Source organism: Diadema antillarum, unplaced genomic scaffold (genome assembly GCF_040938485.1).
Source record: "Diadema antillarum isolate AM-2024a unplaced genomic scaffold, OU_Dant_1.0 seq00001230_RagTag, whole genome shotgun sequence".
In the NCBI taxonomy this organism is placed as follows: Eukaryota; Metazoa; Echinodermata; class Echinoidea; order Diadematoida; family Diadematidae; genus Diadema; species Diadema antillarum.
Window position 1 is genome coordinate 1 of NW_027272018.1, and position 144,179 is coordinate 144,179.

A 144,179-nucleotide genomic window follows, 5' to 3' on the forward strand; every position below is an offset into this window, starting at 1 on the left:
TAAATCAGGAATTTCATTGTCCATGTTTTAGTTAAAGTGGCAAATAATTGAGTCAATATTGTGACAAGTCAATTTTTAAAGCCATGATGCGCCAAGTAATGGACATCATGAAGACTGTAGTTGATGTCCTGAACCCCGGTCAGATTCCAGTCCTTACATGTAATCAAGCACTCTACACTATGGCAAAGGGGGTCCAATGGAGCAGCCCTAGAAGTTATATTCCAGGGATTATTCCATAGTGATTTTTGGTTGACGATGCGTTTTTGAGGATATCCTGACTCATATCACATTGTGTCAGATCTAAACACACATTGCAGCAGATAGGATCAACCCAGTCCTGAATGCAGTTTGCAGAGCTATCTCTGGATGTCTGCGACCAACAAGAGTAGATGACCTTTATTAACTGTGTGGTATTGCCCCACCACACATCAGGCGAGAGGTCTCAGCACAGATGGAGAAAACCAAGCAAGAAGTTAACCCTCGCCACCCACTCTACAATCGCGAACTTGCTAAAAAGAGACTCAAATCCAGACGCAGTTTTCTCCATTCAACCGAATCCCTTGATGGCACCGCCCACGGTCGAAGGATTACCCTATGGTCCAACCACCTCCAGTCTGTGACGAATAAGCTCTCCTATGGACCAAGTGAATCACTCCCTCCGGGTTCAAGTGAGGCATGGCCCACCTGGTCATGCCTGAATCGCCTACGGACAAGAACAGGACGATGCAAAGTCCTCATGCAGAAATGGGACTACAATAGGGATGGAGAAACTGCTTGCAACTGTGGGCAGGATCAGACAATGCAACATCTTTTGGTCTGCCCCCTCCTACCAGAGCCATGCACTGTCAATGATCTGGAGACTTTCAACACCAAAGCCGGATCCTGCACTCTGCACTGGGCAGGACTTGTGTGGTGACTCGAGAAGAAGAAGAAGAAGAAGCAGATAGGTTGCAGACAGATTCTTGCAGCATGAGAGCAAACTGAGCAGGAGACAATTTGAGCTATCAACTGTGGTTACTAAAATGGCAACATTTTTTGCATAACATAATTAAAACCAGACGACTCTGCTGTACTTCTTGGTCTCTAATGGAAGAGACATTAGCACCAACAAAGATCTCATCACCACACAAGGTAGTGACATTCTTTGCTGCGATTGTCCGGACATGTCAGATGATAGCACCGTGCACGTGTGAGGAGGCAGACACTGGTACATCATATACTTGTGCACCTATAGGATGCCGTACATTCGCAGATTAGCAACGTGCCAATATGCACTGTTCATACAAGTGTTGCACCCTTTGAGCTTGTCCTAGCAGCAGCCATCACCGGAATATCCATGAACAGTGGATTGCCTTTGGAGCTGGGAAGAACTTCAGGTTCATAGCTTCTTTATGGGATCACCAAAACTTGGCTGATGTGTTGCCATGCCAATGTTTCATGTTTTTAGTGGCTGTGGCTTAGCGTCTTGTTTTTGTAACAAGGCAGAAAGATTGCGTGGGTACCTGGACTACCTATGAACAAATCACAACCGTATTCAGCGCCTTCTATGCTATGCAGACTTACATACTATTGAGGAGTAGATGCAGCTCAATGGAGCAATTTGTAGTTTGTTGGAGTGTCGCTGAAAGAAAAGAATAGATGCAGAGTGTTAAAGTTGACAATGCCAGAATGTGACTTTGCAGTGTGCAGCTCCTTATTTGTTGTTGTTGTTGTTGTTGTTGTGTTTTGTTGTTTGTTTTGTTTTGTTTTGTTTTGTTTTGATTTTTTTTTTTTTTTTTTTTTGTGCAGGGGGAATTGGCCTGAGTTTCAAACCCACAAAAAAAAAAAGGGTGCTGGCAAGCATCTTGAAAGGTAGCTATTTTTGTCACAGGTCAAATCTGAGATGTTATGCACACAGTAAAATTACTGATGTTTGACTGAAAATACCACAGGAAAACATTTGCACCCAACAATGTATTTAATCTCTAATATCAAAAACTTGCTAATAAAGATATAAAGCCATTTTCATAATGGTCACCATTTTTGTCAAAGTCAAATTTGCCTAGCTCTACATCCGTATTTAAGCTAGTATTTTCACGTACAGTTATTTTGGTAATGAGAAGATCACATGAAGTGTATTAACAGGGTATTATACAGTAGAAATCAGTGTGTGACCAGTTGGACTGTCTGTTGCAAATGTTGCGTAGAGAATTCTTACAGTTTTGAAGCAATCTTTATGGAAATAGGGATACATCATGAAATTGAGGCTTCTTGGCTGAGCAAAACTGGAAGGGTGTCATAATTTTCTTGTTACTATTTGCTGTGTTTTTCACTTTATATTGAAAGATACAACAGAGGTTAATGTTAATTGGGCAAAATTGTATACCTCATTGGAAAACATCGAGTGTTGTTGTCTGGGAAAGCTGATTTTTTTTTTTCAGCCTTTTTTTACAGGAATCTGCCACATATTGTCAGTTGAGAATGATAAGGGCTTTAAGGTGCCACTGAATCTATAATGTTCAAGACAACTTAATGCCCTTCTCATTCTCAACAGATGAGTATGATGGATGTGTGTCAGTTGAAAGTTCATGTCACAGAAGGAAATCCCCCAAATATGCAAATGGAAGTGATAAATCAAGGGTCTTTTGTTTGATATTGGTATGTAAATGTTACATGTAGAATTGCACAGATGCGAATTATGAGGTATGCAACAATGGAATGTTGTGTGAGCAAAACATGCCATTCTAAAAATGTCTGTCAGTGAATGTGCTTAGACTGTAATTGCACAGGTATTATTATTGTTATTGTTACTATTTTTGTTATATTTATTTGTTTCATTCATTTACTTATTTATTTATTCATTTATTTATTTGGCCATGCAATTGCAATTTAAAGTACAATTTCATGTTACATACAGGGTATAAAGACTCATGTATAAACCCATAATTGCTGGAAATTGCACATGTAAACATAAATGTCAAAGTTGGGTTGAAGCAAATTGACCAAGTTTGCAACTGACATGAAAGAAAGTTAAGTCACATGGCACAGAAATTAGGGCATGAACATTGCATGTTTTGTAGACATGGAAATGGAAAAAATGAGACTTCCTGTGATGCAGCCATAAATAATGAATGAGTTGATGAGAGTTGAGAATAATTGCAGAAATCAATTTAAAGCTCTGTTGTAGTTGATGCAGCTGTATTGTGTCAGTTTAGTTCAGATTTCAGAGTTCTACGCTTATTCATACAGTGGTGAAAATTATGGATAGATATTTCCCTTGGAGCAAGACTGAAGGTGTTATGTCAACGGAACTGTAACACACAAACTATGAATCAGTTTGAAGCTGACATGCACTTCAGAATGTGGTAAAATTATTAATACCGGCACATGTATGCAAAAGTTGCAGCTACCGTACAGTGTAATTGTGTACTTGCAGCCTTATTTCAATAAAAATTGGATTAGTTTCATGATTTGAGAACAGACACAGTGCATAAATTATGTATTTAGTGTTGATATTTTGGGTGCTTGTTTGTTAAAATTATTCCCAAGGTTCGCTATTCTGAAGGGTCGTTAATCCGAAACACAGAAATTTCCTGCACCGAAAGGTTCGTTAATCCGAAAATGAAAAAGGGTTCATTATCCGAACATTTGTGGCGTTATTCCTAAGGTTTGTTATTCCAAAGATTCATTAATCCGAAATGAAATTCGGAACAATGAACCTTCGAAATAACAAATCTTTTGACTAAAGAGCCTTCGAAATAACGAACCTACACAATAACGAGCTGTAACCAATATTTTAAGTCTTGAGATCAAATACTTGATTAGTTCATTTTGTTCATTGCATGCAAGGCAGGTAGTGATATAACAGCGGAGTAAAATATACCTGTACATGTGCCACTTTGACGTAGAGATACAGCAATACATACAAAAAGTGCATTGGCTGTTAATCCCCAACCATTGTATGTGACAGTGTAAAGGGATGGCACAGTATTGGTGGAGATGAGGATCGTGCTTTTAACTTTTCGCAGGATACCTAGTAACTTATGAAGTAGTATGTAGCATACCATTTGAAGAGGAATTCAAAGTTTAATTGAAGAAAATCAGGTTTGGAATGACTGAAACTTGAATTTTTCATGGATTTACATGTTCTTTCATATTTCATAAAAGGTTTCTCATTATCTTACCAAAAAAAAAATGTTAGAAAGCCTGAAATTAGGTCTCGAATAAAACTTTATTGCACAATCATTTTAATGAGTCAGAGCATGCATTCATCAAGAGTAAGAGCAAAAAAGCTTACACACGTATGCACATAAGAGGTTGAATGTGTGCTTACAAAGTAAACTATGCTTTTTTCATGTGACAACAAATATCTGGTGTATCAAATAGGAATAGTAAGATAATTTTCAGATGATAAGAGTAGCCGGTTCAATATCATTCATAAGAGCATGCATTAAGCACACAATGGTGATTGTGCTAACTACAGGTATGTGGGTGGATAAAAAGGAATACACTGTATATGCAATAGCAAAGTACAGTTGTATGAGCTATACATTGTTTAACAGGCAAGTGTTAAAAGAATATGCACACAACAGAAACTGTGTAACACGAAAGCAACATTATTTATGGAATATGAATATTTCTGTTGTTCACCTATGTGTACGCAGATGGAATTAACCATGACCATGACCATGAGAGTAACCAGAGTAGCTGACCCTTGGTGAATCTTTTAAGAATGCAATAAAGAAACATATCACAACAATCAAAATATGATAAGAATCTACTTTCTTCCTAAGCTATTCAGAGGCGTAGATATGCAAGGCAAGTTGCTTTTGGGGTTTTTTCAAACGTGTGTGTCTGTGTGTGTGTGTGTCTGTGTGTGTGTCTGTGTCTGTGTGTATGTGTGTTTGTCACAAAAGATGTTGCTTTGGTAATCACAATTGTCCAGAACCTTAGCTTGTGGAGCAAAATTCTTCTACAGTATTAAAACATTTTTTTTTTTTAAATACAAATAAGTGATTCGAGTCTTGATCGTAATAGGCATGACCATACAGACTTCATCTGTGTTTAGAGACATTGGCCGTGTGATGTTTGGATTCTCATTTAGAAAAATGGAGTCATATCTGTCATCTTTGGTGCCAAATTCTGCATACACTATAACGAAGATACAGCAACAAGCACATATGACCTTTGACCCACCTTCATACTCCCTAGATGGCATCTGAGCAAAAAGTGGTTGTTTTGTGAAATGATTCTTGCGACATCGTCTATACGTGTGCAAAATATGGGAAAGATAGGACCGGTATTCACCAAGATACAGGATGAAACATTTATGACCTTTGACCCTAATTTGCATATCCAAGATGATGTCCGATCAAATAGCTGTTATTTTATGAAATGATGTACGTGACATGAATTAAACATGTGCAAAATATGAGGGTGTTTTGAGTCATTGCAAAGAAAGTTGCAGAAAGAAAGAAATAACTCAAAACATCGAAGATAAGCTTTAATTTCAGCCAAATTTTTTAACGTGATCCCGACATCGTATGACAAACCAAAGGGAACACATACGATTACAACATATTAAAATCAAGGAGAAAATCTCCGAATGGTAAGTGAGCTAGTGCTCGATATTTAAGACAATCATGTCAATTTTCACATCTAGAAAAATTCCCTCCCACAGAAATAACACGGCACAACGAAGATACACAAAGAAGTACATATGACCTTTGACCCCACTTCGCACAGACAAGATGGCATCTAAGCAAAAAGTGATTATTTTGTGAAGTGATCCCTGTAACATGGTCTTTGCGTGTGCAAAATATGGAAGAGGTAGGACATGTATTCACCTTGACCGAAAGATCGGTCTGTATCTGTCCGTCGGGGAATGTTCCGCGGAGACTGCGTCTGGCTTCACGGATCCCCTCCGACAGCGTTAATGGCAAAACATAAAAGAGTCCTCCGGACAGACGGATCTTTCTGTCTAGTATTCACCAAGACACAGGATGAAACATTGATGACCTTTGACCCAATTTACATGCCCAAGATGGTGTCTGATCAAGTAGTTGTTATTTTATGAAATAATGTACGTGACATGAACTAAATATGTGCAAAATATGGGGATGATAGGAGCTGTTTTTCTTGAGTTATTGCAAAGAAAGTTGCAGAAAAAAAGAAATATCTCAAAACGTCTAAGATAAGCTTTATTTTCAACCAAGTATTTTGACGTGATCCTGACATCGCATAAAAAAACAAAGGGCACATTACGATAGCCCAAAGACTCAGCTATAACATATTAAAATCTGGGAGAAATTCACGGAAGCATAAGTGAGCTAGTGCTCGATAAAGACAATCATGTCAATTTTCACATCTAGAAATATTCCCTCCCATGAGATAACACGTCATAACGAAGACACACAAAGAAGTACATGTGACCTTTGACACCTGGGGCTGTTTTTCTTGAGTTATTGCAAAGAAAGTTGCAGAAAGAAAGAAATATCTCAATACATCGAAGATAAGCATTAATTTCAACCAAGTTTTTTGACGTGATGACGACGTCGTATGAAAAAACAGAGCGAACATTATCGATAGCCCAAAGTCTCAGCTACAACATATTCAAATCTGGGGGAAATTCACTGAAGGGTAAGTGAGCTAGTGTTCGATAAAGACAATCATGTCAATTTTCACATCTAGAAAAATTCTCTCCCATAGAGATAACACGTCATAACGAAGATACAGAAACAAGTACATATGACCTTTGACCCCACTTTGCACAGACAAGATGGCATCTGAGCAAAAAGTGATTATTTTATGAAGTGATCCTTGTAACATGGTCTTTACGTGTGCAAAATATGAGAAAGATAGGACATGTATTCACCAAGATACAGGATGAAACATAAATGACCTTTGACCCTAATTTGCATACCCAAGATGTTGTCCGATCTAGTAGTTGTTATTTTATGAAATAATGTACGTGACATGAACTAAACATGTGCAAAATATGGGGGTGATAGGGCGTGTTTTTCTTGAGTTATTGCAAAGAAAGTTGCAGAAAAAAGAAATATCTCAATACATAGAAGATAAGCTTTAATTTCAACCAAGTTTTTTCATCGTGATTCCGACATCGTATGAAAAAACGAAGGGCAACTTGACGATAACGCAAAGTCTCAGCTACAACATATTAAAATCTGGGAGAAATTCACCGAAGGGTAAGTGAGCTAGTGCTGGATAAAGACAACCATGTCAATTTTCACATTAAAAAAAATCCCTCCCATAGAGATAACACGTCATAACCAAGACACAAAAAGAAGTACATATGACCTTTGACCAAAATTTGCACAGACAAGATGGCATCTGAGTAAAAAGTAGTTATTTTGTGAAATGATCCTTGTAACATGGTCTTTGCGTGTGCAAAATATGGCAAAGATAGGACATGCATTCACTAAGATACAGGATGAAACACTTATGACCTTTGACCCTCATTTACATACCCAAAATGGTGTCCGATCAAGTAGTCGTTATTTTATGAAATAATTTACGTGACATGAACTAAACATGTGCAAAATATGGAAGTGATAGAGGCCGTTTTTCTTGAGTTATTGCAAAGAAAGTTGCAGAAAGAAAGAAATATCTCAATACATAGAAGATAAGCCTGAATTTCAACCAAAATTGTTGACGTGATCCCGACAACGTATGAAAAAACGAAGGGCACACTTACGGTAGCGTAAAGTCTCAGCTACAACATATTTAAATCTGGGAGAAATTTACCGAAGGGTAAGTGAGCTAGTGCTCGATAAAGATAGTCATGTCAATTTTCATTTCCAAAAAAACTGCACTCCCATAGAGATAACACGTAAACTGGTCAAATTTGACAAGATTACTTTCAACCCATTTTTACGAGGTGATACCGTTATCCAGTCAAAATTTTGTAATTTTATGTTTGAAAGAACATTAAATAAGCTACAACATACTGAAATATGGGTGAAAATTGACAAAGGACTAGTGAGATACGCTCGAATAAACTTGAAATTTGATGACGTCATTTTGAAAATTTACTTTTTTTACTTTATTAAGAAATTTGATATCTTTTAATCATTTTGTCAACATTGCCACCCTATGAAATGACACGTACAACTCATCAGCTTTCAAAATATGTAAAGAAAATGGGGGGTCACCGTCCATCCTGACGAGTAAAATCGGATTTAAAATTGATGGTTTTTTGGCATAGTTGCACTGTACATCGCCATTGACGTGCGCGCGGAATTTCAACTTTGACGGGCCCGTATGACGTCATATTGAGTTGGATTGAGTTGAAACTTGGTAGAAATATTCCTTGACATTTCAGACATCCGATCAAAGTGAAAAAAACGGGAAATTTCAATTGCATATGAGCTGTGCGTGCGTATATGCGCGCGCACGTACGCGTCCGTCCGATTTTTTCAATTTTTCAAAAAATGCTCCAAATGGTCTGAAACGTGTGCAAAAAAAATTTGAGCTCGATTGGAGCATACAAATATTTTAACGCGCGCGTACGCGCACGTTTTAAGAGAAAATATGAATTTTGAGAACATGAGTAAAATGCGCATAACTTCAAATATATGTGACGTAAATTTCATTGAAAATTTTTATTCCATTAATGAGATATGATTGAGAATGTGTTTTCATATAATGACGTCATAGTGACGTCACGGTCAACTGATCACATTGATACATTAGATTTGTCGTCTTTGGGACATGATGCATACATGGTATGATTTTGAAATTGATAGGCAGCGGACTTTCTGAGCTAACCTCTGCACAACTTTTGCGGAGAAATAAAGAAAGAAAGAAGAAGAAAGAATCCGTACAGATACAGAAGGTGATCCGAAGGATACTCGGATCACCTAAAAAAGAAAGAATCCGTACAGATACAGAAGGTGATCCGAGAGGATACTCGGATCACCTAATAAAGAGCCCTCGGAATAACGAACTTTCGGAATATCGAGCTGATCGTAAATTTGAACTGTAGTTAATGGTTAGGAAATACACTCGGCTTGCCATAGTTTGAGCGTTTGTGCGTGACAACGTCTTCAGCCCACAGAACTCTTTGTAAGACTGATGTTCTGTGCTTCCGCGTATGTACCTAGGCCTACCAAACTGCGTGCGCTCTATTCTTGCGGTCGGCTACACGTCACTTCCGGTTGACTGGAGTGAAAACAAACAGCTTGCAAGCGCTAAGCCTGCATAATGCGCATACTGACTGCATGCTGTGCATGTGCGACGTGTATAATTTATGTGCAACTCTACGCAGCTCAGACATGGGGACTGTTTTTCATTATTCATTTTGTCATCTGTGCCATCATTCATGAGATACATGCATCATGTCTTGCCAGCAATATTCTAAAAATCTGGATCCTGTCGATCGATCGGTCCCGGTATTTTGCCAAGTTTAAGGCGGCCGGACTGGACCTGTGCCCGTGAAATCGCGGCAGGACTCTGGATCAACAACCCGACAAAATGGCCAGATAATGTGCAGTAGAACCTCTTTGAGTAGGCCCTACCCCGATATCTACGCTTACTTAGTACCTCATAGAAACTTCAGGTAGGTCTACAGGCCTAACGTTAGTACTGTAGTAGGCTTAGGGTAGGGCCTAATTTAGGGTAGGCCTAGGGCCTAATCCTGCCGCCCGCACAGCTACAGTACCAGCTTGCGCTAGCGCTATGCTCGCGGGGCGCCCCGGCAGAAAACACGTACAGCGTTCACTCCAGGCTCACGCGAGTGGTTTGTTTTCACTCCAACGCTATCCATGACCCCGTGACACGCAAAATACCCGGATGTCCGACCATGAGAATACACGTACACACATGTTCTCCGATCCCTATCTATACCGTGTACGTGTACAGTACGCGTGTTTACAGTGGTACGATGTGCTGAGTACTGTACTTTGTATGCAATCACGACGTACGTAAAGCTATGGTGTGATGATAACTGTAAACTTTCTACGACTACTCTACGTCTAATTTCTTCCTAGCCTAAGACACGACCTTTGTTTGACACTGAGTTTTCAGCTCGAGTACCATACCAGGTAGGTGCACAGGCATGTCTAAACACAGACTGTCCCCCTTACTCGATTCTTGGTATCTGGCCTGGCCCCACCGTATGCACCACATGCAGGCCCCCGCAGCTAAGTAAAATCAAGGGAGATACCTCCCTGAATGTACGTTGTAGTGGGTATGAGGCTGTTGGTCGCAAGCAAGGTTTCTAACGTAGTTACGTAGAATTTAATGTTAGACCATGTTACCTGAATCTATGGGCAAGGTGAGATTTGTAGGAAGCCTAAGTTCCATTCAATTCCAAAGAGATAGTGATTTAGGGGTAGAAGTAGAACGTCAGCAGGTTCATGGGCGAAATACGGACGCCATTTCTTAGCTAACAGATCGATAGAGGGCGTATTTATGTGGTGTAATAGCAGTGATTTCTGTGCATGATATGAATACAGAGCTACCAAGTCTCACGCATTGTGAGTGAGACTCGAGCATTTAGGGGTCGTCTCACGATCTCACGCATGGCACCCATTTTTCTCACGTATGGGGCAAAGTCTGGAATTAGGGCCCATAATAAGGAGCATGGTTCAAAGGATTAAAGTGATAGTTACAATTGACAATTGAAGGTAGACATAAGGTCTAGGCCTATATTTTCCTTTTGTCTTTCAAAATAAGTAAAAGAAAAGATAGTCACTTTATTATGCACCTGATCGTGCCATTAAGACTAGGTCTATAGTATTAAGAGCTAAAAATTGAACTTGGCATCCCTGTGAATAGATGCTCTGTACATAGATGCACTGCACACACACCATTATGGTGGAGGGAAATTTATCTTGTACACTGCCACTTGACAAGGGATGCCAAGTTCAAACAATTTTTATGAGTGAGATTTTCATGACTTGGTATCTCGGCGTGCGAATGTGCGCGCGAGTGAGGGTGTGGGAGGGTTTTTCCTTCCTGTGGCCTCCCACGGTAGGGAGCTTTTTCAATTTTTTGCTCTTAATGGTGCGGTCAGGTGCACACTTCAGTGATTATTTTTTTTCTTATTTTGACAGACAAAAGGGAAATATACCCTCAATTGCAACTATCACTTAAATCTTTTGAGCTATGCTCATTATTATAGGTCCAAGTTGCGTGAGAAAAATGGGTGTCATGCATGAGATTGTGAGATGGCCCCTAAATTCTAGAGTCTTGCGCAGCATGCGTGAGACTTGGTAGCTCTGCTTGACAGAGGTAGGCACGTAAGCAGAAACCTAGAACAGAGTAAGCGTGACGTGATCAACCTAATATGATGAGCTCAGTCATAGACTCTTTCATGGACTCCTTAGGGTTAGAGGATGACGTGGCGCAGATAATCAGAATGATTGAAAAGTGGTAATAAAATACGAAAAACAACATTTCTCCCTTTCATTTTTCCTTTTTTTTAGGGGGCATACAGGGGAAGAGACTACATTGTACTTAGGTACGAGTTCTTAATTGTCAGAAATGTATCTTTATTGGAATTTGGATAATTACCGTACCTAAGATTCTTTAGGAAATTTGCAAACTCCGTTCCAGTCTTGAACTTCCCCTTTAATGATAATGGATAATTAGGGCAGTTTCAGGGTGGTACACAATTTCTTGTTTTTTTTTTTTTTTGGGGGGGGGGGGGGGGGGCAATTGCCTGATTAGGCTAGGTAATTTTGATACTTGCAAAACACTTGCCCGAAAATAGATATCATTTGCCCGAATTTTCTTACTGTAAAACAAATTTTTGCGTGCACTTTAATTTCGCGAGCGCCAAGAATCGCGAAATTAAAATGCACGCGAAAGTCCTTGTTTACACTACATGCATTGAACGCCAGTGGCACTTCGCGAAAATTTCATGCCACGAAAAAGGCTGTCGGTTCAAATTCGCGAAAAATTCGTGCCGCGAATATATCATGTTTTACAGTATTTAAATATTATTAATAATCATGAAACAAGGTTTTATTCTTTTCTGTTTCTGTCCTAATATCCTTCAAAATGTTTGACATTATTCAAAGAGTTTTGGACTAGTATTTTTGTTAGGTATCCTATCAAAACTGCACAAATTTTCAGGTAATTTTTCATTGTTTCATGCGAATATTGTCAAGTCAGAAAGGCATGAGTTGCAATACTGTTACTTCATGTGTTTCAGTAGCAAACATTGTAGAAGTTTGGGCCATTCATCATGCGATACATTAGAGACAGTCTGTCAAAACCAAATATGCTGGAATGTTAATTATTTATGATTGTTATGATATTCAAAGATTACTTATGTTTGCATGTTATACAGTATTAGAAAAGGTATATATTTTATTGCATAATAACATTTTTGTTTTTTGTTTCAGAATTCCTAATCATCATTTGGATCTGTGGAGGATTTGGTTTTTCTTTTTGTGGACGGAGCAAAGAGGTCATTTTCCTGGTATAGTGTTTGGGTAATTCACTTTAGCGGGCTAAATTACTGTGCAATGCCAATTATCTTTAACACTTCAGGTACAAATGTTGTTTTTTGGAAAGAGTTGGGATTTGGTAGTCTGCTGTGGAGATAGCAGTATTTTTTTTTTAGATGATGATCTGATTTTGATGTGAAATGCTTTTTCCTTAGACCCCAGATTGTGTATACTTGGGACTCATCTTCAAGAGGCTAATGTATGAAGGACACAAGTGCAGTTTTGGACTGGGGTACACGTGTTAAAAGACTGAATAAAGCACACAGTGACATCATATTAGGGGTACAGATTTCGATCTGTGTGCAGCAGTTGGATGTTATTTCATCAGTCATCATCCTAGTGCCAAACTGCAGTAAGGTCTACATGGTAGCTTTAAAATACAGGCAATATAATGTGATGTAACACTGTACAATATGTAGTATTCCTGTGAGGGAATATGTCTGCCATTGGTGTTTATGATAACTGGCATTGCACTATAGTACTTAGTATATCCCACCATACCTGCGTATTGTTGGTAGTGACTAAAGGTTATACAATTATTCACTTTAGGAGGGTAAGTTATTGCAGTTTTTTTTTTTTTTGGACACGAATCGGGCTTGTGTGGTCTATTGTGAGGATACCAGTATCTTCAATAGACTAATAGTGCAGTTTTACCTTGGGTTCATGAGAGATGGAACAGAGCACTGAATGACTTCATTTGAGTTGTACGTGATTGCCTATTGTAGGTTTTTGTCGAGCCCATTGGAGGTGAGGGGCGGGACTAAGGGATTGTGTGCAGTGTCTGTCCCTCCTTTATCCGCTCGTCTGTCGTCTGTCTGTAACGCTACAAAAACTGGAATATCTGTACTGAGGGCTTCAATTTTAATTAAATTTGGAGGGTACTGTGGTTATGCAAAGTTACACATTTTACCAAACAGCATGGTCACCTTAAGATCAAAGGTCACAGGCAGGGGTCAGTGAACTTTAAGGGCGGAAGTCAAGTTTTTTTATGGCGTGTTTCGATGATGGCTCATAACTTTTGATGGATATGTCTGTTTGCAACCAATCTTAGGTAGTAAATGTTTCCTTGGGAGATGAAGGTAACCACAAGGTCAGAAGTCACAGGCAGGGGTCAATGAACTCTTAGGAGCCAAAAAGTTGTTTAGGGTGCATTTTGATAATTTCTCATAACTTCTGACGGGCATGTCTGTTTGGATCCAAATTTAGGTGGTATATTGTCAAGTCAGAAAGGCATGAGTTGCAATACTATTACTTCATGTGTTTCAATAGCAAACAGTGTAGAAGTTTGGGCCATTCAACATGCGATACATTAGAGACAGTCTATGTCAAAACCAAGAATACTGGAATGTTAATTATTCATGATTGTTATGATATTCAAATGTTACTTATGTTTGCATGTTATATTAATAGAAAAGATATATATTTTATTGAATAATAGCATTTTTGTTTTTTGTTTCAGAATTCCTCATCATCATTTGGATCTGTGGAGGATTCGGGGGTTTTTTTTCGTGGACAGAGCAAAGTGGTATAGTGTTTGGGTAATTCACTTTAGCGGGCTAAATTATTGTGCATTGCCGATTACCCTTAACACTTTAGGTACAAATGTTATTTTTTGGCAGGAGTTGGAATTGAGCAGTCTACTGTGGAGATAGCAGTATTTCTTTTAAGAAAATGAACTGATATTGATATAAAATGCTTTTTCCTTAGACGCCAGATTGAGTATACTTGGGACTCATCTTTAGCAGGCTAATGTACCAAGGACACATGTGCAGTTTTGCACTGGGGTGTTAAAAGACTGAATAAACCACACAGGGGTGCAGATTGTGATCTGTGTGCAGCAGTTGGATGTTATTTCATCAGTCATCATCCTAGTGCCAAACTGCAGTAAGGTCTACATGGTAGCTTTAAAATACAGGCAATATGTGACGTAACACTGCGCAATATGTAGTATTCCTGTGAAGGAATATGTCTGCCATTGGTGTTTATGATAACTGGCATTGCACTATAGTATATCCCACTAAAGTAAATACTTGCGTATTGTTGGTAGTGACTAAAGGTTATGCAGGATGTACAATTATTCACTTTAGGAGAATAAGTTATTGCAGTTTTTTTTTTGGACAAGAATCAGGCTTGTGTAGTCTATTGTGAGGATACCAGTATCTTCAATAGACTAATCGTGCAGTTTTACCTTGGGTTCATGAGAGATGGAACAGGGCACTGAACGACTTCATTTGAGTTGTACGTGATTGCCTATTGTAGGTTTTTGTTGAGCCCATTGGAGGTGAGGGGCGGGACTAAGGGATTGTGTGCAGCGTCCGACCGTCCATTGTCGGCTTGTCTGTCGTCTGTCTGTAACGCTACAGAAACTGGAATATCTGTACTGAGGGGTTCAATTTTAATGAAATTTAGAGGGTAGAGTGGTTATGGAAAGTTACACATTTTACTAAACAGCAAGGTCACCTTAAGGTCAAAGGTCACAGGCAGGGGTCAATGAACTTTAAGGGCTGAAGTCAAGTGTTTGATGGCGTGTTTCGATAATGGCTCATGACTTTTGATGGACATGTCTGTTTGCAACCAAACTTAGGTGGTAAATGTTTCCTTGGGAGATGAAGGTCACCACAAGGTCGAAGGTCACAGGCAGGGGTCAATGATCTTTTAGGGGCCAAAGTCATGTTTTTTAGGGTGCATTTTGGTAATTTCTCACAGCTCTTGACGGACATGTCTGTTTGGAACGAATCTTATTTGGTAGATATCTCTTGGAGAGTTGAAGGTCATTACAAGGTTAAAGGTCACAGACATGGGTTACCAAACTTTGAGAGTTAGAATTTTTTCTATTCTGTGCAAACGGACAAGAGACATTTTGGCAATTGTCTTGTTTATAAAGGAAATGTTTCCTTCTTCAAGTTGTTTACGAGGGTTTTAATGTACTCTAAGGACACAAGTGCAAGTTTTGCAGTGGGGTGATGACAAATGGAATATAGCACACATTGACATCACTTAACCCTAACTAGGCCGGGGGGGGGGGCCTCCGAGGCCCCCCCCTCGACGTTCCGCGCAATGTATCGCAATCGCAAAAAGCTATCGCCGCTACGTTTCATGACTTTTTTCTTTCGAGTCTCCCGCATCTTTTGACACCAAATTTGCGACGCCCGGGCGCGCGGTTCCGAAGTTACGCATAAATATGTACATGCATGTCAGACCAAAAATTGCTCAAAAACGTTAATTCGTGTACAATTTCAATGCAAACTGTGCTTACTGGCAAATTTCATAAAAGCATGATTATTTTGGTGTTTTATTGATTAAAATCACTGAATAACATATTTTCTTGTTCGGAGCGATGTCGCGGACAAATTTCATCAAAAAAACAATGAAAAACATAAAGTCGAAAAAACAATGAAATACATAAGAAATTCAAAAAAACAATAAAATTCTTAGGAATTTTTTCTGATATCACAATTTTTTTTAACTACATTTGCTAAGGACACTAAAAAGAATATTTACACAAAAAATGTGCCTGTTTTGAGCTTTTTTTGTGTGATTTATACCAAATAGTCTGATTTTATGCATCATCATGCATAAATTAGCATAATTTAGCATAAATGATGATTTTTTGAAAAATTAACTTCATGGCATTTTGGATTACATCATAGGCGATGTGTGTGCTAATTTTCGTCGCGATCGCGCGGTCGACGGCCGAGATCTGGAGGGGGGGCCTGGGAGGCCCCCCCCCCGGCTCTATCAACTACCTAAATAGCCCGGCCTAGTTAGGGTTAAGTGATGTACACTGTGTTGTGTGTAGGCCCTACACCAGTTGTGCTTGTTTTCATCAATTTTTTATAGCCTACTGCCAAACTACACTACTGTTGTATGGTTGATTCAAATTACTGGCAATGTGTACTGACTTGAGATTACAAAATCCCTTGTTTATAGGGTTAGTATTGCTGTAAAGGAATAGGGAAGACTGGGGTTAAGTGGGACAAAGGGTGAAGTGGGAGACTTGTGTAGCTCTAAAACCATTTGGCTAATTAAAAATTATGTCATATTAATTAGTAAAAAGGTGTGTGTAAGCACAATTCAGAAATATGCCAAGAGTTTGTTCACATTCCTGCTGATATGAGTAGTACAATCCAAATGTATCCGCACACTGCTTCCTAGTTTGCTGTGTGTCACTTTGGATTGTTCAGATCCGTGAAGACTACTGTAGCACTCACAATAGATGCATTGTAAGATGGAATATACTTGCCTTTGCCATTATACCAATACCTTTTCCATTGAGACCAATTACCTTTGCCATTGATACGAATTACCTTTGCCATTGAATTGATACCAGTAACCTCTGCCATTAAATTGATACCAATTACCTTTGTCGTTGATACCAATACCTTTGCCATTGGTACCAAAAACTTTGATTGAATTGTTAAGATTGTGACAAAAGGACCTTATTTTTACTTTATCATTTTGCATAAAAAAGTACTTTGAATTTGTCATGAAATTGGCACTTTGTTTAAGGCCTGTCCTTAGTATTCATAAATTCCATCAAGGTAGCATGTCACCATTCCAGTCTATTCATATATTATTTGAATGTTTATATGTTAAACAACTGTGAGGGGGATGAAAAACAAAAATGTGTTTACGGGGTTAGATTTTGCAATTTTATATAACAAATAATTTTTGCTGGCATTTCCAACAAAAATAATGAAAGCTTCTCTTTGCCATAAAAAAAGTCATGTTGAGGTCATGTGTTCCCAATTATTTGTTTATTGCTATGTCAATTTTGTTCACAATTGATGAGAGTGATGAAGTCCACATTTAGTGTCCTGCCAGTCAGAAGTCAAATTTATCTATTTTTTTATTTTTGCATCAGATATATGTCAAAACTTTATGCATCTTTTGGTAATACTACATGTATATTGATGAGGAATATATTGTCAAAGAAGATCTAGAAGACAAAACATTATATTGGAAGACAGCAAGTGTTATTGCGTAAGAAAGTCTTGGAAAATTATGCTTCCCTCAGGTCACAAAAGGAAGTAACTTCGAAAGCTAACTTTGAGTGAATGAAGAAAATGATATTAGTTTTTCCGCTCTAATATAATGGCTACCCCTCCCGGTTATATTATAAAAAAAAAAAAAATGAAGAGCAGATATCATCAGTTTGATTTTGCCACCATAATTTCGTTACCCATAGTGACCTCTTAGTAAGAGTGCAGTCAAACTTGAAAATTTCAGAGTTTTAGATCGTAGGGCAGCATAATTTTCCCCTGACTTTGGGAGGCAGGATCAGAAACCACAATATAATTTCAACAAAGCTAATGTTCTTTTTGTTTTCTTTCTTTACAGGTCTGTGAAACCCCTGGATAAGAAAACAGGATACAGGTGAAACCCCTGTAAAGCGAAACAGGATACAGGTGAAACCCCTGTAAAACAAAACCGGTGAACAGGTGAAATCCCTGACAAACGAGAAAACAGGTGAACAGGTGAAACCCCTGACAAACGAGAAAACAGGTGAACAGGTGAAACCCCTGACAAACGAGAAAACAGGTGAACAGGTGAAACCCCTGAAAAAAACGAGAAAACCGGAGAACAGGTGAAACCCCTGTATATAACAAGAAAACCGGAGAACAGGTGAGACCCCTGTATATAACAAGAAAACCGGAGAACAGGTGAGACCCCTGTATATAACAAGAAAACCGGAGAACAGGTGAGACCCCTGTATATAACAAGAAAACCGGAGAACAGGTGAGACCCCTGTATATAACAAGAAAACCGGAGAACAGGTGAAACCCCTGTATATAACAAGAAAACCGGAGAACAGGTGAGACCCCTGTATCCCCTAACAAGAAAACCGGAGAACAGGTGAAACCCCTGTATATAACAAGAAAATTGGAAAGTATATAACAAGAAAATTGGAAAGTATATATAACAAGAAAACCAGAGAACAGGTGAAACCCCTGTATATAACAAGAAAATTGGAAAGTATATAAACGAGAAAACAGGAGAACAGGTGAAACCCCTGAAAAAACAAGAAAACCAGAGAACAGGTGAAACCCCTGTGTATAACAAGAAAACCGGAGAACAGGTGAAACCCCTGTATATAACAAGAAAATTGGAAAGTATACATACAATCAAGAAAACAAGAAACGAGTGAAACCCCTGTATATAAACTGGAACAGAAGTGCAGAGAGTCATAATGATAAATAAATGCAAAGAGTGATAGTACACAAAAAGTGCAACCAGTGATTTAACTGAATAAGTAGAAGGGGTGGAATTGCAGAATAAGTGTTAAGAGTAGTATTGGAGATTAAATACAAAGAGTGATATTACACTAAAAAGAGGAAAGAGTGATATTAGGGATAAACAGAGATCTGAAAGTACGAGTACTAAAAAACATTGTCATTTGAGAATTTGTCTTGGGATATAAATTGTGATAGAGAAAAAACGGGCTTGATTAGAGTAAATACAATCTTATAAAATTGCTATTACATGCTTTAGAAATAGTCAAATTTGTAAAAAAAAAGGGAACCAACCTGGGATATTTAAAGTTGCACAAATAGAAGACTGTGATTACAAAGATAAAACTCTATCTGCTGTAACTGAATTTGAATCTTCAGCAAACCTGAATCTTTGATCCTACTCTATCTTGAAAGAACTTGAAATAATTTCAAAGAGAATCAGAGAGAGAGAGAGAGTCTCAGAATCAGAGGCAGAAAGAGTCGGAATCAAAGACAGAAAGAGTTAGAATCAAAGAGAGAAAGAGTAATAAGAGAGGAAGAGTCAGAATTGAGGAGAAAAAGAGTCGAAATCTAACAAAAGAGTTTTAAGGAGTGTTGAATAAAGAGTGCATTCCGTAAAGGAGGTGAAAACTATAAAGCAATCAGAATTGAAGAGAATCATAATTGAAAGAGAATTCTCTTACAGGAGGCGAGAAGTTTGCTGAAAATTTAAAAATAGAAATATAGTCTTGCATCACTTGAGAAACGGTGTCTTGAGTGGGGAATTTACGGTAAAAGAGAATTGAAGAGCGCCATCTTAAGACAAAAGCATTATATCTGGTAAACGTTATTGCGGTAGACAATACAAGTCTTCTGGTGGCAAGACAGGTGTACACAAAGATAAGCAAAGGTGAGAGTGCTATAATCGCATTCCTGAAATTGCCGCAGTAGCCATTACTAGCAGGTAATAGACAAAGAGCGCCACCTGTTGGTAGAAACAATTAAGAATACACACATTGCACAAAATAATTTTTCTTGGCAGACAAAAAGCGACACCTATTGGTAGTAACTAATTAAACAACACACCTTGTACAAATAATTTTTCTCGGTAGATAAGAAGCGCCACCTGTTGGTAGAAACATTATAAGGACTGGTGTCACAGCCTCATTGCAAGTACATTGTACAGTGTAATACAGTTCACGTATCATATATTAGCTTTCAAGGCAATACAATTCTACAATTTTGTTGTCAATTGCAATACAGAGTACCAGGGGTAGACCTGATTCATATAAGTATAGTGATTCAAGGAATATATTGATTGAACAGTACATTTATTTGGTAATAGGTACCTACTTTCAAAGCCCTGTAGTTTGACAATGGAAGCAAGTGAATTCAAGAATGTTATTGGTGATATCCTAGATATCCTCCATAGTTGCGACTTGAGAAATGTAGAGGTCAGTGAATGTGATGCATGTTGTAATGTGATCAATGAAAATGAAAGCAGAGTACCATGTGAGGATTGTGGCAAGCAGTTTCATGTGATGTGTACAGGAACTATTTCTGAGGCTAGACTGTGTGATGCAAGGTTGATTTGGATATGTTCAGCATGTGGAAGCAATAATATTGCCCATCGCATCTTTGACAAAATTGGCATTCCCTGTCATTTCAACAGATACGAGCTTCTCAAAGACATTGGTGATGAAGATTCTGGTGCTGATGTTTCACATTCATCATGCAAGAGCAACCAGAGAAGGAAACCAAGCAAGAGACTGAAAAAGAGGTACCGGTATGTGAAAAGAAAGGACAATGGAATTCTAGAAATGACAAATGTGAGTGTGCAGAAAAGAGCAGATTGTGAGAGAGATGAATCAGATTCGACTTTCATGACAAATCTGACCAAGAGCCAATTTCAGCCATTAGAAACTGCAGTTGATGATGGTTGGATAACTGTGAAATCAAGGAAGACAAAAGTGACTACATCCCAAACAATGACTGACAATCCCAAGACCAAGACCTTTAACAAGAGCTCAGTGAGATCAGTAAATGGTGTGCCTCTCCAACCTGGTGTGACCTACATTGGCAAAGCAATGAAAGCCTACTATCTTGAAAAACAGAAAAGAGCCAAGACCAGCAAGGGCAAGAAATCAAAAGCAGAAACGAAGCAAAAAGAACCTGGTAAACTCGTGAAGCAAAAAGTGAATGCAAACTTGGACACAGAACGAAATGATAGTCTGCAGGTATATACTGAATCTGTATTGAATGTATATTCAAAGTGTGTTCAGTCACCTCGTGTGATGGCAAAATACACTGAGCAAATCTATGCAAAAACACAGAGAAGTTGGGCTGATGTGGCTAAAAGCACTCCGAATATGAGTAATGAATGTTGTGTACCGAAATGTGATCAGACTACATGTGCCTCTGTCCCTTCCACAGACATTGAAAAAGAAGTTTGGAATGTGAACAGGCTCTATGGAGGTGGAAATGCACGGCAACCAAGAAAGAAAGGTCGTTTCACGAAGATCAACAGACAAAGTGTGCTACCGGAAAAAAATGCTGACTCACAGGTGCGTAATAATGGAAAGGTCAAAGCTGACATTCCTGAAGGAGAACATGTAGCAAAGAATGAAAAGTTGTGTAAGAATGAAACATCTGACCATGAGGACAGTAATTCCACAAGTAGAGACAACACAAGCTCGAATGATATCTCCAAAGTGAAATGTGACAGAATGCACAATGTGCATGAACTAAACCCATGTTACAGTGGAAGAAAAGATGTTGAAAGTGACAGACAATTATCAGTGAAGGAATTGTTCCCTGTGAATTGTTGTACAGATGTAAGTGTTCACTCTCCATGTCAGAGACCTGTTTCAGCTACACAGTGTGCTGAAGTTTGTAATGAATCAATATTCTTGCCTGAAAGTGAAAAAACTACTAATCCATCTGACTGCATAGTAATGAATGATGATTCTGCGAAAAGTACTGACCACCACAATTCATATGATGTACAGGAATCAATAGTACATGTATTAGATGATGAACCAGCTGCAAGTGATTTAGAGACTGAAGAACATGTCTGTAAGCCTGTTTCACTCTCAAGTTCTGAATGTGGTAGAAGGCAGTCATATCCTATGACCAAAACAATCGCACAAGGAAATTTTAATCAAGGTGATCAACGATTTGGTTACAGTGCTGGCAAACAATGTGCATGTAATTCCCTTGTGGCAGTTCTCTACACCCAAACAAAGAATGGAATCGAAATGAGATCTTGTGATCTTGATCAGATTCTGACACTTGGGAATGAGTTGTATTATTACATAAAGAAGGATTCTCCACTGAATGAAGAGCTTGTAATGATAGATGAATTACCCAAGGAACTTCATATTCTGGATGAAAAATTTCAAATAACCTATGCTGAATCAAAATATGGAGTGTTGGATGGAAATCAAAACAATTTGTCAAATTTTGGTGCTTTGTCATTGAGCCAAGCCTTAGAACAAGAACTATGCAGATATGATGCATGTCTTATGAATTTTGCTGAGAGTACATTTGCAATCATTACACATGACAATGGTTATTATGTATTTGATTCTCATTCCAGAAGTCATGATGGATACTTGGTACAAGATGGATGCAGTGTCTTGCTTAGCATTTCATCATGGCAAGGTATACAGGTACACTGTTTGAATTTGGCAAAATCAATGGCATGTGATTTACGTACTACTCAGTTTGAACTAACTGGTCTGGCATTAGAATCCAATTCTAAGAAAAATGCATTGACAACTAGTGGCTCCAAGAGATCAAACTCACTAAATACTGCATGTAGGAATACAAATGATCAAAATAGCAACATTTCAAAACATTGTGATCATGTTAAAGGAATTAGCAGTGATAGCTGTAAGACTCAACATGACACAAAGAAAAACAGAGTAAATGTAAACAGTGATGACTATGGAAATGAGAATGAAGTTGAATTTGTTTCAGTTGAGAAGACAACAGAAAGAAGAGATCGAAATTTCAAATTTGTGCCGATTACGTACGTAGACAAGCGGTCTTTGTGCAATAAATTGAATTTCAGTTACAGTGGTACTGCCAATGAATCAATGGAGGATAGAAATGAAAGTTTGTATATTGGGAAACCTGTAAATATCAAGAGAGTTATGGGTGATGGCAACTGCTTTTACAGAAGTATTGCTCATGTAGTTACTGGCAGCGAAAGAAACCATTTCATGCTCAGGAAATCCAATGTGGCACATTTACTGGAAAAGGGTGATTTATTTAAAAATATAATAGACACAATGAAATATCAGAGTGTCAGGGAGTTTGTACTTCAAGAGAAATTGATGGATTTAGGAACATGGGCTGGTCACACTGATATTAGTTCAATGGCACATATGCTAGATCGTGATATATATGTGTATGATGATCGAACAGAAAATTGGCAAATACTGTCTGCAAGGAAACCTGGATACTACAACAAAGTAACAACTGAGAGAGGCATATATATTCTGTTCACTGGAGGCAATCATTTTGACGTAGTGGAAAGTGTAACTACTGTTATGTCTAGTACTTTGGATGAGAAATTACCTGTATTTCATGTGAATTCAGATACAAGTGTGGAAAACAAGAAGGAAAGTCATGATTTATCATCTAAGATTACTAAAACCCTAACAGTAAAGAAATGCAGTGTTAGAATGAGGAAAATGACATCAAAACAAATAATGGTAGCAAACCTGCAAGAGACACAAATTCTATTACAAAACACATGTGAACAGACATTAAATGCCGACATTGATGCATCCGAGGTGAAACAAGTGGGAGAAATAGAAAAGATTATTCTCATGTACAGTCCTGTGAATAAATCTGATAGAGAGAAGTTTTGTTGCAAATTAGGTATAAAAGCTAATGACAAATGTAGCAGTACTGATATGCAAAGAGATGTGGTAGAAAACAATGATATTACTATTCTGTCACAACCATTGACTATCTATAGAATTACTGGTGATGGAAATTGCTTTTACAGAGCTATATCATATGTCACATGTGGCAAGGAAGATTCACACCGTGATGTTCGAAAAGCAATAGTTAAGCATATTTTACAAAACAAGGGAGATTATGTAAGCCTTTTAAGGTCAGGATACACAGATATTGTAGAATACATTGCAAAGGAAAGAGTATTCAACAATGGCACATGGGCTACAGAATTGGAAATAATGGCCTTATCAAATCTGCTAGATACTGATATTTATATATATGAAGATAACTGTTCAAAATGGGAATTATTTGGTGCAAGCAAACTGCAGTTTGGAATTGTTACATCACAAAGAGGCATTTACTTACAACACACAAATGGCAATCATTATGATATTATAGAATCTGTGTGTCCAAGGATCCAAACATCGAATTCATGTCCAAAGCTGTCAAGATCACAAAATGTAACTGATATGGAAAGACTTGTGACAAGAAAGAGAAAACTCACAACAACTAAGAAATTTACAAAACAAGTCAATGATTGTCAAATCAATGTATTAAACAATGAAGTATTAGAGGATGACATGGAACCTGGAGTTAAAATGAGAAGACACACTAAAGAATCTGAAGATGTTAAAACTACTATGCAAACTACAAAAAGGAGAAAAAGAAAAAAAAAGAATGCTACTGTTACCAGACGAAAAAATAGAGATCAAATGAGAGCACAGAGAGAAAAGAGAAAAAATGAGCAAAGGCAGTTAAAAATTGAATATTCATCAGATGATCAGCCTTTTCTATTCCGCAAAGTTAGAAATGCAGCAGCAAAGAAAGTAAAATATCAAACAGATGTGAATTACAGGTTAGAAAAGAGAAAAGAAATGAGGACGAGACAAAAAGACAAGTACTCCTTTGATCCCACTTACAGAGAAAATGTCAAGAAAGCAATGAGCACAAAGATGAAAGTCAAATATCAAAACAATGCTTCATTCAGAGAAAGGCTGAAGAAAATGAGAAGATTTTACTATAAAACCAATGTTCTATATAAAGAGAGGCTTAAGAAACTGAGGAAAGCTAGATATCAAAATAATGCTTTATTTAGAGAAAGGCTTAAGAAACTGAGGAAAGCTAGATATCAAAACAATGCTTTATTTAGAGAAAAGCTCAAGAAACTGAGGAATGCTAGATATGAAAACAATGCTTTATTCAGGGAAAGGCTCAAGAAACTGGGGAAAGCTAGATATCAAAACGATGCTTTATTCAGAGAGAGGCTTAAGAAACTGAGGAAAGCTAGATATCAAAACGATTCTTTATTCAGAGAGAGGCTTAAGAAACTGAGGAAAGAAAGATATCAAAACGATGCTTCATTCAGAGAGAGGCTTAAGAAACTGAGGAAAGCTAGATATCACAGTAATGCTTTATTCAGAGAAAGGCTTATGAAACTGAGGAAAGGTAGATATCAAACGAATGCTTTATTGAGAGAGAGGCTAAACAAAATAAAGAGAGCTAATTATCAAAACAATACTATATTCAGGGAAAGATATAAGAAAATTATGAGAAAAGTTGCTAGCATTAAGTACAAGACAAATTCTGTGTACAGACAGCAAGTTGCAATGAGAAATGTGAAACGAAAAAAGCAAGAGAAAGTTGATATGAGAAATTGTGATCATGTTTTGAAAAAGTTTAAGGAAATTGTTTCACATGGCCCTGAATATGTATGTTGTGTATGTTTGAAATTATTATTCAAAAATCAAGTATTGAAGTGCACAAAAGCAAAATATAATGATACGAAATGCGTAAAAGAGGAGTACTTGCATACATGCAGTGATGACTGTGATATTGACTGTCAAATAGTAAAGTCACCAAGAAAATGTTTATGGATTTGTTACACTTGTCACAGGAAATTATTAGCTGGTAATATGCCTGGTGAAGCTAGCAAAAATAATTTAGAATTACATGCTATTCCTGCGGAACTTGGAAATCTGAATCAGTTGGAAACGCATTTGATTGCTCTAAACATTCCATTTATGAAAATTTTGAACCTGCCTAAAGGAGGACAATATGGAGTACATGGCCCAACAGTTTGTGTACCTTCACGCACAGATGAAACTGTAAAGATATTACCTCGACCAGAGACTGATGATCAATTTATTCGTGTGAAACTGAAGAGGAAACTGTCATATAAAGGATATTATGAATATCAATTTGTCAAGAAGAAGAATGTGCTAGCTGCATTGAAATATTTGAAGAAAAATAATAAGTGGTATTCTGATATTGCTATAGATAATGAATGGAGCTCTGATTTATCAGAGGAAAATAGTCAAGCAGCTTGTGTAAAACCATTGGATTCAAGTGAAACTAATGATGATGATGATGATATAGAGGATGATCAAGATGGACAATTACAAGGCATTCAGTTGGACACCTGTTTACAGAAGGTTGATATGAGGCAAGAAGTGCTTGATCAGTTTTTCGAAGATATTATATGTTGTGCACCTTGTGAAAAGAATAGTCCTGTATCGTTGTTGATGGATAAGGGTAATGAGGCAAAATGTTTTCCTGCTCTATTTCCAACAGGCCAGCCAACATTTCATGATACCAGGTACACTGAAGTAACACTTGGTCGTTATTTACATAATCGCCTGATGCATGTAGACAACAGATTTGCAAAAAATACAGAATATATCTTTTATGCTCAATGTATTTATGAACTGCAACAAATACTTTCTAATGTTTCTATAGCTCTCAGAAAAAGCTCAGAGGAAATAGATAATCCCATATCAATACAATGTTCAGATCTAAAAGATACAAGAAAACTTCGTGAGATACTGGATTCGAATAGAGGATACAAATTTCTGAAACAAATACGGGGAACACCTCCATACTGGCAATCTACGCAGAAAGATGTATTAGCAATGGTTAGACAACTTGGAAAGCCCACATGGTTTGCATCATTTTCATCAGCTGAAATGAGATGGCCTGAAGTTATTACTACATTGCTAAATCAACAAGGTGATAGAAGAAAAGCAAATGATCTGGATTGGACAGATAAGTGTAATTTATTAAGGTCAAATCCAGTGACAGTAGCTCGTATGTTTGACAAACGCTTTCATGCATTTTTGAACAAAGTGATTCTTTCTCCGGCAGAACCTATTGGCAAGATAATTGACTACTTCTACAGAATTGAATTTCAACAGAGAGGATCTCCACACACACACTGTTTATTTTGGGTTGAAAACGCACCTAACTTGGGTATCGACAAAGATGTAAATGTCATAGATTTTGTTGATAAGTACATTTCATGCAACATTCCATGTGAGGATGAAGATGAGGAACTATATGAAATAGTGAAGAATGTTCAGCTTCATTCAAAGAAACATTCAAAATCATGCAAGAAAAAGGGAACTACCTGTAGATTTAATTTTCCAAGACCACCTTGTGAGAAAACATTTGTTGTGAAGCCTGATGATAATTTGGAAGTTACAGATGAAGCTCAAGATATTCTGTCTACAGTAAAGAATTCATCATGTATGGAACGGACATATGATAATGCTAGACAGCTCTTTGAAGTTCTTGGGATGTGTCAAAAGGAATTTGAAGATGCCTATAATGCTGTAGCTACAAAAGAAGATATTGTCATGAGAAGAGATCCAAAAGATATATGGGTGAATCAATACAATCCATTCTTACTCAGAGCTTGGAATGCCAATATGGATTTGCAGTATATAACAAATGAGTATGCCTGCATTGTTTATGTTGTGTCATACATGTCAAAAGCAGAAAGAGAGATGGGTTTGCTCTTGAAAAATGCAGAAAGTGAAATGAAAGAGGGCAATGAAGATGCTCGGAAAAGTATGAAAGAAATAGGACATGTGTATATGCAAAACCGTGAAGTTTCAGCACAAGAAAGTGTGTATCGTGTTTGTAGCCTGAGATTGAAAGAGTGCTCAAGAAAAGTAGAGTTTATACCTGTTGGACCAAACCCTGTGAGGATGAGTTTACCATTGAGTGTTATTCAAAGCAGACGAGACGATGATGATAGGAGTCCATGGATGCCAAACAGAATTGATAAATATAAAGCCCGACCCGATGGTTTTGAATTTGAAAATATGTGTTTAGCCACATTTTGTTCAAAGTATAGACTACTCAGTGAATCTGATATGAAGGGTAAGAAACAGAAACAGAATGTGTTCAAATTGAGAGATCAGCTGGGCTATGTACAAAAACGATCAAGAACCAATGATGCTGTAGTGAGATTTCCTCGTTTTTCACCGACTGTAACCCCAGAAAAATATTATCAGAGTATATTGCAACTGTATTTGCCATTCCGCACTGATAAACAGTTAAAACCTAATCAATTTTTGACATATCAGGAATTTTACCAAACCGGATCTGTACGAATGTATAATAAGAACCTGGAAAGTGTCAAAAGTATTGTCAATGAAAATCTCAGGCAGTTTGAAAAAAATGCTGATATGATTGATCAAGCACAAGAATATCTTGAGAAATTTGGTCCACAAGAGGATGCATGGGGATTACTCTGTCCAGAAACAGAAATTGAAAGACATGAAACCGCTAAAATCCATGAAGAAGTTGAAGATGCTGACAATGAATTTAGAATCCCAGATCTTGAGTCCAAATCTCAGGAAAAAGAGTCATATGGCATAGAATTTCGATCATGTAGTATTTCAAGAGAAGACAGTAATGTCTTATTAAGAACTTTAAATAGCAAGCAGCAAAAGGTGTTCTACAAGATACGTCAATGGTGTCTTGACAGAGTTAACGGAAAAGAACTTACAACATTTCAGATATTTGTGACAGGTGGTGCTGGAACAGGAAAAAGTCATCTAGTGAAATGCATATTTAATGAAGGGACAAGAATTCTTAGCAGAATGATGCATAATCCAGATGATATTTCAATTATGAAAGTAGCTCCAACCGGAATTGCAGCTCACAACATTGGTGGTAGTACTATTCATAATTCTCTGTCCATACCCATTTCTGCTACACTACCTTACCAACCCCTGGGAGAAGAAAAGATAAGTCATTTACGTAATCAGCTGGGTCAACTACAGATACTAATAATTGATGAAATATCAATGGTTGATCAGAAGCTGTTGTGGTATATACATGGACGTTTAAGGCAAATAAAGCAGACACGTGATGATGCTCCATTTGGAAAGGTTTCAGTTATTGCAGTTGGAGATTTCTATCAGTTACCCCCAGTAAAAGGTACTCCTTTGTATAAAGATACACTGCAAAGTTCTTTATGGACAGACAACTTCTCTATAATTAACTTAGATGAAATAATGAGACAAAAGGATGATATAAAGTTTGCTGTTCTTTTGAACAAATTAAGGATAAAAGGAAAGACAGATGAATTATCTGGTGATGATGCAGCAGTTCTTCAATCATGCCAAACTGGAGAAGAATGTGAGGATGCATTGCATATATATTCTTCAAACAAACAAGTAAATGACTGGAATAAAATAATGCTTCACAAGAAATGCACAAATATCATATGTATTGATGCAGAAGATTCTGAACTCGATAATAAGGGTAAAAACAAAACGTGTGACAAACCACGCAGATGTACTAAAGCTTCCTTGCCAGCATATCTTTGGATTGCTGAAAATTCTAGAGTAATGCTTATCAAAAATGTGAATGTGACGAAAGGCTTATCAAATGGCTGCATTGGCACTGTAACTGACATAGTAAGAGTAAATGAAAATGCAAGACCTACAAGTGTGGTGGTAAAATTTGACAATGAAAAAGTAGGAACTCGGTCAATAGAAATGCAACAGGAATCAATTGGAAAAAAATATACTAGGAAACAATTTCCCTTGAAATTAGCATATGCATGCACAATACATAAAGTACAAGGCATGACAGTGGAAAAAGCTGTTGTTTCTCTGAAAAATATATTTTTGCCTGGGCAAGCATATGTGGCTCTGAGCCGTGTTACATCATTATGTGGACTAACAATTGAAGATTTTGATCCAAAAGTTGTGTATTGCAATCCAGCTGTTAAAGAAAGTTTAGAGAACATGCCAACATTTGTTGATGAAATGCACATTGACAATGATGTCTCCATTGCAACTATGAATATCATGTTACATAACATTCAAGGTCTTAAAGCACATTTCAAAGATATCCAATCAAATTTCCTATTAAAAAAATCTGATATTATTTGTTTAACTGAAACTTGGCTTAATGATGACATTTTTGATGTGAATTTAGATCAGTTCAAAATGTACAATCAGCCTCGGTCAAAGTCTTATTCTGATGAAAGTCCCTTATTTTCTGTACTGAAAAATCAAGCACATGGTGGAGTTGCAGTGTATAGTAAAATCAAATCTATTAGTAGGCTGGATTTACATGTCAATAATCTAGAATATATTACATTTGCAGTAACTTGTCCTTCATGTCTCATTTCAGTGATATATAGACCTCCTAGATATGACAAGAAACAATTTTGTACGAAACTTAAGAGGTTACTTATAGAATTGCAGCAAAGAAGTACAAAATGCATAGTTATTGGTGACTTCAATGAAAATCTCAGACAACATTCAAGTGATTCATGTGTGCATAAATTGATGTGTTCTTATGGATATCAGCAACATGTACTTGATGCTACAACAGAAGGTGATACATTGATTGATCATGTATATAGCGCAGGTATCGATACACTTCATGCTGAAGTTATTCCCCTTTATTACAGTTATCATGAAGCTATTAGAATACAGTTTTGATGAGTGCCATTATTAGTTTATGCAAAGTAATGTGCTATATTCTCAAATCAATTAACATTTATTTTCATTTGTCATATTTCCTTTTATAATACAGAATTAGGTAAACAGAATTGTGTCATTACAAATGTAGGAGAGAGTATACGACAATAAAAAAAGATGCTTAGTAGTAGTGATACATTATAGTTAATACCGAAGTGATTGAAGTAAAAAAAAAAATGCAATGAGCAAAACATACAAAGCATGGAGGGATCCACTGAAAAGATCATGCTTATGAATATGAAACAAGATTTCAATAAAAGTAAGATTACTACAGAAAAAACTGACATTCCAAGACAAAAAGTGACAAGACGTCTGTAATATTAAGACATCGGAATAGACAAAAACATATGACAAAAGTAATGATCTTTGACAGTTTGTTGAAAGAAATATTGTGATGCATGACATTGCGAAACGAAAAGATGAGTATTGTATCATTCAGAAATTAATTAGTGAGAAACTAATCCCGGCTGTAAGTGTATTTTGGCTACAGTGCTATTAATAAGATATTAAGTGGCAGTTGATGTAGATACGAGATGAGATTTACCAGTTTTGTTTCAAAGTAATTGCTAATGGCAGTTTCTTTAAAGCTCAGAAATGTGATCATTGCAGTATACAGTCAATACAATGTAGAACAGAATTAAAATGAAAGAGAATAGATATAGAATTGAAGTGAAACAAAGAACAGACATGAGACAGACATAGAACAGCAATATAACATAGCCTAGAAGATTATTGTGTTTACTATAGGAACTAGATTTTGCAAATTGATGATTTGAGGAAATGTACTGTATATTAATGCAGAAAGTTGAATGCTAAGGAGAAGTTTTTTGATCATGTGATAAGTGTCAAGAGCAGTAGCAAAGCCAGACAGGGGGGCACAAGGCTCGTGCCCCCTATTTGTAATTTCTGGTCTGCCTCTGATCAGAAGAAGAAAATCAAGGGAAAGCAGGTAATGAAAATGTTTAAATGACCCTGAACAAAGTAAGAGTTGTATGTGTATGCAAGATTCTAATGTACATTCATGTGTTGTAATTCATATCAATGAATACTTCATAATAACATGAATACTTCAGAATAAAACACAGAGTGACGACTGTGACTCATCATGTTTTTAACACAAGATTCGACTCAGTCATGTATGTGGTATATACCACAAGTTTTGAATCCTTTCACACAAATCAGTTTAACTCGTGCTCAAACCTCTGTTTCCTCAACAGTTCGTATTGATTGATTGCTGTCATTTATTAGTGTTTGGCAGACATTGTGCAAGCAAAGAACTGGCGAAATAACACATCAGTCATGGATTATATCCATATGATCAATATCCAATGGCTTTTCTTTTGCCTGTTGAAGGTTGAACTGGCCTGTGTTTGTGCGTGACATCTCCATCCTTTCATCCAAGTATTGAGGTAAGTTTTTTTCTGTTCCCAAGTCCTCTGCTTTTCATCACACTCGAGGCAAACAAAGGCTCAAGTGAGCTATTGCGATCACTCTTCATCTGACATTTGTCGTTCATTGTCCATTGTGCGTCATGCATAAAGTTTTTACATTTTCATCTTTCTGAAAATACCATGTCTAATTTTCACCAAACTTGGCTGAAACCATGCTTTAAACCATAAACAATTTATATGGAGCATCAAGTGTCACATAGCCTAATTTGTAACAAAATACTGTAAAACATGACATATTCGCGGTGCAAAATTTTCACGAATTGGGGCTGATGGCATTTTTTTGGGAATGAAATTTTCGCTAATTGCCAGTGGCATTCAATTCATACACTGTAAATAAAAACTAAAATTCGTGAAATTAATATGCATAAGAACATTCCTCTTTTTTCGCATAACGGTAGACCATGTGGCACTTGGCGCTCCATACAAATTGTCCATGGTTTAAAGCATGATGTTAATTGCACCACCTTCGTGAATTTGGGCCAATGTGTCTGAAATATACACAAGAAAGCCTTTTGAAGTTAAAAGTTCATATCATTAACAGTTATCACAGTGATATATGTTTACTTTTCTCGCAGTACACACCAAATATCATATTTATGCTAATATTTGAACGATAATGAAGGAGGAATTTTCAGCATTGGTAACAGTAAGTCTTTCATGTTTTTTTTTTTTTTCTGCCAGGCCTTGCTCAATAGACAGGACATGCCAGCTTTGCAGTATTCTCTCGATGTGATACAGGGACTAGGAGTCTACTAATTGAAGGCCCAAATGAATCAGACCATCTGTGGATCACATTTATCTCTACTGTGTAGATAACCCTACATCAAAGTGCATAGCATGCAAGACACTCTCACTCGCCTTCCGTCACCATGCCCTGAATGTAGCTGGGAAAGCATCTGCTAGAGTGTGCCTTGTACGCAGACTATGCGGCCATAACTGGGGAGCCGATTTTACCACTCTTTGCTCCACCGCCTTCGCCCTTGTCTGCGCTTCAGCTGATATTGCATTAAAGTATAGATATGAGACCTGGTTTTTGTGTCCAGGAGACGAAGTGTTGCCATGATAAACATACAGTATAGTTTTGTCAAAACCTTGTGAATCGTATTACCTCCACAGCATTCAAGCAGTTAAGGTCAAATTTAGTACACGTATGTACGATCTATACGAATAGACAAGACATCCTTGTGTTACTATCAGGTAAGAGCATTGCCATGGTAACACACATTTTTTTTTTCCTATCAAACTGAAACATTTAAAGGGATTGTATAGTTTTGGTTGAGACCTAATTTCAGGTTTCTGACATTTTTTGGTGGGATAACGAGAAACCTTTAATGAAATATGAAAGAGCATGTAATTCCACGAGGAATTCAATGTTTATTTGATAAAAATTGGTTTTTTGATATGGCTGTGATATAAAAAACAGAGCGATTCTGATAAAGTGTGCAACCCACCTTTTATTTCAATCGTTTGTTTTACTTTGTTTTTGGATGTTTCAGTCATTCCAAACCCGATTTTCATCAAATAAACTTTTAATTCCTCTTTAAAAATGGTATACCCTGTGCTATTTCATAAATGTGTTTTTGGTATCTCGCAAAAGGTTAAAAGCCCAATTCTCATCTCCACCAATACTGTACCATCCCTTTAAGCTATTAAGGTCAGATTGGGTGTGTATGAAAATCTTTACGTGTTTTTGTTTTTTTTTTCATAGGAGTCTGAGGTTTTGGAGCAGGGTATTAAAGGGGACCTCCGGATGATTTTCAGACTTTTACATTTGAACAACTATAGATTAGTTAAACTGAGTACAGAGTTTCAGATTTTTTTTCTGTGAAATGTGGCTGGATTAACATGATTTTCAAAAATACTGATGGCTATATTGGAAAAGATGGTCATGTTTGTCACAGTCAAATTTGAGATGTTTAGTGAACATTAACATTACTGATAGTATGATTTAGAATTCATGTACTACAGGAAAATATTTGCATCCCTAGAATTTATGTCAACTTTGCGTCAACAACTTGCAAATAAGCAATTGTGGCAATTTTTATTACAGGTGAAATTTGCCTATCCGTCTAATACCTTAGAAATAAGCTAATATTTTCATGTAATCAATAGGCCATGTTTTCTTGTATAGATATTCTCAAATTAGAAGATCACAGACATTTCGGCTAGATAATGTTTTCATGAATTGATATTGATACTATAGGGAGTGCACTATTGCCCTGGTGCATGGTGATGTTTTCACATGCATGTTCTTAAATTTGTGGTAATACTGTTCCGATAGAAAGGTCGGCTCAGTGGAAAAATAGGTTACTGTGCAGCCCTGTCAGTATAATAATCATTATAGATTCATGTTGTGTTTCTATATGATAATATGCTTCATCATTGATGCAGCTGTATTGTTCTTTACAGTGGAAAACATAACTCTGCTACATCTATGTTTTTGAAATGTGAAGTGCTATGTAGAAGGTCAATAACTATATTATGCTGAATATAGTTGTGGTACAGTGTAGGTTACTATAAAAGGATGGTATACTTTGGATTAAGATAAAGATTTCATGTTTTTGTGAGATAGTTAGAAACCACAGAAATGAAATGTTGAAGATAATACAATTTAATAGGAACTAAAAGTTTATTTGACTGAACCAGTTGTGAAATTACTCAGATAATTCATAAACAAGGCAAAACAATGGATCTAATGGAAGATGGGTCACACCTTTTATTAAGACCTCTTTATTTTTGGATATCTCAGCCATGAAAACCGATTTTCATCTAATAGATTTTTAATTCATCCTATAATTCCATGCTCTTTAGTGTTTTACATCAGTTTTTATTTTAATTATCTTGCAAAAAAGTTACAACCTGAATCACTACCTCAATCAAAACTATGCCATGCTTTTAAGCTCGTAATCATCATCAATACATTGTACTAGAATGTCGTAAACACATAACACTCACTCAATGATATTCCATTGTCAAACTTGAAATGGTTAACAACAAAAACATGATGTTTCCCTGAAAACAATAGTCTTGACCTGGATATTTGGTATGTAGCTTATTAATCACAACTTGGACTGCTAAACTGAATTCTGGTACAAGGACTGGTGATGTAGATGTTACTACCAACAGCCATGTTGTGATCTGAGAAGTATTGCAGAACGAAGAATTATGTTTCTAAAGGGTAATGAATGATGAACTGTTTGTGACATTAGTAGATGTGTAGAAAGTAAAATGGTTTGTCTATATGGAGGATTTTAGTGAAAATTCTCATATTGCTAAATTACACATACTATCACATGTATATGCAGACAAATATTTGCTAGGTTTACATGCAACATGCAGTAAGATTATCATGTGTATGGAGTCTGTATTGTTTGTTTTTTTGTTGTTGTTTTTTTTTGTTGTTTTTTTTTGTCTTGTTTTGCCTGAACATGACATACCTTTTTGGATATATGGAAAATCTGAGAATGGGCACTAAGTGTATGCACAGTTCTAAGAAATATTTGATGATTATAAAGGCATACATAAAAGAGCATAATACATGGTAGTTTGCTGGTTTTATCAGAGTGAGTTGAATAACAGGAAAGGGTTAGTTTGCTCATAAGAGTTGTACTCATCTGTAGTTTGATATATTTATAATAGAGGTGCTGTGTATACTGTGAACTGAATCAAGCAAAGAAAGGTTTGAATAGCCATAAGAGATACACACATGTGTATATCATGTTTTATATAAAATATTAAAGGAGTTACATTAACTTAACAATATCATGTAAAATGTATGAAGGATACCAAGAGTATGGTAGATATTGACTGCCCTCATTGAACCTCAGAGATAGTTAAGACACTTGGTTCAGTGTGACAAGTGAGGCCTTGAGCTGTAATTCTTTGTGCTTTGATGAAAAAAAAAATGCAGGGGTATTGTTTTAACAGTGACTTATATTGTTTAAAAAAAATGACATGTGTGCTTGTGCAAATACCATAGATTGTGTCAGACACCTGTTCAGTGGCAGGTCCAGAAGGGGGGGAGGCGTACGGGGGAGTGTGTAGGAGCACATACCCCGTTAGTTTGAAATAGCGACTCCGCCCGCTGCGAAGTTGGATCCAGCGGTCCAACCAACGAGATTGGGGCAACCCTTCAGATTTCCGGCACATTATGTGGTATCGTTATTTAAGAAAACATAATTTCATTATTAGCGTTACAAGGCGTCGGCTATTACTCTTGACAATGTCAAGGCTTTGAAGTAGATTTCAACACAACGACAAGTTAGTTAATGTGTGTACTATATAAATGTCATAGGTATTCAGAATGTATTGCTATTATGTATATGCCTTGGCAGTATGCAGTTTGTACAGATTTTTTTGTGTGTGATAATTTGTTATAGTCTTTCACGTAATTTCTGTTGTATGGTCATGACGTTACCTCCGTAGAAGAAAACTTTGTACCATGGGGGTATTCACAGCAACCAGATGAGTTAAGTGCCCATATTTCTGTTGAATATGACTTTATATGGTTTATACAATACTCTAAATGTAGTATAACGCTTAGAGGCTGCCATCGCAGAACCACATAAGCAACATGACGTGCAATTTTTGTGTCATACTTTGCAGATATGCTTTGTTTTTACTTTTCATTACAGATGTTTAGTTGTCTGTGTTATATCAAGTCTCAAGGGAAGGTTATTTCTTGTTGATAAAAAAAAAAATAAAAATTGAACATTCCCCATTTAATTTTCGAAACAGGCCCCCCTTTTATGGAATTCCTGGATCCGCCCCTGCTGTTAGTGTGCACCCTAAGACCAGAGGTCTTCAAATTTGTATGTATCTAAAGAAAGAGGAATAAATTCTGTGTAACCAGTGACCTGAAACAAATGACTGCTTTTGCCTCATTTTTGTGACAGCAAGTACATGTACAATACCTAATGATTATCACATGATGGCTACACAAAGAGGTGAACCTTTATTACAAAATATACTCAAAAGACAGGCAAATGGAACACATTGCTATACATGTACAGCCTCTTTGCTTTGTTTGTTCACACCAAATGAGTAGGAGTAAGAAGCAGTCTCTTATCATAATTGAGGTTCTGTGTGCAGTGAATAGAATGCATTCTGACATTGATATGCTGCACACGTCAGCTCTTACTTTACCAATGTCAACACATGAGACGAAGAACAATGAAAAAAACACAAAACACCAGTATGAAGGATTTTATACTTGTGGATAAAGCATAATATTATGTTTTTCAAACAGTTTGTGTGTGTGTGTGTGTCTGTGTGTGTGTGTGTGTTCCATGAACCATCCACAGCTAAACGTTATTTTGAATAAGACCGAATTACAAAAGTGAACTTGCTCAGAATGAAATATACTGGGGGAAAAAAAATCTACGAATTAAGTTGTTACTGATGTTAAAGGGATACATGTAGTACAGTATTGGTGGAGATGAGAATTGGGCTTTAAACTTTTTGCGAGATACCAAGAGAACACATGATATAGTACAGAGCATACCATTTTAAGAGGAATTCAAAGTTTATTTGATGAAAATTGAGTTTGGAATGACTGAAACATCCAAAACCAAAGGAAAACAAAGCGGTGGTAATAAAGTGTGGGTCCCACACTTTATTAGAATCGCTCTTTTTTGGATATCTCAGCCATTTCAAAACCAATTTTCATCAAATAAACGTTGAATTCCTCATAGAATTGCATGCTCTTTCATATTTTATAAGAGGTTTTTCATTATCTCACCAAAAAATGTTAGAAACTTGAAATTAGGTCTCAACCAAAACTATATGATCCCTTTAAAGGGTTCACTGATTGAAAGTCCCTTAGACATGAATGTAAAAATTCATTCGGGTCCTGATCGCGATAGGCATGACCATCCAGGTTTCATCTGTGTTTAGAGACTTTAGCTATGTGTTGTTTGGATTATCATTTAGAAAAGGGAGTCATATCTGCCATCTTTGGTACCAATTTCCATATACACTATAACGAAGATAAAGAAAGAAGTACATATGACCTTTGACCCACATTTACACTCCCAAGATGACATCTGAGGAAAAAGTGGTTATCTTGTTAAATGATTCTTGCAACATCGTCTATACGTGTGCAAAATATGGGAAAGATAGGACAGGTATTCACCAAGATACAAAATAAAACATTTATGACCTCTGACCCAAATTTACATAACAAGATGGTGTCCGATCAAGTATTATTTTATGAAATAATGTACGTGACATGAACTTAACATCTGAAAAATATGGGGGTGATAGGAGCTGTTTTTCTTAAGTTATTGCAAAGAAAGTTGCACAAAGAAAGAAATATCGCAATACATCGAAGATAAGCTTTAATTTCAACCAAGTTTTTTTTAACGTGATCCACACATCGTATGAAAAAACAAGGGGAACAACATCGATAGCGCAAAGTCTCAGCTACAACATGTTACAATCTGGGAAAAATTCACCGAAGGGTAAGTGAGCTAGTGCTCGATAAAGACAATCGTGTCAATTTTCACATCTAGAAAAATTCCCTCCCATAGAGACAACACGTCATAACGAACATACAGAAAGAAGTACATGTGACCTTTGACCCCACTCTGCACAGACAAGATGGAATCTGAGAAAAAAGTGGTTATTTTGTGAAATGATTCTTGAAACATGGTCTTTGTGTGTGGAAAATATGGGAAAGATAGGACGTATTCACCAAGATGAAACATTTATGACCTTTAACCCTAATTTACATACCCAAGATGGTGTCCGATCAAGTAGTTGTTATCTTATGAAATAATGTACGTGACATGAACTAAACATGTGCACAATATGGGGGTGATAGGGGCTGTTTTTTTTTTTTAAGTTATTGCAAAGAAAGTTGCACAAAGAAAGAAATATCTCAATACATCGAAGATAAGCTTCAATTTCAAACAAGTTTTTTTAACGTGATCCAGGCATCGTATGAAAAAACAAGGGAACAACATCGATAGCGCAAAGTCTCAGCTACAACATATTAAAATCTGGGAAAAATTCACCGAAGGGTAAGTGAGCTAGTGCTCGATAAAGACAATTGTATCAATTTTGACATCTAGAAAAATTCCCTCCCATGGAGATAGCACGTTAAAACGAAGATACAGAAAGAAGTACATATGACCTTTGACCCCACTTTGCACAGACAAGATGGCATCTGAGCAAAAAGTAGTTATTTTGTGAAATGATTCTTGTAACATGGTCTTTGCGTGTGCAAAATATGGGAAAGATAAGACATATATTTACCAAGATACAGGATAAAATATGTATGACCTTTGACCCTTATTTACATACCCAAGATGGTGTCCGATCAAGTAATTGTTATTATATGAAATAATGTACGTGACATGAAATAAACATGTGCAAAATATTGGGCTGATACAGTTTGTTTTTCTTGAGTTATTGCAAAGAAAGTTGCAAAAAGAAAGGAATATGAAAATACATCGAAGATAAGCTTTAATTTCAACCAAGTTTTTGGACGTGATCCCGACACCGTTTGAAAAAATAAAGGGCACATCACCGATAGCCCAAAGTCTCAGCTACAACATATCAAAATCTGGGAGAAATTCACCGAAGCATAAGTGAGCTAGTGCTCGATAAAGATAGTTATGTCAATTTTCATTTCCAGAAAAACTGCACTCCCATAGAGATAACACGTAAACTGGTCAAATTTGACAAGATAACTTTCAATCCATTTTTATGAGGTGATGCCATCATCCAATCAAAATGTTGTAATTACATTAATGAAAGAACATTTAATAAGCTACAACATACTGAAATCTGGGTGAAAATCGGCAAAGGATAAGTGAGATAAACACGAGTGAACTTGAAATTTGATGACGTCATTTTGAAAATTTACTTTTTTTATTTTATTAAGAAATTTGATATCTTTTAATCATTTTTTCAGTATCGCCGACCCATGAAATGACATGTACAACTCATCAGCTTTTAGAATATGTAAAGAAAATGGGGGGTCACCGTCCATCCTGACGAGTAAAATCGGATTTAAAATTGGCGGTTTTTTTGCATTGTTGCACTGTATATCGCCATTGACGCGCGCGCGGAATTTCAACTTTGACGGGCCCGTATGACGTCATATTGGGTTGGATTGACTTGAAACTTGGTAGAAATATTCCTTGACATTTCAGACATCCGACCCAAGTGAAAAAACGGGAAATTTCGATTGCATATGAGCTGTGCATGCGTATATGTGCGCGCGCGTACGCGTCCGTCCAATTTTTTCAATTTTTCAAAAAATGCTCGAAATGGTCTGAAACGTGTGCAAAAAAAATTTGAGCTCGATTAAAGCATACAAATATTTCAACGCGCGCGTACGCGCACGTCTTAAGCGTAAATATGAATTTTGAGAATATGAGTAGAATGCGCTTGACTTGAAATATATGTGACGTAAATTTCATTAAAAAATTTAATTCCATTAATGATATTTGAATGAGAATGTGTTTTCATATAATGACGTCATAGTGACGTCACGGTCGACTGATCACTTTGATTTTAGTTCGATTGTCGTCTTTGGGACATGATACATATATGGTATAAGTTTGACATTCATAGGCAATGCACTTTCTGAGCTAATCGATACACAACTTTTGAGGAGAAATAAAGAAGAAGAAGAAAAAGAAGAAGAAGAACACCCAAAGAATCCGTACAGATACAGAAGGTGATCCGAGAGGATTCTCGGATCACCTAACTAGAGATTGTAATTTGTCATCACTGACAAATTAAGGTGATCCGATTTTTTTTTTTTATCAATGATTCGAGTCCTGATCGCAATAGGCATGACCATACAAGTTTCATCTGTGTTTAGAGACATTGGCCGTGTGATGTTTGCATTCTCATTTAGAAAAGGGAGTCATATCTGCCATCTTTGGTACCAAATTCTGTATACACTGAATAACGAAGATACAGCAATGAATACATATGACCTTTGACCCACCTTTGCACTCCCAAGATTGCATCTGATGAAATAGTGGTTATTTTGTGAAATGATTCTCGCGACATCGTCTATACGTGTGGAAAATATGGGAAAGATAGGACAGGTATTCACTAAGATACAAGATGAAACATTTATGACCTTTGACCCTAATTTACATACCCACGATGTTGTCTGATCTAGTAGTTGTTATTTTATGAAATAATGTACGAGACATGAACTAAACATGTGCAAAATATGGGGGTGATAGGGCGTGTTTTTCTTGAGTTATTGCAAAGAGAGTTGCAGAAAGAAAGAAATATCTCAATACATAGAAGATAAGCTTTAATTTCAACCAATTTTTTATCATAATTTCGACATCGTATGAAAAAACAAAGGAAATGAAACGATAGCGCAAAGTCTCAGCTACAACATATTAAAATCTGGGAGAAATTCACCGAAGGGTAAGTGAGCTAGTGCTCGATAAAGACAATCATGTCAATTTTCACATTAAAGAAAATTCCCTCCCATAGAGATAACACGTCATAACGAAGATACAAAAAGAAGTACATATGACCTTTGACCTCAATTTGCAACGACAAGATGGCATCTGAGTAAAAAGTAGTTATTTTGTGAAATGATCCTTGTAACATGGTCTTTGCGTGTGCAAAATATGGGAAAGATAGGACATGTATTCACTGAGATACAGGGTGAAACACTTATGACCTTTGACCCTAATTTACATACCCAAGATGGTGTCCGATCAAGTAGTTGTTATTTTATGAAATAATGTACGTGACATGAACTAAACATGTGCAAAATGTAGAAGTGATAGAGGCCGTTTTTCTTGAGTTATTGCAAAGAAAGTTGCAGAAAGAAAGAAATATCTCAATACATCGAAGATAAGCCTGAATTTCAACCCAATTTTTTGACGTGATTCCGACATCGTATGAAAAAACAAAGGGCACACTTACGGTAGGGTAAAGTCTCAGCTACAACATATTAAAATCTGGGAGAAATTTACCGAAGCTTAAGTGAGCTAGTGCTCGATAAAGATAGTCATGTCAATTTTCATTTCCAGAAAAACTGCACTCCCATAGAGATAACACGTAAACTGGTCAAATTTGACAAGATTACTTTTAATCTATTTTTACGAGGTGATACCGATATCCAATCAAAATATTGTAATATTATGTTTGAAAGAACATTAAATAAGCTACATCATACTGAAATCTGGGTGAAAATTGACAAAGGACTAGTGAGATACGCTCGAATGAACTTGAAATTTGATGACGTCATTTTGAAAATTTACTTTTTTTACTTTATTAAGAAATTTGATATCTTTTAATCATTTTGTCAGCATTGCCACCCCATGAAATGACATGTACAACTCATCAGCTTTCAAAATATGTACAGAAAATGGAGGGTCACCGTCCATCCTGACGAGTAAAATCGGATTTAAAATTGGCAGTTTTTTGGCATAGTTGTACTGTATATCGCCATTGACGCGCGCGCGGAATTTCAACTTTGACGGGCCCGTATGACCTCATATTGAGTCGGATTGACTTGAAACTTGGTAGAAATATTTCTTGACATTTCAGGCAGCTGATAAGTGTGAAAAAACGGGAAATTTTTATTGCATATGAGCTGTGCGTGCGTATATGAGCGCGCGCGTACGCGTCCGTCCAATTTTTTCAATTTTTCAAAAAATGCTCCAAATGGTCTGAAACGTGTGCAAAAAAAATTTGAGCTCGATTTGAGCATACAAATATTTCAACGCGCGCGTACGCGCACGTTTAAAGATATAGATGAATTTTGAGAATGTGAGTAGAATGCGCTTGACTTGAACTATATGTGACGTAAATTTGATTGAAAAATTCCATTCCATTAATGAGATAGGAATGAAAATGTGTTTTCATATAATGACGTCATAGTGACGTCACGGTCGACTGATCACAATGATTTTACAAGATTTGTCGTCTTTGGGTCACCATACATATATGGTATAAGTTTGATATTGATAGGCAATGCACTTTCTGAGCTAACCTCTGCACAACTTTTGGAGAGAAATAAAGAAAAAGAAGAAGAAAGAATCCGTACAGATACAGAAGGTGATCCGAGAGGATACTCGGATCACCTAACTAGAGATTGTAATTTGTCATCACTGACAAATTAAGGTGATCCGATTTTTTTTATCAATGATTCGAGTCCTGATCGCAATAGGCATGACCATACAAGTTTCATCTCTGTTTAGAGACATTGGCCGTGTGATGTTTGCATTCTCATTTAGAAAAGGGAGTCATATCTGCCATCTTTGGTACCAAATTCTGTATACACTGAATAACGAAGATACAGCGATGAATACATATGACCTTTGACCCACCTTTGCACTCCCAAGATTGCATCTGATGAAATAGTGGTTATTTTGTGAAATGATTCTCGCGACATCGTCTATACGTGTGAAAAATATGGGAAAGATAGGACAGGTATTCACTAAGATACAAGATGAAACATTTATGACCTTTGACCCTAATTTACATACCCAAGATGTTGTCCGATCTAGTAGTTGTTATTTTATGAAATAATGTACGAGACATGAACTAAACATGTGCAAAATATGGGGGTGATAGGGCGTGTTTTTCTTGAGTTATTGCAAAGAAAGTTGCAGAAAGAAAGAAATATCTCAATACATAGAAGATAAGCTTTAATTTCAACCAATTTTTTATCGTCATCCCGACATCGTATGAAAAAACGAAGGAATTAAAACGATAGCGCAAAGTCTCAGCTACAACATATTAAAATCTGAAAGAAATTCACAGAAGGGTAAGTGAGCTAGTGCTCGATAAAGACAATCATGTCAATTTTCACATTAAAGAAAATTCCCTCCCATAGAGATAACACGTCATAACGAAGATACAAAAAGAAGTACATATGACCTTTGACCTCAATTTGTACAGACAAGATGGCATCTGAGTAAAAAGTGGTTATTTTGTGAAATGATCCTTGTAACATGGTCTTTGCGTATGCAAAATATGGGAAAGATAGGACATGTATTCACTAAGATACAGGGTGAAACACTTATGACCTTTGACCCTAATTTACATACCCAAGATGGTGTCCGATCAAGTAGTTGTTATTTTATGAAATAATTCACGTGACATGAACTAAACATGTGCAAAATATAGAAGTGATAGAGGCCGTTTTTCTTGAGTTATTGCAAAGAAAGTTGCAGAAAGAAAGAAATATCTCAATACATCGAAGATAAGCCTGAATTTCAACCCAATTTTTTGACGTGATTCTGACATCGTATGAAAAAACAAAGGGCACACTTACGGTAGCGTAAAGTCTCAGCTACAACATATTAAAATCTGGGAGAAATTTACCGAAGCTTAAGTGAGCTAGTGCTCGATAAAGATAGTCATGTCAATTTTCATTTCCAGAAAAACTGCACTCCCATAGAGATAACACGTAAACTGGTCAAATTTGACAAGATTACTTTTAATCCATTTTTTACGAGGTGATACCGTTATCCAATCAAAATATTGTAATTTTATGTTTGAAAGAACATTAAATAAGCTACATCATACTGAAATCTGGGTGAAAATTGACAAAGGACTAGTGAGATATGCTCGAATGAACTTGAAATTTGATGACGTCATTTTGAAAATTTACTTTTTTTACTTTATTAAGAAATTTGATATCTTTTAATCATTTTGTCAGCATTGCCACCCCATGAAATGACATGTACAACTCATCAGCTTTCAAAATATGTACAGAAAATGGGGGGTCACCGTCCATCCTGACGAGTAAAATCGGATTAAAAATTGGCAGTTTTTTGGCATAGTTGCACTGTATATCGCCATTGACGCGCGCGCGGAATTTCAACTTTGACGGGCCCGTATGACGTCATATTGAGTCGGATTGATTTGAAACTTGGTATAAATATTCCTTAACATTTCAGACATCCGATCAAAGTGAAAAAACTGGAAATTTCAATTGCACATGAGCTGTGCGTGCGTATATGCGCGCGCGCGTACGCGTCCGTCCGATTTTTTCAATTTTTCAAAAAATGCTCCAAATGGTCTGAAACGTGTGCAAAAAAATTTTGAGCTCGATTGGAGCATACAAATATTTCAACGCGCGCGTACGCGCACGTTTCAAGAGAAAATATGAATTTTGAGAACATGAGTAAAATGCGCATAATTTGAAATATATGTGACGTAAATTTCATTGAAAAATTTCATTCCATTAATGAGATATGATTGAGAATGTGTTTTCATATAATGACGTCATAGTGACGTCATGGTCCACTGATCACAATGATACATTAGATTTGTCGTCTTTGGGACACGATGCATACATGGTATAATTTTGAAATTGATAGGCAGCGGACTTTCTGAGCTAACCTCTGCACAACTTTTGCGGAGAAATAAAGAAACAAAGAAGAAGAAAGAATCCGTACAGATACAGAAGGTGATCCGAAGGATACTCGGATCACCTAACTAGACTTAGAATTTGTCAACACTGACAAATTAGGTGATCCGATTTATTCGGAAATAAATATTGTGACTACTGACCCTAATTTACCGAGAAAAGACATTGTCTGATGAATCACTTACTTTATGAGAAATATATGTGCTTGACATGTACTAAAATTTCCAGAAAAAATGTACTCCCATAGAGATAATACCTCATTTGCACAGCCAAAATGGCGTCAGACCAAATCGTCGTTATTTTATGAGATGATACATCTATCGAGGTCCATGTATGTGTGGAAAATATGACGGTGATACCATAATAACTTATACACTGAGATTACCGAATGAAGTAGGCCTACATTTGACCTTTGATTCCACTTTACACAGCCAAGATGGCATCTGAGCAAAAAGTTATTTTATGAAATGATTCTTGCAACATGTTCCTTACGTGTGCAAAATGTGGGAAAGATAGGACGTGCATTTATCAAGATACACGATTAGACATTTTTGACCTTTGACCATTATTTACCTACCCAAGATGGTGTCTGATCAAGTAGTTGTTATTTCATGGAATTATGTTCGTGACATGAACTAAACATGTGGAGAATGTGTGGTTGATAGCCATTGTTGTTGTTGATTTATTGCACAGAAAGTGGAAGAAAGAAAGAAAAATAAAGAGCCCTCGGAATAACGAACTTTCGGAATATCGAGCTGATCGTAAATTTGAACTGTAGTTAATGGTTAGGAAATACACTCGGCTTGCCATAGTTTGAGCGTTTGTGCGTGACAACGACTTCAGCCCACAGAACTCTTTGTAAGACTGATGTTCTGTGCTTCCGCCTATGTACCTACCAAACTGCGTGCGCTCTATACACGTACGCACATGTTCTCCGATCCCTATCTATACCGTGTACGTGTACAGTACGCGTGTTTACAGTGGTACGATGTGCCGAGTACTTTGTATGCAATCACGACGTGTTACGTACGTAAAGCTATGGTGTGATGATCACTGTAAACTTTCTACGACTACTCTACGTCTAATTTCTTCCTAGCCTAAGACACGACCTTTGACACTGCTTTGTTTGACACTGAGTTTTCAGCTCGAGTACCATATCAGGTAGGTGCACAGGCATGTCTAAACACAGACTGTCCCCCTTACTCGATTCTTGGTATCTGGCCCCACCGTATGCACCACATGCAGGCCCCCGCAGCTAAGTTAAATCAAGGGAGATACCTCCCTGAATGTACGTTGTAGTGCGTATGAGGCTGTTGGTCGCAACAGGGAGGTGACCACCTCCCTGGTCGCAAGCAAGGTTTCTAACGTAGTTACGTAGAATTTAATGTTAGATCATGTTACCTGAGTCTATGGGCAAGGTGAGATTTGTAGGAAGCCTAAGTTCCATTCAATTCCAAAGAGATAGTGATTTAGCCAGGGGTAGTAGTAGAACGTCAGTACAGTAGGTTCATGGGCAAAATACGGACGCCATTTCTTAGTTAACAGATCGATAGAGGGCGTATTTATGTGGTGTAATAGCAGTGATTTCTGTGCATGATATGAATACAGAGCTACCAAGTCTCACGCACGCATTGTGAGCGAGACTCGAGCATTGATAATAGGGGTCGTCTCACGATCTCACGCATGGCACCCATTTTTCTCACGTATGGGGCAAAGTCTGGAATTAGGGCCCATAATAAGGAGCATGGTTCAAAGGATTAAAGTGATAGTTACAATTGAAGGTAGACATAAGGTCTAGGCCTATATTTTCCTTTTGTCTTTCAAAATAAGTAAAAGAAAAGATAGTCACTTTATTATGCACCTGATCGTGCCATTAAGACTATAAAAAATGAACTTGGCATCCCTGTGAATAGATGCTCTGTACATAGATGCACTGCACACACCATTATGGTGGAGGGAAATTTATCTTGTACACTGCCACTTGACAAGGGATGCCAAGTTCAAACAATTTTTATGAGTGAGATTTTCATGACTTGGTATCTCGGCGTGCGAATGTGCGAGCGAGTGAGGGTGTGGGAGGGTTTTTCCTTCCTGTGGCCTCCCACGGTAGGGAGCTTTTTCAATTTTTTGCTCTTAATGGTGCGGTCAGGTGCACACTTCAGTGATTATTTTTTTTCTTATTTTGACAGACAAAAAGGAAATATACCCTCAATTGCAACTATCACTTAAATCTTTTGAGCTATGCTCATAGGTCCAAGTTACAGACTTCGCCCTATGCGTGAGAAAAATGGGTGTCATGCATGAGATTGTGAGATGGCCCCTAAATTCTAGAGTCTCGCGCAGCATGCGTGAGACTTGGTAGCTCTGCTTGACAGAGGTAGGCACGTAAGCAGAAACCTAGAACAGAGTGAGCGTGACGTGATCAACCTATTAAATATGATGAGCTCAGTCATAGACTCTTTCATGGACTCCTTAGGGTTAGAGGATGACGTGGCGCAGATAATCAGAATGATTGAAAAGTGGTAATAAAATACGAAAAACAACATTTCTCCCTTTCATTTTTCCTTTTTTTTAGGGGGCATACAGGGGAAGAGACTACATTGTACTTAGGTACGAGTTCTTAATTGTCAGAAATGTATCTTTATTGGAATTGGGATAATTACCGTACCTAAGATTCTTTAGGAAATTTGCAAACTCCGTTCCAGTCTTGAACTTCCCCTTTAATGGATAATTAGGGCAGTTTCAGGGTGGTACACAATTTTTTTTTTATTTTTTTTTGGGGGGGGGGGGGCAATTGCCTGATTAGGCTAGGTAATTTTGATACTTGCAAAACACTTGCCCGAAAATAGATATCATTTGCCCGAATTTTCTTACTGTAAAACAAATTTTTGCGTGCACTTTAATTTCGGGAGCGCCAAGAATCGCGAAATTAAAATGCACGCGAAAGTCCTTGTTTACACTACATGCATTGAACGCCAGTGGCACTTTGCGAAAATTTCATGCCACGAAAAAGGCTGTCGGTTCCAATTCGCGAAAAATTCGTGCCGCGAATATATCATGTTGTACAGTATTTAAATATTATTAATAATCATGAAACAAGGTTTTATTCTTTTCTGTTTCTGTCCTAATATCCTTCAAAATGTTTGACATTATTCAATGAGTTTTGGACTAGTGTTTTTGTTAGGTATCCTATCAAAACTGCACAAATTTTCAGGTAATTTTTCATTGTTTCATGCGAATATTGTCAAGTCAGAAAGGCATGAGTTGCAATACTGTTACTTCATGTGTTTCAGTAGCAAACATTGTAGAAGTTTGGGCCATTCATCATGCGATACATTAGAGACAGTCTGTCAAAACCAAATATGCTGGAATGTTAATTATTTATGATTGTTATGATATTCAAAGATTACTTATGTTTGCATGTTATATTAGAAAAGATATATTCTTCAATGCACTCCAGCTAGCACTGCATGTTGTACGTGTGAAGTGTGTGTGTGCACGCACACTGATACATGCAGATAGTGGTGGGACGGCCATATGCATACATGACATCATCATGACGTTTAGCAGGTGTGAGGCAATCTGATGCTGTGATTGGCCTTCTACTTAGGGAATTCCCCGTCTTCACACACACGCAGTCATAATGTACATACAGAATGTGTCACATACACACACAGCATTGTGCAGACCATATTCAAGCTTTCCACATCACACAACACAAACCCATACGATAACCACATACCAATCCACAGACGATCTTGATACAATCGCAAGCTATATAAATTCACAAATTCAAACATCTACAATTAATAAGAAACACATTCTTCATATTGGATTTCCTTGGCAAAAACATCTTCTTACCCATAAAGGTGAGTAATTCCCTCACACAATATCAAGTTTTCAGTATTGATTGAAATATGATGGGTAGTCCCACATGTGCAATATTTTATTGCATAATAACATTTTTGTTTTTTGTTTCAGAATTCCTAATCATCATTTGGATCTGTGGAGGATTTGGTTTTTCTTTTTGTGGACGGAGCAAAGTGGTCATTTTCCTGGTATAGTGTTTGGGTAATTCACTTTAGCGGGCTAAATTACTGTGCAATGCCAATTATCTTTAACACTTCAGGTACAAATGTTGTTTTTTGGAAAGAGTTGGGATTTGGTAGTCTACTGTGGAGATAGCAGTATTTTTTTTTTTAGATGATGATCTGATTTTGATGTGAAATGCTTTTTCCTTAGACCCCAGATTGTGTATACTTGGGACTCATCTTCAAGAGGCTAATGTATGAAGGACACAAGTGCAGTTTTGGACTGGGGTACACGTGTTAAAAGACTGAATAAAGCACACAGTGACATTATATTAGGGGTATAGATTTCGATTTTGTGCAGCAGTTGGATGTTATTTCATCAGTCATCATCCTAGTGCCAAACTGCAGTAAGGTCTACATGGTAGCTTTAAAATACAGGCAATATAATGTGATGTAACACTGTACAATATGTAGTATTCATGTGAGGGAATATGTCTGCCATTGGTGTTTATGATAACTGGCATTGCACTATAGTACTTAGTATATATCCCACCATACCTGCGTATTGTTGGTAGTGACTAAAGGTTATACAATTATTCACTTTAGGAGGGTAAGTTATTGCAGTTTTTTTTTTTTTTTGGACACGAATCGGGCTTGTGTGGTCTATTGTGAGGATACCAGTATCTTCAATAGACTAATAGTGCAGTTTTACCTTGGGTTCATGAGAGATGGAACAGAGCACTGAATGATTTCATTTGAGTTGTACGTGATTGCCTATTGTAGGTTTTTGTCGAGCCCATTGGAGGTGAGGGGCGGGACTAAGGGATTGTGTGCAGTGTCTGTCCCTCCTTTATCCGCTCGTCTGTCGTCTGTCTGTAACGCTACAAAAACTGGAATATCTGTACTGAGGGCTTCAATTTTAATCAAATTTGGAGGGTACTGTGGTTATGCAAAGTTACACATTTTACCAAACAGCATGGTCACCTTAAGATCAAAGGTCACAGGCAGGGGTCAGTGAACTTTAAGGGCAGAAGTCAAGTTTTTTTTATGGCGTGTTTCGATGATGGCTCATAACTTTTGATGGATATGTCTGTTTGCAACCAATCTTAGGTAGTAAATGTTTCCTTGGGAGATGAAGGTAACCACAAGGTCGGAAGTCACAGGCAGGGGTCAATGAACTCTTAGGAGCCAAAAAGTTGTTTAGGGTGCATTTTGATAATTTCTCATAACTTCTGACGGGCATGTCTGTTTGGATCCAAATTTAGGTGGTATATTGTCAAGTCAGAAAGGCACGAGTTGCAATACTATTACTTCATGTGTTTCAGTAACAAACAGTGTAGAAGTTTGGGCCATTCAACATGCGATACATTAGAGACAGTCTATGTCAAAACCAAGAATACTGGAATGTTAATTATTCATGATTGTTATGATATTCAAACGTTACTTATGTTTGCATGTTATATTAGAAAAGATATATATTTTATTGAATAATAGCATTTTTGTTTTTTGTTTCAGAATTCCTCATCATCATTTGGATCTGTGGAGGATTCGGGTTCTTTTTTTTGTGGACAGAGCAAAGTGGTATAGTGTTTGGGTAATTCACTTTAGCGGGCTAAATTATTGTGCATTGCCGATTACCCTTAACACTTTAGGTACAAATGTTATTTTTTGGCAGGAGTTGGAATTGAGCAGTCTACTGTGGAGATAGCAGTATTTCTTTTAAAGGGGAAGGCTAGTAACTGATCAGTGGGAATCAGTGGAAATGCTGGGAGATGATTGTTTCAATCCTTATGGGATTCATTCAAGAGTTCATTGTATATCTATTGTTGTGTGAAAATGATTTGCTTCAGAATGGTCTCATATTCAAGTAATGTGCAGTTTAATGCTTCCAGGTTAGCGTCCCTGGTCAGTGACGGAGCATTAATCTGCACATTACTTGAATATGAGACCTTTCTGAAGCAAATCATTTTCACACAACAATAGATATACAATGAACTCTTGAATGAATCCCACAAGGATTGGAACAATCATCTCCCAGCATTTCCACTGAGTACCACTGATCAGTTACTAGCCTTCCCCTTTAAGAAAATGAACTGATATTGATATAAAATGCTTTTTCCTTAGACGCCAGACTGAGTATACTTGGGACTCATCTTTAGCAGGCTAATGTACCAAGGACACATGTGCAGTTTTGCACTGGGGTGTTAAAAGACTGAATAAACCACACAGGGGTGCAGATTGTGATCTGTGTGCAGCAGTTGGATGTTATTTCATCAGTCATCATCCTAGTGCCAAACTGCAGTAAGGTCTACATGGTAGCTTTAAAATACAGGCAGTATGTGACGTAACACTGCGCAATATGTAGTATTCCTGTGAAGGAATATGTCTGCCATTGGTGTTTATGATAACTGGCATTGCACTATAGTATATCCCACTAAAGTAAATACTTGCGTATTGTTGGTAGTGACTAAAGGTTATGCAGGATGTACAATTATTCACTTTAGGAGAATAAGTTATTGCAGTTTTTTTTTTTGGACAAGAATCAGGCTTGTGTAGTCTATTGTGAGGATACCAGTATCTTCAATAGACTAATCGTGCAGTTTTACCTTGGGTTCATGAGAGATGGAACAGGGCACTGAACGACTTCATTTGAGTTGTACGTGATTGCCTATTGTAGGTTTTTGTTGAGCCCATTGGAGGTGAGGGGCGGGACTAAGGGATTGTGTGCAGCGTCCGACCGTCCATTGTCGGCTTGTCTGTCGTCTGTCTGTAACGCTACAAAAACTGGAATATCTGTACTGAGGGCTTCAATTTTAATGAAATTTGGAGGGTAGAGTGGTTATGGAAAGTTACACATTTTACTAAACAGCAAGGTCACCTTAAGGTCAAAGGTCACAGGCAGGGGTCAATGAACTTTAAGGGCTGAAGTCAAGTGTTTGATGGCGTGTTTCGATAATGGCTCATGACTTTTGATGGACATGTCTGTTTGCAACCAAACTTAGGTGGTAAATGTTTCCTTGGGAGATGAAGGTCACCACAAGGTCGAAGGTCACAGGCAGGGGTCAATGATCTTTTAGGGGCCAAAGTCATGTTTTTTAGGGTGCATTTTGGTAATTTCTCACAGCTCTTGACGGACATGTCTGTTTGGAACGAATCTTATTTGGTAGATATCTCTTGGAGAGTTGAAGGTCATTACAAGGTTAAAGGTCACAGACATGGGTTACCAAACTTTGAGAGTTAGAATTTTTTCTATTCTGTGCAAACGGACAAGAGACATTTTGGCAATTGTCTTGTTTATAAAGAAAATGTTTCCTTCTTCAAGTTGTTTACGAGGGTTTTAATGTACTCTAAGGACACAAGTGCAAGTTTTGCAGTGGGGTGATGACAAATGGAATATAGCACACATTGACATCACTCAAGTGGTGTACACTGTGTTGTGTGTAGGCCCTACACCAGTTGTGCTTGTTTTCATCAATTTTTTATAGCCTAGTACCAAACTACACTACTGTTGTATGGTTGATTCAAATTACTGGCAATGTGTACTGACTTGAGATTACAAAATCCCTTGTTTATAGGGTTAGTATTGCTGTAAAGGAATAGGGAAGACTGGGGTCAAGTGGGACAAAGGGTGAAGTGGGAGACTTGTGTAGCTCTAAAACCATTTGGCTAATTAAAAATTATGTCATATTAATTAGTAAAAAGTTGTGTGTAAGCACAATTCAGAAATATGCCAAGAGTTTGTTCACATTCCTGCTGATATGAGTAGTACAATCCAAATGTATCAGCACACTGCTTCCTAGTTTGCTGTGTGTCACTTTGGATTGTTCAGATCCGTGAAGACTACTGTAGCACTCACAATAGATGCATTGTAAGATGGAATATACTTGCCGTTGCCATTATACCAATACCTTTTCCATTGAGACCAATTACCTTTGCCATTGATATGAATTACCTTTGCCATTGAATTGATACCAGTAACCTCTGCCATTAAATTGATACCAATTACCTTTGTCGTTGATACCAATACCTTTGCCATTGGTACCAAAAACTTTGATTGAATTGTTAAGATTGCGACAAAAGGACCTTATTTTTACTTTATCATTTTGCATAAAAAAGTACTTTGAATTTGTCATGAAATTGGCACTTTGTTTAAGGCCTGTCCTTAGTATTCATAAATTCCATCAAGGTAGCATGTCACCATTCCAGTCTATTCATATATTATTTGAATGTTTATATCTTAAACAACTGTGAGGGGGATGAAAAACAAAAATGTGTTTACGGGGTTAGATTTTGCAATTTTATATAACAAATAATTTTTGCTGGCATTTCCAACAAAAATAATGAAAGCATCTCTTTGCCATAAAATCAGTTCGCTTGCATGGAATGCGTTGAAAATTACAGAATATAGTCTTCATGTAACTTATGATATTCAGTTGGTAAATTTGTAAATAAGTGCATTGATGTCTTTAAAATATTTTTAAAATACCGTTGAGAGAGGGCGCTAGGGTCTGGAAGACAAACTGTTTCAGTACCTCTCAATTATTTATTTCTGCATGAATCATGTTCTAATGTGGTACGGTTCCATGACATTTGCTCTCGCAACAATAGCTCCGGTCTACTTTTGCCATGATAACCCTAAACCTAACGCTAACTGTAATGCTAACCCTAATCCTAAACTTTGCATTGTTCTGAACAAAAAATGAAATCATGTCCTTGACCTTACCCTTTAATGTTTCGAGATATGTAGACTGGAGCAAATGTCGTGTCACCCTTGGTACATTGGTATACATGATCATGGTCATTATATCAAGTGTGCTGATGAGGATGAGGAAAAAAAGTCATGTTGAGGTCATGTGTTCCCAATTATTTGTTTATTGCTATGTCAATTTTGTTCACAATTGATGAGAGTGATGAAGTCCACATTTAGTGTCCTGCCAGTCAGAAGTCAAATTTATCTATTTTTTTATTTTTGCATCAGATATATGTCAAAACTTTATGCATCTTTTGGTAATACTACATGTATATTGATGAGGAATATATTGTCAAAGGAGATCTAGAAGACAAAACATTATATTGGAAGACAGCAAGTGTTATTGCGTAAGAAAGTCTCGGAAAATTATGCTTCCCTCAGGTCACAAAAGGAAGTAACTTCGAAAGCTAACTTTGAGTGAATGAAGAAAATGATATTAGTTTTTCCGCTCTAATATAATGGCTACCCCTCCCGTTTATATTATATAAAAAAAAAAAAAATGAAGAGCAGATATCATCAGTTTGATTTTGCCACCATAATTTCGTTACCCATAGTGACCTCTTAGTAAGAGTGCAGTCAAACTTGAAAATTTCAGAGTTTTAGATCGTAGGGCAGCATAATTTTCCCCTGACTTTGGGAGGCAGGATCAGAAACCACAATATAATTTCAACAAAGCTAATGTTCTTTTTGTTTTCTTTCTTTACAGGTCTGTGAAACCCCTGGATAAGAAAACAGGATACAGGTGAAACCCCTGTAAAACGAAACAGGATACAGGTGAAACCCCTGTAAAACAAAACCGGTGAACAGGTGAAACCCCTGACAAACGAGAAAACAGGTGAACAGGTGAAACCCCTGACAAACGAGAAAACAGGTGAACAGGTGAAACCCCTGACAAACGAGAAAACAGGTGAACAGGTGAAACCCCTGAAAAAATCGAGAAAACCGGAGAACAGGTGAAACCGGAGAACAGGTGAGACCCCTGTATATAACAAGAAAACCGGAGAACAGGTGAGACCCCTGTATATAACAAGAAAACAGGAGAACAGGTGAGACCCCTGTATATAACAAGAAAACCGGAGAACAGGTGAGACCCCTGTATATAACAAGAAAACCGGAGAACAGGTGAAACCCCTGTATATAACAAGAAAACCGGAGAACAGGTGAGACCCCTGTATATAACAAGAAAACCGGAGAACAGGTGAGACCCCTGTATATAACAAGAAAACAGGAGAACAGGTGAGACCCCTGTATATAACAAGAAAACCGGAGAACAGGTGAGACCCCTGTATCCCCTAACAAGAAAACCGGAGAACAGGTGAGACCCCTGTATATAACAAGAAAATTGGAAAGTATATAACAAGAAAATTGGAAAGTATATATAACAAGAAAACAAGAGAACAGGTGAAACCCCTGTATATAACAAGAAAATTGGAAAGTATACATATAAACGAGAAAACAGGAGAACAGGTGAAACCCCTGTAAAAACAAGAAAACCAGAGAACAGGTGAAACCGCTGTGTATAACAAGAAAACCGGAGAACAGGTGAAACCCCTGTATATAACAAGAAAATTGGAAAGTATACATACAATCAAGAAAACAAGAAACGAGTGAAACCCCTGTATATAAACTGGAACAGAAGTGCAGAGAGTCATAATGATAAATAAATGCAAAGAGTGATAGTACACAAAAAGTGCAACCAGTGATTTAACTGAATAAGTAGAAGGGGTGGAATTGCAGAATAAGTGTTAAGAGTAATATTGGAGATTAAATACAAAGAGTGATATTACACTAAAAAGAGGAAAGAGTGATATTAGGGATAAACAGAGATCTGAAAGTACGAGTACTAAAAAACATTGTCATTTGTGAATTTGTCTTGGGATATAAATTGTGATAGAGAAAAAACGGGCTTGATTAGAGTAAATACAATCTTATAAAATTGCTATTACATACTTTAGAAATAGGCAAATTTGTAAAAAAAAAAGGGAACCAACCTGGGATATTTAAAGTTGCACAAATAGAAGACTGTGATTACAAAGATAAAACTCTATCTGCTGTAACTGAATTTGAATCTTCAGCAAACCTGAATCTTTGATCCTACTCTATCTTGAAAGAACTTGAAATAATTTCAAAGAGAATCAGAGAGAGAGAGAGAGTCTCAGAATCAGAGGCAGAAAGAGTCGGAATCAAAGACAGAAAGAGTTAGAATCAAAGAGAGAAAGAGTAATAAGAGAGGAAGAGTCAGAATTGAAGAGAAAAAGAGTCGAAATCTAACAAAAGAGTTTTAAGGAGTGTTGAATAAAGAGTGCACTCCGTAAAGGAGGTGAAAACTATAAAGCAATCAGAATTGAAGAGAATCATAATTGAAAGAGAATTCTCTTACAGGAGGCGAGAAGTTTGCTGAAAATTTAAAAATAGAAATATAGTCTTGCATCACTTGAGAAACGGTGTCTTGAGTGGGGAATTTACGGTAAAAGAGAATTGAAGAGCGCCATCTTAAGACAAAAGCATTATATCTGGTAAACGTTATTGCGGTAGACAATACAAGTCTTCTTCTGGTGGCAAGACAGGTGTACACAAAGATAAGCAAAGGTGAAAGTGCTATAATCGCGTTCCTGAAATTGCCGCAGTAGCCATTACTAGCAGGTAATAGACAAAGAGCGCCACCTGTTGGTAGAAACAATTAAGAATACACACATTGCACAAAATAATTTTTCTTGGCAGACAAAAAGCGACACCTATTGGTAGTAACTAATTAAACAACACACCTTGTACAAATAATTTTTCTCGGTAGATAAGAAGCGCCACCTGTTGGTAGAAACATTATAAGGACTGGTGTCACAGCCTCATTGCAAGTACATTGTACAGTGTAATACAGTTCACGTATCATATATTAGCTTTCAAGGCAATACAATTCTACAATTTTGTTGTCAATTGCAATACAGAGTACCAGGGGTAGACCTGATTCATATAAGTATAGTGATTCAAGGAATATATTGATTGAACAGTACATTTATTTGGTAATAGGTACCTACTTTCAAAGCCCTGTAGTTTGACAATGGAAGCAAGTGAATTCAAGAATGTTATTGGTGATATCCTAGATATCCTCCATAGTTGCGACTTGAGAAATGTAGAGGTCAGTGAATGTGATGCATGTTGTAATGTGATCAATGAAAATGAAAGCAGAGTACCATGTGAGGATTGTGGCAAGCAGTTTCATGTGATGTGTACAGGAACTATTTCTGAGGCTAGACTGTGTGATGCAAGGTTGATTTGGATATGTTCAGCATGTGGAAGCAATAATATTGCCCATCGCATCTTTGACAAAATTGGCATTCCCTGTCATTTCAACAGATACGAGCTTCTCAAAGACATTGGTGATGAAGATTCTGGTGCTGATGTTTCACATTCATCATGCAAGAGCAACCAGAGAAGGAAACCAAGCAAGAGACTGAAAAAGAGGTACCGGTATGTGAAAAGAAAGGACAATGGAATTCTAGAAATGACAAATGTGTGTGTGCAGAAAAGAGCAGATTGTGAGAGAGATGAATCAGATTCGACTTTCATGACAAATCTGACCAAGAGCCAATTTCAGCCATTAGAAATTGCAGTTGATGATGGTTGGAGAACTGTGAAATCAAGGAAGACAAAAGTGACTACATCCCAAACAATGACTGACAATCCCAAGACCAAGACCTTTAACAAGAGCTCAGTGAGATCAGTAAATGGTGTGCCTCTCCAACCTGGTGTGACCTACATTGGCAAAGCAATGAAAGCCTACTATCTTGAAAAACAGAAAAGAGCCAAGACCAGCAAGGGCAAGAAATCAAAAGCAGAAACGAAGCAAAAAGAACCTGGTAAACTCGTGAAGCAAAATGTGAATGCAAACTTGGACACAGAACGAAATGATAGTCTGCAGGTATATACTGAATCTGTATTGAATGTATATTCAAAGTGTGTTCAGTCACCTCATGTGATGGCAAAATACACTGAGCAAATCTATGCAAAAACACAGAGAAGTTGGGCTGATGTGGCTAAAAGCACTCCGAATATGAGTAATGAATGTTGCGTACCGAAATGTGATCAGACTACATGTGCCTCTGTCCCTTCCACAGACATTGAAAAAGAAGTTTGGAATGTGAACAGGCTCTATGGAGGTGGAAATGCACGGCAACCAAGAAAGAAAGGTCGTTTCACGAAGATCAACAGACAAAGTGTGCTACCGGAAAAAAATGCTGACTCACAGGTGCGTAATAATGGAAAGGTCAAACCTGACATTCCTGAAGGAGAACATGTAGCAAAGAATGAAAAGTTGTGTAAGAATGAAACATCTGACCATGAGGACAGTAATTCCACAAGTAGAGACAACACAAGCTCGAATGATATCTCCAAAGTGAAATGTGACAGAATGCACAATGTGCATGAACTAAACCCATGTTACAGTGGAAGAAAAGATGTTGAAAGTGACAGACAAATATCAGTGAAGGAATTGTTCCCTGTGAATTGTTGTACAGATGTAAGTGTTCACTCTCCATGTCAGAGACCTGTTTCAGCTACACAGTGTGCTGAAGTTTGTAATGAATCAATATTCTTGCCTGAAAGTGAAAAAACTACTAATCCATCTGACTGCATAGTAATGAATGATGATTCTGCGAAAAGTGCTGACCACCACAATTCATATGATGTACAGGAATCAATAGTACATGTATTAGATGATGAACCAGCTGCAAGTGATTTAGAGACTGAAGAACGTGTCTGTAAGCCTGTTTCACTCTCAAGTTCTGAATGTGGTAGAAGGCAGTCATATCCTATGACCAAAACAATCGCACAAGGAAATTTTAATCAAGGTGATCAACGATTTGGTTACACTGCTGGCAAACAGTGTGCATGTAATTCCCTTGTGGCAGTTCTCTACACCCAAACAAAGAATGGAATCGAAATGAGATCTCGTGATCTTGATCAGATTCTGACACTTGGGAATGAGTTGTATTATTACATAAAGAAGGATTCACCACTGAATGAAGAGCTTGTAATGATAGATGAATTACCCAAGGAACTTCATATTCTGGATGAAAAATTTCAAATAACCTATGCTGAATCAAAATATGGAGTGTTGGATGGAAATCAAAACAATTTGTCAAATTTTGGTGCTTTGTCATTGAGCCAAGCCTTAGAACAAGAACTATGCAGATATGATGCATGTCTTATGAATTTTGCTGAGAGTACATTTGCAATCATTACACATGACAATGGTTATTATGTATTTGATTCTCATTCCAGAAGTCATGATGGGTACTTGGTACAAGATGGATGCAGTGTCTTGCTTAGCATTTCATCATGGCAAGGTATACAGGTACACTGTTTGAATTTGGCAAAATCAATGGCATGTGATTTACGTACTACTCAGTTTGAACTAACCGGTCTGGCATTAGAATCCAATTCTAAGAAAAATGCATTGACAACTAGTGGCTCCAAGAGATCAAACTCAGTAAATACTGCATGTAGGAATACAAATGATCAAAACAGCAACATTTCAAAACATTGTGATCATGTTAAAGGAACTAACAGCGATAGCTGTAAGACTCAAAATGAAACAAAGAAAAACAGAGTAAATGTAAACAGTGATGGCTATGGGAATGAGAATGAAGTTGAATTTGTTTCAGTTGAAAAGACAACAGAAAGAAGAGATCGAAATTTCAAATTTGTGCCGATTACATACGTAGACAAACAGTCTTTGTGCAATAAATTGAATTTCAGTTACAGTGGTACTGCCAATGAATCAATGGAGGATAGAAATGAAAGTTTGTATATTGGGAAACCTGTAAATATCAAGAGAGTTATGGGTGATGGCAACTGCTTTTACAGAAGTATTGCTCATGTAGTTACTGGCAGCGAAAGAAACCATTTCATGCTCAGGAAATCCAATGTGGCACATTTGCTGGAAAAGGGTGATTTATTTAAGAATATAATAGACACAATGAAATATCAGAGTGTCAGGGATTTTGTACTTCAAGAGAAATTGATGGATTTAGGAACATGGGCTGGTCACACAGATATTAGTTCAATGGCACATATGCTAGATCGTGATATATATGTGTATGATGATCGAACAGAAAATTGGCAAATATTGTCTGCAAGAAAACCTGGATACTACAACAAAGTAACAACTGAGAGAGGCATATATATTCTGTTCACTGGAGGCAATCATTTTGACGCAGTGGAAAGTGTAACTACTGTTCTGTCTAGTACTTTGGATGAGAAATTACCTGTATTTCATGTGACTTCAGATACAAGTGTAGAAAACAAGAAGGAAAGTCATGATTTATCATCTAAGATTACTAAAACCCTGACATTAAAGAAATGCAGTGTTAGAATGAGGAAAATGACATCAAAACAAATAATGGCAGCAAACCTGCATGAGGCACAAATTCCATTACAAAACACATGTGAACAGACAGTAAATGTCGATATTGATGCATCTGAGGTGAACAAGTGGGAGAAATAAAAAGTATTAATCTCAAGTACAATCCTGTGAATAAATTTGATAGAGAGAAGTTTTGTTGCAAATTAGGTATAAAGGTTAATGACAAATGTAGCAGTACTGATATGCAAAAAGATATGGTAGAAAACGATGATATTACTATTCTGTCACAACCATTGACTATCTATAGAATTACTGGTGACGGAAATTGCTTTTACAGAGCTATATCATATGTCACATGTGGCAAGGAAGATTCACACCGTGATGTTCGAAAAGCAGTAGTTAAGCATATTTTACAAAACAAGCAAGATTATGTAAGCCTTTTAAGATCAGGATACACAGATATTGTAAAATACATTGCAAAGGAAAGAGTATTCAACAATGGCACATGGGCTACAGAATTGGAAATAATGGCCTTATCAAATCTACTAGATACTGATGTTCTTATATATGAAGAAAACTGTTCAAAATGGAATTTATTTGGTGCAAGCAAACTTCAGTTTGGAATTGTTACATCAGAAAGAGGTATTTACTTGCAACACACAAATGGCAATCATTACGATGTTGTAGAATCTGTGTGTCCAAGGATCCAAACACCAAGTTCATCCCAAAACTTGTCAAGACCACAAAACATTACTGATATGGAAACACCTGTGACAAGAAAGAGAAAACTCACAACAAAGAGGAAACTTACAAAACAAGTAAATGATTGTGAAATCAATGTATTGAACGATGAAGTATTAGAGGATGACATTGAACGTGCAGTTAAAATGAGTAGGCATACTGAAGAATCTGAGAAGTTAAAACTACTAAGCAAAACTACGAAAAGGAGAAAACGAAGCTAAAAGATGCAGTTGCAAAGAAAGTAAAATATCAAACAGATGTAAATTACAGGTTAGAAAAGATAAAGGAAATGAAGAAGAGACAAAAAGACAAGTACTCCTTGGATCCCACTTACAGAGAAATTGTCAAGAAAGCAATGAGCACAAGGATGAAAGGGAGATATCAAAACAATGCTTTATTTAGAGAAAGGCTGAAGAAAATGAGGAGAGTTTGCTATGGAACCAATGTTCTATATAGAGAGAGGCTTAAGAAACTGAGGAAAGCTAGATATCAGAACAATGCTTTATTTAGAGACAGGCTTAAAAAACTGAGAAAAGCTAGATATCAAAATGATGCTTCATTCAGAGAGAGGCTTAAGAAACTGAGGAAAGCTAGATATCAAAGCAATGCTTCATTCAGAGAGAGGGTTAAGAAACTGAGGAAAACCAGATATCAGAATGATGCTTCATTCAGAGAGAAACTTAAAAAAATGAAGAAAGCTATTTATCAAAACAATGTTATGTTCAGGGAAAGATATAAGAAATTAATGAGAAAAATTTCGAACATTAAGTACAAGAAAAATTCTGTGTACAGACAGCAGGTTGCAATGAGAAATGTGAAACGAAAAAAGCAAGAAAAAATGAATATGACAAATTGTGATCATGTTTTGAAAAAATTTAGAGAAATTGTTTCACATGGCCCTGAGTATGTATGTTGTGTATGTTTGAAATTATTATTCAAAAATCAAGTATTGAGGTGCACAAAAGCAAAATATAACGATCCGAAATGTGTAAAAGAGGAGTATTTGCATACATGCAGTGATGACTGTGATATTGACTGTCAAATAGTAAAGTCACCAAGAAATTCTTTATGGATTTGTTACACTTGCCACAGGAAATTATTAGCCGGTAATATGCCTGCTGAAGCTAGCAGAAATAACTTAGAATTACATGCTATTCCAGTGGAACTTCAAATTCTGAATCAGTTGGAAACGCATTTGATTGCACTAAACATTCCATTTATGAAAATTTTGAACCTGCCTAAGGGAGGACAATATGGAGTACATGGCCCAGCAGTTTGTGTACCATCACGCACAGATGAAACTGTAAAGATCTTACCTCGAGCAGAGACTGATGATCAATTTATTCGTGTAAAACTGAAGAGGAAACTGTCTTATAAAGGATATTATGAATATCAGTTTGTCAAGAAAAAGAATGTGCTTGCTGCATTGGAATATTTGAAGCAAAATAATAAGTGGTATTCTGATATTGCTATAGATAATGAATGGAGCTCTGATTTATCAGAGAAAAATATTCAAGCAACTTGTGTTAAACCATTGGATTCAAGTGAAACTAATGATGACGACGATGTAGAAGATGATCAAGATGGACAATTACAAGGCATTCAATTGGATACATGTTTGCAGAAGGTTGATATGAGGCAAGAAGTGCTTGATCAGTTTTTTGATGATATTATATGCTGTGCACCTTGTGAAAAGAATAGTCCAGTTTCACTGTTGATGGATAAGAGTAATGAGGCAAAATGTTTTCCTGCTCTGTTTCCAACAGGCCAGCCAACATTTCATGATACTAGGTTCATTAACGTAACACTTGGTCGTTATTTACATAATCGTCTGATGCATGTAGACAACAGATTTGCAAAAAATACAGAATATATCTTCTATGCTCAGTGTATTTATGAACTGCAACAAATACTCTCAAATGTTTCTATAGCTCTCAGAAAAAGCTCAGAGGAAATAGATAATCCTACATCGATGCAATGCTCAGATCTAAAAGATGCAAGAAAGGTTCGTGAGATATTGGATTCGAATAAAGGGTATAAATTTCTGAAGCAAATACGGGGAACACCTCCATACTGGCAATCTACACAGAAAGATGTATTAGCAATGGTTAGACAACTTGGAAAGCCTACATGGTTTGCATCATTTTCATCAGCTGAAATGAGATGGCCTGAAGTTATTAACACATTGCTAAATCAACAAGGTGATAGAAGAAAAGCAAATGATTTGGATTGGACAGATAAGTGTAATTTATTAAAGTCAAATCCAGTAACAGTAGCTCGTATGTTTGATGAACGATTTCATGCATTTTTAAACAAAGTGATTCTTTCTGAGGCAGAACCTATTGGCAAGATAATTGACTACTTCTACAGAATTGAATTTCAGCAGAGAGGATCTCCACACACTCACTGCTTATTCTGGGTTGAAACTGCACCTTACTTGGGTATCGACAAAGATGAAACTGTCATAGATTTTGTTGATAAATACATTTCATGCAACATTCCATGTGAGGATGAAGATGAGGAACTATATGAAATAGTGAAGAATGTTCAGCTTCATTCAAAGAAACATTCAAAATCATGCAAGAAAAAGGGAACTGCCTGTAGATTTAATTTTCCAAGACCAGCTTCTGTGAAAACATTTGTTGTGAATCCTAAAGATAATCCAGAAGTTACTGATGAAGCTCAAGATATTCTGTCTACAGTAAAGAATTCTTCATGTATGGAAGGGAAATATGATAATGCTAGACAGCTCTTTGAAGCTCTTGGGATGTCTCAAAAGGAATTTGAAGATGCCTATAATTCTGTAGCTACAAAAGAAGATATAGTCATGAGAAGAGATCCAAAAGATATATGGGTGAATCAATACAATCCATTCTTACTCAGAGCATGGAATGCCAATATGGATTTGCAGTATATAACAAATGAATATGCCTGTGTTGTTTATGTTGTGTCATACATGTCAAAAGCAGAAAGGGAGATGGCTTGCTCTTGAAAAATGCAGAAAGTGAAATGAAAGAAGGCAATGAAGATGCTCGAAAAAGTATGAGAGAATAGGACATGTGTATATGCAAAACCGTGAAGTTTCAGCGCAAGAAAGTGTGTATCGTGTTTGTAGCCTGAGATTGAAAGAGTGTTCAAGAAAAGTTGAGTTTATACCTGTTGGACCAAACCCGGTGAGAATGAGTTTACCATTGAGTGTTATTCAAAGCAGACGAGACGATGATGATAGGAGTCCATGGATGCCGAACAGAATTGATAAATATAAAGCCCGACCTGATGGTTTTGAATTTGAAAATATGTGTTTAGCCACATTTTGTTCTAAATATAGACTACTCAGTGAATCTGATATGAAGGGTAAGAAACAGAAACAGAATGTATTCAAATTGAGAGATCAGCTGGGCTATGTACAAAAGCGATCAAGAACCAATGATGCTGTAGTGAGATATCCTCGCTTTTCACCGACTGTAACCCCAGAAAAATATTATCAGAGTATACTGCAACTATATTTGCCATTCCGTACTGATAAACAGTTAAAACCTGATCAATTTTTGACATACCAGGAATTTTATCAAACTGGATCTGTACAAATGTTTAATAAGAGTCTGGAAAGTGTCAAAAGTATTGTCAATGAAAATCTCAGGCAGTATGAAAAAAATGCTGATACAATTGATCAAGCACAAGAATATCTTGAGAAATTTGGTCCACAAGAAGATGCATGGGGATTACTCTGTCCAGAAACAGAAGTTGAAAGACATGAAACAGCTAAAATCCATGTAGAAGTTGAAGATGCTGACAATGAACTTAGAATCCCAGATCTTGAGTCTAAATCTCAGGAGAAAGAGTCATATGGCATAGAATTTCGATCATGTAGCATTTCAAAAGAAGACAGTAATGTCTTATTAAGAACTTTAAATAGCAAGCAGCAAAAGGTGTTCTACAAAATACGACAATGGTGTCTTGACAGAGTTAATGGAAAAGAACATACAACATTTCAGATATTTGTGACAGGTGGTGCTGGAACAGGAAAAAGTCATCTAGTGAAATGCATATGTAATGAAGGGACAAGAATTCTTAGTAGAATGATGCATAATCCAGATGATATTTCAATTATGAAAGTAGCTCCAACTGGAATTGCAGCTTACAACATTAATGGTAGTACTATTCATAATGCTCTGTCCATACCCATTTCTGCTACACTACCATACCAACCCCTTGGAGAAGAAAAGATAAGTCATCTACGTAGTCAGCTGGGTCAACTACAGATACTTATAATTGATGAAATATCAATGGTTGATCAGAAGCTATTGTGGTATATACATGGACGTTTAAGGCAAATAAAGCAGACACGTGATGATGCTCCATTTGGAAAGGTTTCAGTTATTGCAGTTGGAGATTTCTATCAGTTACCTCCAGTAAAAGGTACTCCTTTGTATAAAGATACATTCCAAAGTTCTTTATGGACGGACAACTTCTTTATGATTAACTTGGATGAAATAATGAGACAAAAGGGTGATGCAGAGTTTGCTGTTCTTTTGAACAAATTAAGGATTAAAGGAAAGAAAGATGAATTATCTAGTGATGATATAGCAGTTCTTCAATCATGCCAAACTGGAGAACAGTGTGAGGATGCATTGCATATATATTCTTCAAACAAGCAAGTAAATGACTGGAATAAAATAATGCTTCACAAGAAATGCACAAATATCATATGTATTGATGCAGAAGATTCTGAACTTGGTCATGAGGGTAAATGCAAAACATGTGACAAACCACGGAGATGGACTAAAGCTTCTTTGCTACCGTATCTTTGGATTGCTGAAAATTGTAGAGTAATGCTCATCAAAAATGTGAATGTGACCAAAGGCTTATCAAATGGCTGCATTGGCACTGTAACTGACATAATAAGAGTAAATGAAAATGCAAGACCCACAACTGTGCTGGTAAAATTTGACAATGAAAAAGTAGGAACTCAGGCAATACAAATGCAACAGGAATCAATTGGAAAAAAATATACTAGGAAACAATTTCCCTTGAAATTAGCATACGCATGCACAATACATAAAGTACAAGGCATGACAATGGAAAAAGCTGTTGTTTCTCTGAAAAATATATTTTTGCCCGGACAAGCATATGTAGCTCTGAGTCGTGTTACATCATTATGTGGACTAACAATTGAAGATTTTGATCCAAAAGTTATGTATTGCAATCCAGCTGTTAAAGAAAGTTTAGAGAACATGCCAACATTTGTTGATGAAAAGAACATTGACAATGATATCTCCATTGCAACTATGAGTATAATGTTACATAACATTCAAGGTCTTAAAGCACATTTCAAAGATATCCAATCAAATTTCCTACTTAAAATTGTTGATATTATTTGTTTAACTGAAACTTGGCTTAATGATGACATTTTTGATGTGAATTTAGATCAGTTTAAAATGTACAATCAGCCTCGGTCAAAATCTTACTCGGATGAAAGTCCCTTATTTTCTGCACTGAAAAATCAATCACATGGTGGAGTTGCAGTATATAGTAAAATTAAATCTATTAGTAGGCTGGGTTTACGTGTCAATAATCTGGAATATATTACATTTGCAGTAGCTTGTCCTTCATGTCTCATTTCAGTGATATATAGACCTCCTAGATATGACAAGAAACAATTTTGTGAGAAACTGAAGAGATTACTCATAGAATTGCAGCAAAGAAGTACAAAATGCATAGTTATTGGTGACTTCAATGAAAATCTGAGACAAGGTTCAAGTGATTCATGTGTGCATAAATTGATGTGTTCTTATGGATATCAACAACATGTACGTGATGCAACGACAGAAGGTGATACATTGATTGATCATGTATATAGCACAGGTATAGATACACTTCATGCTGAAGTTATTCCCCTTTACTACAGTTACCATGAGGCTATTAGAATACAGTTTTGATGAGTGCTATTGTGAGTTTATGCAAAGTAATGTGGTGTATGTACTCAAATCAACTAACATTTATTTTCATTTGTTATCATATTTTCTTTTGTAATCCAGAGGATGTGGTAAACAGAAGTGAGTGTCAATGGGAGAGAGTATACAACAATAAAAAAAAACCCTTAGTAGTAGTGATACATTATAATCAATACTGAAGTGAATGAAGTAAAAAAAAAATATATATATATATATGAATATATGCAATGAGCAAAACATGTAAAGCATGGAAGGATCCACTGAAACATGCTTGTGAATATGAAGCAAGTCTTCAACAAAAGTAAGACTATTTCAGAAAACACTGACATTATAAGACAAAAAGTGACAAGACGACTGTAATATTAAGACATGAGAATAGACAAGAACGTATGACAGATATAATGATATTAGTTTGATCGTTTATTGAAAGAAATATTGTGATCCATGACAATGAGAAACGAAAAGATGAGAATTGTATCATAGCAGAAATTACTTAGAGACTAATCCTGGCCGTAAATGAGTTTTGGTTATAGTGGTATTAATAGGATATTAGGTGACAGATGATGTAGATTCTAGATGACAGTTACCAATTTTGTTTCAAAGTAGTTGCTAATGACAGTTACTTTTGTCAGGAAATCAAAGCTCTAAAATATGTTCATTGCAGCGTACAAGTAATACGACGTAGAACAGAAATAAAATGAATGAGAACTGATATACAACTGAAGTAAAACAAAGAACAGACATGAGACAGACACAGAACAGCAATATAATATAGCCTAAAAGATTATTGTGTCTGCTGTAGGAACTAGATTTTGCAAACTGATCATTTGAGAAAATGTACTGTATTCTAATGCAAAAAGTTAAATGCTAAGGATAAGCTTTCTTGATTGTGTCATAGGTGTCAAGAGCAGTGGTGGATCCAAGCAGGGAGGCACTGGGCTCACACCCCCTTTATCGGATTCATGGATCTGCCTCTGATGAGAAGAAGTTTAAATCAAGAGAAAGGAGGTAATGAAACAAAGTAAGAGATGTGGGTGTATGCAAAATTCTAATTTACATTCATGTGTTGTAATTTATATCAACGAATACTTCATAATAAAACACAGAGTGACACCTATGACTGATCATGTTTTTAGCACAGGATTCGAATCAATAATGTATGTGGTATATATCACAAGTTTTGAAACCCTTCACATAAATCATTTTAACCAGTTTAAGTGCTCAGACCCCTGTTTCCTCAAAAGTTTGTATTGATTGATTGCTATCATTTATTAGTCTTTGCCAGCCATTGTGCGAACAAAGAGCTGGCAAAATAACATCAGTTTTGGATTATATCTATGTGATCAACATCCAGTGGCTTTTCTTTTGCCTGTTGAAGGTTGAACTGGCCTGTGTTTGTGCCTGACATGCCGTTTTTTCATCCAAGTGTTTCAGAGGTGAGTCTTTCTGTTCTTGAAACCTCTCCTTTTCAGCACACTCAAGCCAAAGGCTTAAGTGAGCTATTGCGATCACTCGTCATCTGACATCCGTCGTGCGTTGTCTACCGTGCATCATGCTTAAACTTTTTACATTGCCATCTTTCTTTATTAAAACTCCATGACCACGTTTCACTGAACTTCCCTGGCAACGTGCATTCGGGGATAGGATGTCAATTCAGATGGGCACCATTTCACATCTGGTTGGCCCCCCAAGTTGAAAAAATCTTTAAAATTTCTTTTCTTTACAGCCAAAAGTTATACAGCCAAGTTATTACTGGTAGTACACTGATGGTTGTAGTTTCATGTTCGTTCATATCAAAATAAGGGGTGACCCCATTGGCATCCAAGGGAAGGGTGGGAGGGGTCCAAATAGGAGCCTAAATTCTACACGTTTATCTTTTTGAAAACCATATGATTGAGCTTCACCAAATTTGGTGGGCTCAAAGGCCCCAAAATTAAGGACTCTTAAAAAATCTTCTCTAGAACCAGAAGTGATAGAGCGAACTTAATACTGTACTTTGAGTTCGTACATTGATGGTTGTTATTGTAAGTTACATGTAAGTTGTTCATGGCAGAATCGGGGGTGGGGGGGGGGGAATTGAGGGGGTTAAATGGGGACGTAAATTTTACGTGTTCATTTTCTTTTTGGAAAACTCCCTGGTAGGTACAGTAACATGGAATTAAGGAATTTTCCACATACACAAATAGGATTAGAAATGATAGATTTGTCAGTATTTTTTTCTTCCAACTGCATAGTCAAACTTTGTACATACAGTGTATTTGGCAGGTATTTTCACTAGTGTGACAGAATATGCAAATGGACACCATATCCCCAGCTCTCAATGCTACCCTACCCCCCTCTACCTTTGTGACTTTGCTATGTTTGAGGTTAGAGTCTGCAAGATTACTTGGAAGGTGAACATGCGATACTTGGGTGAGCACAAGATCCTGCATTTCTTGTTTCTATACCTTCTTTAAATAGGTGCTATAATTTTTGAGAAAAGCAGGTTCAGTTTTACTCAATGTTTAGACTAGATACTGAGTAAAATAGAATGTGTGTTCCAGAGTTTTGTGAAATGCAATATGCACAAATATGTATGTATGTACAGAGGAATAAGCCAATTGTCCATGGTTTAAAGCATAGTTTCAATTGTACCACCTTTGTGAATTCGGGCCAATGTGTCTGAATTACATACAAGAAAGCATTTTGATGTTAAAGTCCATATCAATAACAGGTATCACATGATATATGTTTACTTTTTTCCCAGTGGACAACAAATATCATTTTTATGCTAATATTTCAGTGATGTTGAAAGAGGAATTTCCAGCATTAGTAACAGTATGTCTCCCATGTCTTTTTGGCCAGGTCACGCTCAATGGAGAGAGCATGCTAGCTTTGCATTGTTCTCTTGATGTGATACAGGGACTAAGAGTCTACTGGTTAAAGGCCCAAATGAATCAGACCATCTGTGGATCATGTCTATCTCAACTGTGTGGATGACTGTCAACCCTTGAGATGGAGAACAGCAATGAGAACCCAGGGAGGGGAATAAAAAGTGTCCATCCTGGACACTAGAGAGGGTTGGTTGCAAAAATGGAGTGGACAGTTGTGGTCATTGTGGCTCCCAGAAGGTTCAAGTTTCAGTGATGATTCCACATTGTTTGTCAGTGCATCTGTGAAGGAAGAAATTGTATTTATGTTAATCATGTTTGTTTAAGACAAGCAGTATATGTGTGTGATGCTAGGAATTAGGAGAAAGTACACAATATTCTGTCTCCATAAGGAGACATCACTTGAAAAATTTCATGATGTGTCACACACCAAGCATAATATGGTATTTTGAAAACCCAATATTACAGGAAGCACCGTGATATAACATTTGTGGTGTGTAAGATTACAGTGAAAGCTGTGCTTCAGCTGCACACTTCTATTTTGATTTCATTCAATGTATCTCGAAGAGTCAAATGATTCAGATTTTTGTGTATACTGATGTGTTACAGAGTTATGTTAGCAGATGCAAAGACAGTATATCAAAACTCAACCGGCCAGTCGCAGGAAAACTGTTGATCAAATATTCGGTTTATGTCAACTGATTTGTGTTCTGTTGTATTCATGAAAAAATGTTGAGTGACAGTGAGGCCTAAAGAAGCCAAAATATAATGTCCTTTTTGTCAATTGATAACCTGTATATGTATTTAGTTACAGAGTGACGGAGTCACATTTGCGTGTCGAGTATGATATTGATATTTTCCAGAGTAATTTGCACATGTATCATAACATCCTATAACGGGTGACAATACATATGTGTGAAGGGACAATTAAAGAAATGTCCCCATGGTTAAATTTTTGTTGTTGTTTTGGCCAACTTACGAAGCAAAGTTGACGTAAGTAAAAGATCTTTATTAGTAAGTACATTGAGCAGATGTACACATGTGTCATAGTGTTTAAATACAAGTTTGTTATAATCAAGGGATGCATGCTGTTACCTCATTAAGTGAAACTCCAGTGATAGTCCGTACTCAAGAAAGAGACATATCTTTGCAACGGTCAGCACAATTTCATGATGAAAGTGTATGTTTGGTTTCCACATTTAAAGATGAAGTGTATGTGTTAAAGAAAAAGAAAAAAATACATATATTATTATACACTATACTATACATGCCTGAAGTTACGTAAGTTTATTGGTCCAGCATGTGAGGATATATTTACAGCCAAGACTACCAGAAAGCACAGTCTCAGTCAAAATATTGATACTACTGAAGAAATGATTGAGTACATCTATTGTAATCTTTCCGGATTATGTGCACCTGTATGTGCACCCGTTGAAAATAATTTCACATGTGTGGATTACTGTAGACATTGCATAATTATTGTATTTACATGTTTTGTAGGGGGCTTGTTAAATTTTTCATGTACATTTATTGTTCTAAAAGTGGGTGATTGATGCCAGAGTTTTAACTAATTCTGATTTAAAGGCTCAAAATCAGTCATTACAAGTGTAGTATGCCAGGTGATGTTTCAAGAAAGCAACTCAAAACTATTTGAGTTTGTAATTGTGTAAGCTGAATAACACACAAGAACAGTGAAGTAAGCCTTACAATGAAGGTGTTTATAGTTGAAAAGTTACATTCATAACTTTCCTCTTCTGGGGGGGGGGGGGGGGGGGGGGGAGGTGTGATGGAGAACAGCAATGAGAACCCAGGGAGGGGAATAAAAAGTGTCCATCCTGGACACTAGAGAGGGTTGGTTGCAAAAATGGAGTGGACAGTTGTGGTCATTGTGGCTCCCGCAGAAGGTTCAAGTTTCTATGTTGATTCCAGATTGTTTGTCGGTGCATGGCATGGTTTTGTTGGTGCATGACAAGCCCACATCAAACTTTATGGCTTATGCAAGACACCTTCATATCAGATAGCACTAGATGAGCAACTTCATAGTGTCTTGGAATTTCCTGCATCTTCACTCCGTAATATTTCTAAGAGCAGTCAACAATATTCATCATAAATGCAAAAGTATAATAAATCTCATGTATTTTATTTCATGTTAAATGCTTAGTGTGAGTTGATTTGTAAAGCATTGTGGGCAAATTGTTAAGTGTTTTTTTTTTTCTTACTAATATCAATTATCATTGAATCTGTATTCATATTGCCAACTTTGTGGATTGTGGTTCATAACTTTTGTTGCCTATGTCTGTTTCTGACCAAACGTGCCTGGAAGATGTCCCTTGGGGAGTTGAGGTTCATCACAAGGTTGAAAATCACTGACAGGGGTCAGCAAACTTTTAGGGCCCAATGTTACATTTTTACAGTGTGTTTTGATAATGGCTTAACAGTTTTGATCCCTATATCTGTTTTTGACCAAACTTGGCTGGTAAATGTTCCTTGGGAAGTTAAGGTCAAAGGTCATAGGTGGGGTCAATGAACTTCCAAGAGTTAGAAAAGCATTAATTTTGTCTATGCTAATGAGCAAGACATATTTTGTCACTTATTTTGTGATTGCATTGTATTGCAAGTCATTTGTGTAGATTGTGGGGAAATTTACCAACAGGAAGGATTTTATGACTGAAAATCAAGTTAGTAGATGCATATACTAGAAATAAAATGGTTTATTTATATGTTAGAATTTTAGAGAAGATTCTTATACATGTATTGTTAAATGACACATACTATTCACATGTACTGGCAAATATTTGCTAGGTATACCAACATACAACATGCAGTAAGATTATGATGTATGTAATCTGTATTGTTTCTTTTTCCCTGAGCATGACATACCCTTTTGGATATGGAAGTTCTGAGAATGCACACTCAGTGTATTCACAGTTCTAAGCAATATTTCGTGATCATAAAGACAAACTTAAAAGAGCATAATACATTGCACTTTGCTGGTTTTATATCAGAGTGAGTTGAATAAGAAGAAATGGTTACTTTGCTCTAAGAGTTGTACTCATCTGTAGTTTGATACATTTGTAGTAGAGGTGCTGTGTATACTCTGAGCTGAATCAAGCAAATAAAGGTTTGAATAGGTACTCACATAATACGTATATCATGTTTTATATGAAATAAGGAGTTATTATTTTGGTTACAATGTCATGTAAAGTGAATGAAGGATACCAAGACTATGGTAGATATTGACCACCATCATTGAAACCTCAGAGACAGTTTAAAGTCAGTTGGTGCAAGGTGGCCACAACTGACGCCAGTCCTTCTTTGTGCTTTGATGAAATAAGAAATGAAGGGGTAGTGTCTCTAACAGTGACTCATTGTAAAAAGAATGACATGTGTGCTTGTGTAAGTGCCATAGTTTGTGTGAGACACCTGTTCATTGGCAAGTCCAGAAAAGGGGGGGGGGGGGCGTAGGGGGAGCGCATCGGGCATGTGACCTCTCTTTATTATTTGTTTAAACAAAAGAAATAAAATGGAAAAAATGGGAGGAGTGTGTGCATCTCCCCCATTTAGTTTTGTAAAGGTGCCCCCTTTAAGGAATTCCTGGATCTGTTCCTGCTGTTATGGTGCACTTAAGATCATAGATCTTCAAATTTGTATGCATCCATAGAAAGAGGAATAAATTCTGTTTAACCAGTGACCTAAGACTAATGACTCCTTTTCCCTCATTTTTGTGACAGCAAGTACAACACCTAATGAACATCATGTGACGATATCCAAACCACACACACAGGCTACACAAAGAGGTGAATCTTTATTACAAAATTTACTCGAAAGGACATGCAAATGGAACACATTCCAGACGTATATGTACAGACATTTTGCTTTGATTGGTCACACCATTTGAAATAGGAGTAAGAAGCAGTCCCCTATCGTAATTGAAATTCTGTGTGCATTGAAAGAATGCATCGTGACATTGATACGCTGCACACGCGTGTCCTACATCAGCTCTCGCTTAACCAACATCAACACCTGGTCATGAGATTAATGTGAGGGAGAAAAATGAAAACATCACTATGAAGGGTTTTATACTTGGGGATAAGATACAGTACTGTATTTATCATGTTTTTTAAGCAGTTTTTGTGTGTGTATGTGTATGTGTGTGTGTGTTCATTGGACATGATTTAACTGTATAAGAGTTACAGGGAAATAGTAGTTGTCGACAATTAAATGAAATAATGTTTCCAACGGATGACTAAGTTTTTACGTCCCGTACAACACATGTAGACCTATCACAAACTTTATGTCCTTACCTATCAAAAAATGCACCACTCTAATATGCTTGCATGCAAGGCATGCAAGAGTTCATTCCAATCTGCACACACCTGCAGGCATTACTGTAGTGATTCTGATTTATGAGACTAAGCTACTCACTTGCAAAGCTTCGCCTGCTCAAACGTGTATACAAGGTTAAATAGTACAAGAAGTAAAGATGAACACAGAATGGAGCAAATCCTGATTGCGGAACAGTGTAATGTACCATCCACAGCTAGACATGATTTGAGACAAAACACAAAAGCGAACTTGCTTAAAATGAGCATATTAGGGAAAAATATGTGCGAATGAAGTTGTTGCTGATGTTTAAGGGTTCATTGAAAGTCCCCTAGACCTGAATGTGAGAATTCATTATCACTCGGTCTGTTCTCAGCCGTAAGAAAATATCTTTATCAGTATTACATTTTAGGAATGGAAAGAGACATGTATGGAAAAGACAGGGAGAGAGAGAGAGAGAGGGAGAAAGGGTGAGAGACAATACAATTCAGACTTTTTTGTAATTATTAATGATTTTTCTATTCTGCTTACTATATATTCCATTACAACACAACTTATTATTAGACGGGGAAGATTCCATGTAGGCCTTTACAGTCAATAGGGTCATGACGTTTAACTGGATATGTTGCTATTTGTATCTCATGTATTTTCATCGCAGACAAGGGAATTCCAACAATTCTAAAATGGAAAGGGCATACTATGCTAACATACCCAGAGACGAATTGAAAATATTATATCTGTGAACCTCATTTTTCAAATGAAGATGGTATCCGAGGAGAAAAGCCATTTCTTATGAAATGATCCTCTTGACAAGATCTACATTTGTCCAAAATTTGGAGGCAATATGCCATGTGTTTACCAAGATACAGGACGGAATGTGATCCTTCACCTTACTTTAGCAGCCAAAATAGCGTCTGATTAAGAAGTTGTTATTTTATGAAACGATCCATATATACCATGGGCGAAATGGTTACAAACTATGGGAGTGATAGGGCATGTAATTGCCAAGATACAGGACAACATTATAGTTTTGACCCTTGACGCTATATATCTCGTACAGCCTGGATGGCATCCGAGTCAAAAATCGTTGTTTAGATAATGATTCACGTAACATGTTCCATATAATGTTTACAAAATTTGGCCCCGATTGAGTATTTAGTAAGCAACATGCAAAATAAAGAATATTTAACCTTTGAAACTCATTTGCACAGCCAAAATGGCATCCAACCAAAGCGTCAACATGTTATGTTTTAAACAAAATGCAAGATGAAATTTGTTTGATCCTTGACTCTACTTTTAGACAACCGAGATGACATCTGATTAGAAAGTTGTTATTTCACGGAACTATCCACATGCCATGGGCTAAATGGTTGCAAAAAATGGGAGTAACAGGGCATGTAATTACCAAGATACATCACAAATGAGTCTTGACCCTTAACCCTATATACCTCGCACAGCCTATGGCATCCGAGTGAAAAGTCTTTATGTTATGAAATGATCCAGGCACCTTGGTCCATACAAAATCTGGCCCCGATTGAGCATTAAGCAAGAAATCAAGAGTATTTGACCTTTGAACCTCATTTGCACAGCCTAAATGGCGTCCGACCAAAGCGTCGTTATTTCACAAAATGATTTATCGAGGTCCATGTGTGTGTAAAATATGATGGTAATATATACACTTATGAGATTACAGAGTGACAAATTAGGTGATCCGATCTCTTCGAAAATCAATCATTTGAGTCCTGATCCCAATAGGCATGACCGTAAAGGTTCATCTGTGGTTATGGACATTGGCCGTGTGATGTTTGGATTCTCATTTAAAAAAAGGGAGTCGGGTTTGCCATCTTTGTACCATATTCCGTATTCACTATAACGAAGATACAGAATAAAGTATATTTGACCATTGACCCCACTTTGCACAGCCAAGATGGCATCTGAGAAAGAAATGGTTATTTTGTGAAATGATCCTGGTAACGTGATCTTTGTGTGTGCAAAATATTGGAAAGATAGGACATGTATTCACCAAGATACAGGATGAAACATTTATGACCTTTGACCCTAATTTACATACCCAAGATGGTGTCTGATCAAGAAGTTGATATTTTATGAAATAATGTACGTGACATGAACTAAACATGTGCAAAATATGGGATTGATAACCATTGTTGTTCTTCATCTATTGCACAGAATGTAGTAGAAAGAAAGAAAAATAAAGAAAAAATTATGTTATTTTATAGAAATTTGAAGGAGAAGCATTAAAAAATCAGAAAAAGATAAAGTTAGGAAGGGAGATTAAGGCTAAATAAAGAAAGAGAAGAAAAAAAGAGTTTGAAAAAAAAAATATTGGCAAGGGTGAGGCTCGAACCAGGGACCTTAGGATTGCGAGTCGGATGCGCTATGCAATGACCTATTTCATGCTCCATAGGCCCTGTGTATTAAGCAAAATGACGCTGCATCGAAGCCACGTGCCATTTTCAACCAAGTTTTTCGACGTGATGCCGGCCTCGTATGAAAAAATGGAGGGCACACTTACGATAGCCCAAAGTCTCAGCTACAACATACTAAAATCTGGGAAAAATTCACCGAAGCATAAGTGAGCTAATGCTCGAAAAAGATAGTCATGTCAATTTTCACTGCCAGAAAAACTGCTCTCCCATAGAGATAACACGTAAACTGGTCAAATTTGACAAGATTACTTTTAATCCATTTTTACGAGGTGATGCCGACATCCAATCAAAATGTTGTTATCACATTAATGAAAGAACATTTAATAAGCTACAACATACTGAAATCTGGGTGAAAATTGGCAAAGGATAAGTGAGATACGCCCAAGTAAACTTGAAAATTGATGACGTCATTTTGAAAATTTACTTTTTTGACTTTATTAAGAAATTTGATATCTTTTAATCACTTTTTCAGTATCGCCAACCCATAAACTGACATGTACAACTCATCAGCTTTCAGAATATGTAAAGAAAATTGGGGGTCACCGTCCATCCTGACGAGTAAAATCGGATTTGAAATTGGCGGTTTTTGGGCATTGTTGTACTGTATATCGCCATTGACGCGCGCGCGGAATTTCAACTTTGACAGTCCTGTATGACGTCATATTGAGTCGGATTGACTTGAAACTTGCTAGAAATATTCCTTGACTTTTCAGACATCCGATAAATGTAAAAAATTGGGAAATTTCTGTTGCATATGAGCTGTACGTGCCTATATGTGCGCGCGCGTACGCGTCCGTCCAATTTTTTCAATTTTTCAAAAAATGCTCCAAATGGTCTGAAACGTATGCAAAAAAAAATTGAGCTTGATTGGAGCATACAAATATTTCAACGCGCGCGTACGCGCACGTCTTAACGATGCGAGGAATTCTGAAAATATGGGTAGAATTCCCTTGAATTGAAATTTATGTGACGTAAATTTCATTGAGAAATTCCACTCCATTAATGAGATATGATTGAAAATGTGTTTTCATATAATGACGTCATAGTGACGTCACGGTCGACTGATCACTACGATTTTACTTGACATGTCGTCTTTGGGACATGATACACATATGGTATAAGTTTGACATTCATAGGCAATGCACTTTCTGAGCTAATCTCTACACAACTTTTGCGGAGAAATAAAGAAGAAGAAAAAGAAGAACAAAGAATCAGTACAGATACAGAAGGTGATCCGAGAGGATTCTCGGATCACCTAACTAGAGATTGTAATTTGTCATCACTGACAAATTAAGGTGATCCGATTTTTTTTTTATCAATGATTCGAGTCCTGATCGCAATAGGCATGACCATACAAGTTTCATCTGTGTTTAGAGACATTGGCCGTGTGATGTTTGCATTCTCATTTAGAAAAGGGAGTCATATCTGCCATCTTTGGTACCAAATTCTGTATACACTGAATAACGAAGATACAGCAATGAATACATATGACCTTTGACCCACCTTTGCACTCCCAAGATTGCATCTGATGAAATAGTGGTTATTTTGTGAAATGATTCTCGCGACATCGTCTATACGTGTGAAAAATATGGGAAAGATAGAACAGGTATTCACTAAGATACAAGATGAAACCTTTATGACCTTTGACCCTAATTTACATACCCAAGATGTTGTCCGATCTAGTAGTTGTTATTTTATGAAATAATGTACGTGACATGAACTAAACATGTGCAAAATATGGGGGTGATAAGGCGTGTTTTTCTTGAGTTATTGCAAAGAAAGTTGCAGAAAGAAAGAAATATCTCAATACATAGAAGATAAGCTTTAATTTTAACCAATTTTTCATCGTAATCCCGACATTGTATGAAAAAACGAAGGAAACAAAACGATAGCGCAAAGTCTCAGCTACAACATATTAAAATCTGGGAGAAATTCACCGAAGGGTAAGTAAGCTAGTGTTCGATAAAGACAATCATGCCAATTTTCACATTAAAGAAAATTCCCTCCCATAGAGATAACACGTCATAACGAAGATACAAAAAGAAGTACATATGACCTTTGACCTCAATTTGCACAGACAAGATGGCATCTGAGTAAAAAGTGGTTATTTTGTGAAATGATCCTTGTAACATGGCCTTTGCGTGTGCAAAATATGGGAAAGATACAACATATATTCACTAAGATACAAGGTGAAACACTTATGACCTTTGACCCTAATTTACATACCCAAGATGGTGTTCGATCAAGTAGTTGTTATTTTATGAAATAATGTTCGTGATATGAACTAAACATGTGCAAAATAATGTGGTGATAGGGTATGTTTTTCTTGGGTTATTGCACATAAAGTTGCAAAAAGAAAGAAATATTTCAATACATGGAAGATAAACATTAATTTCAAGTAAGATTTTTGACATGATCCCGACATCGTTAGAAAAAACAGAGGGCACACTTACGATAGCCCAAAATCTCAGCTACAATATATTAAAATCTGGGAGAAATTCACCGAAGCATAAGTGAGCTAGTGCTCGATAAAGATAGGAATGTCAATTTTCATTTCCATAAAAACTGCACTCCCATAGAGATTACACGTAAACTGGTCAAATTTGACAAGGTTACTTTCAATCCATTTTTACGAGGTGATGCCGTCATCGAATCAAAATTATGTTTCTACAATTATGAAAGAACAATTCATAAGCTACAACATACTGAAATTTGGGTGAAAATTGGCAAAGGATAAGTGAGATACGCTTGAGTAAACTTGAAATTTGATGACGTCATTTTGAAAATTAACTTTTTTTACTTTATTAAGAAATTTGATATCTTTTAATCATTTTGTCAGCATAGCCAACCCATGAAATGATATGTACAACTCATCAGCTTTCAGAATATGTCAAGAAATTGGGGGGTCACCGTCCATCCTGACGAGTAAAATCCGATTTAAAATTGGCGGTTTTTTGGCATAGTTGCACTGTGTATCCCCATTGACGCACGCGCGGAATTTTGATTTTGACGGGCCCGTATGACGTCATATTGAGTCGGATCGACTTGAAACTTGGTAGAAATATTCCTTGACATTTTGGACATTCGATCCGTGTGAAAAAACTGAAAATTTCTATTGCATATGAGCTGTGCATGCGAATATGTGCGCGCGCGTACGCGTCCGTCCAATTTTTTCAATTTTTCAAAAAATGCTCCAAATGGTCTGAAACGTGTGCAAAAAAAAATTGAGCTCGATTGGAGCATACAAATATTTCAACGCGCGCGTACGCGCACGTTTTAAGAGAAAATATGAATTTTGAGAATATGAGTAAAATGCGCATAATTTGAAATGTATTTGACGTAGATTTCATTGCAAAATTCTATTCCATTAATGAGATATGAATGAAAATGTGTTTTCATATAATGACGTCATAGTGACGTCACGGTCGACTAATCACTATGATTTTATTAGGAGGATCGTCTTTGGGACATGATACATGTATGGTATGATTTTGACATTGATAGGAAGAGGACTTTCCGAGATTACCTCTACACAACTTTTGCGGAGAAAGAAGAAGAAAAAGAAGAACTAGAGATTGTAATTTGTCATCACTGACAAATTAAGGTGATCCGATCTTTTTTTTAATCAATGATTCGAGTCCTGATACTGCAAAGTCTCAGCTACAACATATTAAAATCTGAGAGAAATTCACCGAAGCATAAGTAAGATAGTGCTCGATAAAGAGAGTCATGTCAATTTTCACATCTAAAAAATTCCCTCCCATAGAGATAACACGTCATAGCAAAGATAGAAAAAGAAGTACATATGACCTTTGACCCCACTTTGCACAGACAAGATGGCATCTGAGCAAAAAGTGGTTATTTTATGAAATGATCCCTGTAACATGGTCTTTACGTGTGCAAAATATGGGAAAGATAGGACATGTATTCACCAAGATACAGGATGAAACATCTATGACCTTTGACCCTAATTTACATACCCAAGATGGCGTCTGATCAAGTAGTTGTAATTTTATGAAATAATTTTCGTGACATGAACTAAACATGTGCAAAATATGAAGGTGATAGGGGCTGTTTTTCTTGAGTTATTGCAAAGAAAGTTGCAAAAAGAAAGAAATATTTCAATACATCGAAGATAAATTTTAATTTCAACCAAGTTTTTTGACGTGATCCCGACAACGTATGAAAAAACGAAGGGCACACTTACGATAGCCCTATATCTCAGCTACAACATATTAAAATCTTAGAGAAATTCACCGAAGCATAAGTGAGCTAGTGCTCGATAAAGATAGTCATGTCAATTTTCATTTCCATAAAAATTGCACTCCCATAGAGATTACACGTAAACTGGTCAAATTTGACAAGGTTACCTTCAATCCATTTTTTCGAGGTGATGTCGTCATCAAATCAAAATTGTTTAATTACATTTATGAAAGAACATTTCATAAGCTACAACATATTGAAATTTGGGTGAAAATTGGCAAAGGATTAGTGAGATACGCTCGAGTAAACTTGAAATTTGATGACGTCATTTTGAAAATCTACTTTTTTTACTTTATTAAGAAATTTGATATCTTTTAATCATTTTATCAGCATAGCCAGCCCATGAAATGACATGTACAACTCATCACCTTTCAGAATATGTAAAGAAAATGGGGGGTCACCGTCCATCCTGACGAGTAAAATCCGATTTAAAATTGGCGGTTTTTTGGCATAGTTGCACTGTGTATCCCCATTGACGCACGCGCGGAATTTTGAATTTGACGGGCCCGTATGACGTCATATTGAATCGGATCGACTTGAAACTTGGTAGAAATATTCCTTGAAATTTCGGACATCCGATCCGTGTGAAAAAATTGAAAATTTCTATTTCATATTAGCTGTGCGTGCGTATATGTGCGCGCGCGTACGCGTCCGTCCAATTTTTTCAATTTTTCAAAAAATGCTCCAAATGGTCTGAAACGTGTGCAAAAAAAATTTGAGCTGGATTTGAGCATACAAATATTTCAACGCGCGCGTACGCGCGCGTTTTGAAATAAAAATTAATTTTGAGAATATGAGTAGAATGCGCTTGACTTGAAATATATGTGACGTAAATTTCATTGAAATATTCTATTCCATTAATGAGATATGCATGAAAATGTGTTTTCATATAATGACGTCATAGTGACGTCACGGTCGACTGATCACTATGATTTTACTTGCGCTGTCGTCTTTGCGACATGATACATATATGGTATAAGTCTGACATTGAGAGGCAATGCACTTTCTGAGCTAACCTCTGCACAACTTTTGAGGAGATAGAAATAAAGAAAGAATCCGTACAGAAACAATAGGTGATCCGAGAGGATACTCGGATCACCTAAAGAATCCGTACAGATACAATAGGTGATCCGAGAGGATACTCGGATCACCTAAAAACAAAGAATCCGTACAGATACAGAAGGTGATCCGAGAGGATACTCGGATCACCTAAAAAGAAGAAGAACCGATTGTAATTTGTCATCACTGACAAATTAATGTGATCCGATCTTTTTTTTTTATCAATTATTCGAGTCCTGATACTGCAAAGTCTCAGCTACAACATATTAAAATCTGAGAGAAATTCACCGAAGCATAAGTAAGATAGTGCTCGATAAAGAGAGTCATGTCAATTTTCACATCTAAAAAATTCCCTCCCATAGAGATAACACGTCATAGCAAAGATAGAAAAAGAAGTACATATGACATTTGACCCCACTTTGCACAGACAAGATGGCATCTGAGCAAAAAGTGGTTATTTTATGAAATGATCCCTGTAACATGGTCTTTACGTGTGCAAAATATGGGAAAGATAAGACATGTATTCACCAAGATACAGGATGAAACATCTATGACCTTTGACCCTAATTTACATACCCAAGATGGCGTCTGATCAAGTAGTTGTAATTTCATGAAATAATGTTCGTGACATGAACTAAACATGTGCAAAATATGAAGGTGATAGGGGCTGTTTTTCTTGAGTTATTGCAAAGAAAGTTGCAAAAAGAAAGAAATATTTCAATACATCGAAGATAAACTTTAATTTCAACCAAGTTTTTTCACGTCATCCCGACAACGTATGAAAAAATGAAGGGCACACTTACGATAGCCCTACATCTCAGCTACAACATATTAAAATCTTAGAGAAATTCACCGAAGCATAAGTGAGCTAGTGCTCGATAAAGATAGTCATGTCAATTTTCATTTCCATAAAAATTGCACTCCCATAGAGATTACACGTAAACTGGTCAAATTTGACAAGGTTACCTTCAATCCATTTTTTTGAGGTGATGTCGTCATCAAATCAAAATTGCGTAATCACATTTATGAAAGAGCATTTCATAAGCTACAACATATTGAAATGTGGGTGAAAATTGGCAAAGGATTAGTGAGATACGCTCGAGTAAACTTGAAATTTGATGACGTCATTTTGAAAATTTACTTTTTTTACTTTATTAAGAAATTTGACATCTTTTCATCATTTTATCAGCATAGCCAGCCCATGAAATGACATGTACAACTCATCACCTTTCAGAATATGTCAAGAAAATGGGGGGTCACCGTCCATCCTGACGAGTAAAATCCGATTTAAAATTGGCGGTTTTTTGGCATAGTTGCACTGTGTATCCCCATTGACGCGCGCGCGGAATTTCAACTTTGACGGGCCCGTATGACGTCATATTGAGTCGGATTGACTTGAAACTTGGTAGAAATATTCCTTGACATTTTAGGCATCCGATAAGTGTAAAAAAACGGGAAATTTCTATTGCATATGAGCTGTGTGTGCGAATATGTGCGCGCGCGTACGCGTCCGTCCAATTTTTTCAATTTTTCAAAAAATGCTCCAAATGGTCTGAAACGTGTGCAAAAAAAATTTGAGCTCGATTGGAGCATACAAATATTTCAACGCGCGCGTACGCGCACGTTTTAAGAGAAAATATGAATTTTGAGAATATGAGTAAAATGCGCATAATTTGAAATGTATTTGACGTAGATTTCATTGCAAAATTCTATTCCATTAATGAGATATGAATGAAAATGTGTTTTCATATAATGACGTCATAGTGACGTCACGGTCGACTAATCACTATGATTTTATTAGGAGGATCGTCTTTGGGACATGATACATGTATGGTATGATTTTGACATTGATAGGAAGAGGACTTTCCGAGATTACCTCTACACAACTTTTGCGGAGAAAGAAGAAGAAAAAGAAGAAGAACAAAGAATCAGTACAGATACAGAAGGTGATCCGAGAGGATACTCGGATCACCTAACAAAGAATCAGTACAGATACAGAAGGTGATCCGAGAGGATACTCGGATCACCTAACTAGACTTGGAATTTGTCAAGACTGACAAATTAGGTGATCCGATTTTTTTTAATCAATGATTTGAGTCCTGATCGCAATAGGCATGACCATATAGGTTTCATCTGTGTTTAGAGACATTGGACGTGTGATATTTGGATTCTCATTTAGAAAAGAGAGTCAGGTCTGCTATCTTTGTTACCAAATTCGGTATACACTATAACGAAGATACAGAATGAAGTATATTTGACCATTGACCCAACTTTGCACAGCCAAGATGGCATCTGAGCAAAAATTGGTTATTTTGTGAAATGATTCTTGTAACATGTCCTTTGCGTGTGCAAAATATGGGAAAGATAGGACATGTATTCACCAAGATACAGGTTAAAACATTTATGACCGTTGACCCTAATTTACATACCCAAGATGGTGTCTGATCAAGTAGTTGTTATTTTATGAAATAATGTACGTGACATAAACTAAACATGTGCAAAATATGGGGATGATAGGGGCTGTTTTTCTTGAGTTATTGCAAAGAAAGTTGCAGAGAGAAAGAAATATCTCAATACATCGAAGATAAGTTTGATGTCAACCAAGTTTTTTGACGTGATTTCGGCGTCGTATGAAAAAATGGAGAATCAGTGATGATAGCCCAAAGTCTGAGCTACAACATATTAAAATCTGGGAGAAATTTACAGAAGAGTAAGTGAGGTAGTGCTCGATAAAGACCGTCATGTCAATTTTTATTTCCAGAAAAATTCCCTCCCATAGAGATAACACGTAAACTGGTTAAATTTGACAAGGTTACATTATATCCATTTTCACGTGGTGAAGACATCATCCGATTAAAACTTTGATTAACCAAACTTAAAGAGTATTACATTGGCTACAACATACTCAAATCTGGAAGAAATTCACTGAAGGGTAATTGAGCTAGTCGTCGATAAAGACAATCATGTCAATTTTCACATCTAGAAAAATTCCCTCCCATAGAGATAACACGTCATAATGAAGATAAAGAAAGAAGTACATATGACCTTTGACCCTACTTTGCACAGACAAGATGGCGTCTGAGCAAAAAGTGGTTATTTTGTGAAATGATTCTTGTAACATGGTCTTTACGTAAGCAAAATATGGGAAAGATAAGACATGTATTCACCAAGATACAGGATGAAACATTTTTGACCTTTGACCCTAATTTACATACCCAAGAAGGTGCCCGATCAAGTAGTTGTTATTTTATGAAATAATGTACGTGACATAAACTAAACATGTGCAAAATATTGGGCTGATAGAGCTTGTTTTTCTTGAGTTATTGCAAAGAAAGTTGCAGAAAGAAAGGAATATGAAAATACATGGAAGATAAGCTTTAATTTCAACCAAGTTTTTGGGCATGATGCCGACTCCGTATGAAAAAACGAAGGGCACACACACGATAGCCCAAAGTCTCAGCTACAACATACTAAAACATGGGAGAAATTCACCGAAGCATAAGTGAGCTAGTGCTCGATAAAGATAGTCATGTCAGTTTTCATTTCCAGAAAAACTGCACTCCCATAGAGATAACACGTAAACTGGTCAAATTTAACAATGTTACTTTTAATCCCTTTTTACGAGGTGATGCCGTTATCCAATCAAATTGTTGTTATTATATATCTGAAAGACCATTTAATAAGCTACAACATATTGAAATTTGGACGAAAATCAACTAAAGAATAAGTGAGATATGCTTGAATGAACTTGAAATTTGATGACGTCATTTTGAAAATTTACTTTTTAAACTTTATTAAGAAATTTGATATATTTTAATCATTTTTCCAGCATTGCCAACCCATGAAATGACATGTACAACTCATCAGCTTTCAAAATATGTAAAGAAAATGGGGGGTCACCGTCCATCCTGACGAGTAAAATCGGATTTAAAATTGGCAGTTTTTTGGCATTGTTGCACTGTATATCGCCATTGACGCGCGCGCGGAATTTCAACTTTGACGGACCCGTATGACGTCATTTTGAGTGGGATTGACTTGAAACTTTGTAGAAATATTCCTTGACATTTCAGGCATCCGATCTGTGTAAAAAAAGTGGAAATTTCTATTGCATATGAGCTGTACGTGCGTATATGCGCGCGCGCGTACGCGTCCGTCCAATTTTTTCAATTTTTCAAAAAATGCTCCAAATGGTCTGAAACGTGTGCAAAAAAAATTTGAGCTCGATTTGAGCATACAAATATTTCAACGCGCGCGTACGCGCACGTTTTAAGAGAAAATATGAATTTTGAGAATATGAATAGAATGTGCATAAATTGAAGTGTATGTGACGTAAATTTCATTGAAAAATTCCATTCTATTAATGAGATATGAATGAAAATGTGTTTTCATATAATGACGTCATAGTGACGTCACGGTCGACTGATCACAATTATACATTAGATTTGTCGTCTTTGGGACATGATACATATATGGTATGAGTTTAAAATTGATACTCTGAGAACTTTTTGAGTAAGTAGATACACAACTTTTGTCCAGAAATAAGAAGAACCAACAAAGAATCCGTACAGATACAGAAGGTGATCCGAGAGGACACTCGGATCACCTAACTAGACTCGGAATTTGTCAACACTGACAAATTAGGTGATCCGATCTCTTCGAAAGTCAATGATTTGAGTCCTGATCCCAATAGGCATGACCGTAAAGGTTCATCTGTGGTTATGGACATTGGCCGTGTGATGTTTGGATTCTCATTTAAAAAAAAGGGAGTCGGGTTTGCCATCTTTGGTACCATATTCCGTATACACTATAACGAAGATACAGAATAAAGTATATTTGACCATTGACCCCACTTTGCACAGCCAAGATGGCATCTGAGAAAGAAATGGTTATTTTGTGAAATGATCCTGGTAACGTGATCTTTGTGTGTGCAAAATATTGGAAAGATAGGACATGTATTCACCAAGATACAGGATGAAACATTTATGACCTTTGACCCTAATTTACATACCCAAGATGGTGTCTGATCAAGAAGTTGTTATTTTATGAAATAATGTAGGTGACATGAACTAAACATGTGCAAAATATGGGATTGATAACCATTGTTGTTCTTCATCTATTGCACAGAATGTAGTAGAAAGAAAGAAAAATAAAGAAAAAATTATGTTATTTTATAGAAATTTGAAGGAGAAGCATTAAAAAATCAGAAAAAGATAAAAATAGGAAGGGAGATTAAGACTAAATAAAGAAAAAGAAGAAAAAAAGAGTTTGAAAAAAAAAATATTGGCAAGGGTGAGGCTCGAACCAGGGACCTTAGGATTACGAGTCGGATGCGCTATGCAATGACCTATTTCATGCTCCATAGGCCCTGTGTATTAAGCAAAATGACGCTGCATCGAAGCCACGTGCCATTTTCAACCAAGTTTTTCGACGTGATGCCGGCCTCGTATGAAAAAATGGAGGGCACATTGACGATAGCCCAAAGTCTCAGCTACAACATACTAAAATCTGGGAAAAATTCACCGAAGCATAAGTGAGCTAATGCTCGAAAAAGATAGTCATGTCAATTTTCACTGCCAGAAAAACTGCTCTCCCATAGAGATAACACGTAAACTGGTCAAATTTGACAAGATTACATTTAATCCATTTTTACGAGGTGATGCCGCCATCCAATCAAAATGTTGTAATTACATTAATGAAAGAACATTTAATAAGCTACAACATACTGAAATCTGGGTGAAAATTGGCAAAGGATAAGTGAGATACGCCCAAGTAAACTTGAAAATTGATGACGTCATTTTGAAAATTTACTTTTTTTACTTTATTAAGAAATTTGATATCTTTGAATCACTTTTTCAGTATCGCCAACCCATAAACTGACATGTACAACTCATCAGCTTTCAGAATATGTAAAGAAAATTGGGGGTCACCGTCCATCCTGACGAGTAAAATCGGATTTAAAATTGGCGGTTTTGGGGCATTGTTGTACTGTATATCGCCATTGACGCGCGCGCGGAATTTCAACTTTGACAGTCCCGTATGACGTCATATTGAGTCGGATTGACTTGAAACTTGCTAGAAATATTCCTTGACTTTTCAGACATCCGATAAATGTAAAAAATCGGGAAATTTCTGTTGCATATGAGCTGTACGTGCGTATATGTGCGCGCGCGTACGCGTCCGTCCAATTTTTTCAATTTTTCAAAAAATGCTCCAAATGGTCTGAAACGTATGCAAAAAAAATTTGAGCTTGATTGGAGCATACAAATATTTCAACGCGCGCGTACGCGCACGTCTTTACGATGCGAGGAATTCTGAAAATATGGGTAGAATTCCCTTGAATTGAAATTTATGTGACGTAAATTTCATTGAGAAATTCCACTCCATTAATGAGATATGATTGAAAATGTGTTTTCATATAATGACGTCATAGTGACGTCACGGTCGACTGATCACTACGATTTTACTTGACATGTCGTCTTTGGGACATGATACACATATGGTATAAGTTTGACATTCATAGGCAATGCACTTTCTGAGCTAGTCTCTACACAACTTTTGCGGAGAAATAAAGAAGAAGAAGAAGAACTAGAGATTGTAATTTGTCATCACTGACAAATTAAGGTGATCCGATCTTTTTTTTTAATCAATGATTCGAGTCCTGATACTGCAAAGTCTCAGCTACAACATATCAAAATCTGAGAGAAATTCACCGAAGCATAAGTAAGATAGTGCTCGATAAAGAGAGTCATGTCAATTTTCACATCTAAAAAATTCCCTCCCATAGAGATAACACGTCATAGCAAAGATAGAAAAAGAAGTACATATGACCTTTGACCCCACTTTGCACAGACAAGATGGCATCTGAGCAAAAAGTGGTTATTTTATGAAATGATCCCTGTAACATGGTTTTTACGTGTGCAAAATATGGGAAAGATAGGACATGTATTCACCAAGATACAGGATGAAACATCTATGACCTTTGACCCTAATTTACATACCCAAGATGGCGTCTGATCAAGTAGTTGTGATTTTATGAAATAATTTTCGTGACATGAACTAAACATGTGCAAAATATGAAGGTGATAGGGGCTGTTTTTCTTGAGTTATTGCAAAGAAAGTTGCAAAAAGAAAGAAATATTTCAATACATCGAAGATAAACTTTAATTTCAACCAAGTTTTTTTACGTGATCCCGACAACGTATGAAAAAACGAAGGGCACACTTACGATAGCCCTACATCTCAGCTACAACATATTAAAATCTTAGAGAAATTCACCGAAGCATAAGTGAGCTAGTGCTCGATAAAAATAGTCATGTCAATTTTCATTTCCATAAAAATTGCACTCCCATAGAGATTACACGTAAACTGGTCAAATTTGACAAGGTTACCTTCAATCCATTTTTTGAGGTGATGTCGTCATCAAATCAAAATTGTTTAATCACATTTATGAAAGAACATTTCATAAGCTACAATATATTGAAATTTGGGTGAAAATTGGCAAAGGATTAGTGAGATACGCTCGAGTAAACTTGAAATTTGATGACGTCATTTTGAAAATTTACTTTTTTTACTTTATTAAGAAATTTGATATCTTTTAATCATTTTATCAGCATAGCCAGCCCATGAAATGACATGTACAACTCATCACCTTTCAGAATATGTAAAGAAAATGGGGGGTCACCGTCCATCCTGACGAGTAAAATCCGATTTAAAATTGGCGGTTTTTTGGCATAGTTGCACTGTGTATCCCCATTGACGCACGCGCGGAATTTTGAATTTGACGGGCCCGTATGACGTCATATTGAGTCGGATCGACTTGAAACTTGGTAGAAATATTCCTTGAAATTTCGGACATCCGATCCGTGTGAAAAAATTGAAAATTTCTATTTCATATTAGCTGTGCGTGCGTATATGTGCGCGCGCGTACGCGTCCGTCCAATTTTTTCAATTTTTCAAAAAATGCTCCAAATGGTCTGAAACGTGTGCAAAAAAAATTTGAGCTGGATTTGAGCATACAAATATTTCAACGCGCGCGTACGCGCGCGTTTTGAGATAAATATGAATTTTGAGAATATGAGTAGAATGCGCTTGACTTGAAATATATGTGACGTAAATTTCATTGAAATATTCCATTCCATTAATGAGATATGATTGAAAATGTGTTTTCATATAATGACGTCATAGTGACGTCACGGTCGACTGATCACTACGATTTTACTTGACCCGTCGTCTTTGGGACATGATACATATATGGTATAATTTTGGCATTGATAGGAAGAGGACTTTCTGAGCTAACCGATACACAAATTTTGTCCAGAAATAAAGAAGAAGAAGAAGAAGGAAAACTAGAACCGGAATTTGTCAAGACTGACAAATTAGGTGATCCGATATTTTTTTTTTAATCAATGATTCGAGTCCTGATCGCAATAGGCATGACCATATAGGTTTTATCTGTGTTTACAGACATTGGCCGTGTGATATTTGGATTCTCATTAAGAAAAGAGAGTCAGGTCTGCCATCTTTGGTACCAAATTCGGTGTACACTATAACAAAGATACAGAATGAAGTATATTTGACCATTGACCCAACTTTGCACAGCCAAGATGGCATCACATTCTGAGCAAAAAGTGGTTATTTTGTGAAATGATTCTTGTAACATGGTCTTTGCGTGTGCAAAATATGGGAAAGATAGGACATGTATTCACCAAGATACAGGCTGAAACATTTATGACCTTTGACCCTAATTTACATACCCAAGATGGTGTCTGGTCAAGTAGTTGTTATTTTATGAAATAATGTATGTGACATGAACTAAACATGTGCAAAATATGGGGATGATAGGGGCTGTGTTTCTTGAGTTATTGCAAAGAAAGTAGCAGAAAGAAAGAAATATCTCAATACATTGAAGAACCAAGTTTTTTAACGTGGTCCAGACATCGTATGAAAAAATGAAGAGGAACATTATCGATAGCACAAAGTCTCAGCTACAACATATGAAAATCTGGGAAAAATTCACCGAAGGGTAAGTGAGCTATAGTGCTCGATAAAGACAATTACACTGTATATCAATTTTCACATCTACATGCTTGTAGAAAAATTCCCTCCCATAGAGATAACACGTCATAGCAAAGATACAGAAAGAACTACATATCATTATGACCTTTGACCCCACTTTGCACAAACAAGACGGCATCTGAGTAAAAAGTGGTTATTTTGTGAAATAATTCTTGCAACATGGTCTTTGCGTGTGCAAAATATGGGAAAGATAGGACATGCATTTATCAAGATACAGGATAAAACATTTATGACCTTTGACCCTAATTTACATACCCAAGATGGTGTCCAATTCAAGTAGTTATTTTATGAAATAATGTACGTGACATGAACTAAACATGTGCAAAATATGGGGGTGATAGGGGCTATTTTATTTGAGTTGTTGCAAAGAAAGTTGTAGAAAGAAATATCTTGATATTACACATCGAAGATAAGCCTTAATTTCAGCCAAAATTTTTAACGTGATCCTGACATTGCATGAAAAAACGGAGGACACTCACAAGATAGCGCAGTCTCAGCTACAAAATATTAAACTGTGGGAGAAATTTTGTTTATTTCCATCATTCCACAAGGATAAAAAAAAATTACATGACATATAAAAACCAAAACAACGTTAACACAAGGTATTGTTACATTCATATGCTATACAAATCAGCACAAAGTACACAACTGTAATGATGAAAAATGGAATGCACATAAGAAAGCCTTTAAATGGCTTGTAAGACTGTGCATACCTAATAATGGGCAAGTCCAAGATAATGCGCGCGTTACGTATGGGACATTCAGAGACTTTTATGACCTGAAAAATAGTGTTAATGGCCTTTGATCATATTGAACTTCAACTTGGTGATTGATATCTAGGAGAAGTATAAACATGTAAAAAATTGAGAAAAATGACCTTGACAATTATATTCTAGAAGAGAAAATATGTGCCGTTACGTATGGGACCAGAAAACTTTTGTTTTTTTGAACACTTTTTTCAACCTCAAAACTCTCTGAAAGTATTTCATTCTACAACTTGTAACTCTCTGTGATGAAAGTCACAGCACTCAAGATTATCACAGGTAAGTTTCATGTCATTAGGCAAAAAGCTCTAATTACAGGTTCTAATTAAAGAAAGACATGACGTGTTACGTATGGGACAATTACGTATGGGACAGTTTGTCCCCCATTCATTTAGTGTGTGAAGAACCATGTTTATGGGTATTTTGCATAATTATTGTAGAAAAATCAGTTGAAACTACTCAAATACTGATCCAGATTGTCAGGGAAACATTATTCCCCAAATATTCACCATCATAATCATATTCAATCATATTTTTATATTTTTATGACCAACCTGAGTATGCATGCCCTTTGTCCCCCATTCGTTTAGTGTGTGGAGAACCAAGTTTATATGGGTATTTGCAAAATAATTTTGCAAAATACCCATAATCAAATTTTTGCATAATCATTGAGGTAGAATCAGTTGAAATTACTCAAATGCTGTTCCAGATTGACAAGGGAACAATATTCCCCATATATTTACCATCATAATCATATTTAATCATATTCTATATTTTTTATGACCAACCTGAGTATGTATGCCCTATTTTTATCAGGATAGTTACTACTGAAAAATTGAATAGTTTACAGTGTTTACTTCCATTGGCAAAGGGCAGTTTGTCATTTAGTTTCAATAAAAAATGACTTGACACAAGAAATATTAATTTTAATAAATAAGCAATACCTGCTGCGTGGAACCCCAGTGATCGAGTAGATATATGATGTCTGTCTAGCAGCCAGGTCATTGATTTGAGTCACACCTCAGTATGTATACCCATGAATTTTGTCGTGGTTATTATTGAAAACTGAATAAGGGCAATTTGTGTATCACTTGCAAAAAAAAAAAACCATTTACTTTATATTTTTTTAATATATATCACAACCATTTCAAATTGGATCTCCATCACTAAACTTTGAATTCCTCTAGTCTTAGGATTGTATGCTCTTAAGTAATTCATATAATTGGTTTCCAATCATCTCATTAAATGTTGAAAACTGAATCCCCATTTCTACAAAAAACTATACCATCCCTTTAATGCTGATTTTTCATTGTGCATTTTCCCATTTTCCCCTCCCCCTTTCTGAAAATTGTTCAGTCAAGTACATGTATTGTTTAAAGTGTCTATAACTCAAAAAGTAGCAACAATGTTGGGATGCTTTCTTCAGGATGATTGACCATTTGTGTACTGAGAGACCTTCCCAGCTAGCTACATGCATTCACATGCAATATGTATGAGGATGTCCCATACGTAACGCATTTGTCCCATACGTAACATTATTTCAATGCCTAATAAAAGATATTTCTTTCACTGTTTTTTCTTTTTTTTATGATATTTAATATCTCTAAACGATAAATTAGAACTTTCCAAAAGGGCATTAATATAACCTTAGCAATTTCAGAAAAAACCTAAAAAAATGACCTCAATTTGTTACGTATGGGACATCTCATGATAGGACATGAGCTAATTTGCATAATCATTTGCATAATCCCTAAATTTTCATACCAAGTTAAACTATTTGATGAACTTCTTATGTCCACATATTAATCAAATATCATTTGCTTTCCTTTGAATTAATATGAATTTTTATGAATGTCCCATACGTAACGCTGTGTTTTACATTTATGCAAATGAACCCCTTGAAATTTGCATAAATTTACGTAATATGATTTTTTCCTCCATGGAAATCAAAACTTCAACTCATAAGCTTCAAAATGATACCAAACATGTCAATATTGAGCAAAGATGAAATTTTGCCTTCTGAGGGGACCTTATCTTGGACTTGCCCTAATGTATAGAAACAGATTTGAATTGAGAAAACAAACTAGCAAAAACATACAGAAACAAACAAACAAATTAACATGGTCAAAATACATAAGGATATCACCCAAAATCTAAAAATGATACTTTCACATAGAACTTCAGTATAAACTCAGAAGAATCTTTTTATACTGTTTTTTAAAAATATTATGAAATTGTACATTAAAGACATGGTTCACGTTCAAATCCTTCCACAATACAGGTCCAGTATACCGTAATGAATATTTGGACCTATCATTTGAGAAAGACCATCGGTGAATCTGGTAACATGATCTAGTATAATGAGTGTGAAGATGTAGTTGATTCTTCCTGAAAAACAGATGTTAAGGGAGAAACCCTCACATCATCATGCACTATTAATGGAGTATCTGAATATAAAGTATCTGAGGTTCCGTTGTCTTCGACCACTTGAGTAATCAAACTATTACAAGGCTCAAACATTTGGGGAAAAAAAGAAAAAAGAAAAGAAGTGCAAAAGTTATACAGAAAATCAGAAATAGTATACAAGTGTGTACATGTACATATAATTCAAAAAGAAAAAAAAATATACAAAATTCAACAAGTTACCCAATATCTGAGTGCCTATTTGGGATCAATTTAGGCCCATGTCAAAGCTTTCCAAGTCACATTTACTAAGGATGGTCTTCTTTATTGTCTTTCTGTTTGTTGCTGGCAACAAAGTTTGACGGCTGGGATGTCGCAATGTCGTTGCGGGGGGCAACACGATGCGATCTGTCAAGATCATTGAGAGTAATGGGCACATCGAGCTGGTCGGAACAGAGCTGGCGGATGAGTTGGTCTGTGTCTTCTAGTCTGCTCTCTTTGACACCATGGAACTTCAGGGAGTTGCGGCGGGAATATTGCTCTGCTTCATTCATCGTCAGTTTGAGATTGTTGACAGCTGTTGCTTGATCATCAAGAGCGGTGGTGAGACGTTTTATTTCAGCATCTTTTGCTTTGAGGGATGCTTCCAGGTCAAAGATGCAGCCATCATGTTGATCGGACTTCTCCTTGAGACTGGTGCACTTTTGCTCAACTAGGTCAAGGCGCTGGACAAACTTTGTCGTTTGTTTATTCATGGCTTTCTCAACAGCTTCTCCGATGGCTTTAAGGAAATCAGGACTCTGGATATACTCTCCAAAAGCCTGAATGATTGCTTCAGTACTTGTGGCTTTCCCTTTGCGGGTCTCCATATTGGGGTATCAGGTACGACAGACAGTGTGACAGTAGTACTGGAATCTGGAGTGATGACTTGACGGTGCTATACTCAGTGACGAACAGAAATGGCGAGGTCAGGCATACTGACTGCAGAGAAGCAGCCAGTGGACTGTAGCTGTAATCCACATTGGCACTCTGAGACTATGATTGTAGAGCATAAGTCAATTCATCTTCACTTCGAGATAGGTCTAATACTCTTAACTTATATACCGTCACGTGAAGAACACTTGTGATAGTCATTTGGTGATAATCACGGGAGGTTTTGAGTTCTGAGAAGATGAGGCTTAACTTCAGATGTCACATGAGATACTCATAAGTTAGTCTACAAGCAGTACACTGTGTAGCTAGGCAACTGAAGTACGTACAACTTGCTTGCACATAGCATTCAGCACCGCTACAGATACACGTATGCACAGTACACAGTTCAGTAGCCGTAACATAAACACTCAGTATCAGTTTATCCAAGCACACTGTGCATTGACATTGATTAAGTTCAGGGTTTCCACGGATATAAGGCTGAGAGACACAGGTCACTGTAGCAAGAGGGCATGTAATATTGGTCCTGTGGTGTATGCAATATCAGAAAAAAAAACTTACAGCAGATCGTCATTGTCACTGCAATTTCTGCATGAAGAACTGGTGGTCCATGACACGAAGATGAATGTGTGGGACTATAGCGCGAAAGACTGTTGTTTGCAGCGGTGTTTGCAGCGGTGTTTGCAGCAGGGACAGAACCACAAAATTCATGTTCAGCAGGTCCAGATGCATGAAATCACAGATAAATCAGTTGCATTATGTCTTTAGCTCTCAGAATGTGAGGCAGAGGCACAGCGATGGCATGTCCATCCGTGAGATTTCTTGTGATTTTCCTGGCATACATAGGCATACACAGGCATACATAGGCACACATACGGTTAATATGGTGAAATACGGTGAAATTCACCGAAGGGTACATGTACGTACGTGAGCTACTGCTCGATAAAGACAATCTGTCCTCCGTAGACAGATGGAAGGTACCAGTACCCATTGCTGTGTGGATATTCTTAACCACTGTCTCTATGGAAAATTGGGTGAGGTACCTCACCCTTCTCGATTGCGTCTAATTCACTGCCCTAGGTCGGCAAATTTAAGCTCAACTATTCAAGAATAGACTTCACACACCACATTAATGAATAATCCAACATTTCGGTCGAATTTTCAACGTAAAACACACATCAACCAGCCTGTTGCGTCGTCACGTTCAAACTTGTTTGAATGTAAAAAAGCTGTCAGAAATTTGGTTTACAACGACGTTTGATCTGTGCGCGATGCTCCACACAGGAGCCGGGATCATTGACTTCGGTCTGTATACGGAGGGGATCCGTGATACGCACAGACCGATCTTTCGGTCAAGTATTCACCAAGATACAGGATGAAACACTAATTTACATACCCAAGACGGTGTCCGATCAAGTAGTTGTTTTTTTATGAAATAATGTACCTGACATGAACTAAACATGTGCAAAATATGGGGGCGATAGGGGCTGTTTTTTTTTTAGTTATTGCAAAGAAAGTTGCAGAAAGAAAGAAATATCTCAATACATCGAAGATAAGCTTTAATTTCAACCAAATTTTTTGACGTGATCCCGACATTGTATGAAAAAATGAAGGGCACACTTACGATAGCCCAAAGTCTCAGCTACAACATATTAAAATTTGGGAGAAATTCACCGAAGTATAAGTGAGCTAGTGCTCGATAAAGATAGTCATATCAATTTTCATTTCCAGAAAAACTGCACTCCCATAGAGATAACACGTAAACTGGTCAAATTTGACAAGGTGACTTTCAATCCATTTTTACGAGGTGATGCCGTCATCCAATCAAAATGTTGTAATTATATTAATGAAAGATCATTTAATAAGCTACAACATACTGAAATCTGGGTGTAAATTGGCAAAGGATAAGTGAGATAGGCTCGAGTGAACTTGAAATTTGATGACGTCATTTTGAAAATTTACTTTTTTTACTTTATTAAGAAATTTGATATCTTTTAATCATTTTGCCAGCATCGCCAACCCATGAAATAACATGTCCAGCTCATCAGCTTTCAGAATATGTAAAGAAAATGGGGGGTTACCGTCCATCCTGACGAGTAAAATCGGATTTAAAATTGGCGTTTTTTTGGCATAGTTGCACTGTATATCGCCATTGACGCCCGCGCGGAATTTCAACTTTGACGGGCCCGTATGACGTCATATTGAGTCGGATTGACTTGAAACTTGGTAGAAATATTTCTTGACATTTTGGACATCCGATCCGTGTAAAAAAACTAAAGATTTCTATTGCGTATGAGCTGTGCGTGCGTATATGCGCGCGCGCGTACGCGTCCGTCCGATTTTTTCAATTTTTCAAAAAATGCTTTAAATGGTCTGAAACGTGTGTAAAAAAATTTTGAGCTCGATTTGAGCATACAAATATTTCAACGCGCGCGTACGCGCACGTTTTAAGGGTATAGATGAATTTTGAAAAAACAAGTAGAATTAGCTTGATTTGAACTATATGTGACGTAAATTTCATTGAGAAATTCCATTCCATTAATGAGATATGAATGAGAATGTGTTTTCATATAATGACGTCATAGTGACGTCACGGCCGACTGATCACTATGATTTTATAAAATCTGTCGTCTTTGGGACATGATACATATATGGTATGATTTTGAAATTGATAGGAAGAGCGCTTTCTGAGCTAATCGATGCACAACTTTTGAGGAGAAATAAAGAAGAAGAAGAAGAAGAAGAACCAAAGAATCCGTACAGATACAGAAGGTGATCCGAGAGGATTCTCGGATCACCTAACAAAGAATCAGTACAGATACAGAAGGTGATCCGAGAGGATACTCGGATCACCTAACTAGACTTGGAATTTGTCAAGACTGACAAATTAGGTGATCCGATTTGTTTTAATCGATGATTCGAGTCCTGATCGCAATAGGCATGACCATATAGGTTTCATCTGTGTTTAGAGACATTGGCCGTGTGATGTTTGGATTCCCATTTAGAAAAGAGAGTCAGGTCTGCCATCTTTGGTACCAAATTCGGTATACACTATAACGAAGATACAGAATGAAGTATATTTGACCATTGACCCAACTTTGCGCAGCCAAGATGGCATCTGAGCAAAAAGTGGTTATTTTGTGAAATGATTCTTGTAACATGGTCTTTGCGTGTGGAAAATACGGGAAAGATAGGACATGTATTCACCAAGATACAGGTTGAAACATTTATGACCTTTGACCCTAATTTACATACCCAAGATGGTGTCTGATCAAGTAGTTGTTATTTTATGAAATAAAGTACGTGACATGACCTAAACATGTGCAAAATATGGGCGTGATAGGGGCTGGTTTTTTTAACTTATTGCAAAGAAAGTGGCATAAAGAAAGAAATATCTCAATACATCGAAGATAAGTATAATTTCAACCAAGTTTTTTAACGTGATATCGGCGCCGTATGAAAAAATGGAGGGTATAGTCGCGATAGCCCAAAGTCTGAGCTACAACATATTAAAATCTGGGAGAAATTCACGAAAGAGTAAGTGAGCTAGTGTTCGATAAAGACCGTCATGTCAATTTTCATTTCCAGAAAAATTCCCTCCCGTAGAGATAACACGTAAACTGGTTAAATTTGACAAGGTTACATTATATCTATTTTCACGAGGTGAAGACATCATCCGATTAAAACTTTGATTGAACAAAACTTAAAGAGTATTACATTGGCTACAACATACTGAAATCTGGAAGAAATTCACCGAAGGGTAATTGAGCTAGTCGTCGATAAAGACAATCATGTCAATTTTCACATCTAGACAAATTCCCTCCCATAGAGATAACACGTCATAATGAAGATAAAGAAAGAAGTACATATGACCTTTGACCCTACTTTGCACAGACAAGATGGCGTCTGAGCAAAAAGTAGTTACTTTGTGAAATGATTCTTGTAACATGGTCTTTAAGTATGCAAAATATGGGAAAGATAAGACATGTATTCACCAAGATACAGGATGAAACATTTTTGACCTTTGACCCTAATTTACATACCCAAGAAGGTACCCGATCAAGTAGTTGTTATTTTATGAAATAATGTACGTGACATAAACTAAACATGTGCAAAATATTGGGCTGATAGAGCTTGTTTTTCTTGAGTTATTGCAAAGAAAGTTGCAGAAAGAAAGGAATATGAAAATACATGGAAGATAAGCTTTAATTTCAACCAAGTTTTTGGGCATGATGCCGACTCCGTATGAAAAAACAAAGGGCACATTAACGATAGCCCAAAGTCTCAGCTACAACATACTAAAATATGGGAGAAATTCACCGAAGCATAAGTGAGCTAGTGCTCGATAAAGATAGTCATGTCAGTTTTCATTTCCAGAAAAACTGCACTCCCATAGAGATAACACGTAAACTGGTCAAATTTAACAATGTTACTTTTAATCCCTTTTTACGAGGTGATGCCGTCATCCAATCAAATTGTTGTTATCATATATCTGAAAGACCATTTAATAAGCTACAACATATTGAAATTTGGACGAAAATCAACTAAAGAATAAGTGAGATATGCTTGAATGAACTTGAAATTTGATGACGTCATTTTGAAAATTTACTTTTTTAACTTTATTAAGAAATTTGATATATTTTAATCATTTTTCCAGCATTGCCAACCCATGAAATGACATGTACAACTCATCAGCTTTCAGAATATGTAAAAAAAATGGGGGGTCACCGTCCATCCTGACGAGTAAAATTGGATTTAAAATTGGCAGTTTTTTGGCATTGTTGCACTGTATATCGCCATTGACGCGCGCGCGGAATTTCAGCTTTGACGGACCCGTATGACGTCATCTTGAGTCGGATTGACTTGAAACTTGGTAGAAATATTCCTTGACATTTCACACATCCGATCAAAGTGAAAAAACGGGAAATTTTCATTGCATATGAGCTGTGCGTGCGTATATGTGCGCGCGCGTACGCGTCCGTCCGATTTTTTCAATTTTTCAAAAAATGCTTCAAATGGTCTGAAACGTATGCAAAAAAAATTTGAGCTTGATTGGAGCATACAAATATTTCAACGCGCGCGTACGCGCACGTCTTTACGATGCGAGGAATTTTGAAAATATGGGTAGAATTCCCTTGAATTGAAATTTATGTGACGTAAATTTCATTGAGAAATTCCACTCCATTAATGAGATATGATTGAAAATGTGTTTTCATATAATGACGTCATAGTGACGTCACGGTCGACTGATCACTACGATTTTACTTGACATGTCGTCTTTGGGACATGATACACATATGGTATAAGTTTGACATTCATAGGCAATGCACTTTCTGAGCTCATCTCTACACAACTTTTGCGGAGAAATAAAGAAGAAGAAGAAGAAGAAGAAGAACAAAGAATCAGTACAGATACAGAAGGTGATCCGAGAGGATTCTCGGATCACCTAACTAGACTTGGAATTTGTCAAGACTGACAAATTAGGTGATCCGATTTTTTTTAATCAATGATTTGAGTCCTGATCGCAATAGGCATGACCATATAGGTTTCATCTGTGTTTAGAGACATTGGACGTGTGATATTTGGATTCTCATTTAGAAAAGAGAGTCAGGTCTGCTATCTTTGTTACCAAATTCGGTATACACTATAACGAAGATACAGAATGAAGTATATTTGACCATTGACCCAACTTTGCACAGCCAAGATGGCATCTGAGCAAAAATTGGTTATTTTGTGAAATGATTCTTGTAACATGTCCTTTGCGTGTGCAAAATATGGGAAAGATAGGACATGTATTCACCAAGATACAGGTTAAAACATTTATGACCGTTGACCCTAATTTACATACCCAAGATGGTGTCTGATCAAGTAGTTGTTATTTTATGAAATAATGTACGTGACATAAACTAAACATGTGCAAAATATGGGGATGATAGGGGCTGTTTTTCTTGAGTTATTGCAAAGAAAGTTGCAGAGAGAAAGAAATATCTCAATACATCGAAGATAAGTTTGATGTCAACCAAGTTTTTTGACGTGATTTCGGCGTCGTATGAAAAAATGGAGAATCAGTGATGATAGCCCAAAGTCTGAGCTACAACATATTAAAATCTGGGAGAAATTTACAGAAGAGTAAGTGAGGTAGTGCTCGATAAAGACCGTCATGTCAATTTTTATTTCCAGAAAAATTCCCTCCCATAGAGATAACACGTAAACTGGTTAAATTTGACAAGGTTACATTATATCCATTTTCACGTGGTGAAGACATCATCCGATTAAAACTTTGATTAACCAAACTTAAAGAGTATTACATTGGCTACAACATACTCAAATCTGGAAGAAATTCACTGAAGGGTAATTGAGCTAGTCGTCGATAAAGACAATCATGTCAATTTTCACATCTAGAAAAATTCCCTCCCATAGAGATAACACGTCATAATGAAGATAAAGAAAGAAGTACATATGACCTTTGACCCTACTTTGCACAGACAAGATGGCGTCTGAGCAAAAAGTGGTTATTTTGTGAAATGATTCTTGTAACATGGTCTTTACGTAAGCAAAATATGGGAAAGATAAGACATGTATTCACCAAGATACAGGATGAAACATTTTTGACCTTTGACCCTAATTTACATACCCAAGAAGGTGCCCGATCAAGTAGTTGTTATTTTATGAAATAATGTACGTGACATAAACTAAACATGTGCAAAATATTGGGCTGATAGAGCTTGTTTTTCTTGAGTTATTGCAAAGAAAGTTGCAGAAAGAAAGGAATATGAAAATACATGGAAGATAAGCTTTAATTTCAACCAAGTTTTTGGGCATGATGCCGACTCCGTATGAAAAAACGAAGGGCACACACACGATAGCCCAAAGTCTCAGCTACAACATACTAAAACATGGGAGAAATTCACCGAAGCATAAGTGAGCTAGTGCTCGATAAAGATAGTCATGTCAGTTTTCATTTCCAGAAAAACTGCACTCCCATAGAGATAACACGTAAACTGGTCAAATTTAACAATGTTACTTTTAATCCCTTTTTACGAGGTGATGCCGTTATCCAATCAAATTGTTGTTATTATATATCTGAAAGACCATTTAATAAGCTACAACATATTGAAATTTGGACGAAAATCAACTAAAGAATAAGTGAGATATGCTTGAATGAACTTGAAATTTGATGACGTCATTTTGAAAATTTACTTTTTAAACTTTATTAAGAAATTTGATATATTTTAATCATTTTTCCAGCATTGCCAACCCATGAAATGACATGTACAACTCATCAGCTTTCAAAATATGTAAAGAAAATGGGGGGTCACCGTCCATCCTGACGAGTAAAATCGGATTTAAAATTGGCAGTTTTTTGGCATTGTTGCACTGTATATCGCCATTGACGCGCGCGCGGAATTTCAACTTTGACGGACCCGTATGACGTCATTTTGAGTGGGATTGACTTGAAACTTTGTAGAAATATTCCTTGACATTTCAGGCATCCGATCTGTGTAAAAAAAGTGGAAATTTCTATTGCATATGAGCTGTACGTGCGTATATGCGCGCGCGCGTACGCGTCCGTCCAATTTTTTCAATTTTTCAAAAAATGCTCCAAATGGTCTGAAACGTGTGCAAAAAAAATTTGAGCTCGATTTGAGCATACAAATATTTCAACGCGCGCGTACGCGCACGTTTTAAGAGAAAATATGAATTTTGAGAATATGAATAGAATGTGCATAAATTGAAGTGTATGTGACGTAAATTTCATTGAAAAATTCCATTCTATTAATGAGATATGAATGAAAATGTGTTTTCATATAATGACGTCATAGTGACGTCACGGTCGACTGATCACAATTATACATTAGATTTGTCGTCTTTGGGACATGATACATATATGGTATGAGTTTAAAATTGATACTCTGAGAACTTTTTGAGTAAGTAGATACACAACTTTTGTCCAGAAATAAGAAGAACCAACAAAGAATCCGTACAGATACAGAAGGTGATCCGAGAGGATACTCGGATCACCTAACAAAGAATCAGTACAGATACAGAAGGTGATCCGAGAGGATTCTCGGATCACCTAAAAAGAAACGAGATATGAAACTCGTCACGCTGACGAGTTAGGTGATACGCTTGGGGTGATCAGGTGTCGGTCATCTGTGATCGACAAAGAAAAGAATGTGATATAGGCACCTTGATGTTATATTGAGCGTACATGCAAAACCGTTTCTCTAACCACTCGGCCACGGGACATCCCCGGAAATCGTAAGGCAAAAAAGAAATGTATGGATATTACAGGGGGAAAAAGTCAATGCCCACTCAACAATCGTGGCCGCGTGAACATGTATTGCATTGCTAGACGGAAATGCGGCCTTGTAACGACTGATGTCGCTATGCCATTTCTGGCAACTTGGGAAAAATACGCGCCGTAGACATAAAGCCTATAATCGGCTGGTTTTGATACCTTGCCTTTAATCACAATTTCCAGTGTGATGACGTCATCAAAGTACAAAACAATGACATGGTCTTGAAAGACAAATGTTCAAAGTACAACACCTCCGTCGTCGTCATTACATACTACGATCGGTTAGACAAAGTGAGCCTGCAAAATTTTGCAGCAGTCGAAGCAATGTGGTCTCCAACACAAAAAAGAGGGATATGGTGTGTGTCTGTGTGTCTGTGTGTCTGTGTGTGTGTATAGGTGCGTTTATATACGAACGTGATTTCTAAATGGACGAATATGTAATACAAAATTGAAGAAAAAAAGTAAAATAGCTAAGTATTTTGTTTCGTGATCTTGTGGGGTTCGAACCCGCAACCTCACGTCTCTGAGACGTCGCCTTTAACCACTCGGCCATACGTCTCGGCGAGAAAATATGAGGAACGTAAACTTATGTATGTGAAAGCTGAATCGGAAATCGTTTTGTCCACATTCCATTCTCATTTTCAGTTTTAAACTGCAAAATTGTCAACCTGATGAGGAGATTTCGAAGAAGAAAATGCATGATTATTGCAGCTTATTGTCTCAGCTACAACATACTTAAGTTTCAGAGGAAATGAAGCAGAATCAGCTGAGATAAAGGTGCTTAAACGTTGTCAAGTCAATGCATGGTTTTAAAAAAGATCCCCTCCCATAGACATAACACGTAAACTTGTCCGATTTTGCGTCTTTACCTTTAATCACAATTTAAAGTATGATGACGTCATTAAATTTCAAAACCATGACATGGACCTGAAAGGCAAATGTTCAAAGTACAACATATCTGAATTTGGGATAATATTGAGCTTAAACAACAGAGATACGAGCAAATGAATGTCAGAAACAGTACCTCAAAAAAATTAATTCCACTTTTTTGATTTCAGATGATGATATGATGACGTCATAATGTAATTATGGAAATATTAATACTTGAAACGTTATTTCCAATTCATATGTTTTTGTAATATGCAATAAAAACATAGGGTAACCAGACGTTTTAAAGAGCTATGGCGAAATAAACAAAGACATGTTTTTCGCTATATTTGCACAAAGACGCGCACACGAAATTTCAACTTTGACGCCAACGCATTCCTTTGTTATAGGTCAAAATTGATCGGAAATCAATGGATATTGTTACTTAATGTATCAGGAATCCAAATCTGTCAAAAAATGTGCATTTTCAGTTTGCTTACGCGCACTACGCGCGAAAATGTGCGGACGGACGCGAACGCGCGAAACGCTTAAAATTGTCTGAAACTTCGAGATTTCCCATTGGTAAGTTGTTTTGAGCCTTTTAAAAGTTTGACGCGCGCGTACGCGCGCGTAATAATGTCTTAGGTAATTAGCATTAAAATGTATGATAGAGCGTGACCTGAACTTAATGTCCGCCGAAAATGATACAGACATGACCTTTAGATATGAAGTTATGATCGATCATGTAACATGGTCCGAAAATCACAAAATGGCGCCTAGATGACGTCATAGATATGTTACTGTCATGAAAACCTTATTGTGGCTAGATTTTGTCATGAGACATGTTCCCTGAAAATGTCATGTTATTCCGTAATGTCATTCTTGAGATATTGATGACACAAAATTGTCCAGAAAGAAAGAAGAATAAAAAGAAACTAGACTTGGAATTTGTCAAGACTGACAAATTAGGTGATCCGATTTGTTTTAATCGATGATTCGAGTCCTGATCGCAATAGGCATGACCATATAGGTTTCATCTGTGTTTAGAGACATTGGCCGTGTGATGTTTGGATTCCCATTTAGAAAAGAGAGTCAGGTCTGCCATCTTTGGTACCAAATTCGGTATACACTATAACGAAGATACAGAATGAAGTATATTTGACCATTGACCCAACTTTGCGCAGCCAAGATGGCATCTGAGCAAAAAGTGGTTATTTTGTGAAATGATTCTTGTAACATGGTCTTTGCGTGTGGAAAATACGGGAAAGATAGGACATGTATTCACCAAGATACAGGTTGAAACATTTATGACCTTTGACCCTAATTTACATACCCAAGATGGTGTCTGATCAAGTAGTTGTTATTTTATGAAATAAAGTACGTGACATGACCTAAACATGTGCAAAATATGGGCGTGATAGGGGCTGGTTTTTTTAACTTATTGCAAAGAAAGTGGCATAAAGAAAGAAATATCTCAATACATCGAAGATAAGTATAATTTCAACCAAGTTTTTTGACGTGATATCGGCGCCGTATGAAAAAATGGAGGGTATAGTCGCGATAGCCCAAAGTCTGAGCTACAACATATTAAAATCTGGGAGAAATTCACGAAAGAGTAAGTGAGCTAGTGTTCGATAAAGACCGTCATGTCAATTTTCATTTCCAGAAAAATTCCCTCCCGTAGAGATAACACGTAAACTGGTTAAATTTGACAAGGTTACATTATATCTATTTTCACGAGGTGAAGACATCATCCGATTAAAACTTTGATTGAACAAAACTTAAAGAGTATTACATTGGCTACAACATACTGAAATCTGGAAGAAATTCACCGAAGGGTAATTGAGCTAGTCGTCGATAAAGACAATCATGTCAATTTTCACATCTAGACAAATTCCCTCCCATAGAGATAACACGTCATAATGAAGATAAAGAAAGAAGTACATATGACCTTTGACCCTACTTTGCACAGACAAGATGGCGTCTGAGCAAAAAGTAGTTACTTTGTGAAATGATTCTTGTAACATGGTCTTTAAGTATGCAAAATATGGGAAAGATAAGACATGTATTCACCAAGATACAGGATGAAACATTTTTGACCTTTGACCCTAATTTACATACCCAAGAAGGTACCCGATCAAGTAGTTGTTATTTTATGAAATAATGTACGTGACATAAACTAAACATGTGCAAAATATTGGGCTGATAGAGCTTGTTTTTCTTGAGTTATTGCAAAGAAAGTTGCAGAAAGAAAGGAATATGAAAATACATGGAAGATAAGCTTTAATTTCAACCAAGTTTTTGGGCATGATGCCGACTCCGTATGAAAAAACAAAGGGCACATTTACGATAGCCCAAAGTCTCAGCTACAACATACTAAAATATGGGAGAAATTCACCGAAGCATAAGTGAGCTAGTGCTCGATAAAGATAGTCATGTCAGTTTTCATTTCCAGAAAAACTGCACTCCCATAGAGATAACACGTAAACTGGTCAAATTTAACAATGTTACTTTTAATCCCTTTTTACGAGGTGATGCCGTCATCCAATCAAATTGTTGTTATTATATATCTGAAAGACCATTTAATAAGCTACAACATATTGAAATTTGGACGAAAATCAACTAAAGAATAAGTGAGATATGCTTGAATGAACTTGAAATTTGATGACGTCATTTTGAAAATTTACTTTTTTAACTTTATTAAGAAATTTGATATATTTTAATCATTTTTCCAGCATTGCCAACCCATGAAATGACATGTACAACTCATCAGCTTTCAGAATATGTAAAAAAAATGGGGGGTCACCGTCCATCCTGACGAGTAAAATTGGATTTAAAATTGGCAGTTTTTTGGCATTGTTGCACTGTATATCGCCATTGACGCGCGCGCGGAATTTCAACTTTGACGGACCCGTATGACGTCATCTTGAGTCGGATTGACTTGAAACTTGGTAGAAATATTCCTTGACATTTCACACATCCGATCAAAGTGAAAAAACGGGAAATTTTCATTGCATATGAGCTGTGCGTGCGTATATGTGCGCGCGCGTACGCGTCCGTCCGATTTTTTCAATTTTTCAAAAAATGCTCCAAATGGTCTGAAACGTATGCAAAAAAAATTTGAGCTTGATTGGAGCATACAAATATTTCAACGCGCGCGTACGCGCACGTCTTTACGATGCGAGGAATTTTGAAAATATGGGTAGAATTCCCTTGAATTGAAATTTATGTGACGTAAATTTCATTGAGAAATTCCACTCCATTAATGAGATATGATTGAAAATGTGTTTTCATATAATGACGTCATAGTGACGTCACGGTCGACTGATCACTACGATTTTACTTGACATGTCGTCTTTGGGACATGATACACATATGGTATAAGTTTGACATTCATAGGCAATGCACTTTCTGAGCTCATCTCTACACAACTTTTGCGGAGAAATAAAGAAGAAGAAGAAGAAGAAGAAGAACAAAGAATCAGTACAGATACAGAAGGTGATCCGAGAGGATTCTCGGATCACCTAATAAAGAGAGATTTTGACAATCACAATAGGTGATACGCTGATAGCGTATCACCTAATAAAGAGAGATTTTGACAATCACAATAGGTGATACGCTGATAGCGTATCACCTAATAATAATAATAATGATAACTAGAGATTGTAATTTGTCATCACCGACAAATTAAGGTGATCCGATTTTTTTTTTATCAATGATTCGAGTCCTGATCGCAATAGGCATGACCATACAAGTTTCATCTGTGTTTAGAGACATTGGCAGTGTTATGTTTGCATTCTCATTTAGCAAAGGGAGTCATATCTGCCATGTTTGGTACCAAATTCTGTATACACTATAACGAAGAAACAGCAACAAGTACATATGACCTTTAACCCACCCTTGCACTCCCAAGATTGCATCTGATGAAATAGTGGTTATTTTGTGAAATGATTTTCGCGACATCGTCTATACGTGTCAAAAATATGGGAAAGATAGGACAGGTATTCACTAAGATACAAGATGAAACATTTATGACATTTGACCCTAATTTACATAACCAAGATGTTGTCCCATCTAGTAGTTGTTATTTTATGAAATAATGTACGTGACATGAACTAAACATGGGCAAAATAAGGGGGTGATAGGACGTGTTTTTCTTGAGTTATTGCAAAGAAAGTTGCAGAAAAAAAGAAATATCTCAATACATAGAAGATAAACTTTAATTTCAACCAAGTTTTTTATCGTGATCCCGACATTGTATGAAAAAACGAAGGGCAATTTAACGATAGTGCAAAGTCTCAGCTACAACATATTAAAATCTGGGAGAAATTCACCGAAGGGTAAGTGAGCTAGTGCTCGATAAAGACAATCATGTCAATTTTCACATTAAAAAAAATTCCCTCCCATAGAGATAACACGTCACAACGAAGATACAAAAAGAAGTACATATGACCTTTGACCTCAATTTGCACAGACAAGATGGCATCTGAGTAAAAAGTAGTTATTTTGTGAAATGATCCTTGTAACATGGTCTTTGCGTGTGCAAAATATGGGAAAGATAGGACATGTATTCACTAAGATACAGGATGAAACACTTATGACCTTTGACCCTAATTTACATACCCAAGATGGTGTCTGATCAAGTAGTTGTTACTTTTTGAAATAATTTACGTGACATAAACTAAACATGTGCAAAATATGGAAGTGATAGAGGCCGTTTTTCTTGAGTTATTGCAAAGAAAGTTGCAGAAAGAAAGAAATATCTCAATACGTCGAAGATAAGCCTGAATTTCAACCAAAATATTTGACGTGATCCCGACATCGTATGAAAAAACGAAGGGCACACTTACGGTAGCGTAAAGTCTCAGCTACAACATATTAAAATCTGGGAGAAATTTACCGAAGGGTAAGTGAGCTAGTGCTCGATAAAGATAGTCATGTCAATTTTCATTCCCAGAAAAACTGCACTCCCATAGAGATAACACGTAAACTGGTCAAATTTTACAAGATTACTTTCAATCCATTTTTACGAGGTGATACCATTATCCAATCAAAATATTGTTATATTATGTTTGAAAGAACGTTTCATAAGCTACAACATACTGAAATTTGGGTTAAAATTGACAAAGGACTAGTGGGATACGCTCGAATGAATTTGAAATTTGATGACGTCATTATGAAAATTTACTTTTTTTACTTTATTAAGAAATTTGATATCTTTTAATCATTTTGTCAGCATTGCCACCCCATGAAATGACAAGTACAACTCATCAGCTTTCAAAATATGTAAAGAAAATGGGGGGTCACCGTCCATCCTGACGAGTAAAATCGGATTTAAAATTGGTAGTTTCTTGGCATAGTTGCACTGTATATCGCCATTGACGCGCGCGCGGAATTTCAACTTTGACGGGCCCGTATGACGTCATAATGAGTAGGATTGACTTGAAACTTGGTGGAAATATTCCTTGACATTTTAGACATCTGATCAAAGTGAAAAAACTGGAAATTTCAATTACATATGAGCTGTGCGTGCGTATATGCGCGCGCGCGTACGCGTCCGTCCGATTTTTTCAATTTTTCAAAAAATGCTCCAAATGGTCTGAAACGTGTGCAAAAAAGTTTTGAGCTCGATTTGAGCATACAAATATTTCAACGCGCGCGTACGCGCACGTTTTAAGAGAAAATATGAATTTTGAGAACATGAGTAGAATGCACATAAGTTGAAATATATGTGACGTAAATTTCATTGAAAAATTCCATTCCATTAATGAGATATGATTGAGAATGTGTTTTCATATAATGACGTCATAGTGACGTCACGGTCGACTGATCAGTATGATTTTATAAAATTTTTCGTCTTTGGGACATGATACATATATGGTATGAGTTTGAAATTGATACTGTGAGAACTTTCTGAGCTAACCTCTACACAACATTTGAGGAGAAAGAACTTTTTTGTGACAACGGGAAGTTTAACACTAGACTTGGAATTTGTCAAGACTGACAAATTAGGTGATCCGATTTTTTTTAATCAATGATTCGAGTCCTGATCGCAATAGGCATGACCATATAGGTTTCATCTGTGTTTAGAGACATTGGACGTGTGATATTTGGATTCTCATTTAGAAAAGAGAGTCAGGTCTGCTATCTTTGTTACCAAATTCGGTATACACTATAACGAAGATACAGAATGAAGTATATTTGACCATTGACCCAACTTTGCACAGCCAAGATGGCATCTGAGCAAAAAGTGGTTATTTTGTGAAATGATTCTTGTAACATGGCCTTTGCGTGTGCAAAATATGGGAAAGATAGCACATGTATTCACCAAGATACAGGTTAAAACATTTATGACCTTTGACCCTAATTTACATACCCAAGATGGTGTCTGATCAAGTAGTTGTTAATTTATGAAATAATGTACGTGACATAAACTAAACATGTGCCAAATATGGGGATGATAGGGGCTATTTTTCTTGAGTTATTGCAAAGAAAGTTGCAGAGAGAAAGAAATATCTCAATACATCGAAGATAAGTTTGATGTCAACCAAGTTTTTTGACGTGATCTCGGCATCGTATGAAAAAATGGAGAATCACTGATGATAGCCCAAAGTCTCAGCTACAACATATCAAAATCTGGGAGAAATTTACAGAAGAGTAAGTGAGGTAGTGCTCGATAAAGACCGTCATGTCAATTTTCATTTCCAGAAAAATTCCCTCCCATAGAGATAACACGTAAACTGGTTAAATTTGACAAGGTTACATTATATCCATTTTCACGTGGTGAAGACATCATCCGATTAAAACTTTGATTCACAAAACTTAAAGAGTATTACATTGGCTACAACATACTAAAATCTGGAAGAAATTCACCGAAGGGTAATTGAGCTAGTCGTCGATAAAGACAATCATGTCAATTTTCACATCTAGAAAAATTCCCTCCCATAGAGATAACACGTCATAATGAAGATAAAGAAAGAAGTACATATGACCTTTGACCCTACTTTGCACAGACAAGATGGCGTCTGAGCAAAAAGTGGTTATTTTGTGAAATGATTCTTGTAACATGGTCTTTACGTATGCAAAATATGGGAAAGATAAGACATGTATTCACCAAGATACAGGATGAAACATTTTTGACCTTTGACCCTAATTTACATACCCAAGAAGGTGCCCGATCAAGTAGTTGTTATTTTATGAAATAATGTACGTGACATAAACTAAACATGTACAAAATATTGGGCTGATAGAGCTTGTTTTTCTTGAGTTATTGCAAAGAAAGTTGCAGAAAGAAAGGAATATGAAAATACATGGAAGATAAGCTTTAATTTTAACCAAGTTTTTGGGCATGATGCCGACTCCGTATGAAAAAACGAAGGGCACACTTACGATAGCCCAAAGTCTCAGCTACAACATACTAAAATATGGGAGAAATTCACCGAAGCATAAGTGAGCTAGTGCTCGATAAAGATAGTCATGTCAGTTTTCATTTCCAGAAAAACTGCACTCCCATAGAGATAACACGTAAACTGGTCAAATTTAACAATGTTACTTTTAATCCCTTTTTACGAGATGATGCCGTCATCCAATCAAATTGTTGTTATTACATATCTGAAAGACCATTTAATAAGCTACAACATATTGAAATTTGGACGAAAATCAACTAAAGAATAAGTGAGATATGCTTGAATGAACTTGAAATTTGATGACGTCATTTTGAAAATTTACTTTTTAAACTTTATTAAGAAATTTGATATATTTTAATCATTTTTCCAGCATTGCCAACCCATGAAATGACATGTACAACTCATCAGCTTTCAGAATATGTAAAAAAAATGGGGGGTCACCGTCCATCCTGACGAGTAAAATCGGATTTAAAATTGGCAGTTTTTTGGCATTGTTGCACTGTATATCGCCATTGACGCGCGCGCGGAATTTCAACTTTGACGGACCCGTATGACGTCATTTTGAGTGGGATTGACTTGAAACTTGGTAGAAATATTCCCTGACATTTCAGGCATCCGATCTGTGTAAAAAAAGTGGAAATTTCTATTGCATATGAGCTGTACGTGCGTATATGCGCGCGCGCGTACGCGTCCGTCCAATTTTTTCAATTTTTCAAAAAATGCTCCAAATGGTCTGAAACGTGTGCAAAAAAAATTTGAGCTCGATTTGAGCATACAAATATTTCAACGCGCGCGTACGCGCACGTTTTAAGAGAAAATATGAATTTTGATTATATGAGTAGAATGCGCTTGACTTGAACTATATGTGACGTAAATTTCATTGAAAAATTCCATTCCATTAATGAGATAGGAGTGAGAATGTGTTTTCATATAATGACGTCATAGTGACGTCAGAATCGACCAATCACAATGATACATTAGATTTGTCGTCTTTGGGACATGATACATATATGGTATGAGTTTGAAGTTGATACTTTGAGTACTTTTTGAGTACGTAGATACACAACTTTTGTCCAGAAATAAAGAAAGAAGAAGAAGAAGAAGAAGACTAGAGATTGTAATTTGTCATCACTGACAAATTAAGGTGATCCGATTTTTTTTTATCAATGATTCGAGTCCTGATCGCAATAGGCATGACCATACAAGTTTCATCTCTGTTTAGAGACATTGTCCGTGTGATGTTTGCATTCTCATTTAGAAAAGGGAGTCATATCTGCCATCTTTGGTACCAAATTCTGTATACACTGAATAACGAAGATACAGCAATGAATACATATGACCTTTGACCCACCTTTGCACTCCCAAGATTGCATCTGATGAAATAGTGGTTATTTTGTGAAATGATTCTCGCGACATCGTCGATACGTGTGAAAAATATGGGAAAGATAGGACAGGTATTCACTAAGATACAAGATGAAACATTTATGACCTTTGACCCTAATTTACATACCCAAGATGTTGTCCGATCTAGTAGTTGTTATTTTATGAAATAATGTACGAGACATGAACTAAACATGTGCAAAATATGGGGGTGATAGGGCGTGTTTTTCTTGAGTTATTGCAAAGAAAGTTGCAGAAAGAAAGAAATATCTCAATACATAGAAGATAAGCTTTAATTTCAACCAATTTTTTATCGTCATCCCGACATCGTATGAAAAAACAAAGGAAATAAAACGATAGCGCAAAGTCTCAGCTACAACATATTAAAATCTGGGAGAAATTCACCGAAGGGTAAGTGAGCTAGTGCTCGATAAAGACAATCATGTCAATTTTCACATTAAAGAAAATTCCCTCCCATAGAGATAACACGTCATAACGAAGATACAAAAAGAAGTACATATGACCTTTGACCTCAAATTGTACAGACAAGATGGCATCTGAGTAAAAAGTGGTTATTTTGTGAAATGATCCTTGTAACATGGTCTTTGCGTATGCAAAATATGGGAAAGATAGGACATGTATTCACTAAGATACAGGGTGAAACACTTATGACCTTTGACCCTAATTTACATACCCAAGATGGTGTCCGATCAAGTAGTTGTTATTTTATGAAATAATTCACGTGACATGAACTAAACATGTGCAAAATATAGAAGTGATAGAGGCCGTTTTTCTTGAGTTATTGCAAAGAAAGTTGCAGAAAGAAAGAAATATCTCAATACATCGAAGATAAGCCTGAATTTCAACCCAATTTTTTGACGTGATTCTGACATCGTATGAAAAAACAAAGGGCACACTTACGGTAGCGTAAAGTCTCAGCTACAACATATTAAAATCTGGGAGAAATTTACCGAAGCTTAAGTGAGCTAGTGCTCGATAAAGATAGTCATGTCAATTTTCATTTCCAGAAAAACTGCACTCCCATAGAGATAACACGTAAACTGGTCAAATTTGACAAGATTACTTTCAATCCATTTTTACGAGGTGATACCGTTATCCAATCAAAATATTGTAATTTTATGTTTGAAAGAACATTAAATAAGCTACATCATACTGAAATCTGGGTGAAAATTGACAAAGGACTAGTGAGATATGCTCGAATGAACTTGAAATTTGATGACGTCATTTTGAAAATTTACTTTTTTTACTTTATTAAGAAATTTGATATCTTTTAATCATTTTGTCAGCATTGCCACCCCATGAAATGACATGTACAACTCATCAGCTTTCAAAATATGTACAGAAAATGGGGGGTCACCGTCCATCCTGACGAGTAAAATCGGATTTAAAATTGGCAGTTTTTTGGCATAGTTGCACTGTATATCGCCATTGACGCGCGCGCGGAATTTCAACTTTGACGGGCCCGTATGACGTCATATTGAGTCGGATTGATTTGAAACTTGGTATAAATATTCCTTAACATTTCAGACATCCGATCAAAGTGAAAAAACTGGAAATTTCAATTGCACATGAGCTGTGCGTGCGTATATGCGCGCGCGCGTACGCGTCCGTCCGATTTTTTCAATTTTTCAAAAAATGCTCCAAATGGTCTGAAACGTGTGCAAAAAAATTTTGAGCTCGATTGGAGCATACAAATATTTCAACGCGCGCGTACGCGCACGTTTTAAGAGAATATATGAATTTTGAGAACATGAGTAGAATGCGCATAATTTGAAATATATGTGACGTAAATTTCATTGAAAAATTTCATTCCATTAATGAGATATGATTGAGAATGTGTTTTCATATAATGACGTCATAGTGACGTCACGGTCCACTGATCACAATGATACATTAGATTTGTCGTCTTTGGGACATGATGCATACATGGTATAATTTTGAAATTGATAGGCAGCGGACTTTCTGAGCTAACCTCTGCACAACTTTTGCGGAGAAATAAAGAAAGAAAGAAGAAGAAAGAATCCGTACAGATACAGAAGGTGATCCGAAGGATACTCGGATCACCTAACTAGACTTGGAATTTGTCAAGACTGACAAATTAGGTGATCCGATTTTTTTTAATCAATGATTCGAGTCCTGATCGCAATAGGCATGACCATATAGGTTTCATCTGTCTTTAGAGACATTGGACGTGTGATATTTGGATTCTCATTTAGAAAAGAGAGTCAGGTCTGCTATCTTTGTTACCAAATTCGGTATACACTATAACGATGATACAGAATGAAGTATATTTGACCATTGACCCAACTTTGCACAGCCAAGATGGCATCTGAGCAAAAAGTGGTTATTTTGTGAAATGATTCTTGTAACATGGCCTTTGCGTGTGCAAAATATGGGAAAGATAGGACATGTATTCACCAAGATACAGGTTAAAACATTTATGACCTTTGACCCTAATTTACATACCCAAGATGGTGTCTGATCAAGTAGTTGTTATTTTATGAAATAATGTACGTGACATAAACTAAACATGTGCAAAATATGGGGATGATAGGGGCTGTTTTTCTTGAGTTATTGCAAAGAAAGTTGCAGAGAGAAAGAAATATCTCAATACATCGAAGATAAGTTTGATGTCAACCAAGTTTTTTGACGTGATATCGGCGTCGTATGAAAAAATGGAGAATCACTGATGATAGCCCAAAGTCTCAGCTACAACATATTAAAATCTGGGAGAAATTTACAGAAGAGTAAGTGAGGTAGTGCTCGATAAAGACCGTCATGTCAATTTTTATTTCCAGAAAAATTCCCTCCCATAGAGATAACACGTAAACTGGTTAAATTTGACAAGGTTACATTATATCCATTTTCACGTGGTGAAGACATCATCCGATTAAAACTTTGATTAACCAAACTTAAAGAGTATTACATTGGCTACAACATACTAAAATCTGGAAGAAATTCACCGAAGGGTAATTGAGCTAGTCGTCGATAAAGACAATCATGTCAATTTTCACATCTAGAAAAATTCCCTCCCATAGAGATAACACGTCATAATGAAGATAAAGAAAGAAGTACATATGACCTTTGACCCTACTTTGCACAGACAAGATGGCGTCTGAGCAAAAAGTGGTTATTTTGTGCAATGATTCTTGTAACATGGTCTTTACGTATGCAAAATATGGGAAAGATAAAACATGTATTCACCAAGATACAGGATGAAACATTTTTGACCTTTGACCCTAATTTACATACCCAAGAAGGTGCCCGATCAAGTAGTTGTTATTTTATGAAATAATGTACGTGACATAAACTAAACATGTGCAAAATATTGGGCTGATAGAGCTTGTTTTTCTTGAGTTATTGCAAAGAAAGTTGCAGAAAGAAAGGAATATGAAAATACATGGAAGATAAGCTTTAATTTCAACCAAGTTTTTGGGCATGATGCCGACTCCGTATGAAAAAACGAAGGGCACACTTACGATAGCCCAAAATCTAAGCTACAACATACTAAAATATGGGAGAAATTCACCGAAGCATAAGTGAGCTAGTGCTCGATAAAGGTAGTCATGTCAGTTTTCATTTCCAGAAAAAACTGCACTCCCATAGAGATAACACGTAAACTGGTCAAATTTAAGAATGTTACTTTTAATCCCTTTTTACGAGGTGATGCCGTCATCCAATCAAATTGTTGTTATTATATATCTGAAAGACCATTTAATAAGCTACAACATATTGAAATTTGGACGAAAATCAACTAAAGAATAAGTGAGATATGCTTGAATGAACTTGAAATTGGATGACGTCATTTTGAAAATTTACTTTTTTAACTTTATTAAGAAATTTGATATATTTTAATCATTTTTCCAGCATTGCCAACCCATGAAATGACATGTACAACTCATCAGCTTTCAGAATATGTAAAGAAAATGGGGGGTCACCGTCCATCCTGACGAGTAAAATCGAATTTAAAATTGGCAGTTTTTTGGCATTGTTGCACTGTATATCGCCATTGACGCGCGCGCGGAATTTCAACTTTGACGGACCCGTATGACGTCATTTTGAGTGGGATTGACTTGAAACTTGGTAGAAATATTCCTTGACATTTCAGGCATCCGATCTGTGTAAAAAAAGTGGAAATTTCTATTGCATATGAGCTGTACGTGCGTATATGCGCGCGCGCGTACGCGTCCGTCCAATTTTTTCAATTTTTCAAAAAATGCTCCAAATGGTCTGAAACGTGTGCAAAAAAAATTTGAGCTCAATTTGAGCATACAAATATTTCAACGCGCGCGTACGCGCACGTTTTAAGAGAAAATATGAATTTTGATTATATGAGTAGAATGCGCTTGACTTGAACTATATGTGACGTAAATTTCATTGAAAAATTCCATTCCATTAATGAGATAGGAGTGAGAATGTGTTTTCATATAATGACGTCATAGTGACGTCACGATCGTCCAATCACAATGATACATTAGATTTGTCGTCTTTGGGACATGATACATATATGGTATGAGTTTGAAGTTGATACTCTGAGTACTTTTTGAGTACGTAGATACACAACTTTTGTCCAGAAATAAAGAAAGAAGAAGAAGAAGAAGAAGAAGAAGAACAAAGAACTAGAGATTGTAATTTGTCATCACTGACAAATTAAGGTGATCCGATTTTTTTTTTTTAATCAATGATTCGAGTCCTGATCGTAATAGGCATGACAATACAAGTTTCATCTGTGTTTAGAGACATTGGCCGTGTGAGGTTTGGATTCTCATTTAGAAAAGGGAGTCATATCTGCCATCTTTGGTACCAATTCTGTATACACTGAATAACGAAGATACAGCAACGAATACATATGACCTTTGACCCACCTTTACACTCCCAAGATGGCATCTGAGGAAAGAGTGGTTATTTTGTGAAATGATTCTTGCGACATCGTCTATATTCGTGTGCAAAATATGGCAACGATAGGACAGGTATTCACCAAGATGCAAAATGCAAAGTCTTAGGTACAACATAAAATCTGGGAGAAATTCACCGAAGGGTAAGTGAGAGCTAGTGCTCGATAAAGAAAAGCATGTCGATTTTCACATTAAAAAAAAATCCCTCCCATAGAGATAACACGTCATAACGAAAATACAGAAAGAAGTACATATGACCTTTGACCTCACTTTGCACACCCAAGATGGCGTCTGAGCAAAAAGTGGTTATTTTGTGAAATGATCCTTGTTACATGGTCTTTGTGTGTGCAAAATATGGGAAAGATAGGACATGTATTCACCAAGATACAGGATGAAACATTTATGACCTTTGACCCTAATTTACATACCCAAGATGGTGTCTGATCAAGTAGTTGTTATTTTATGAAATAATGTACGTGACATGAACTAAACATGTGCAAAATATGGGATTGATAGCCATTGTTGTTGTTCATCTATTGCACAGAAAGTAGTAGAAAGAAAGAAAAATAAAGAAAAAAATATGTTATTTTATAGAAATTTGAAGGAGAAGCATAAAAAAATCAGAAAAAGATAAAGTTAGGAAGGGAGATTAAGACTAACTAAAGAAAAAGAAGAAAAAAAAGTGTTTAAAAAATGAAAAAAAAAATATTGGCAGGGGTGAGCCTCGAACCAGGGACCTTAGGATTACGAGTCGGATGCGCTATGCAATGACCTATTTCATGCCCCATAGGCCCTGTGTATTAAGCAAAATGACGCTGCATCGAAGCCACGTGCCATTTTCAACCAAGTTTTTCGACGTGATGCCGACGTCGTATGAAAAAATGAAGGGCACACTTACGATAGCCCAAAGTCTCAGCTACAACATACTAAAATCTGGGAGAAATTCACCGAAGCATAAGTGAGCTAGTGCTCGAAAAAGAGAGTCATGTCAATTTTCACTGCCAGAAAAACTGCTCTCCCATAGAGATAACACGTAAACTGGTCAAATTCTACAAGGATACATTCAATCCATTTTTACGAGGCGATGACGTCATCCAATCAAAATGTTGTTTTTACATTAATGAAAGAACATTTCATAAGCTACAACATACTGAAATATGGGAGAAAATTGGCAGTGGATAAGTGAGATACGCTCGAGTAAACTTGTAATTTGATGACGTCATTTAGAAAATTTACTTTTTTTACTTTATTAAGAAATTTGATATCTTTTAATCATTTTGCCAGCATCGCCAACCCATGAAATAACATTTCCAACTCATCAGCTTTCAGAATATGTAAAGAAAATGGGGGGTCACCGTCCATCCTGACGAGTAAAATCGGATTTAAAATTGGCGTTTTTTTGGCATCGTTGCACTGTATATCGCCATTGACGCGCGCGCGGAATTTCATCTTTGACGGGCCCGTATGACGTCATATTGAGTCGGATTGACTTGAAACTTGGTAGAAATATTCCTTGACATTTTAGGTATCCGATAAGTGTAAAAAAACGGGAAATTTCTATTGCATATGAGCTGTGTGTGCGAATATGTGCGCGCGCGTACGCGTCCGTCCAATTTTTTCAATTTTTCAAAAAATGCTCCAAATGGTCTGAAACGTGTGCAAAAAAAATTTGAGCTCGATTTAAGCATACAAATATTTCAACGCGCGCGTACGCGCACGTTTTAAGAGAAAATATGAATTTTGAGAATATGAGTGAAATTTGCATAACTTGAAATGTATGTGACGTAAATTTCATTGAAAAATTCCATTCCATTAATGAGATATGAATGAAAATGTGTTTTCATATAATGACGTCATAGTGACGTCACGGTTGACTGATCACAATGATACATTAGATTTGTCGTCTTTGGGACATGATACATATATGGTATGAGTTTGGAATTGATACTCTGAGAACTTTTTGAGTAAGTAGATACACAACTTTTGTCCAGAAATAAAGAAGAAGAAGAACCAACAAAGAATCCGTACAGATACAGAAGGTGATCCGAGAGGATACTCGGATCACCTAATCAGTACAGATACAGAAGGTGATCCGAGAGGATTCTCGGATCACCTAACTAGAGATTGTAATTTGTCATCACTGACAAATTAAGGTGATCCGATTTTTTTTTTATCAATGATTCGAGTCCTGATCGCAATAGGCATGACCATACAAGTTTCATCTGTGTTTAGAGACATTGGCCGTGTGATGTTTGCATTCTCATTTAGCAAAGGGAGTCATATCTGCCATGTTAGGTACCAAATTCTGTATACACTATAACGAAGAAACAGCAACAAGTACATATGACCTTTGACCCACCTTTGCACTCCCAAGATTGCATCTGATGAAATAGTGGTTATTTTGTGAAATGATTCTCGCGACATCGTCTATACGTGTGAAAAATATGGGAAAGATAGGACAGGTATTCACTAAGATACAAGATGAAACATTTATGACCTTTGACCCTAATTTACATACCCAAGATGTTGTCCGATCTAGTAGTTGTTACTTTATGAAATAATGTACGAGCCATGAACTAAACATGTGCAGAATATGGGGGTGATAGGGCGTGTTTTTCTTGAGTTATTGCAAAGAAAGTTGCAGAAAGAAAGAAATATCTCAATACATAGAAGATAAGCTTTAATTTCAACCAAGTTTTTTATCGTAATCCCGACATCGTATGAAAAAACAAATGAAATAAAACGATAGCGCAAAGTCTCAGCTACAACATATGAAAATCTGGGAGAAATTCACCGAAGGGAAAGTGAGCTAGTGCTCGATAAAGACAATCATGTCAATTTTCACATTTAAAAAATTCCCTCCCATAGAGATAACACGTCATAACGAAGATACAAAAAGAAGTACATATGACCTTTGACCTCAATTTGCACAGACAAGATGGCATCTGAGTAAAAAGTGATTTGTTTGTGAAATGATCCTTGTAACATGGTCTTTGCGTTTGCAAAATATGGGAAAGATAAGACATGTATTCACTAAGATACAGGATGAAACACTTATGACCTTTGACCCTAATTTACATACCCAAGATGGTGTCCGATCAAGTAGTTGTTATTTTATGAAATAATGTACGTGACATGAACTAAACATGTGCTAAATATAGAAGTGATAGAGCGTGTTTCTCTTGAGTTAATGCAAAGAAAGTTGCAGAAAGAAAGAAATATCTCAATACATCGAAGATAAGCCTGAATTTCAACCAAAATTTTTGACGTGATCCCGACATCGTATGAAAAAACGAAGGGCACACTTACGGTAGCGTAAAGTCTCAGCTACAACATATCTCAATCTGGGAGAAATTTACCGAAGCTTAAGTGAGCTAGTGCTCGATAAAGATAGTCATGTCAATTTTCATTTCCAGAAAAACTGCACTCCCATAGAGATAACACGTAAACTGGTCAAATTTGACAAGGTTACTTTCAATCCATTTTTACGAGGTGATACCGTTATCCAATCAAAATTTTGTAATTTTATGTTTGAAAGAACATTAAATAAGCTACAACATACTGAAATCTGGGTGAAAATTGACAAAGGACTAGTGAGATACACTCGAATGAACTTGAAATTTGATGACGTTATTTTGAAAATTTACTTTTTTTACTTTATTAAGAAATTTGATATCTTTTAATCAGTTTGTCAGCATTGCCATCCAATGAAATGACATGTAAAACTCATCAGCTTTCAAAATATGTACAGAAAATGGGGAGTCACCGTCCATCCTGACGAGTAAAATCGGATTTAAAATTGGCAGTTTTTTGGCATAGTTGCACTGTGTATCGCCATTGACGCGCGCGCGGAATTTCAACTTTGACGGGCCCGTATGACGTCATATTGAGTCGGATTGACTTGAAACTTGGTAGAAATATTCCTTGACATTTCAGACATCCGATCAAAGTGAAAAAACTGGAAATTTCAATTGCATATGAGCTGTGCGTGCGTATATGCGCGCGCGCGTACGCGTCCGTCCGATTTTTTCAATTTTTCAAAAAATGCTCCAAATGGTCTGAAACGTGTGCAAAAAAATTTTGAGCTCGATTGGAGCATACAAATATTTCAACGCGCGCGTACGCGCACGTTTTTAACGATGGGATGAATTTCGAAAACATGAGTAGAATTCCCTTTAATTGAACTTTATGTGACGTAAATTTCATTGAAAAATTCCATTCCAATAATGAGATATGAATGAAAATGTGTTTTCATATAATGACGTCATAGTGACGTCACGGTCGACTGATCACTCTGATTTTAGTTTGATTGCCGTCTTTTGGACACGATACATATATGGTATAAGTTTGACATTCATAGGCAATGCACTTTCTGAGCTAACCTCTACACAACTTTTGGGGAGAAATAAAGAAAAAAAAGAAAGAATCCGTACAGATACAGAAGGTGATCCGAGAGGATACTCGGATCACCTAACTAGAGATTGTAATTTGTCATCACTGACAAATTAAGGTGATCCGATCTTTTTTTTAATCAATGATTCGAGTCCTGATACTGCAAAGTCTCAGCTACAACATATTAAAATCTGAGAGAAATTCACCGAAGCATAAGTAAGATAGTGCTCGATAAAGAGAGTCATGTCAATTTTCACATCTAAAAAATTCCCTCCCATAGAGATAACACGTCATAGCAAAGATAGAAAAAGAAGTACATATGACCTTTGACCCCACTTTGCACAGACAAGATGGCATCTGAGCAAAAAGTGGTTATTTTATGAAATGATTCTTGTAACATGGTCTTTACGTGTGCAAAATATGGGAAAGATAGGACATGTATTCACCAAGATACAGGATGAAACATCTATGACCTCTGACCCTAATTTACATACCCAAGATGGCGTCTGATCAAGTAGTTGTTATTTTATGAAATAATTTTCGTGACATGAACTAAACATGTGCAAAATATGAAGGTGATAGGGGCTGTTTTTCTTGAGTTATTGCAAAGAAAGTTGCAAAAAGAAAGAAATATTTCAATACATCGAAGATAAACTTTAATTTCAACCAAGTTTTTTCACGTGATCCCGACAACGTATGAAAAAACGAAGGGCACACTTACGATAGCCCTACATCTCAGCTACAACATATTAAAATCTTAGAGAAATTCACCGAAGTATAAGTGAGCTAGTGCTCGATAAAGATAGTCATGTCAATTTTCATTTCCATAAAAATTGCACTCCCATAAAGATTACACGTAAACTGGTCAAATTTGACAAGGTTACCTTCAATCCATTTTTTCGAGGTGATGTCGTCATCAAATCAAAATTGTTTAATTACATTTATGAAAGAACATTTCATAAGCTACAACATATTGAAATTTGGGTGAAAATTGGCAAAGGATTAGTGAGATACGCTCGAGTAAACTTGAAATTTGATGACGTCATTTTGAAAATTTACTTTTTTCACTTTATTAAGAAATTTGATATCTTTTAGTCATTTTATCAGCATAGCCAGCCCATGAAATGACATGTACAACTCATCACCTTTCAGAATATGTAAAGAAAATGGGGGGTCACCGTCCATCCTGACGAGTAAAATCCGATTTAAAATTGGCGGTTTTTTGGCATAGTTGCACTGTGTATCCCCATTGACGCACGCGCGGAATTTTGAATTTGACGGGCCCGTATGACGTCATATTGAGTCGGATCGACTTGAAACTTGGTAGAAATATTCCTTGAAATTTCGGACATCCGATCCGTGTGAAAAAATTGAAAATTTCTATTTCATATTAGCTGTGCGTGCGTATATGTGCGCGCGCGTACGCGTCCGTCCAATTTTTTCAATTTTTCAAAAAATGCTCCAAATGGTCTGAAACGTGTGCAAAAAAAATTTGAGCTGGATTTGAGCATACAAATATTTCAACGCGCGCGTACGAGCGCGTTTTGAGATAAAAATGAATTTTGAGAATTTGAGAAGAATGCGCTTGACTTGAAATATATGTGACGTAAATTTCATTGAAATATTCCATTCCATTAATGAGATATGATTGAAAATGTGTTTTCATATAATGACGTCATAGTGACGTCACGGTCGACTGATCACTACGATTTTACTTGACCCGTCGTCTTTGGGACATGATACATATATGGTATAAGTCTGACATTGAGAGGCAATGCACTTTCTGAGCTAACCGATACACAAATTTTGTCCAGAAATAAAGAAGAAGAAGAAGAAGGAAAACAAAGAATCAGTACAGATACAGAAGGTGATCCGAGAGGATACTCGGATCACCTAACTAGACTCGGAATTTGTCAACACTGACAAATTAGGTGATCCGATCTCTTCGAAAGTCAATGATTTGAGTCCTGATCCCAATAGGCATGACCGTAAAGGTTCATCTGTGGTTATGGACATTGGCCGTGTGATGTTTGGATTCTCATTTAAAAAAAAGGGAGTCGGGTTTGCCATCTTTGGTACCATATTCCGTATACACTATAACGAAGATACAGAATAAAGTATATTTGACCATTGACCCCACTTTGCACAGCCAAGATGGCATCTGAGAAAGAAATGGTTATTTTGTGAAATGTTCCTGGTAACGTGATCTTTGTGTGTGCAAAATATTGGAAAGATAGGACATGTATTCACCAAGATACAGGATGAAACATTTATGACCTTTGACCCTAATTTACATACCCAAGATGGTGTCTGATCAAGAAGTTGTTATTTTATGAAATAATGTAGGTGACATGAACTAAACATGTGCAAAATATGGGATTGATAACCATTGTTGTTCTTCATCTATTGCACAGAATGTAGTAGAAAGAAAGAAAAATAAAGAAAAAATTATGTTATTTTATAGAAATTTGAAGGAGAAGCATTAAAAAATCAGAAAAAGATAAAAATAGGAAGGGAGATTAAGACTAAATAAAGAAAAAGAAGAAAAAAAGAGTTTGAAAAAAAAATATTGGCAAGGGTGAGGCTCGAACCAGGGACCTTAGGATTACGAGTCGGATGCGCTATGCAATGACCTATTTCATGCTCCATAGGCCCTGTGTATTAAGCAAAATGACGCTGCATCGAAGCCACGTGCCATTTTCAACCAAGTTTTTCGACGTGATGCCGGCCTCGTATGAAAAAATGGAGGGCACATTAACGATAGCCCAAAGTCTCAGCTACAACATACTAAAATCTGGGAAAAATTCACCGAAGCATAAGTGAGCTAATGCTCGAAAAAGATAGTCATGTCAATTTTCACTGCCAGAAAAACTGCTCTCCCATAGAGATAACACGTAAACTGGTCAAATTTGACAAGATTACATTTAATCCATTTTTACGAGGTGATGCCGCCATCCAATCAAAATGTTGTAATTACATTAATGAAAGAACATTTAATAAGCTACAACATACTGAAATCTGGGTGAAAATTGGCAAAGGATAAGTGAGATACGCCCAAGTAAACTTGAAAATTGATGACGTCATTTTGAAAATTTACTTTTTTTACTTTATTAAGAAATTTGATATCTTTGAATCACTTTTTCAGTATCGCCAACCCATAAACTGACATGTACAACTCATCAGCTTTCAGAATATGTAAAGAAAATTGGGGGTCACCGTCCATCCTGACGAGTAAAATCGGATTTAAAATTGGCGGTTTTGGGGCATTGTTGTACTGTATATCGCCATTGACGCGCGCGCGGAATTTCAACTTTGACAGTCCCGTATGACGTCATATTGAGTCGGATTGACTTGAAACTTGCTAGAAATATTCCTTGACTTTTCAGACATCCGATAAATGTAAAAAATCGGGAAATTTCTGTTGCATATGAGCTGTACGTGCGTATATGTGCGCGCGCGTACGCGTCCGTCCAATTTTTTCAATTTTTCAAAAAATGCTCCAAATGGTCTGAAACGTACAGTATATACCAAAAGAAACTTTGCGTTAATCAACATTAACGTTTCATTAACGCAAGCGGTTTCACCTGAATCGTTAGTAACGCAAAGTAACGATCGGGAAAATTAACGTTTGTAGTAACGATGAGTAACGATGAGTAACGATGAGTAACGATCCCTCACGCAAATTAACGATGTTTCGTTAAAATTAACGATAGGTAACGCAAGAACTCACACGAGATTTTGGTTTTGTAACGAGACCTGGTGAAAGGACGACGTAGCCCCTGCCGAGTGTAGCGATTTAGCGGAGTCTTTTCGCGAATCGAATCACGATTTCGCGAATGGTTTATTTGCGACCGGCGTCACCAAAAACGCACGCCGGGCCACCAAAAAAAGCCGGATGTTTGCCTTCAGTTTTGGAAATGAACAGCGGTAACTATCGGCTTCGTAAGCTCAGGCCTCGAATTAACCGACGGCCACCGACGGCCATGGCCGTCGGTGCCCCTCTCGTTGGCCGCAATGCCTTTTGTTTACGGCCAAAAAAAAAAATGTGCCCTTTTTCTTGGGGCCGTGGTGCCCTTTTAGAATGAAAGTTATTATTTATGACGTATGATATGCCCTTTCTCAAAGTCTCTTTAATAAGCTTGAACAACTTTCCTGATCTCAAATATCATACCTTCAGTTCACTCGCGTCCCGATGTATCTGATTCAAACTCAAAGTATCTTTCCGAGATATATACGAGACGACGTGTACGTACATGTACGCCCGACCGGCTTTTACCGTCCCGACTGCCTCCGCAGCGCAGCGGCCGCGAGTACTGTGCTAGCTAGGCAGCGCATATTCAGATAGAGTAAAGAGTGAACTCCAAGTTCACCAAGGAAAAAGAAAAATCCCACGATGCCAAGGGGTGCCAGACTGGGGAATGGGGAGGGGTGGAGAGAGAGAGAGAGAGACCAATCAACAGAAGAAACCGCGCGTACTGGCGCATTCTTGGAGGTCGATGAACTGTCTGTCACAGACTAATCATAGCAATCTACACGCGCACGCAAATTCCTTTGCCTGGTGGTTTTGCCAGCCAGCTGTCGGAATGTGCTTTGAAGTTTCATGGCAGCCTGGGTGTGAATGGGTGTCGAGTTTCAATCAATACCTACTGTTGTTTTATTCCTGTTTTAAAAAAAATGTTGTTTCACCTGATAGAAACGCGGAGATCGGGAATGTGTTACAGCTGTAGGGAAGAGGTTTTTGTTGTGTGTTGCACTTTGTGTGTGTGTGTGTGTGTTTGTTTTTCTCGGTTTGTTTTTCTTCTTTCTTTTTTCATTAACACCAAACATGCCCTTTCCAATGTGGCCTTGGTGCCCCTCTGACTGACTTAAGTGCCCTGGCCTCTTGGAAAAAGTGCCCTTTTCTAAATGGCCTTGCCCCTCCAAAATCCTATTTCGAGGCCTGTAAAGCTGCTAGATTAAATGTCAGATGTTTGCTCTTAATTTTGGAAATGAATAACGGTAATATTCGACTCCGTATTATACAAAAATAAATGTCGGATGTTTGCTCATACTTTTGGAAATGAATAGTGGTAAGATTCAGCTCCGTACGGTGCTGAAATTAATGTCAGATATTTGATTTTGCGTTCGGAAATGAATAGGGATAAAATACGGCTCCGGAAGATGCTGAAATAAATGTCGAATGTTTGCTTTGACGGTCGGATATAAATGATAATGAATTTCAACTCCGTATACGATGATAAAATAAATGCCGGAAGTTTACTTTTACGTTCGAAAGTAAATAATAATAATATTTAGCTCTGGAATATGCTAAAGTAAATGTCGAATTATCCCTTTGGCGTTCGGAAATGAATAACAATAATGATAAACTTCGTACAACGACGAGATAAATGTTGGATGTTTGCTTTTACTTTCGAAAGTGAATAACAATAACATTCGGCTCCAGAAGATGCTGAAATAAATGTCAGATGATTGTTTTTTCGTTCGGAAGTGAATAACAGTAATATTTTGCTCCATACGATGCTAAATAACTGTCGGATGTTTGCTTTTAAATTTCGAAATGAATAACAGTAACATTTAAATGCGTTTGATGGTGAAGTTAATGTTTGCTTTGACGTTCGGAAATGAATAACAATAGTATTCAACTCCGTCCGATGATAAATAAATGTCTGATGTTTACTTTTATGTTCGAAAGTAAATAGCAATAACAATCAGCTCCGGAAGATGCTAAAATAAATGTTGAATGTTTGCTTTGGCGTTCGGAAATGAATAACAATAGTATTCAACTCAGTACGATGATGAAATAATTGCTGGATCTTCGCTTTTACGTTCAAAAGTAAATGGCAATAACATTCAGCTCCGGAAGATACTAAAATATATGTCGAATGATCCCTTTGACGTTCGGAAATGAATAACAGTGATATTCAGCTGAAACGATGAAATGTCGAATGTTCGCTTTTACGTTCGAAAGTAAATAGTGCTCAATAACATTCGGCTTCGGAAGATGCCAAAATAAATGTCAGATATTGCTTGAACGTTCGGAAGTGACAAGCAGTAACATTCTGCTCCATAATTAAGATGCTAAAATAAATATCAGATATTTGCTATAAATTTAACATTTCGAAATGAATAACAATAACATTCAGTTGCGTTTGATGGTAAATGTAATGTCGGATGACGTTTGAATGTGAAAAACAGTATAACATTCGGCTCCGTACGATGCTGAAATATGTCAGATGATTCATTTCACTTTCGGAAGTGGACAGCAGTAACATTCGGCTCCTTCGATCATAAAGAAAATGTCGGGTGTTTGCTTTTGAATTTGGAGATGAATAACGGTAATATTCTGCTCCGTACGATGCTAAAATAAGTAACAGATTGTTGCTTGTACATTTGGAAATTATAAACGGTATCAATCGGCTCAGTTAGATGATAAAATAAAGAGCGGATGTTTGCTTTCACGTTCGGAAGTGAATAAGGATGATATTCGGGTCCGTAAGATGATAGAATGAATGTCGGTTGCTTGGTTTTACATTCCGGAAGGTGTTAGAATACTTGTAAATGTTGAATGATTGCTTGAATTTCCACCAGAAATAAATAACGGTAATTTTTTGGCTCTTTACGATGCTAAAACAAATGTCAGATGTTTACAATGTCTGCAAATGCTCCCACTTTCTCATTTCAAACGTAAATTTTGACCAATTTAATAGGCATCAACTTTTATAATAATCTATAAGCCTATTTGCGAAATCTTAGAACTCAGAATAACGGTATAAGATGATTAAATTTTCTCCTTATTTTTATATAGACGTGGGTACCTGTATCACTTCAGTAATACTTGATATTTATTTTTCTATGTTTAGTAGGACCGATAGTTTTGCTTGTTTGTTTTTCTTTTCGGGCCACCAAAACATAAAAATCAATCATTTTGGTGGCCCGATCGGGCCACCGAAATAAAAGTTAGTGTGGAGCCCTGGCCTTTTGTGGATAAAGTGTCTTGCTTAAAGGCAAATATCGGGCTTCGAGGGGATTGAAACCGCAAACCCGTACCATGGCTAATTGATTCAGATTTTACTTAAGTACATGTACTTGAAGGTCAACTTTAGATAGACTTTTTTTTTTTTTTTTTTTTTTGCGATACAGCTGGGGCTCCATGCGCATTTATTTACAACAACAGCATAATCGGAAGACGAGCAGAAAGAATGTCAGCACCAGGAGTAATCGCACCGGGCCAAAAGGGGAAAAGGAAAAGTATATCCTGAATCTATACCCCCCACATCGACAAGAAGACAAATGAAAAAAGAAAAGAAAAAAAAAATGAATGGACCCACATGACGCATAATTTTGGTAAATCTGCGGGATATTCGTTATTTCATTTTGCTGTGTTCAAACTATACACCAGTATAGCTTTTCGAGTGTGATCTTAATGCGTATGAATGTTCTATGGACTTTAAGTTTATAATGCGAAAGAGGGTAACTATATAACAATTAACGACATTGATAACGCCAAACAACAGGAAATTTCAGAGTGCAAGAAAAATAAGACGTCCCGGAAGTACGCCAGACATCAAAATTGCTTTTTTTGTTCCTTTCTAGCTCCACAGCATCACCTAGGAAATCGATTTGACCAAGAACAAAAGCGCGTCCCTCTTTTCTTCCTGGGCAATTACCCCGGACCCTTCCCCTGGCCCTAATCCTAACCATAACCCAAACTCCTCACCCTAAACCTAACCCTAATCTTTACTCTAACCTTACCATTAACCAGTATTTAGCGGGGGAGGGGGGGGGGTTAATTGCCCTCTGGGGTTAATTGCCCGGATTAGGTTGCAACACACAACAAAAACCTCTTCCCTGGCCCTACACCTTCCCGATCTCCGTGTGTTGTCAGGTGAAACGACATGTTCAAATACAAGAATAAAACAACAGTTATAGGTATTGATTGAAACTCGACACCCATTCATGCCAGCCAGGCCAGGCTGAAATGTAACTTCAAAGCACATTCCGACAGCTGGCTGGCAAAACCACATGGCAAAGGAATTTGCGCGCGCTTGTGGATTGCTCAATAAAATTGGAGGGCCTGGGAGCGGGAAAACAAGGGTGATTACTGAGTAGTCTGTGAGTTATCAAAAGCAGACCTTTCGAACAATTGCAAACGTCATGATACTATTAAAATTTTTGTCTTCCTTTTGGACTGAAGAAAAAAATCACAAAGACGAGTTGAGTACACGTTGTATCACAATTTTTTACATAGCCATGCAAAACGATTACTACACTCATGTTATGACAAGAAGAATCAATATTCCAAGACAAATACAAAGCAGCCTCGGGTACTGACGGTGACAAGAAACGCCACGCATTCACAATGCACGTTGGGGAGCAACAGGGAGGTGGGAAGAGACTCTTCCCGCCTCCCTGGGAGCAACATGGAGTTGGCAGGGAGGGGTGATCCTGGAGTTTGTGGGAACTTCCCGATACTCGGTGACAACAGGGAGGTGGAAGAGAGACACTCCACCTCCCTGGTGACAACACGATTGTGACGATCTCAAAGCATGGACCCTACCACGCCCAGCAAATCTGCGTGCTACTTCTCAAAAATTTGAAGGAACTTTGTCTCTGATCTGTTGAGTTGTTTTTGCTGAATATCAGGAGCTTTTCATGCCTGACGTTCAAATGGATGGTTGCCAAAAATTTCATAATCTATAAATCTCTCAGTAATTTATTTTAGGCTGTTGATGCTGCCATAAAAACATTAGAAATTTCATAGGAACTAGTCAGGATAAAGACAAAAAAATCTCCACACAAAACAAATACAAGTATCTTTTATTGTCATTGGTAGTCAAATTTGTGTTATACAGATACATTGTATGATTAAAGCAATAGGTATAGTATTAACTATTGTATTACACGTAGTAACACTTTCATGGTAAGTTTGACATTTTAAATATCGCAGGAGAGTTTTTTTTTTTTTTTTAAAGGAGTGCAACCATTAATTCTAAACGTGAAGGCATGATGAATGAAAGGAGAAAAAAAAAAGAATCAACGTTTGTAATCCTGGGTCTTCGACTTGAGCTATCTTTAATTAAACATTCCTTCTCTGTTCATCTCCAAGACCCCAGACTGTTCATGACCTCCGAGAATGCGCCAGTACGCGCGGTTTCTTCTGTTGATTGGTATCTCTCTCTCTCCACCCCTCCCCATTCCCCACTCTGGCACCTTGGCATCGTGGGATTTTTCATGTTTCTGGGTAAACTTTCATGTGAAGCGTGCCTATCAAGTCACCACTTGACTCACCTGCTGGCAGTGTAATAATGCGAGCAGAAAGTGGTAGACATTTTCTTCTGCTGCAGCTACTTTTACTGCCGAAATACTCGGCTTTGTCACCACACACTACCACCAGTTATTCGGCGAGACACACGTTGTGTATTGGAATATAAATGGACTTTTGCACCTTCCTGAATTGAGTAAGTGTCTGACCGTTGTTGAAATCGTGACATCGCTAACGTTAGACAGTCGGCGTTAGTTTTAGGCTTGCGTATGCGTGATTTCATGGGTTCAATGTTCGATGGAATATGTTGGCTGTGAGGAAAAATGTGGCTTCGAAATTTTTACTTGCCCGATTCCATTGACTGCGCCCATGAGTACAAATTTGACGACCATGACAATACGACATTGCCAGGGGAGTTCTGCTCAACTACAAAATCTTTTCGGTATTTGATATCGCTATTTAAATGCCTTCCGCCGGCAGGAAATTGTCCGTAGTAAATATTACGAACGACAGTTACTTAAAGGACAAGTTCACCTTCATAAACATAAGGATTGAGAAAATGCAACAATGTTAGTAGAACACATCAGTGAAAGTTTGAGGAAAATTGGACAATCGATGCAAAAGTTATGAATTTTTTAAATTTTTGTCTTGGAACCGCTGGATGAGGAGACTACTACAGCTTGTGAGTCATATGCGTACAACAGTATAAAGAAAATGTAAAAGAAAATTCAACATATTTTCACTTTTTTCGCATAATAAAAGAGCTCTTGACTTGCCTCTTTCTAAAGGCAGGGGGAATAATATTGCCCATAACATTTGTCGGTAACGAGTCAGGGGAATGTATACTTTTTTCAACAGATGGAATTTTGTGAAATTCTCTTTATATTTTCCTTATATTGTTGTACGCATGTGACATCTAAGTTATTCATACACTGCAGTAGTCTTCTCATCCAGTGGGTACTGCACAAAAACTTCAAAAATTCATAACTTTTGAACGGATTGTCTGATTTTCCTCAAACTTTCAATGATGTGTTCTACTAATATTGCTACATTCTCTCAATCCTTATGTTTATGAAGGTGAACTTGTCCTTTAACCGAGGCATCTCAGAGTCTCGCAATTTCCGAGATTTCTTGCCAGTCCACATGACAAGTCCGCTAACGCAAGATCTAAAAATTAACGCACAGTAACGATCTGTAACGCACAGTAACGATCTGTAACGATCTGTAACGATCATTCACGCACGGTGATCGTTAATTTTGTAACGCAGAAAGATTAACGCAGTACCGATCGGCGCTTGCGTTACACGTAAATTTAACGCAAAGTTTATTTTGGTATATACTGTATGCAAAAAAAATTTGAGCTTGATTGGAGCATACAAATATTTCAACGCGCGCGTACGCGCACGTCTTTACGATGCGAGGAATTCTGAAAATATGGGTAGAATTCCCTTGAATTGAAATTTATGTGACGTAAATTTCATTGAGAAATTCCACTCCATTAATGAGATATGATTGAAAATGTGTTTTCATATAATGACGTCATAGTGACGTCACGGTCGACTGATCACTACGATTTTACTTGACATGTCGTCTTTGGGACATGATACACATATGGTATAAGTTTGACATTCATAGGCAATGCACTTTCTGAGCTAGTCTCTACACAACTTTTGCGGAGAAATAAAGAAGAAGAAGAAGAAGAAGAAGAAGAACTAGAACCGGAATTTGTCAAGACTGACAAATTAGGTGATCCGATATTTTTTTTTTAATCAATGATTCGAGTCCTGATCGCAATAGGCATGACCATATAGGTTTTATCTGTGTTTACAGACATTGGCCGTGTGATATTTGGATTCTCATTAAGAAAAGAGAGTCAGGTCTGCCATCTTTGGTACCAAATTCGGTGTACACTATAACAAAGATACAGAATGAAGTATATTTGACCATTGACCCAACTTTGCACAGCCAAGATGGCATCACATTCTGAGCAAAAAGTGGTTATTTTGTGAAATGATTCTTGTAACATGGTCTTTGCGTGTGCAAAATATGGGAAAGATAGGACATGTATTCACCAAGATACAGGCTGAAACATTTATGACCTTTGACCCTAATTTACATACCCAAGATGGTGTCTGGTCAAGTAGTTGTTATTTTATGAAATAATGTATGTGACATGAACTAAACATGTGCAAAATATGGGGATGATAGGGGCTGTGTTTCTTGAGTTATTGCAAAGAAAGTAGCAGAAAGAAAGAAATATCTCAATACATTGAAGAACCAAGTTTTTTAACGTGGTCCAGACATCGTATGAAAAAATGAAGAGGAACATTATCGATAGCACAAAGTCTCAGCTACAACATATGAAAATCTGGGAAAAATTCACCGAAGGGTAAGTGAGCTATAGTGCTCGATAAAGACAATTACACTGTATATCAATTTTCACATCTACATGCTTGTAGAAAAATTCCCTCCCATAGAGATAACACGTCATAGCAAAGATACAGAAAGAACTACATATCATTATGACCTTTGACCCCACTTTGCACAAACAAGACGGCATCTGAGTAAAAAGTGGTTATTTTGTGAAATAATTCTTGCAACATGGTCTTTGCGTGTGCAAAATATGGGAAAGATAGGACATGCATTTATCAAGATACAGGATAAAACATTTATGACCTTTGACCCTAATTTACATACCCAAGATGGTGTCCAATTCAAGTAGTTATTTTATGAAATAATGTACGTGACATGAACTAAACATGTGCAAAATATGGGGGTGATAGGGGCTATTTTATTTGAGTTGTTGCAAAGAAAGTTGTAGAAAGAAATATCTTGATATTACACATCGAAGATAAGCCTTAATTTCAGCCAAAATTTTTAACGTGATCCTGACATTGCATGAAAAAACGGAGGACACTCACAAGATAGCGCAGTCTCAGCTACAAAATATGAAACTGTGGGAGAAATTTTGTTTATTTCCATCATTCCACAAGGATAAAAAAAAATTACATGACATATAAAAACCAAAACAACGTTAACACAAGGTATTGTTACATTCATATGCTATACAAATCAGCACAAAGTACACAACTGTAATGATGAAAAATGGAATGCACATAAGAAAGCCTTTAAATGGCTTGTAAGACTGTGCATACCTAATAATGGGCAAGTCCAAGATAATGCGCGCGTTACGTATGGGACATTCAGAGACTTTTATGACCTGAAAAATAGTGTTAATGGCCTTTGATCATATTGAACTTCAACTTGGTGATTGATATCTAGGAGAAGTATAAACATGTAAAAAATTGAGAAAAATGACCTTGACAATTATATTCTAGAAGAGAAAATATGTGCCGTTACGTATGGGACCAGAAAACTTTTGTTTTTTTGAACACTTTTTTCAACCTCAAAACTCTCTGAAAGTATTTCATTCTACAACTTGTAACTCTCTGTGATGAAAGTCACAGCACTCAAGATTATCACAGGTAAGTTTCATGTCATTAGGCAAAAAGCTCTAATTACAGGTTCTAATTAAAGAAAGACATGACGTGTTACGTATGGGACAATTACGTATGGGACAGTTTGTCCCCCATTCATTTAGTGTGTGAAGAACCATGTTTATGGGTATTTTGCATAATTATTGTAGAAAAATCAGTTGAAACTACTCAAATACTGATCCAGATTGTCAGGGAAACATTATTCCCCAAATATTCACCATCATAATCATATTCAATCATATTTTTATATTTTTATGACCAACCTGAGTATGCATGCCCTTTGTCCCCCATTCGTTTAGTGTGTGGAGAACCAAGTTTATATGGGTATTTGCAAAATAATTTTGCAAAATACCCATAATCAAATTTTTGCATAATCATTGAGGTAGAATCAGTTGAAATTACTCAAATGCTGTTCCAGATTGACAAGGGAACAATATTCCCCATATATTTACCATCATAATCATATTTAATCATATTCTATATTTTTTATGACCAACCTGAGTATGTATGCCCTATTTTTATCAGGATAGTTACTACTGAAAAATTGAATAGTTTACAGTGTTTACTTCCATTGGCAAAGGGCAGTTTGTCATTTAGTTTCAATAAAAAATGACTTGACACAAGAAATATTAATTTTAATAAATAAGCAATACCTGCTGCGTGGAACCCCAGTGATCGAGTAGATATATGATGTCTGTCTAGCAGCCAGGTCATTGATTTGAGTCACACCTCAGTATGTATACCCATGAATTTTGTCGTGGTTATTATTGAAAACTGAATAAGGGCAATTTGTGTATCACTTGCAAAAAAAAAAAACCATTTACTTTATATTTTTTTAATATATATCACAACCATTTCAAATTGGATCTCCATCACTAAACTTTGAATTCCTCTAGTCTTAGGATTGTATGCTCTTAAGTAATTCATATAATTGGTTTCCAATCATCTCATTAAATGTTGAAAACTGAATCCCCATTTCTACAAAAAACTATACCATCCCTTTAATGCTGATTTTTCATTGTGCATTTTCCCATTTTCCCCTCCCCCTTTCTGAAAATTGTTCAGTCAAGTACATGTATTGTTTAAAGTGTCTATAACTCAAAAAGTAGCAACAATGTTGGGATGCTTTCTTCAGGATGATTGACCATTTGTGTACTGAGAGACCTTCCCAGCTAGCTACATGCATTCACATGCAATATGTATGAGGATGTCCCATACGTAACGCATTTGTCCCATACGTAACATTATTTCAATGCCTAATAAAAGATATTTCTTTCACTGTTTTTTCTTTTTTTTATGATATTTAATATCTCTAAACGATAAATTAGAACTTTCCAAAAGGGCATTAATATAACCTTAGCAATTTCAGAAAAAACCTAAAAAAATGACCTCAATTTGTTACGTATGGGACATCTCATGATAGGACATGAGCTAATTTGCATAATCATTTGCATAATCCCTAAATTTTCATACCAAGTTAAACTATTTGATGAACTTCTTATGTCCACATATTAATCAAATATCATTTGCTTTCCTTTGAATTAATATGAATTTTTATGAATGTCCCATACGTAACGCTGTGTTTTACATTTATGCAAATGAACCCCTTGAAATTTGCATAAATTTACGTAATATGATTTTTTCCTCCATGGAAATCAAAACTTCAACTCATAAGCTTCAAAATGATACCAAACATGTCAATATTGAGCAAAGATGAAATTTTGCCTTCTGAGGGGACCTTATCTTGGACTTGCCCTAATGTATAGAAACAGATTTGAATTGAGAAAACAAACTAGCAAAAACATACAGAAACAAACAAACAAATTAACATGGTCAAAATACATAAGGATATCACCCAAAATCTAAAAATGATACTTTCACATAGAACTTCAGTATAAACTCAGAAGAATCTTTTTATACTGTTTTTTAAAAATATTATGAAATTGTACATTAAAGACATGGTTCACGTTCAAATCCTTCCACAATACAGGTCCAGTATACCGTAATGAATATTTGGACCTATCATTTGAGAAAGACCATCGGTGAATCTGGTAACATGATCTAGTATAATGAGTGTGAAGATGTAGTTGATTCTTCCTGAAAAACAGATGTTAAGGGAGAAACCCTCACATCATCATGCACTATTAATGGAGTATCTGAATATAAAGTATCTGAGGTTCCGTTGTCTTCGACCACTTGAGTAATCAAACTATTACAAGGCTCAAACATTTGGGGAAAAAAAGAAAAAAGAAAAGAAGTGCAAAAGTTATACAGAAAATCAGAAATAGTATACAAGTGTGTACATGTACATATAATTCAAAAAGAAAAAAAAATATACAAAATTCAACAAGTTACCCAATATCTGAGTGCCTATTTGGGATCAATTTAGGCCCATGTCAAAGCTTTCCAAGTCACATTTACTAAGGATGGTCTTCTTTATTGTCTTTCTGTTTGTTGCTGGCAACAAAGTTTGACGGCTGGGATGTCGCAATGTCGTTGCGGGGGGCAACACGATGCGATCTGTCAAGATCATTGAGAGTAATGGGCACATCGAGCTGGTCGGAACAGAGCTGGCGGATGAGTTGGTCTGTGTCTTCTAGTCTGCTCTCTTTGACACCATGGAACTTCAGGGAGTTGCGGCGGGAATATTGCTCTGCTTCATTCATCGTCAGTTTGAGATTGTTGACAGCTGTTGCTTGATCATCAAGAGCGGTGGTGAGACGTTTTATTTCAGCATCTTTTGCTTTGAGGGATGCTTCCAGGTCAAAGATGCAGCCATCATGTTGATCGGACTTCTCCTTGAGACTGGTGCACTTTTGCTCAACTAGGTCAAGGCGCTGGACAAACTTTGTCGTTTGTTTATTCATGGCTTTCTCAACAGCTTCTCCGATGGCTTTAAGGAAATCAGGACTCTGGATATACTCTCCAAAAGCCTGAATGATTGCTTCAGTACTTGTGGCTTTCCCTTTGCGGGTCTCCATATTGGGGTATCAGGTACGACAGACAGTGTGACAGTAGTACTGGAATCTGGAGTGATGACTTGACGGTGCTATACTCAGTGACGAACAGAAATGGCGAGGTCAGGCATACTGACTGCAGAGAAGCAGCCAGTGGACTGTAGCTGTAATCCACATTGGCACTCTGAGACTATGATTGTAGAGCATAAGTCAATTCATCTTCACTTCGAGATAGGTCTAATACTCTTAACTTATATACCGTCACGTGAAGAACACTTGTGATAGTCATTTGGTGATAATCACGGGAGGTTTTGAGTTCTGAGAAGATGAGGCTTAACTTCAGATGTCACATGAGATACTCATAAGTTAGTCTACAAGCAGTACACTGTGTAGCTAGGCAACTGAAGTACGTACAACTTGCTTGCACATAGCATTCAGCACCGCTACAGATACACGTATGCACAGTACACAGTTCAGTAGCCGTAACATAAACACTCAGTATCAGTTTATCCAAGCACACTGTGCATTGACATTGATTAAGTTCAGGGTTTCCACGGATATAAGGCTGAGAGACACAGGTCACTGTAGCAAGAGGGCATGTAATATTGGTCCTGTGGTGTATGCAATATCAGAAAAAAAAACTTACAGCAGATCGTCATTGTCACTGCAATTTCTGCATGAAGAACTGGTGGTCCATGACACGAAGATGAATGTGTGGGACTATAGCGCGAAAGACTGTTGTTTGCAGCGGTGTTTGCAGCGGTGTTTGCAGCAGGGACAGAACCACAAAATTCATGTTCAGCAGGTCCAGATGCATGAAATCACAGATAAATCAGTTGCATTATGTCTTTAGCTCTCAGAATGTGAGGCAGAGGCACAGCGATGGCATGTCCATCCGTGAGATTTCTTGTGATTTTCCTGGCATACATAGGCATACACAGGCATACATAGGCACACATACGGTTAATATGGTGAAATACGGTGAAATTCACCGAAGGGTACATGTACGTACGTGAGCTACTGCTCGATAAAGACAATCTGTCCTCCGTAGACAGATGGAAGGTACCAGTACCCATTGCTGTGTGGATATTCTTAACCACTGTCTCTATGGAAAATTGGGTGAGGTACCTCACCCTTCTCGATTGCGTCTAATTCACTGCCCTAGGTCGGCAAATTTAAGCTCAACTATTCAAGAATAGACTTCACACACCACATTAATGAATAATCCAACATTTCGGTCGAATTTTCAACGTAAAACACACATCAACCAGCCTGTTGCGTCGTCACGTTCAAACTTGTTTGAATGTAAAAAAGCTGTCAGAAATTTGGTTTACAACGACGTTTGATCTGTGCGCGATGCTCCACACAGGAGCCGGGATCATTGACTTCGGTCTGTATACGGAGGGGATCCGTGATACGCACAGACCGATCTTTCGGTCAAGTATTCACCAAGATACAGGATGAAACACTAATTTACATACCCAAGACGGTGTCCGATCAAGTAGTTGTTTTTTTATGAAATAATGTACCTGACATGAACTAAACATGTGCAAAATATGGGGGCGATAGGGGCTGTTTTTTTTTTAGTTATTGCAAAGAAAGTTGCAGAAAGAAAGAAATATCTCAATACATCGAAGATAAGCTTTAATTTCAACCAAATTTTTTGACGTGATCCCGACATTGTATGAAAAAATGAAGGGCACACTTACGATAGCCCAAAGTCTCAGCTACAACATATTAAAATTTGGGAGAAATTCACCGAAGTATAAGTGAGCTAGTGCTCGATAAAGATAGTCATATCAATTTTCATTTCCAGAAAAACTGCACTCCCATAGAGATAACACGTAAACTGGTCAAATTTGACAAGGTGACTTTCAATCCATTTTTACGAGGTGATGCCGTCATCCAATCAAAATGTTGTAATTATATTAATGAAAGATCATTTAATAAGCTACAACATACTGAAATCTGGGTGTAAATTGGCAAAGGATAAGTGAGATAGGCTCGAGTGAACTTGAAATTTGATGACGTCATTTTGAAAATTTACTTTTTTTACTTTATTAAGAAATTTGATATCTTTTAATCATTTTGCCAGCATCGCCAACCCATGAAATAACATGTCCAGCTCATCAGCTTTCAGAATATGTAAAGAAAATGGGGGGTTACCGTCCATCCTGACGAGTAAAATCGGATTTAAAATTGGCGTTTTTTTGGCATAGTTGCACTGTATATCGCCATTGACGCCCGCGCGGAATTTCAACTTTGACGGGCCCGTATGACGTCATATTGAGTCGGATTGACTTGAAACTTGGTAGAAATATTTCTTGACATTTTGGACATCCGATCCGTGTAAAAAAACTAAAGATTTCTATTGCGTATGAGCTGTGCGTGCGTATATGCGCGCGCGCGTACGCGTCCGTCCGATTTTTTCAATTTTTCAAAAAATGCTTTAAATGGTCTGAAACGTGTGTAAAAAAATTTTGAGCTCGATTTGAGCATACAAATATTTCAACGCGCGCGTACGCGCACGTTTTAAGGGTATAGATGAATTTTGAAAAAACAAGTAGAATTAGCTTGATTTGAACTATATGTGACGTAAATTTCATTGAGAAATTCCATTCCATTAATGAGATATGAATGAGAATGTGTTTTCATATAATGACGTCATAGTGACGTCACGGCCGACTGATCACTATGATTTTATAAAATCTGTCGTCTTTGGGACATGATACATATATGGTATGATTTTGAAATTGATAGGAAGAGCGCTTTCTGAGCTAATCGATGCACAACTTTTGAGGAGAAATAAAGAAGAAGAAGAAGAAGAAGAACCAAAGAATCCGTACAGATACAGAAGGTGATCCGAGAGGATTCTCGGATCACCTAACAAAGAATCAGTACAGATACAGAAGGTGATCCGAGAGGATTCTCGGATCACCTAATAATAATCTGTCAACGAATGCTGTAAAAGCCAAGGTACAGAAGAGAGATGTGGATGCCGCATGCAGGATATGCCGAGAAAGAGACGAGACAGTGCAACATATCGTATGTGGCAGTAGTAAACTGGCGCAAAAAGAATACAAAAGATGACATGACAAACTGGCACAAGTCGTTCTCTGGGAGCTTTGCAGAAAACATGAAATACGTGTGAGAGCAAATGGTATACATGTATATGCACGAACCACAGAAAATTTCTGAAAATAACCCAGTTAAAATTCTGTGGGATTTCGATGTTCAAACTGTCAATGTCATCCAGCATAGGCTTCCGGATATCATCGTCGTAGAAAAGGTTCGACAGACATGACAGATGTGCACGATCGTTTATTTCTCGGTACCGGGAGACAGCAGAGTATAGCCGAGAAGGAAAAGACAGAAAAATACAAGGACCTGGCCAGAGAACTTCGCCGCCTGTGGAATATGAAAACGAAGGTGATCCCTATTGTCGTTGGAGCACTCGGAACAACGCCAAAGCAGCTGCGACGTCACTTGGACGACGTGAGTGTGCCCGATCGAGTGCAAACGCTCCAAAAAGCAGCACTGCTGGGGACGGCGCGAATCCTCAGAAAAGTACATGTACTAGAAGTTATAAGGTTCCAGGATGGAACCTGACGTGATATTGATCTCCAAGAGATATCTTGTGACGATAGAGGCATTAACAACAACAACAATAACAATAATAATGATAATAATAATAATAATAATAATAATAATAATAATAATAATAATAATGTATTCATAGCAAAATGTAGATTAACACAAAACCGCACCAACGTTGCGTTGAACTGAACTGAATGGGATCAAATTAATTCAATCTGTTTTATGTGACCACTAAGGAAGTATTAAATGCTTATATAGGGTCTATATCTGGTAAGCTTTATGTCCCCTCCGAAGGACTAACTAGGCAATGGTCATGAGAGTGGAGAGGGTCCCGACTAAAGGAGTACAATAATTGCAGCTACAACCATGAACAGGGTATACTTGAACCAGACACATGCATCGTGATTGATAGTATCCATGGTCGATCCTCTGAGCCACACCAGTAAATTTGGGATGAGAAAGTTGAAAACTAATCATCATTTCCGCTATATTTCCGTGAAGCCCATTACTGGTTAGCATTGCACTTCTCCTCGTGTCAACCTTACCTAGGATCGGACGGAAACGATTTCTCTCAAATTGTTGGCCTTAGATGGGGCAAATTTCTGACACGAAAGGAACGCTTATTGTAACCTGGCTCCTGATGAGCAGAAGTTGCCTTGCCTTACAAAAATAAAAATAAAAATTATGCAAAACTGTAGTAAAACAAAATCCATTTCTACTTCTTGACCAACAAACTGCTATATATATATAAGCATTTCATACGGTGACTTGTTTCTCTGTAGCCTCGGTTAGATGAAGGAGGTTTAAGAGATGGAGTTCCAACTGGCTGTAATTATTCAAACAGTTGTCAGATTTCTATTGATGTACAAAAGAATTTCACAGGTGAATTTGTGCCTTTGATGATCGATGTTCGACGCCGCCGTCTTGCTGAGCAATCTGAGTATTTTTGAACGTTAACATAATGTTGGCCATATTTTGCTTATTTATTTATTAAATGAAATGAAATTTCACTTAATGATAAAGCATGTAAAACAAAAGTCAACCCCGTCCAGAAATTTGTGCAAAAGTGTAAATCAGAGCTGTATCATGTGAAAATGTTTAAAATTGTATCATCCTGGAAAGCCGGTTTTATCACTTTTCCACTTAATTTCCACAAATAAAACTAATATGGAATAATCTTTAAGTATAATTCTTTGTTGATAGGTATATCAGATTAGTGCCTGGATATGCCCAGTCGAGTAATTTTCATCTTTATTTCAGCATTTTTTGCGCAACTTATATTCGCGCATCCTGTACCACCTATACCTTTTATAAGAAGGGATAGCGAAAAGTAATTACCATCACAAAGACATATCTTCCTCAGAAAGTGGTTGGTGATTATGCAATGAGACACGAGTCAATTGTCTTCATATCTGCGTGGCAGATCCTGTTTGGCACATGCTTCAAATATTTTTGAGCGGCGGCATCGAACATCTAGCAAATGAAGACGGTTGTGACTCCATTCTCTTGAACCTCCTTGGTTAGACATGTAATCTGTTTTACTGTCAGGAGAGAAATTTATTTTTGATTTTGCTAGTGAAGTGAAATCGAATTTGTTTGAGTTTGCAAAAGATTTAGAGCTTTAAAGTTGTCCTAGAAAGCCACTAGGTCAAACTGTAAGAGATTGACTGTCTGGAAATTTATATTAAATGAGACAAAGTAAAAGTTAAAGAATAAACTGGCATAGCAACAGCATGTCTAGATCAGTCAAAGTCAGACAGGGCAGTCACATGAAATGAGACAAAGCAAAAGTTAAAGAAATAGCATGGCAACAGCATCCCCGGTTTGCAATATTATGTATTAACTCAGACTATAGAAATTGAGTGAATAGAGGTGTTATGTAATAGCTCCCATCCAGGTGGTGGCTAGGAATGTTCTTTAGCTCAGTCGAGACTCAGCTATGTCAGTGTCACTAGGGTGTTGGTTGTAGTTTATTGTTCACAAGTTCATGAGTAAAGATGTTATGTAACAGCAGTCTAGACGATGGCTAGACATATTGTGTAGAGTTTCAATAGGGCTATATTTAAGCATGATGATTGGATGATCCTTTTTGTGTAGAAAAGGCATGAAAAAGCAAGTGTATGGGAGTGTAAGGGACTTTAGTGTTAATCTCTATGGTTAGGGAAGCTAATAAAAAGCTCAGTAATGTAGAGGATCGAGGAGAAACACTTTAATCAGACATCCAGCATAGATCTCCGCTTAGGCAGCAGTCGTTCTTCTGGGGGTTTTCTACGTCGGTGAGATGCGAGCTCCAGCTGCCGATAAAACTGAACTCGGACAGTTATGATCCGAACTTTGGAACGGAGCTCAATCTCCATTTGCCTGCTCGCCGTCGTTTGAGCTC

General features: G+C 36.8%; 1 protein-coding gene across 11 annotated transcripts; it reads left to right on the forward strand.

The window, feature by feature from the left end:
* Positions 1-9,838: 9,838 nt before the first annotated feature.
* Positions 9,839-71,664, forward strand: LOC139745035 (uncharacterized). 11 transcript variants are annotated; one of them, XM_071655442.1, is made up of 10 exons: positions 9,839-10,040; positions 12,351-12,427; positions 13,915-13,980; positions 17,796-18,232; positions 55,001-57,495; positions 58,143-58,273; positions 59,308-59,380; positions 67,985-68,094; positions 68,465-68,522; positions 69,931-71,664. In XM_071655442.1, exons 6-10 carry the CDS (start codon positions 58,179-58,181, stop codon positions 70,063-70,065), a joined length of 471 nt encoding a protein of 156 aa, XP_071511543.1. In that variant the 5' UTR covers positions 9,839-10,040; positions 12,351-12,427; positions 13,915-13,980; positions 17,796-18,232; positions 55,001-57,495; positions 58,143-58,178; the 3' UTR covers positions 70,066-71,664. The 11 variants fall into 11 exon arrangements, 3 of the variants coding, with proteins under 3 accessions (XP_071511543.1, XP_071511545.1, XP_071511544.1); XM_071655444.1 differs by having other exon boundaries at positions 59,308-59,372; XR_011711863.1 differs by lacking the exons at positions 55,001-57,495; positions 58,143-58,273; positions 59,308-59,380; ... (1 more) ...; positions 68,465-68,522; positions 69,931-71,664 and adding exons at positions 21,101-21,231; positions 22,266-22,330; positions 31,777-31,832; positions 32,556-36,740 and having other exon boundaries at positions 9,840-10,040; positions 12,351-12,440; positions 13,915-13,993; positions 17,796-20,453.
* The last annotated feature ends 72,515 nt before the right edge of the window (positions 71,665-144,179 follow it).

What these genes read in the sequence shown, in the direction of transcription:
- LOC139745035 (XM_071655442.1), top strand. Translation starts at nt 58,179, where the DNA reads ATGGAGGTGGAAATGCACGGCAACCAAGAAAGAAAGGTCGTTTCACGA. An exon ending in TTTAAATCAAGAGAAAGGAG is followed by an intron (nt 68,095 to 68,464) that starts GTAATGAAACAA and finishes TGCCTGTTGAAG; the next exon opens with GTTGAACTGGCCTGTGTTTG. An exon ending in TTCATCCAAGTGTTTCAGAG is followed by an intron (nt 68,523 to 69,930) that starts GTGAGTCTTTCT and finishes CTTTTTGGCCAG; the next exon opens with GTCACGCTCAATGGAGAGAG.